The following is a 142,969-nucleotide window of genomic DNA, read 5'->3' on the forward strand; positions in this document are numbered from 1 at the left end:
GCTGGGAAAACGGTAAAAACAAGGTGGGAAATGGCACTGTTTGTGGAACTTTAATTATGCCTTATTTGTGGATTGGTTTATTTGCTGGCCCAGTGGGATATTAGTTGCCATTCTATAATCACGAATAAATGCGCTGTTATTTACAATGCTACATAATGCGTCAATTTTAAAACTGGAGCAGTTTTATCTGGGGTTTTCCACCATGTTTTTTTCTTTTTTAAACAATTAACGCATGAGTAATTTAAGAATTCTATCAGTATAGAAAATGTGGGTCTGTTTCAACGTGATCTTTTTGGAGGTATTTTCGGAAGCAGTTTTTATCAAACACCTTCTGCAGAATTCGGGAAAACTTCCAAATTCTTTGCGAAGTCTTTGCTGCTGAGAAGAGTAGAATTCTGAGTAAATCATTAAGCCAACTGATAACACCTCATCATAAGTTACTCGCTTCAGACAATCTCACCATGCGCAGTATATTTAATCGCCAATTCCTGCTTTAAAGTCGTTTGTTACCGAAGTTACCCCGTTCAGTCATTTATCGCCAAGGTTAGTTCGTTAAAGAGGATACTGATTTCTTTACACTTTTCCACTATATCATCGTAGAATATAATTTGATTACCTTGACTTAATTTTAAGTAATGTCCATGTACATGATTTAGTCTTTATTACTATGCATTAATTTTAAACATTCCTTCACCTTAATAGTGCATCACTTGTCAAATGAATATTTGAGCTTCTTTTGTACATTTACATTTCACAAGATAGCGGTGGATTCTGCACCCAATGTTTATAATTTTTAAATGTAAATGACATTGGACATCGACAGATCGATTAAATTAAGCAAATGGAGAACGACTTCATGCACAGCGTACCGAATCGCAACCGCAAACCCAGCTGAGAAGTGTTCACTAATTGATTTCGGTAGTAGTTGTTGATGTTGGTCGATATTGAGCTATTTGAACCTAAAAAGGCAGGGTTCCGTTGCACTCGGAGCCCATCATGTCGCTATCGATTAGCTGCAGGTTAGGTGACACCTTAATGTTGCACGACCAGTGCAACTAGTGTCCACCATCGACAGGCATCGGCAGCATGGCATCAATCTGACCCTCGCTTTTTGGGTTTTGGGTGGACTCGTACCCTCGACGCAAGGCTCATTTTTCGATTCCATTCCCCGAACCGGCGCGTGGTGGAATTAATTCACGATTTACATAATTCATTCCCAAGTTCCCCAAATCCGACCACTAGGTTCCGAAACGCGCCCAACTGACCCGTGCGTGGGGAACTGTGCTCGATGCGCCTCCGGTTCGATTTCCCCCCGCCATAAGCCACGCCAGAGCTCGTTGGCCAGAGGGAGGGCGAGTTCGTTTGAAAATCAAATCATAATTAGATGAACATGCCAGCGGCCCAGCGGGCCCGGACGACGACCAGGTCGTGCGGCCTGTTATTTTAGGCGTGCAAAAATTCATTCCACGCTCTGCCACGGGGAGGCCGGCCTCACCGGAATTCGAATGTCGGTCAGCGATTGGAAGGAAGTGCAACAAATGTCCGGAAGGCGGGGTGTTCCGGTGGCGTGCGGTACGAATTAACCCGAATGCACTCTGCTGAGGGGCGGACGCCATATTTCGACCACCGAGCCTCCGGATTGTTTGCAGGCCGTTGATTCTACCGATAATAATTATTTCACCCGACTTAGCTTCGTGGCGTGGCGGGTCGGAGCGTGGAAGGCGACGGGGGTTGCGACCGGGATGGTCAGATCACACACGGGATCGGACCGCGTGTTCGTCATTGTAGGAATCAATTGAAATCAATAATTTAAATAGATTTAACTATGCATGCATTGATATTTGCGTCGGTATTTCATCCGATTAAATGGCAAAACTTGCGGTTGGTTCGTGTAGCCGTAGCCGTTCCGGAAGCGCGCCGATGCTGAGGGCGGAATGTTGTTCGACTTTCGGACCACCCTGTTTTGCTAGCCACACTGTTAGTTTTCGGCGGATCGGAACAATAATGGGGCTGCGCTCTACGAAGCCTCTACTTTTCTTCTGCACCATATTTTGATTGCATGTACGACCTTGTAAAAGAAATGGGACAGCATATGCGGACCGGTCAGTGTAATGAAATGATGACCAAAAATTGAGTCATTTACGACCGAACAAAAGTCAAATTGGATGAACAAAATCGGGCAAAAGTAACAAAATGTGATCAATTTTTTAATGTTTTGAGAAAAAAAGGTAAAGAATAGGCAGAAAGCATAACATGTGGAATGTTGGGGATACAGTAGATATCGAAAAGAAGTTTAGCTATTAAACACTTGAATAGTTCTTCCTTTGTAATCAATTTTTTGACAAGTTGTACGTTAGTTTAAGATACTAAGGGTAAAATGATGAAGATCATGGGACATTTTGGCTTAAATTATTTGACTGTAGCGGTCATTTGTTGCCATAGGTGAATTTGAGCAGCAATCTTGAAAGCTTGAAGTTTTCAGTTTTTCTCACCAATTTTCTTCATTTTGCTCGGTAATAAAGCGACGAATAATCCAAACTACGGAAACATTGAGATCAATATTGAACCTGGAGTATGTGAAAAAGAAACCCCACTGAATTGAACAGAATTAGCTGAATTGATCAAAACAATCTAGACCAAAATAATACCTGAGGGCTGTAGAAAGGACTGCATGACAAAACGAAGATGTTTGGTAATATTGTCTGGGCGGAATCGTATCCATTGAGGGTAGTAAGCTTGTTTTCGCGTAGATGCAATTTCGTCTGTTCTAAATATGTATGTTAGTATGTTTTCTTTTGTATAAATGATCCCTTAGTACAGCAAAAGTATCATTTACACATCTTACAAAATGTTTTTAATTGATTTTTGATTGACAAAAGAAATTTTTTTATCTTCTCTTTTCGTAAAATCTTTTTTGTTCTTGAACTAAACTTCTTTTTGCTATCCACTCTGGTTACCTGTGCTTTAGTCGTAGTTGTGTAACTGTAACTGTGCTTTAATGTGGTAAAAATGTATGTTTAAATTTTTATTGTTGTTTTCACGATAGGATAGGCATCCTGAAACCAATTTCTGCCCCATCGCTAGCTGCCATTCAGAATGCAAAAACGAACCAATTAGCACAGCACAGTTAAAAAATACAAATTTCATGTTTTAAGTTTGTGTTAATTGAAAGAACAGCAACATGATTCATTAGTGAGCGAACAGAACTGCTGCCAGTTTTGTGTTCTTTAAACACCCGTGATATTAATCTCGTTGACACACCATTGTTTGCCCCTTTTTAGTATCGTTTGCCCGGCCATAACTGGGCGCGTGGGACAGGACAGGGCTTTCGGGCACTGGGGCTGACCCGGATTTAGGTAATTGGCACGGCCATATAATCTGCTATAATGCACCCAAATCCACTCCGTGGAAGCCGTGTTACCTATCGTGTACCGACCATCTGCAATCGATTATGAAAACGATTAACTTTACGCAGGTCAACCTCCAACCGGCCCACAAGTATGCACAATTGTTTCGGGCCGTCCTTCACACACGCACGCGCACAACGCCCCAATGCTGTTTGCTGGCAAATAATCGCATTACTGTTGTTACGCATTGTATGAAGGCATCGGCATCAAACCCAAATCTGCCATAATGGCCAGACCCCAAATGGTTTCACACCCGACCACCGATGAGCATGCGAAACGTGTGTATGTTGCATAAAATAGGTTTTTGTTCGATTGACGGTTTTTTCTTTGTTGTGCAGCCCACGGCCACCGGAAAAGGATTGGCCGCCAAACTGTTGTCAAGCGGATTATTACGGTGTACCCATGGCCCATGTAGCCAACATTAGTCAGCACTCCGGGGCCTGGGCCATCCTCGGGTGCGAAACGCAGTCCTCGAGCCTCCGGAACAATAGCGAGTGGCTTCCGCGGAAGGCGGAAAATTGTATAAAAAGTTAATTACTTTCCAACTCTACCGCCGGCAACTGGCGGAGACCGAAAAAGGAAAAACTCAATTCGGGCCACGAGGGCCCCCTGTAGAAGGGCAAGTCAAGGACGTGGGAAAATCGTGTCTTACACGTCTGGCAACTTGGTGCCCCGGACGCCCGGTCGGGCGTAGAAAATTTAGAACAACCCCTGGAACCCCCCTCCCCCCCCCCCCACCGCGCCTGCTGATGGTCTTTTTTGGGTCATAAGTGACATGGAATTTTCCGGGCCATTTTCACGCACGGTGTGAAAAGCTAGTTTCGGTTTCGATAGCAACCGAATGGTCCATCGCACCGGATCGAGCATTAGTGTTCGAGTCGAGTCGAGGCCTACCTGACGAACCGTGAGGATCTGGGACTCGGGGAGACGGAAACCTTCGAAGTGCGAGGGATAGACGGTGCGCGATGTTGGCGATTAGCCGTCGTTGAGTGACGTAGGATCAATATCCGGCCGGTGTCACTTCGGCAAACACACACGCGCTTCTCGGGCGCGAACCGGCGGATGCCTTCGTCAGTCAGGAACTAACGCTCCAGCACGTCGCTGTCAGTAACGAGCGGGGAACGAACGAACGTAACTAGCCACCATCGTCCGTCTGGCCGGTTTCGGAAAGAAAGTCGGATCGTCCGGGTGCGCCAGTTCGTTAATGTGTCCTCCGCCCACGTCACGGGGACATCTAATCCAGACCCTGGGCCGGGACGCCTGGCAATCGAATTGTCCCGTGATCTGAGCTCTCGCGGTTTCCGTCGCTAGTGCACGTCGCCCGGTGAAGTCAGTGAAGTTAACTTTAATGTAATAAAACACCCCGACAAACAGTTCAGCACTAATTAGTCGCAGGAGCAAGGAGCCGGCACGGTACACCATACGTGCCGCGGATACAGAGGGCGCCACAGAAGTCCCGGTCCTGGCGAGGTGATCTCTCTGGTGTTTCTACTACTCCCTCTCTCCCGGCCCAGTCCGATAATCTCCGGTCACGGACATCTGCTCGGAGCGCGCGAATATTAAAGCGGAAAACACTTCCGACAGGATCGGGCTTTTCTTTCCCGTGTGGGCGGAAGTGCCACAGCCGGGGCCACACCCGGGGTGGTGGCGGTTGGTCGACGGTCCCCGCTGTGACGTTATAATTTCCAGCTCCGCACGCCGTCGCCGTTCGATCGTAGGGCGCGTTAAGATAGTGTGTAATTACAACATCAACAACTGAACCAAACGACTTCCTGCTCGCTCTCTCTTTCTCTCTCTCACACACGCTAGCTCTAAACCGTCGTAACCGAAAAGGTGCCGACTACTCTCACCACATCCAGCCCCACCGCGCCCCCCCCCCTGCACCCGGGCGAGAGGTTATTTAAAATTCTGGCAATGATCTTTGGTGATTTAGTATGCTGCGTGCATTCGGTGGTACTGCTTCAATGCTGCATCGCTGCGGTGGTGGCCGGAGCGGGTGTTCCTGCAACCAGCGCCGAGCCGGTGGTGGCAGGTGGCGGACGGCAGATTGTCGCCGCCCCGCAGATACGGCGGCCGACACCGCCCACCGGCGGGTCGTTCAACCGAAGTGGCAAATACACCGACACGCTGCCAGGAGGTAAGTGAGTGTTCCGGGCGGGAAGTCCTGGACTCGCCGTGGAAACGCATCGCGCTGGAACGTGATTTTGGCGGTGGTTTGGCGGCCCACCGTCCCCCACCCGGGGTGGCCAGTTTGGGGTCTGCAAATGCACGTGCGCGGCTGCACCGGCGCTGGGTACGTGAGGAATGTGCATAATGCCCGGCTCCGGATCGCCCGATCCGCGAAACCGGGTAAGCCGTAGGCCAATCAACGATGTTCCGACTGTTCCTTGGGGAGAGCGGGCTCGGGAAAGAGAAACTTTCCCCCTCCCGAGACAGTGAAACTGTTTATAACCGTGGCGACAGTGGTTTTTGTTTGCGCTTTTCCTGCCTGCCTCGGGACTCGCACGACTCGCACGACACACATGTTGGCCGGATTTTCACGGAGTTCGAGGAGTTCGGAGGAGCTCGAAAAAAGCGTTTCATTTGCGAAACGTACGGTGTTACGGCTGTGGCAGAACTGGTTTCGAACACTCTGGCCACTCTGGCAAATGATTGCGACAGATTAAGACATTGAGGTTTCGGTGCAATCGGTGCGCGCTGTTTACAGCGAAAATTATCAACCATCTTTGGCCGTTTTTCAGTGTCTTGGCACACTTCTTGTGCCATTTCCGTGGTTAGTCTGATCTACTTTGACTTTTGCACAGTTTTTGTTGCCCGGCTTTGAATTTACGTCAGCAACGAAACGATTTTATGCATCACCGATCTAACTACATTATGACTATCAAACACAGTTTTAGACAGGGATATCCATTTCGTAGTTTGAAATCACAGGGAACTGTACAGTTTTCGAATATAGGTTTTCGAATACAGGTTTTAAAACTTTCAGAAATTGAATTGCTTAGCAACAGAATTACGTGTTAAACAGATTAAAACTTAGTACAAAACTGTGTATTCAATTTTATAGCGAAATTTGGGAAGCCGTTATACCCCGAAAAGGTGACTGTATGATACACATTGTGGGCTGGCCAATACCATGTTTTGTCGAAAACGACGAAAGAAGGACCACTACCGTCACTTCTGAGCGATACCACCAGATGAAGGAATATTTTTTGCCTGCGACTGAAGATATGTACTTAGAAGATATGTTTTTTCAGCAAGACAGGGCAACGAGCCCAACACAGGTGGTTTTCGATCTACTGCACGAGAACTTTGATGGGCGTATAATTTTGCGTTTTAATGATGTCAATTTGCCACCAAGATCTTGCGATTTATCACCGTTGGACGTTTTTTTGTGGGGCTACGCAACAGATCGTGTTGATGCTAACCAGCCTGCAACTTTGAAATATTTGAAAAATAACATTCGCCATGTTATGGCCGAGGTAATGCCCGAAAACAGTCATTGAACATCATCTTATCAAAATCAACTGTTGCTATAGCTCCCGAGGCGGCCATCTGAAGGATATTGGGTTTCACGCCTAAAATTTGCATTAAAAACTTAATTTTTCATGTAATTTTTTAAAGATCTTTTTCAAAACTAAAAAATAAATAATCCAGTACTATTCAAATAGCTAGGATTTCACAGCTTAAAGGTAGGAATCATTCGCAGATTGATAAAAGTATGACACGCTCGTGAAGTACTTTCCAACAACACAAACATTAAAAATGGATCGTGACGGTGTGCGGCAATTATAAAGCGAGTGCTTTAATTTGATTTCCATTATACAATGCTAGAAAAAAACCCATACCATGGTTTTGTATAATTACTGCTATGGCATAAAAGCATTAAGCCTGATTGACGGCACTTGTGCGACGTGCATTCAGCAACTTGCAGCCCTCGTTCGATAACACCGTAAAGGGTGATTGAGTAGTGCAATAAATAATGGCACTGTTACACCGTTTTCAATTGCGTATCCAATAGTGCCGTGTTTCATTCGCACAAAACCACAAAATTGTACCTTTCTGAACACTGTCTTGTCACAGAAATGTTCAACACTTGAGCTTGAATGAACGGAAGAATACGATTTGCTCAGCTTTGCCTCGAGATTGCTGTGCAAAACGCTTCTCTGCCGCAGTTCATTAATCACTCGCTCTCCGAAACCTCGGCAAGTTCCCATTGATTCGTTGTACCAATGGAAAACACTTGCAAAATGTTTTCCTTTTCCATTCGGACTGTTTAAATATGTATAGAGCGCACCACGGGCAGGTCGGTTCCATCGTGCTGCGGCGGCTCCTTGATAAATCCCCGAACAACGGGATTCAATCATCGGCGTCTACTTAGAATCTCTTGAAGATTAATCGAAATCGCCCAGCGCCGTATCTCCTGCCGCTCTCGGGGTATAATTAATTTATTCGCATAACACAGAATCGACAGTAATTGTCGTCCTACATTCGATCAACATCGCACAGTGTCGATCTTTGGTTGCGCTCAGCAACAACAAAAAAAAAAAACACTGGCAGAGATTTTATGCCGACTAACCGTTTGGTGGAAACCCAACCTCACGGGGCCTTGCGATGGCGATAAAAACTCCCAATCTCAGATCCTTACGTCCGTGTGCCTGTTTCGTTCCATGCGGTCAACCGGCTGTTGCTGCCGATCGGAATCGACATCGCAACGGCTCGGGCTGGTCTTCCGCAACACGCCAGAGCTGAACGAGGACTGCCGAGTGTCACAGGATTGCCGACAGCATGCGTACGCGTGTGATGCTCGGAAGCAGGTCTGCAGCTGTGCCGAAGGATACCGTGCCGACGATGCGGAGCGGATGTGCCTGGGAGGTGAGTGGCCCTCATGGGGAGGGGCGGTGGCCGGGTCCCGAAATAAGTGAATTTTCATTTTCGCACTTTACGCACCGATCCACGTCACTAGCAGCAGGGCGGCCTGGGTAAGCGCCCCGTTTTCCAGGATATTCGCCGGTGTTGGTGTCCAGGCCGGAGAAGGCACTACTTACGGTCGCCACCGCCTGAGTGACCGGTTTGACCTGATCGAAACGCTTTAGGTCTACATGATTGAGACCATTGTGTCGCACGGTGTGGAGCCTGGCCGAAGCAAGACACCGACTCGAGCGGCCGGGCGGATATGCTGCTAGCCGGAAGTGAGCATTTCTATCACCCTTCGAGTCGAAACCGGCATGTACCGATTTCCTCCCACCACACACACGGACTAATTCTCGATCCAGAGACAATCGAAAGGAGCGAAGCGAGTGAGGCGAGCCAAACGGGTTGCATACATTCGGGCGCAGAGCGATAAATTTTCTCGGCCGGGGCCGGTCGGGGCGCGCATTGGACAACATCGGAAAGTGTATTTAAATTGCGTTGTTTGTTTGTACGTTGGCAGAATAATATCGAAACCGGCTCCGGGAGTGCCTTCGGTCTCTGCCTTCGGTGCCGGCTTGTCAGTGGCTAAGTTGTGGGGCTGTGTCGGTGTGTTTGATTCATTTTTCACTTCTCCCCCCTCTCCAGGTTGCGAACGGTTGCCATTGTGCCGTGCGATCGTCTTCGTTGTGCCCGCGGGCCGAAAGGGATCCTTCGGACCCGGCTTAAGAACCCGGTTTTCCGTTTTTCGGTTTGCCGCTTTCGAACCGCTCCGGCACTCCGAGCGTCCGTGTCCCGTTTCGCATCATGTTCGCTGGGCCGCTTGCCAAAGCACATCGCCAATCGATGCAAAGTCGATGCATTTGGCCGCGTTTTGTTTGTGGAGCTTATCTTTCCGGGCGTGTGGAGTTCGGGAGATTGTCGCCATCCTTGGGCGCCACCGATCGTGCGGAAAATAATTCCGTGCAAATTCGCCTCCACACACACACACACTCTCGAGCGTTTGGCAGACGGCAAAAGTGAAAGAATCATGTCAACGAGAGGCCGAACATACTTCCTCTTCTGGAGGTGGTGGTGCCTATAGTCCTTTCTTAATGTGCCGCAGGAGCTGCGGAACACACAGTGGAATGTCTCAACTAACAAAGCACTTAATCGCGCTGCACTGCTGCAAACGAGGCGTTGTCGGTGTTTTTTTTTTGCAGCGACGGTGCATTCTTTCGTTTGTTGCACTTTGCTTTGGATGCAAGCTTCTGTGTGTGCAATAATCCTTCGCGCGGCGGAAGGACGGGCAGGTGGCAAACATGAGCAGGGTAATCGAATTTGCTGACTGCTCTGTGCAAGAATTGCTGAACACCGATCCGGATGATTGGCCGCCCGATCGGATGGCGACGGAGCTGCTGAGCAGCTTCCATTATAAAGTGCATTCCGTAAGAGCCGGTGTGCGCTTGCTTTATGCGACTGTTTGTGCTTTCAGTCAGCCGAACGACGGCGAACGCTTTGGAGAGCAATTCGTGCTGACGATGTTGTGGAAGGACGTATGCAAAAACTTCCCATCATTTGTTTGCCATCCTTCGACGGAGTTGTTTTTCTAATCGTTCCCCGTAGAGAGTATCGGCAAACAAGTTCATCGCCCGTCGCCACGATAAATGCTATCTGAAAATAGAAAAAAGGAAGCTGCTTTGCGGTTCAGTTGGAGTTGCCCAGCAGTTTAGTAATTTGATAGTGTATTACTGAAGAGTTCCACTCCAGTCCAGTTGATAATTTCAATGCAGTTGTAAGAGGAGCACATAAACTCATACATTTTATTACTTTTGAATTTAATGTACTGACAGCTTTTAATCGATGTTCACTTTTCGAAAACATATTTTCGCTGTGTGGAATCTGTTGTCCAAGCGTTGGCAATATTTCAAGCTGCCAAATGTTCCTTATCAGAGGAATATTTAACCACAATTCCTTATTCATCGAGTTTGGTACATGTCGATACAGCGCCTCGGTTGCAGAATGCAGAGGAACAATTCCCAATGCAACAGAGGCGTGCCCGTGCGTTTAATCTTGTTCTCGGACATAAATCATTGGTAGATTAGCTTCGTCCCTGCACACCGTTCGCTGGCTGGCTGGCTGGCTGTCACGGAAGCATTACTTTTTCTACGTACCTTAGATTTCGTGTTTGCTCTTCTTATCTTGCAGCCGTGGGACGCCGGTGCATGTACGACAGTCACTGCGTCACGAATGCTTATTGCAAGGGACAAATGATCTGTACGTGCAAACGTGAATACGGATTCCCGGCCGACGATAACTGGTCATGCCAAGGTAATTTGTCAAAATATTTTACGTGCATCGTCCAGGAACTGGTGGCCGGCTACGGCGACGGCAAGCGAGAAGGATAACAGTGTTCGGAAAGCGGAACTGCAAAAGGACCTGGGAAAAAAAAAACCTGAACGAACTTAAGCAAACATGGATAGTGCAAAGTGCACGGACGCGAATTCTTACGGCCATCTTTCGTTCTCTTGCTTTCTTCCGTCGCCCATCGGTCAGCAGCGTCGTCCGCGAGAGCATCCGCTCGGATCGGCACGGCACTACTCGGAGCCCAGCACACGCTTCTTTCGCTTCCGGTGGCCATCTTTTCGATCCTGGCGCTCCGGGGTACGGACGCGTTTCGCAGCACCGTCGGCGGCGCATTGCCGTAGCAAATAAACTCATTTATTGGTACGATTAAATTAAAAACAGACCCTTTGTGGACGTGGAGTGTTCGATGTTGTAAATTCTGATGCAGATGATGACGGCCGCGCTTTGCTGGCCGTTTGCCACCGTCACCGCGGGCAACCGTTCGCTGTACGAGGACGACCCAGGTCCACCCGTTAATAAAACCATCAGCACTGCCGACCTGGACGTGGTACCGTTCATTCATATTTCATGTTGCTGCTGCCGCAACTGCATGTTGTACACTGCCCGAGGAAAGGGATTGCGAAATCTGTTAAAATATGTTACCGTAGCAATCGAAGTCCTGGCTGATGGCTTCAGGCCGCCGACCATCCGACGCCAGACGGCGGCGGTGTGAGTTGAACGTTCCAGCGAAGAAGCGCGGGCAACCGAATCGAACGAAGCTCTAGAATAAAGGCATCAGCTGTCGGTGTAAAATCGAAATAAGATTAGTTTATTCGTGAAGTGCATTTTCATCCTTGTATCTCTCCATTCTGGCAGCGCCGGGCTGAGCTGAGGCCACACGGAGAACTGCCAATTTCAGAAGCAACTCCACGAAGTCCACGACGCTGGGAGCCACGGAGATGCCAAGCGGTGCCGGGTGAGCTACTCGAACATCCTGGCAAGCAGGAAACCCACAGTATACCGTAAGACAAAGAAATGGCCTCAACGGAGGAACCATGGCGAGTGAATAAATTTTCCTTGGCTTGCAAATAAATGTCGAAACGGGAGTGAATGTGTGTTTGTTTGTTCCTGGCTGAGCAAATGTTGGACTTACGTGCCTCGATGAAATCTGTCTTCGGCACTGCGCCGCCAAGGGATGCTGTGCGCGCGGAATAAACAGAGCACTTTTCGTGGCCGTGCTTTTGGTTGGTTTTTCCACCCGAAAACCCGGTCTTAATTTATTTGCAATTCCTTTATTTCACTGTATTTTGCCGTTGTTTACCAATAGCAGCCAACATAAATAGAGGCTACGAATTTTAAGCATAAGTTGCATTAATATTTCAATCACGTCAATGCTTCCCATTAGCAGCATATTTAGTTTCGCCACTCGGCACTCTAATTTCCAACCAACAGTACATAAACGCGTCGGGGGCATATTGACATAAATATCTTTTATTTGCACAAACATAATCTTTGCATCGCTAGAATGTAGAGCCGACGCTCGAAATAGCCTCGATTTATTTGCGGTCATTAATATTAGCACCAAATATTTCAACAGACCTGTTTGCGGACTGACGTTGATTGAAGAGTTGATTGAACAATCGAAACCATGGGTCGCTGGCACACCTGCAGGCTAACCCTTGGCCCACACACATAGATTAATCGTCAAAGTCGAACGATTTAAATTTTAAATTTTTGCTTCAAGCTCAGCATTACCGTTCGCATTGATTACTAATGTATGCATGGCTTTCGGAACTAATCGAAACTGGCACGGTGTACGGAACAAGGACATGCGCCGAAGTTTTGTACTCGTTGCACTTTTAATCATCGATGAAATCGTTCATGCGAAAAGGACTCTCTGGCGCGTTCAAGAGAAATGGTGCCAGAAACGAAGATAGCAAAACAAATTAGCACGCAATATTGAAATAATATGAAATTCTGTAATTAATTTATGAATTCGTTTAAAACCCGAAATCAATTATAGTCGCACATTCGCAGCACCGGACCACAGTTCGACCGTAGCGCGTTGGAAATGATCCAGTAATCGTTGGCGCTGTTAAATTGCCTGCCGTAATCTGCAGAGGGGTTTGCCTTGCGAAAGTCCGCGAGCAAATTATATTTCACACCCGGTAAATTGACCCCCGGTGTGACCCGGGCAGAATGTGCGACAAAAATAATGCTAGAACGGACATGGCGGCCACCTCCAAGGTGGCATCAATATTGCAACGTAATGCAAGAGATGGGTGCGGCTGCACAGTGGAAACATAATTATTCCAATAAATGCTAATTGATACAAAATTTTATTTACGACCGTGGTCCTGGCGAACCACAGCCGGGGCCGGTTGCAAGTAAACGTGCTACCGGCCAACCGATCCGAACCGATGCAGTTCCTTCATGCCAACGTCAGCCTCCGTTGGCGCCGTCAACATGAGGTGAATTCGATTTGTGTCATATCAATGGTACAAATCTGAAGGGGTAAGTATTGATGGTAAATTTAATTGATATGAACCTTTTTTTATTTTAATGCACAGCGGAAAAATAAAAATGCTGTTATCAAGCAGAACTTACAAAACTGTAATTTTTCTCAGATCAGTCTTTGCGGCGTTTTACATAAACATTGCGGACTTGGATTAGGTTTGTCTGAAACGTTGATAAAATGTTTTTAAATCGTATGTTTTCTGGTTAGTTTCATCTCAGGGCTGAGTCATGCCTCTTGGTAGCACAAGAACAAGCTATAAGAACGGGTGTGACATCGTGCCCGATGCTCCTTGTCCACTGATGAGAAAATTAAAAAACGAAATAAGAAAAACGATACAAAAGTTGGTCCTTAGGTTGATCGGAAATTTGGTTGTATTTTTCGTTGTTATATTAGGATGCAAGCAGTAATCAGTAGCCCTATCACACACCTGACCGCACCAGGCAGCTCCTTAGTAAAGGTGATCTCCTTCTGTGGTGACTGTATCCTGTTCGCCAAACCGATCTATGAGCAAGCGAGCGAGCGAGAGAGAGAAAAAAAGAAAGAGAAAGAGAGAGATATGATCACACTATTCTTAACAGTATCAAGCAACAACAAAAAACCTAGTTAAAGGTGCGAAAACCAAAACAAAACGGAAAATAAAATATTATTAGCGTGTCTCATGTTTCGAGTTGTTTTGGCATGATTTAACAATGGAAAAGATAAGATTTGTAGTTGAAAAATATTTCTTATTTAAACTTTTGGTTTAAAAAAACACGACCCTTAACGAGAGCTCTAAAACATTCGTTCGATCACAGTCAAGTTATATCAAGTGCAAGTCTAAAAGATTCGTACATTAGTCTTCCAGTCGCAGAAAAGTACTGAACACCCCAACAGTAGGCTTCAACCCAAAATTACTGTAGTTTGTCGGATTCGAGCAGTTTGGACTATGCTTTCCCGCTGCCGTTACTAAGCGTTGTCACGTCGCCAGGTTGCTAAGGGCAGCAGGCTTCGCGTGTATCACTTGTTTACCACCTTCATATTCGCACCAACCGGCGCAGGTTTCAGAAGTGCTGCCAAGTGGACGGTAATTAGTTCGTGCACAGGTTTTCGGACACCGCGTGCTGCGTGCATTTGGGAAAAATAGGACGAGAATAGGACGGCAAACGGTTCCACGGCTTTCCCCGGCGGTTGAGAATTAACGATCGGTTCCAGGATGGATTTCCGAGCCATTTGGATACGGGACAGATTGTGCAAGATACTGGGAGTGTTCGAGCCACGCTACATCGACACCGTCCTGAACGAGCTGTACGACGAGCTGGTCGCCTTCCTGGACGACACGGTCATTGATCAACGGGACGAACATAAACGCATCCTGTTCGCGTATCGGACGTTTTACGAGCGGCTTATCGAGGAAAAGGTGACCGCGTTCGAGCCAGGTACGGTTTGGTGGGGCACAAAAAAGACCCCCCCCCCCCTCCACATCCCTTCAAGACTGCGGCCCACTTCCGGGCTGCCTGGAAGCGAGTGTTACTTTACGATATTCCCTCTTCTCCTTGGCCTACACATCCACGGCTGCCGGCACCGTTGCCATGGAAACCCGCCGCGCCACGGACGGACGGACGGACGGCCAACAATCCTAACAAATATATATGCATGTTTAACATGGTAATCATGCCGCCATTCTCCTAACCGATGATTTCCGTGGAACTGCGGGCGCACCAACCAACCACGGGGCAGCCACGGGGGCAGCGTCCGGCGGATCGGACCAACCGGAGCAAACGCAACGGGAGAAAAAAGGCAAAAAGGTCAAAGGTGGGTAATTTTTCCTTTATGTTCCATGCTCGTATATTCACAAACCGGCCGGACGGGAAGTGGCAGGCCCTTCGTAACGATCCCTTATCATTTTTCGACTCTCAACACACACACACACACGCGCGCGCTCGCTAATACCTCCACGCGTTTGTGGCCGAGGAAACGAAATTTCATTACGATTGGCGTCGGAGCGAAGAGCTAGTGGAGTACCGGAGCAGGAACGTCTCGGGGTCGATTGAACGTGACGTGCATCGGGTGCATTGCCGAGACCTTCCCGCCCACTGTCTCGTTTATATTCTCGAAAGGATTTATAGTTTTCCGACCCTGCGCGTGAACGTACGTCCTTCGCCCGTACGGGGAAGCCGGGCCGGGAAACCGGTGAAATTATGACACTTTCATCTAGTCGGGCCGTAAATTATCGTTGTCACTAGATTTTACCCGCACACCGGACCGCCCGACCGCACGCCCGCCCGCCGCCCAGGATCAGCCTCCGCTGTGGACGAAGTTTGCTGAGCCGGCAAAGAAGCTTTTGGTATTCAATCCGTTTGCTTTCTGATGCAACATTAAGGAGGTGCGCGCGGTGCTGCACTTCTTGCTACGGCATAATCGGGCGTCTCTGAGGTCCTTCTCGGGGGCGCTATGCACCGGGCGTACCCTGACCCGTGCCTGTGAATCATAATCGATGGATGACTGGGTGGAGTTTCAAAGTTTTGGGATATTTCATCTCTACCTTTTCCCGGCTTCGGCGGTACCTTTCGGTCGCTCCGTCTCCTTCATCGGGTTTTGTTCTCCATTTTCCAACTCAGTTGATGTCTTTCTTTCGCCACCTCCGGCTAACTTTCTGCTATACTTTCCCCAGCCCGCCGTGCGACGACTTAAAGCTTCCCGGCCCGGGCCAGGAACGCCACTGAACGAAACCTTTCCATTTTTTTTTTCGTTTGTAAGTTTTTCTCTGCTTTGCCTGCTTCGGGAAAGCTCGTCACCAATGCCGCAAACCATGCCGTGTGACCCTTGGGCGCGGGCCAGTAGGCAGGCCAGTATACTGTCGACATTGTTTCACGACATAAATTTGCGGTGAATTCTTTCGGGCGAAAAATGGCTTTCGGTGTACGTTATGAATTCATGATTTCTTGCACCCTTTCATGCGGCCGTTTCAAATCCATTACGAGCAGCCCTACGGGAGGTCGGCACGGATTTTGGACTCTTATCTGTCGTTCCGCAGGACCTCAAACTAGGACACCGGACGTCTGCAAGTGACTGGCGCCAATGACAGCGCTAAACCCGCGATTGGTATTGCGCCTACTGTTAGAAAGCCGTCACATGACGTTGACGTGCAGGAACTTGTATTATCCGATCCGATTGTAAAAGAGTTTTCCAATTAATGTGCAATTAATGGATCATTGTAAGGGGAGCAAGTGAACCTTTCGTAAACATGATCGAATCGAATCAAATCAATTGTTCTATTGATTGTCCATTGTTTAACGTTTTATGCTGCCGGCTACCGAGGGGTCCAGTAGCGCCAATCAATCGGTTATATGATAATTGACACTTGTAATGTGCACATGAATTTAGAACCGCAACAGACAACAATTGTGCAAAATTAATGAAACCAATATTTTATTGCTAACCGCAACTCCTGGTGAATCATGGCCAACACCTGCGATATGTTGTAGATTTGCTTAGGTAGATTTGGTTTATGTATGTTCTTCTTTTGCACTCGAACTCGCGTTGCCTTAGCACGACGATCTATGGCTTGGCCCCTGTGATGAATTCAGTTGACAACAGGGCCAGTGATGGTGACGAGCGAGCCAGCTAGATGTATCGGCTCACTGGCCATAGAACGCGGCGTGTCCTTGTGGTACGCAAAATCAAGCCATGGAACCCCTTTTCTGGTGAACGGATGATGTGGAATCTGGAGTGCCTTGCCGTGTCGCTGCGAAGCGACAGCACGAGTGTCCAATATTAATGGCGACATTGTGTGGGGGCAAACTATGTTCCTGTAATTGCCGTTGGCGGGCCAGAACCTTATGTTCCGGTCGGTTCAAAGTGGCTATGCAAGTGCATCCCGGTTGTCACACAACACAATTTCTTAACTATATTATTGTGCATGTTTACTCAGTTATCATCTTCAGTGTAGAGGTTCACAATTCTATTCTTCCCTTTTCCAGGAACCGTTGATGAAGCTGACGACGGAAGTAAGTGCCAGCCGACGTGCTACATGCATATCTTATTACGTCGCGTCAATGTGTTGGGTAGTGTTCTGGGATGCGCTAGAAATCAAATGTATTTTCCGTTCCTCCGCTATTTTCAGATAAGAAAAGGGGCAAACCGAAGAAAGGCAAAAAAGGAGGTAAGCTCAAATTGTGTTACGCCCGATAGTTGCCCCGTTGCGAATTTTATAAGCAAATGAAGCAACCAACACCAAGCACCCAAGTGCAATTAGTGCTCTGTTTATTTGCTTCTCGCCATCGGACGGCGTTGTCAGCATCAATGTCAGGGTTCTAATTAAAAAACCATTTTGTTTTCCCACTGCTTACACCGTGCACCATTTTAACGCGCGCTCGCGCGGCCAAAATGCAAACTTTTCCAATTAGACGCTGACCATGACATCACCGGAGACGCTGGCTTCCTCGGGGCAAGCAACGATAATGAGCTGGTTGAAGTTACAGTAAGTGTCGCCCCGGTGGGACCCATATCCGCGACGTCGTTTACTAATGGAAGTGTAATGTCATTATTTTATGACCGCGCGTAGAAAATTGTCCCGACATCCATTAAAACACCAATAGTTCACATTTGTTTCGGCATCATTCCGGAGGAGAAAATCGATCCGTGCGTTCGCTACGTTTACATGGTCCGACGCCACTGCACGCCCATCGGTAACGTGATTTGAACGGAACAAGGGCGACAACAGGGCAGACGGTAAAGCAAACTTTCCTTGGTCCTTCTGCAGGATCGTTTCAAAATCTGGAGGATTGCGTCGCCGAAATGCCACGCAACGTTATCGTCGGGTGTATGCGAGGAAACTTGATCCACAACGCGAAAGTAATGCTCGAGCGGATCTACCGACCGGGCGTGGAGTTTCAGTTCCGCGAACCGGACACCCACCGTCCCAAGCCGGAGAAGAGCGCCAGTTTCGACGAGGACGACGTCGACGACGATGGGCAGCCAGCGCGGGCGTCCAGCAGAATAAGTGTCGGATTGATTGACTACTCGCGCCCGTCGGACTTTCGCATGAAGGCTATCCAGGTGAAGAAGCAAGCGGCGGCGGTTCCGATGCGCGAGGAGTCGGCCCTGGAGGACAGTAGCCGCCAGTCGCTGGCCGACACACCGAGCAGTGAGTCGAACTTGACGCAAACGAAGGCATCTGATTCCACGACCGGCGATAGTGACGGAAAGCCACCGCTCGAAAGCACGTCGGAGCGCTGGAACACGCTGCTGGTCGGATCGAAGCTCAAGGGCGAGCAGGAGCGGGACAAGCAGGGACAGCAGCAGCAGCAGCAGCCGAAGCCCGCGGAAGAGAGTGCGATGAAGCAGAATCTGGAGAGCAACCTGGAAAAGTTTATCGACACACTCCAGTGGACGATCGACCATGTCGAGTGCGCGTTCGGGCTGCCGACGCAGTACAATGCGCCTCATCAGGAGAACATCACCGTGGACGAGGACAAGTTTAAAATTAAGGTGGACATCGCGAAGACGACGATAGAGGAGCTGAGCTCCCTGCAGCTGGAGGAGATCGTCGAGGGTTGGTCGATCTACATTGGGAAAGTGTTACGCGAAGCGAACGAGAAGGTAAGCGAAACCGAACAGCTTGATTCGCTGAGTCCTATGATGATTCTTTTGGACTCCTCGAACCCTCTAGGAACCGCTGGACAACACACCGATGGCGGAGTACAATGTCTGGGTCGAACGGGAATTGCTGTTCAACTCCATCGTGGAGCAGCTAAAGGCACCGTTCGTGATACAAGTGTTTGGTGAGTTGACACACTGTTACATGCTATTTGACACCGTCGCACTGAATACCCGGTTCACAGATGCTCTGAAAGAAAACCAGGGTCCCATCATGAAAGCATGGCCGGACCGATTCCGCAAACTGAAGGAAGCTCTGGCTTTGGCGCGAGAAAACGTGGAGCACCTCGCAATGCTGCAAGGGTATCTGGAGGTAATTTGAAATTTAAATGATTTTATTAATTGATGAAGCGCATTGAATAACTTACACAATTAATTGAACACGGGTATTACCGTGAATATTATCATGACTTAGCTTGTCATTTTACAAAATATGCAAATACCGAATATCTAGCTACCAAAATGAAAAAGAGCCACATTACACAACAATATGAACCACTACAACGATCCATTACTTAACAAATCGAACTTTCATTAAAGCATCAAAACAATATTTTTCCCAAGTTGCTCGGCCCACAGTGCCCGGTTGGCAGACATTTTCATGAGTGAAATGAAAAAGTATTGTTTGAACAACTGTTAAGCAAACATCGCCAAAGGCGCCCGATGGCAGAAGGACCAGTGGTTTGGGCTAGCTTTCCATTTCAATGCTTTTCATCAAACAGCTCCGTCCGTGGGTAAAATTAAGTTAAAACCCGTGTCGTTCGGTGCAAAGCGGTCCGGTTGAATTATCCTTCCGGGACCGGAATATCGTTTTAGCGGGAATTACGAGACCAAACAGTACCCGTTTGGAAGCCAGTGCCTCGCACCCGGTCCTAATGCACGGCGATCCCTAATCTAATAATTATTCCTCATTTTCCTCTTTTTCCTCTCGTTTTTTCCTTTCATGGCGGCTCCCGGTCCGACTGACGGCTGACTGACGTGCGGCGGCGGCGAGTAGAAAATCAAAACGAGCGATGACTTCACCTTCATCCTATCCATTATTCCCAACATAACGATCATACTGAGACACATTTGGACAATGTCAAACTATTACAGCCTGGACGAGAACATGCTGAACCTGATTGGGAAAATATCCTTCGTGTTTGCCGAGAAGGTTAAAATATTAATTAATGTAGATATCATTTTCAAGTAAGTTGTCCGTCCCCAAATTATAATTAGCTGAGCGTGACCGTGGCGAGCTGCCGGCTGCCGGCCGCCGGCTGTTGTCGTCGTAGTCGGTTCGAAGTTTAATTAGAAAATTACAGCCCCAACATGTATCTTTATGCTAACCGTGAGCCTACACCGGCGAAAGGCTGAACCATCGGCTGTCCGTGGTCAATCGAGAGCGAGCGAGTGACTGGCGCCGGGCACGCTGCAGCTGTGCCCGGTGCCCGGTTCCGCCAACATCATGCTTTGCGCCCCCCCCGTTTATGCTCGGCCATTGGGCGGACAGATGGCAGCTTGTCGTGACATGGGTCAGATTTATACACAACTTCCCACACTACTCATGATTTATTCGCAGACACTCGGCCTCGCACATCGACCGGACCGCGACGAACTGTGCCACGCTGCTGCAAGCCTGGAAGCAGGCCTACATGGAAACGCGCTCGCAGATAGAGCAGTCTGGCATCGGATCCCGCTGGGAGTTTGACAAAAATGTGCTCTTCCGTGAGATCGATCACATGACGCGCATCAGCCGCGATATGGCGCAGATCGCACAGGTAACCACGAAGCGAATTCGATCGCCAGGACGCGGCGTCGGAGGACCGTGCTAAATGAGCTCCCCTTACTTGCAGGTCTTCCTGGCGTTCGAAAACATATTTGATGCTCATTTTAAAGCGATGATTACCGACCCCGAGGAGGTGGATAACACCTTAAGCAAGGTAAGTGAATTCCCGAGGCTTCGACCCGTGGGTTTGTGAGTTTCGAATCAATTTTCTAAGGACGTGCCACGCACGCTGAAGTATGTCGGAAGCCCTCTAAACACCGTAATTGAACCCGATGAAGCCTGTAGAGCGCCTCCAGAAGTTGGGGATTCACTGAAGTTTCAGCATAAGCAATTCAGAACATTAACTTTGCTTCGTCGTCGTCGTCGGCGGCGTCGTCGCCGTCGCCGATGAGCGAGCACGGAGAGACTTACCGAAAAGTAGAAATTCATCAGTGCTAATGATATCCATTCTTTTCTGTCACGGCCGGTTCGGGCCCCGGCAGGTTTATCGCCTCATCAATCACATCATTTCGGTCGACTACGACATTTTCGCCTCGAGCAATTTGGCCAACTGGGAAGCGACGCTGGATTACTTTCGCAAAGGCGTCGAGCAGGTGGAGCACGACGCGAAGGTGGCGCTCGATCGCTGCATACCGACGCTCCGGTAAGCCCCACCGGCCTATGCGGCCCTACAAATCCTTTTTCTACATGAAACATAAATCACCCGCAAATCCAGTGAAGTAGCAGTAGCCGTTTCGGAAGTTCCTACCGAATTTTCCCTTTTCTATTTTTCCTCATTTTTCTCTGCTCTTTCTCTCTCTCTCTTTCTCTCACTATGTCCGGTATGTACCTGTATTCGTGTGTGGCTGTGTGTGTGTGTGTGGGAGGGACATTTTTTCATCACAACCAACGCACGGTTAACCTGATTTTCGCCCATTGGACGATTCTCCTCGCCCCTCGATTTGATTTCGATTCGTGTCCGGATCCCGGCAACAGGTCCGCTGAGTTGGGGCTGGAGTTGTTGAAAAATTTAGACCGGATAGAAACAAGACCGGCGCTGGCCAAGCATTTATCATCCAAATATGAAAATATTATGAAACAATTCCTGGCGGAAGTTGGGATGGTTGAGCACGAGTTTCTGGTACATAAATAAATTTGTTGTCATCTTAGGCTCACGTTTGGCTCCCCCGGCGACGCAGGCGGCCACGATTGCGCAACGAAGCAGTGACGTGACCCCACTCTCCCCCCACAACAATTTCACGGCCAAAAGCACACCAACCGACACAATTTTCCTATTGTTTTTGTTTCGGAAAAGTACAAAAACAACGGAAAGCATTAGGAACGAAGATGCTCCTCGGTTCGCCTTCACGCACGCAGTTCCTGACAGCATTTTTGCTTTCCAGTGGCAAAAGTGGTTACACACCAAAACACCAACACACATGTAGAGATTTGCAAAAACAAGAGGCAATTTATTTCACTCTCCTCTAACTGATTCGGATGTGCGAGACGTTTTACCTGCTGTACGCAAAACTGTGCTCCGAACGACCGACCGACTTGGTTTCCGGTGAAAGTTTTTCGACAAAAGCACAACTTTTCGGCGACTTTGACGTTATTAATATCTTCCGGAATCAATTCAAAAGCACTTGACGGTTGCGGTTGCGCCAAGACTCGCTCGCTCGTAAATCGCTGGCCGCCCGTGGCGCCCACGAAGTCAAACGCAATTTGTGAACGAAATTTGTGCCCTCCCGGTGTACTCACCAACAACGACACCAACAGAAATAATGTTTCGCTTCCTAACTTTACGTAGAAAAACAAAAATAACCCTCCGCTGCAGCGGAATGAACCGTGTAATGTGGGAGCCATATTTTGGGTACGTTCGCTACTGGACTTTATACGCAAGTCTATGACGGCGTTCAGGGAGGTAAGTTTTGGGAGCTGGGAAAAAACGGAGTTTCCATTACTGTCAACGCGTTTCATAATCGGACACGGATTCATTTCACATTGGCCGGCGCGACGTGGACAGTATGAAACTAGCAGACAGCGCGGCGGAAGCTCGCTTCAGCGCACCGCGTTCGGGCAGTACATGCACCTGGTGAAGGATTTCAAGGAGTACGAGGAGGACAACTACCAAAAGTTCACCGCCCGTGGCACCAAAACCGTCAACAGTGTGCTGAAACGCAACATTTTGAAGCTGGAGTTTTGCGAGACAATGCTCGGTAGGTAAAAGGGCGTCCGTTTGAGCTTTGGCACGATGCCCGACGTCACTCGAGTGCTGGGTACTGGGTAATGGAAAATGCCGCTCGGTCCGTTGGTTGATATATCTCCTTCCAGAGCTCGAACGGGAGAAGAAGGTTCCGAAGACGAAGACGAACCAACAATCAGCTCGGCGGCCTTCTGCACTGATGGCTGGCAAGGATAGGGCACGTTACACGAACATCGCCACCGCAGTCCGTTGGCTTGTCAATCGTCCGGACGCCCCGGATCCGCAGCTGGCCCTCGCGCAAAAGCTGGTCCGCGCGGCTCGCCACACGCCTTCGCAGGGTTCGTCCAGCGGATCGCATACCCCGGCTGGCGAGTTCAAAATTAATCAAGCTCAATGTGAGGAATCGGTTCTTCCACAGTTCTACAATTCTGTCTATTGCTTCATTAACCACTCTCTCTCTCTGGCTCTGGCTTTCGTTTTGATCGACCACATCCACCAATCGACCGGCTCTATCGATACTAACGGCACCGGCACTCGCGCACATCCACAACTACGCTATGAAAACCTCCAGTAATGGTGTCAGCAGTTTCGCAGAAGAAAATTCCCACGTGGCGCGAAGTGATCGGGGATTCGGTGCTCATCGAGTTCAAGCTGAAGTTTGCCCTAAACTTTTCCTACGGTAAGCTATCGTTTCAGCATGGTCAGCAAACTGGCGAAATTTTGAACGCTCCGGCTTCCCATCAGGGTCGCCGTCGCCGGTTTATCTTGATTGTAGTGGTTTTATCTTTGCGCCATCCAACCAACAAAAAAAAGTTCGAGTCCTCTAACCTTAAGCGTGCCCAACCGCACTGTACACCCGTGCGGTGAAGTGGCCCGGCTATTCCCTTTCCCGGGTTATAAGAGGTTTTAAGGTAGCGCCCCACCGGAGCGCCGGCCATTTTGTCTGTCAGTACCTCGGCATGCAGCGCGCCAGGTTAGGAAAAGCCGGCCGGACAGCGCGCGGTGTGGTAGGCTGGCCGGTATCGCGGGCTGATTATCATTTTCGTTTCCAATAACCAACAGAAGTGGCTTTTGATTTATTCTTCCCCCCTGCGTTTTACTGCTTCACCCGCTGCGCCGTTCGCCTGCTGCCCGCCCGCTGCTTTTGATCCTTGGGCACAATTTATTCGAACAGCGATATCGTCGCAGAATTAGCAATTCTTGTGAGAGGCTTCAGATAAAATCCGTTATGCTACCCTTGCTCGACGGGTTACGCGCCCACTACGCCAGCTTTCGCTACATTTGTCCTTATTTTCCTTCTCTTTCTTGGTCCCCAATGGCACAGACATATTCGACGTCATCAACGAAGGTCAACAGTTCGAGTATTTGGGATTCACATTAAGTCCCACCATTAGGATGGCCATTATGAGAAAAGTAAGCAATATTTTCTGCCCACAGCATTGTCGTCCCCCAAGCCCACACCCACCCCCGCACGATTGATCCGTTCGCGATGTGACGGTCCATAGCCATATACGGTCCTAGCACCGTACACTTCTACTGCGGCACCGTAAAGTCACACTAGCCAAACCTATTACACACAGCGGAGTCCTCTAGGAGTGCGGGCCAAAGCGAGCAGCAACACTGATTCTAAGTTAGCCCCGCCGGAGTTGGAGATGGCTTTAGCCAGCTTTGGCTCTTGTTGAAAATTATGACTAGCCCTTGTCGCATGGCCCACTGACAGCGATATATTTCATAGTCGTGTGGAGAATACTAGTGCCCGGTAAAAGAAGGTCACCACGTGACCACCACACTGTAGGTGGCAGTGAAGGTGCGCCTCGATGTGTACGTGTGCAATGTGTGAAGAGCTCCAGATCCAGCAGGGATTCTATCTTCGGAAGAGTCAACTTTTGGTGTAATTTAGAACATCGGAAAAGGCTCTCCGTGCCAAAAAATGATATTTTTTAACTGCCGTGAAGCACTCATGAAAATCTTTAAAGAATCGTGACACTATTCTGATGCTACTGTTAGTTTAATTAGCATTTTGTAGTAGCTAATCGAGATTTCATTGAATATGTTCACCACACTGTAAATCAAGCCTTATTTGGATGCCTGCAAAACGCCAGTGTTCCCCCAAACCAATCTCAATGCTCCACTCCACCGTGTGTCGTTACTGTTGCCACAGTTAGCCGTTTGCCATTTTATGTAGTACCGGATATGGCATACGGGTTTTGAAGAAGACTGATATTTGTACAAAAGTTCTAACGTGCCAACATTTTCTTTCCAGGATCAGTTGTTCTTTGATGTTGAGTGTGTGCAAAAAATGGTCGACAAATACAATGAAATTGTCTTGAATCTCACAATGCCAGAGGTATGTATCTTTTATCCTTTAATTATCCGTTATAAAACGAAAATGTTTCACAAAAAGAGTCATGGGTTAATATAATTTCGGCTCATTTATTCAAATTTTTGTGAGTAACGATAGACTGGTACATTTTCCAAATCAGCGCGTTGTAGAGTTTCGAGTTCATCCTCATTCACTGAGACGAGAGAAAGGTTAATTAGATCAGATAGATGTTCGTTTTGTAGACCATTAGCTCTTACGGGCTAGACGTTAAAGCAATTCCATAATGTATTCCCTAAGGACGGTTTGCTCCGCATTCTCCAGTAAAAACTTTCTAATATTCACTGAATTTCGTAGCTTCAAGGAAAGTTAGTCGGCCCTAACCGACTATGGCGTTGGTCGTCACCATTCCCCAGCATTCAGATTGATTTTGGAAGCAGATTCCCACTACAAACGAGCCAGGATCATAAAATCTGAATTAAATATGAGAAGAAGCATAGTTCGTTTGACCATGCTTCAAACAGCCTGGACTGCGTCTTCAAAAAGTCTGGGAATGTCGTTAAAAGGAAGAAAAATAGCTGGCTCCAGTATTAATTTATCTTTGATCATAAATATTCATAGAAAATGATAACTAACGCTGGAAGATGTTAATTCAACGATGGTGCAATGGTCGGAATGCGTAGAGAGAGTCTCAAAGATTACGGAAGGGATAATACGTCGTCGTAAATGCTCATCGGTACCGTCCTTGATCAACTTTAACGGCATCGAGGCGTCGGATCCAACCGAGTCCTGCGAGATCTTTGCGGATCGATTCTCCAGTACGTTTGCCGAACGGATACTCGACTACTCGCTAATTGAACGTGCCTTGATCGACACCACCCCTGACACCATCGGGCACATTAACCTTGCCGTCGACACCACATCCGTGTTAGCTGCCATCCAACGGTTAAAATCAACACACCAGCCTGGCCCCGATGGGATTCCTGCATCCGTAGTAAAAAACTGTGGGACTGAGTTGGCTCCAATTTTGTCCAAGCTCTTCAACCGCTCGCTGTGTTCCGGTGTATTCCCTTCGAAGTGGAAGACGTCTTGGATGTTTCCTATCCATAAGAAAGGGGATAAGTCCAACGCCAGCAATTACAGAGGTGTCACATCGCTATGTATATTCGCTAAACTGTTGGAGTCTCTAATATACGACGCTCTCATAACGAGCTCCCTGAACATCATCACACCACTGCAGCACGGCTTCGTTCCGAAAAAATCTACAAATACGCTGCTAATGGAATTCACTAGCTTCTGTCTACGAAACATGGACTCCGGAACACAGGTGGACGCCATATACACGGACTTCCAAGCGGCCTTCGATTCGATCTCGCACGACATCCTCCTTGCCAAGCTAAACAGGATTGGCTGTCCGGATCAGCTGCTGGCCTGGTTCCGGTCTTATCTCATTGATCGAAAGTATTGCGTCAGAGTCGGACCTCATCTCTCCCGGGCCTTTACCAGCACATCTGGAGTCCCTCAGGGGAGCAACCTGGGTCCTTTGCTGTTCTTGATCTATATCAACGACGCCGCATCCGTCGTTTTAGACAGCCGTATCCTCTTGTATGCCGACGATGCCAGGCTCTTCCGCACAGTGCGCTCCGTCGATGACTGTCGATTGCTACAAGACGACTTATTACGCTTTTCCGCGTGGTGCAGCCGCAACGCCCTGACGCTCTGCATACCCAAGTGTCTCGTCGTTTCGTTCACTCGCGCCCGGAATCAGCTAAAACATTGTTACGCTGTGGACCAAGCGCCCCTAGCTAGAGCAGAACTGGTGCGCGATCTTGGGATTCTCCTCGATGGCCACTTGTCGTTCAGGGATCATATCGACCACGCCATAAAAAAGGCAAATCGCTCGCTAGGTGTCTTGATGCGGATGTCCAGCGACTTCGAGGACCCCATGTGCTTGAAGGCAGTATACTGCGCCATCGTTCGGCCCACACTTGAGTTTGGCAGCGTCGTGTGGTGCCCCGCGACGGCAGGCGCTTCGGACCGTATTGAGCGCATCCAACGGCGATTCACTCGCTTTGCCATACGGAGGTTACCGTGGACCGCCAACGACACGATGCCTGATTACAACGCGAGATGTCTTCTTCTGGGGATCGAGCCTCTGATGCACAGACGGCGTGTGGCCCAGAGCTGCTTCATTGCGGGACTGCTGCTGGGGAAAATCAACGCGCCGTGCCTACTCTCGCAACTGCAGCTCTACGTGCCCTCGAGGGTGCTTCGATCCTCGCAGTTCCTTGCAGTGCGTCGAAGTCGATCTGCGTACGGTGATAATGAACCCTTGTCTAGTGCCATCCGTCGCTTCAACGATGTGTTCGAGTGTTTCGACTTTAATATTACTGTAGCTACGTTTCGTGATCGTATTGGTTATGTTCGTCTTAGTTGAATGCCCTTGAGCGTTAAATTGTCGTCCTCCCTGGGCTCAGTTAGGCTTCATTGCCCGTTGAGCCTCAACTACCAAATAAATAAATAAATAAATAAATAAATACGTTAACGCGCTCTCGGCTTTTAAAATGGTAAAATATTTGAGCGCTTCATTTTGACACTAGTCGGCAAATAAACGTCGTTTTCAGTAGGTTTAAGAAAAGCAGATTGAGAAAGTTCAAATCTAGCTAAGTGTAAAAAAATTCAATTAAAGTGATTTCCATTTTTTTAACGTTACAGTTTCCACGTGCTTGCCTTTTTTCAAAAAACAGCATTATTTTCAGTTACATTTATTATTAATTTCGCATTTCAGGTTCACTTCTTGCGAAGTCACCTGTATGAGGTTGAAACCATCATCCAAGCGGGACTGGGCAGATTTACCTGGCAGTCTTTCAATATAAAAGCTTACGCCGAAAAATGTCAGACGGTAAGAGCATAACTTTACAAAATCCGATATGGCATGCAAAGCGTGCCGTGCCTTAGAGAAATGTCTTACTTAGAAAAGGGGCGCGATGGGTTAATTTACTATCGTTCTTTTTCTTTAAACCCCTCCGGCAACCGTTCCCTCCGTTAGCTCATGAAGAGCTTATCTTCGTTGGTGTCTCAAATTGGCTACATCAGCAAGGATATAAAGACGCGCATTGAGAGGCTGGAATCGTTCGCCATGTTCGAGCTGGAGGCCGATAAAACAAAGGAGCCCCGAGTGGCTGCAGCTGAAGTTGTTCTAAAGGTCCCAACCCAACAAAAGGAGCACCATCATCAGTCCCATCACCCTCATCACCATCCTTCGCACCGTCAGCATCATCAACAACAGCACCATCAGGATTCGCGCCACGACAGTGTGACTCCCACCGATACTCCCGCCCTCGGGTCTGCCACATCAAACAGGGCGGACGAAGGTGCTGACACGGAGAAGCGCCAAAAGCGGCCCAAGAAAGTCGCCATCAAGGAGGCGGACGATAACCTGAAACCGTGCCGCGATTATTTCGAGGCGCTGGTGAAAGATCGCAATGCGAAAACGATCAAGTTGCTGCAGCTTTACGATTCAATTGGGCCCATTTTGATTAAATTGGAAAGTCTAGTGCTGGGGTCGTTCACGGGCGACTGTCCGGAAATGAAGCACTACTACAATCACTGGGAAAAACAACTGTTCAGTTGCTTCACCAGGTACTTGTTGTGCAGCATTAGGACGTTCATGTACCCCGTAAATCAGTGTTGGACTCATTATCCACCTCTCGGTGTCTTTACAGGTTTGCGTCGAAAAACTTGGACAAGTTCATGAGCAATTTGATTCAAAACCATCCACTTTTCGAAGTGGATGCGATCCTCGCAGTACCGGAAATCGTAATGCGACCTACGTCGGCCGATGCCTACAGCACCATGATAAACTCCGTGAAAGACTTCCTTTTGAGGTGAGCTAGAAAGTACCAGGACATCATTATCTCAGCAAAATGAAAATTGTTCTTAGTGCGTTTTTACCAATCGCTTTGAAATTTGCTTTAATTTCAGGTTAAAGCAATTTAAACGTTGGACCGCGGAGACGTGTTTGCCCTGCCCGGCGTCCAAAGCTGAGGATGATGAGTTTTATTTCACCTTTTTCGAAGACGTAGTTCAGGTAATCTTTAAATTTTAGACATAAAAAAACTAGTGGTATGTTTTGTTATAACAAAATCGCTATTAAGTAACATTACTGCAAATTTCAACACATTGTGATTTTGTAAACTTCCAATTGAAAACAATTGAAACCATCTTTGGTCCTAGTGAACCATTTTACCATGGTCTATAAACACCATTTAGACGAGTAATCCTTTCCCTTCTATGTAATAACTACATTTGTACGATATTTTATCTTATTTCACTCGCAGATTCCACGCGTCTGTGAGCTGGTAATCAGTCTGCAGCAAACGGTACAGAACTTAGTAACCGAAGTGCTCGGTTATTTAAAATGGTAATATATCTTCAATCTTGGGGCATTATGCTTTCGGTCGGGGTCGGTTTTTGACTATAGCGATAAATACGCGAGCAGATAATTGCGCTTGCAGTTTACGGCTCACGAGCTCACGGGAAAAATGAGATTTACTGCGGGCCGTAAATCATTTTCCGACTCTCATCCAGCGGTGTTTGCGTTCGCTCGTTATAGCTGGCAGAAGTATCGGAACCTTTGGATGTACGAGAAGATGAGTGTTTGTGAAAAATTCCTCAATCAAAACGTTTCCCTAGCCCAGCTGGACGAAAAGTTTATTTACTACACGCAGATCGTGAACGAGCTCGAACGGCACAAGCCTTTTCACGACATCAAGAGCATACGGGTCAATCTGAGGCCACTGATTAAGGGCATTGTCGACCATGCCGTCGAATGGCGCAACACACTGGGCAACATTCTGGCCGAACGCACGCGCAAACGGATGATAGAGTTGAACGATCATGTGCAAGTAAGTAGCATAGTTCGGCGGCACCAACCTAGTTATTTACCCATGCTCAGTGTTTAATCCATTTCCCTGTTGTTTTTTTATGGCACATCCTAGAAGCTACGCGTGGATTTAGATAAGCATGTGAAGGAGTTGTCACACTTTAAAACCGTCATGCAAACCATACAAACCATTCAAACCACAACACTTTCCGTGGAGCTCAAAATACATGAAATGCAAGAAATTTACAGCATTCTAGAAGAACATCGCATAAAGGTAGGTGTGGAATGAAATGGCAATTATTGGTACCACCTTTTCGTAATGAATTTGACACATCCCAATTCCAGTTTCCGTTTGGTGACATGATTATGGCGTACCATTTGGAAAAACGATGGAAAAAGTTGTACCATTCTGCGTTACTGCGCTCGAACAAATTGCAGCCAACGAAGGTCAAGTTTGCCGAAATCACTCAGCACGAGATCTGCATATTCAATGCCGAGGTCCGTATCCTATGCAGGACGCAAAGATGGTTTCTGATGGTTTTAATTTTCGTTTGCCAATACGCATTGCAGCTTGCAAAATTCATTTCGAGATTTCGGTCCGAAGGCCCAGGCACGGTGGGATTGGATCTTGAGAGAGGCGTTGAACTGATGGAATCGTACGGCAAGGAGATCGATCAAATAGATCGCCAGCGCATCGAGCTAGGTAGGTGTTTTAGTTTTGTAAATTTTGGACTGTTGCCAAAACTTGAACTAGATGAGGCCCAAATATTGAGCGGCAGCGTTTTTACCATATAAAAAGAACCATTGGTATGTCTTTTCATACTTTCTTCACTTTTGTTTCACAGAAAATGCGGAAAAGCTTTTCGACATCCCATTAACGGATTACAATGAGTTTTTGAAAAGCAAACGAGAGTACGAGGAAATGCAAGTGGTAAGCAGAAAGCCCTTTTAATGGTAGCGAATTGTAGCGCGTCAAGGATACTCTTTCGCGAAGTGTCTTTCCGGGTTCAATTATCGCTAGGAAAAAATTCGTTTCGTTTTCCAAGACAAGAAAATAGCAGCTGTTTCTTCGTTTGAATATAGACTGCCAATCCTATCGTTAGTTTGCTCGCTCCGAGTCCTCGAATAATTTATGTCCATTCATTGGCAACTTTGACGTGTACAATTGTCACAATGCTTTCCAACCCTTGGCCAAGAACCGGCTCTATTTGTGGAACTAATTGAAAACTGTGTTTTGTGGCCCCTGTCCTAGGTGTACAAGCTATACGTGCAGCAAAAGGTCGCCCGAGAGAAATGGTCCCTGACGCTGTGGGCCAACCTCAACCCGCAGGCCCTGCTCGAGGGGATCGATAATTTTATGAAGGAATTCCGGCAACTTCCCAAGCCCGTAAGACACCCGGACGGCCTTTTTTGACAAACGAAGCACTCACACACCGCACTCCTTCAACTACTTTGCAGCTTCGCCAAGCACCGGTCGGTGAGGCGTTGAACACCAAGATGAAGCAATTCAAATCCTCCATCCCGCTGATGCTAAGCCTCAAGGACGAGGCGTTGCGCGATCGTCACTGGCAGAAGTTAATGGACAAAACAGGTCAACATTTCGACATGTCCCCGGATCGGTTCACGCTTGAGAACATGTTCGCGATGGAACTACACAAGTATCAAGTAAGTTCGGGTCTCGTAAATGGGCTTCTAGTGTGAGAAGAAGGCTGCGGTTCTTATGTCTTTCATCAACCCCTGATTGATGATGCCCAACACTCCGGGCAGTAAGAAGGATTCGAAGTAGTTCGAGTTTTCGTTTGGCCCTTCGCTAGGTTTTTAGCCATATTTACTCGCCTCATACGTGTGTACGCTAATTCCTTCAATCGCTGTCCGATGTGTTGTGTCTTTCTGTTAAACCATTGTGAAAAACCAGGAAATTGCGGAGGAAATTATCAATAATGCCATCAAAGAGCTTTCCATTGAGCGGAGTGTGCAGGAAATTGCGGATATCTGGAAGCGGATGTCTTTCAACATGGTTCGCTATGAAAAAGGCGGTCGAATGCGTGGGTAAGTGCGGTCGGCAGTCGGCGGAAACCCCCGAGCTCCGGTATAATTCTTTTATCTGTACCCTTCAATTGTGGTGTTTTTCATTTCACTTTCATACATTTACCAGATTTGTGTTGGGACCGACCGACGAAATAATGCAGGTGCTGGAAGAAAACTCGATGAATTTACAATCGATGGCCGCGTCACAGTAAGATCGCATTATTATTTAGCATGCAACATAAAACGCACTCCCGTTTGGGTGGGGGGGAAACACAAAATCGAGACCCCATTCAAATGGCCTCGGTGGTGCTACTGATCCGTATTTGCGGTTCCTGGTTCCATTTACACGTTTTCCACAATGCGCCATTCAGCGCGCGATCGGCTCGGGTCATGGCGGAATCAATATCGTTAATACCGGTATTATCCTTCAGATTCATTGGACCATTCCTGCCGACGGTGCAGCGATGGGAAAAACACTTAACGCTGATATCGGAAATCATCGACGAGTGGATCAGCGTGCAGCGGAAGTGGGTGTACCTCGAGGGAATATTTATCGGCAGTGATATAAGCAGCCAATTACCTGATGAGGCGAAAAATTTCGACACCATTGACGAGCAGTTCCGCGAGGTAAATAATAAGAATCCTTGAACGGCCGATAAGCTTCTCTCGCCGCGCTGGTCACCGAATGGCCGGCCGGCTTAACCAACCTCACGGCCAAGCTCCTCGCCGCCGGCTTCGCCCGGGCATTGATGATGGGCCATTGAGTTGGGCCAACCAAACCAACCGCTCGCATTCCGTCCGATTATGTCCGTTTTTCCTATTTGTGTCCTCATCGCGGCTTTTTGTCACCAGATTATGGCCACCAGCACCGCTAATCCGCTGGTCATCGATGTCTGTCTCGTGCCGGGCCGGTTTGACGAGTTTATTCGGCTGGGCGCTGCGCTCGATGGTTGCCAGAAGTCACTCAACGACTACTTGGAGCACAAACGGATGGCGTTTCCGAGGTAAGTAAAGCGCCCCCGCTTCCGGTGCGCGCTTCCGGCATAAAGTTTTCATCATTTCACGGCTCGTCTGGCCGAAATGTGTTTCCCACAGGTTCTACTTCATCTCGACCGATGAGCTGCTATCCATCCTGGGTGACAGTGAGCCGACGTGCGTCCAGGAGCACATCATAAAGGTTAGCCTTCTGTTCCGGCCCACTGAGCCGTGCCACGAAAAATGGCTCCCGTCCCGAAGGTTTACAGCTTTCCACGCAAGCTGTTACCACCAAACTTCCAATTACTCCGACATTCACGACATTCACGTTTTCACACTTGCAGATGTTTGATAACATAAAATCTTTACGATTCGCTAAAGATCGATTCGACACGCCGACTGTAACGGCCATGATTTCCGCCGAGGGCGAGGTGATGGAGTTCGAGCACCACGGTAAGTGCGGTGCCCGATCGGTCCGGTCAGCTGGCGCCGGAGCGAATCGAGCCCACCGGCCGGATGGGGTCGGACAATTTTCACAATTTTTCATTTTACTACCTCACGTTCTGTGTCACGCCGTGAAGTTTATTTTATGACACAAAATGTATCAATCGAGTCGCTGCCCGGCCGGGCCCAGATAATTCCGGCAAGCGGGCCCGCTACGGCAGGCGGTGGTCATCACGGGCCCGGGGAGGAGGAGTTACCGCACCGGGGTCGTTTCGTAAAGTTTTCCGGTTTTATTGATTTCCATTTGTTTCCGACGCTCGACAGTGCCGGTGAAGGATCGGGTGGAAAATTGGATGAGCGAAGTGTTGACGGAAATGCGTCGGACCAATCGATTCATTACGAAGAAAGCAATCTACCATTACGGCAAGGATCGCGAGTTGGCACGGTAGGTGAAACGGCGTAACGGTCTCTCTGTGTTGGGGACGACGCCACAAACACGACGCTGGCTGCCGCACATTCAACACACGTCCCATTTCACGTTTCGCTGTCTTTATGTCCTTCTCCATTAGGCCTGACTGGATTATGCTCTACCAAGGCATGGTGTGCCTGGCGGCGAATCAGGTGTGGTGGACGGCGGAAGTGGAAGAGGTGTTCTTCAAGGTACGCCGCGGCAACAAACGTGCCATGAAGGAGTATCTGCAGGAACAGAACCGCCAGCTGGACGCGCTTGTCCTAAAAGGTGTGAAATTTTCTCTTCTCACCAGTAGTTCGCTGCAATTTTTATCGGTTTCTGACGTCTTCTTTCGCTTTCTTTTAACAGTGCGTGCGAATCTGTCACCCAACGATCGGCTCAAGTTTAAGACGATTGCTACGATCGACGTCCATGCTCGGGACATTATCGAAGGGTTTGTCCGCGACAGTATCCTGGACGCAGCGGAGTTTGGGTGGGAAAGTCAACTCAGGTGAAACATCATTCGCTTCATGCATACTATTCTTCGTGTCTTATTTTTATTAACTAAGTTTGATAATCCTGTGAACGGCCACTGGCACATAGCTAGAATGTAATCTACAATCGTAACGTTTTCGAAATAATTTTTGTCAAAGTTAAATGTTTTCTTAATTGGTATATTACTTAAATATCTTCGGCACTATAGGTTCTACTGGATTCGGGAGATGGACAACTTGTGCGTCTTGCAATGTACAGGTTAGTAACACTTTCTTTCATCTTTTCTAGCCAAAAAGGGCGTTTCATTGCCAACATTATGTTGGTCGATAAAAGAAATCCTCGTTCGATTGCTGAATTCTTTCCATTTGTGTATTATTTACCACAACCAAGCCCGTTTAGGTAATTTTTCTTAGGCTATAAATGGTACACTGTAAAAATAAACTCAACAATTAGGGTCATTTAAGTTTGATCAGTTTACAAAATAAGTAATTTATTGCTTTTCTACATGTATCATTATTCGTACGCAAATTCAAGCCATCGTGACCAAATTAATCCAAAGCCTTTTCTCGACATCTTATAGTTAAGCTTATTTAATGATACAGAAACTCCGACAGTAATTTCAACATTAAACTTAATTTAAACCAATGAAAGCGACACAATGTATGCTGGAATAGTTTAAGTCCATCTATCAACAAAAAGTTCTGATCATTTTGCGTCCACTAATATTGTGGTTTTTGTCTGTCGTTTATTTAGTAACAACACTTTCACCTAACGTTTCATTATTACCAACTTCTTTCGTCGAAACTTCGTGCACAGTTTTACTACTTTCATCTGTTTACTAATTTTGCTTCATTCTTCAAAATGCTCTCCGTTGCTTGAACACCACGACCACGGCCCGGAACTGGGCGGACGGATGGATCGGTTTCGGCTTTATACGTGCGCTTCCGTGCTTTGCCACCGGATGCCAACGTCATCGATCCGTCTAACGGAACCAAACGAAACACATCCCTGGGCCTTCCTTCCGGACTGACGGTGCATCAAAAATCGAAAATCGACCACGGCCATCCGACGCTGCCGATAACGAACCCGGCTTTGACAACGACGACGGCGACCGACGACGGCCAACGGTGATGTGATAGGAAAATTCGATTACGGCTACGAGTATATGGGATTAAATGGGCGGCTCGTTATTACGCCATTGACTGATAGGATATATTTAACAATCACCCAGGCCCTGACGATGAATTTGGGCGGCGCACCAGCTGGTAAGTGATAACCTCGCGGAGCTCCCGCGCCGGCCCGCCCGGAGCTAAAGCGATAATGTCGTCGCCGCCCGAGAATGTCAGCGGAAGGATGTAGTCAACAGAGCCCGACAGGCAGACAGGGAGACCTTCCCGGAGCGCTTGGAAGCCAAAACAAAGGCTTCACTAATCTGTGCTGCAAAACATCCTCCGGGTCCTGGGGCCATTTTTGCCCCAAGATACCACTCGTATCATGCGCGTACCAGCACCCGGCTCTGTAATTGCTTGCCATTAGATCGCTGTTCTCTCGTATCGGACAGAGACGTTTCGTTAACATGTTTATCTCTCGCTGCTTCAGTACTAATATCACAACATACTTTTCGCCCCATCCCCACCTCGTCCGCACCTCGTCCGCAGGTCCTGCCGGTACGGGCAAAACCGAAACAACGAAGGATTTAGCGAAGGCCCTGGCCCTGCTGTGCGTGGTAACGAACTGTGGCGAGGGCATGGACTTCCGTGCCGTCGGAACCGTCCTATCAGGTAGGTGCGCGTTTGCGTGTGTGTGTGTGTGCCACTGTCCCACTACGTTTGAAACATTTATCTTGGCTGCTCCACCAAAGCAGCCGCCAGGGCCGCTGCCAGACACATTTGTGACACACATTGAATTATGATGTCATTTGTGTGGACGCTTTCTACCAAATGTCCACGGTTCGCGTTTATTAGGCCGCCGGGTCCTTCTGCAAACTGTGTTTTTGGAAGATATTAAGATTAACGCAAGTAATTAAAACTGTGGTCCAACCGCTCATTGAAAAAAACGCTACATTCCAACATCATTTAAAAAAAAACCTACACTACTAGCGTGTGAAGCATCAGCAGAGCTTTACAGTTTCGTAGAGTTGCGTCGAACACACGCAACAACTCCATCATTTCGACCCAGTTGGGGCGGAGAGGGCACGGGCTTACGGAAACTTTACAAAACCGGCGAACCAACATTACCTCATTAAAATAATCAAATTGAAAACGGAAAATTTATTTCTCAATTTTACGGTTTAACAGTAATCCGCAAACTAAGTACCTCGGCCGATCGGACGGTGCTGCTTCCGCTTGCCGGCACCACACGCGCGAACCCGATGACGACCGGTAATGTCGACCGGTGTCGTACTTCCGTTCCGGCTCGGGAACCCCTTTTTCCGCACGCACGGAACACTCCAGGCGCACGTGTGTGCTGATGGTTGCTGATTTCGCGAGCCCACACAACACAACGCAACGCAACAACTGTAAATCGGGATACCATTTCCCGAAAGCCTTTCACTCGGATGTGGTTGATTACGTATCCGCGCCCCCATAGGCGGTTCACCCAGCGCGGCGGAAGAATGTACCAAACACACGACGCACGGGGCAATCAGTAATCGGCTTTCGTTCTATAAAACGCAAATTGCGCTACAAATAAAGCGTGCCGGCATTCGAAGTGTTGATTCAATTTATTGCAAACCAGCCTGCGGCGGTCGGCCATCCTACCCCAGGGGTCGTTGGTTGTGCCGCGAAAGGGTTTGCGCCGCGCGATACTTGAACAAACGTGGCCCCGGCCGTGTGGTGTGATGTTTATTTAAATTAAGTTGAAAAGCTAAAACCTACATCCGGTGGACCAGGGCACATAGTTTACCGATCGGCCCCAATCTAATACCGACGACCCCACCTAGCTGTGTCTCAGATGCTGGTCGGCTGGCCGAATATAATGCCCAGACGTCCTTGTTCAAATCATTCCTCCATTTGGCGCTGGCACTAATATAATTTGAATTTAAACGATCATAAATTCTATGCCAAATCCTTTTCAAATTGTTGCCCTAGCCTAGGGCCCTAGGTGTGCGGTGTTCGGCCAACCGCTTAGTCATAGAAAAGATTTATTTTCGGTGCGACAGTTGGAGATATTTTTCGGAGAGCTACATCCACACGGAAGGGTCCTAATCCGGAACTCGCTTGTTTCTCTCCCCGACGCAGGTCTTGCTCAGTGTGGTGCCTGGGGCTGCTTCGACGAGTTCAATCGTATAGACATTTCGGTCCTGAGTGTTATCTCCACCCAGCTGCAGACCATTCGGACGGCACTGGTTTCACGTGTTGAAACATTCGCGGTGAGTTGATTGATCGATGGTTTCCGCCGTGTCCGTGGGCCGCTGGTACTGAGGGACCCCCACCCCCGGTTTGTGGTTTCAGTTTGAAGGAAATGAAATCCGGCTCGATGCGAAGGTCGGCGTGTTTATAACGATGAATCCGGGGTACGCCGGGCGCACGGAGCTCCCGGAATCGGTCAAGGCTCTGTTCCGGCCGGTCACCTGCATCATGCCGGATCTGGAGCTGATCTGTATGATATCGCTCTTCTCCGACGGGTTCATCACCGCGAAGGTGCTGGCCAAAAAGATGACCGTACTGTACCGGATGGCGCGCGAGCAGCTCTCCAAGCAGCACCACTACGACTGGGGATTGCGGTCCCTGAACGCGGTCCTTCGCATGGCGGGCGTGAACAAGCGCAAGGCTCCGGACGTGCCCGAGGCGGCCACCCTAATGCGCACGCTGTTCGATATGAATTTTCCCAAATTCGTGTTTGATGATGTGCCACTGTTTATGGGTCTCATCAAGGTAAGGCGGTGGCTTTCTTTGTTGGCTATAGTTTCCCGAAATTCCCGCTCGATTGATTTCGCTGGCAGGATCTGTTCCCGGGCGTCGACTATCCCCGGGTGGGTTACCCGGACTTCAACGAAGCAGTAAAGGAGGTGCTCTTGACGAACGGATACATCATACTTCAGAAACAGGTAAATGTTGTCGCACTAGTCGGTGGGGCTAACTTCAAGACATGAAACGGCTGACTGTTGAACCATTTTGCAGATGGACAAAGTTCAACAATTGTACGAAACGATGATGACCCGACACTCGACGATGGTGGTTGGGCCGACGGGCGGTGGAAAATCGGTCGTAATACGCACGCTCATCGAAGCCCAGACAAAGATGGGACTCCCGACGAAGTGTACCGTGCTGAACCCCAAAGTAGGTACAGTAGTCTGGGCTGTTTCATTCGCTATCATTTAGGTGATTGGAACTTTTCATCTGCGAAACAATCGAACCACATTCAATCTGGCCCCCATCGTGAAATATGTTTGTTTGAAGAAATATCTTCAAAGCGCGTAATGCAACCGTCGTTAGCCTGCCAGCCCGGTGGTCTACGAGGAAAACCGCCAGTTTTGACCACAGCGCGCATATTTCCTATTCTATAATATAATGTTTTTGAAATCTCGCTCGCTCTCTCGCTCCGCCAAAAAGATGGTGGTTTGCTTGTTTGGTTTTGCTCGCCTTGTTTTCGGCCATCGCTAGCAGCCATCGCCATCGACGGGGCGAATCCTTTGCTGAAAAAGTGCTATTTTCGGAATTGGATCTACTTGAATGGGTGCCATAGTTCAGCGCTTCCCGATGCGCGCCCGATCCAATTTTGCCATCACCAGTGCCAGGGGTATCTTCTTCAACCGCCCATCCGGGTGCGGGCGAGTGTTTGAAGGCTTCGGAAGGATAAATTAACGAATTGATCTCTGGGCGCGCGTGGCCAGCGGACTCTCGGAGAGCTTTACAAAGAGATACCGCAGCGCACGACGGCAAATGTTGCGCACCTAGTTCCGGCAGTGGGCACCGGCAAAAAACTAAATATGCTCCGGCATCCGGGATGGTGCTGCGGTCTGCATCGGACCGACTCCCGGAATCTGGGCGAAGAAAAATGTTTAACGGCTTTCGAAAAATGCTTCGTCGTTGGCGCTGCTGATTGCATATCAGAAGTGGAGTGGGCCGTAGATTGGCCGCCCGTTCCTGCTTCCGGTCTTCATTGCTGCATTGCTTCCTGATGCCGATGCCGAACCTGACGGTGTCTGACCGAAACACACATTACCGATGGATTTTTTCCATCCTTCCTTCCAATCGCGCAATGGTTTTCTGTTGTTTATTTCTGGACCCTCGGCCTTCGACATTTTTCATATCCTTTGCAGTACCATGTTCATGCGTTCCACATCCTTTCCCTTCGCAGGCCTGCTCGGTGGTGGAACTGTACGGGTGCCTCGACCCAAGCACCCGGGACTGGGTGGACGGGCTGTTTTCAAACATTTTTCGAGAGATGAATAAGCCCACCGAACGGGATGTAAGTATTGGCCTCCAGGAGCACACACAGCGCCATTTCCGGATGCAGCGAGGGCGCTTTATGAGCCGTTAAATCAAATCCATCTCATCGCCATCGACGATGCTAATGAAAGCAAGCGCCCCTTCTTCTACCCACCGGCGACAGGAACGGCGGTACGTTTGCTTCGACGGCGACGTGGACGCCCTGTGGATCGAAAACATGAACTCGGTTATGGACGACAATAAGCTGCTGACGCTGGCGAACGGCGAGCGCATCCGGCTGAACGGCTACTGTGCGCTGCTGTTTGAAGTCGGAGATTTGGCGTACGCTTCGCCGGCCACCGTCTCCCGGGCCGGCATGGTCTATCTGGATCCGAAAAACCTCGGCTACGCCTGCTACTGGGAGCGCTGGGTGCAGCGACGCCACCCGGCGGAGCAGGAAGTGCTGCGGCGGGTGTACGGGGCCACCGTGCCCGGCGCGATCGATTACATCTTGGAGGGCACCGACGGAAACAATCAGGAGCAGCCGCTCGGTTTGGTTATTGGGCAAACGAATCTCAATATGCTGGTGCAGCTGTGCCAGTTTTATGACTCGCTGTTCCCCGTGCACAACCAGGAGCAGGAGGGTGTGCTCGAGTGTGCGTTCGTCCAGTGTCTGTACCTTTCGCTCGGTGCGTCGCTGCTCGAGGACTCGCAGGCTCGCTTCGATGCATTCGTCAAGCGCAACCTGGACCTGGTGGCGTGCGAAGACACCCAGGACAGCCCGGCCACCGTCGGGCAGCTGCCAACGCAGAAACCGACGCTATTCGATTATTTCTTCGACCTCCACCGAAAGGTGTGGCTCGCCTGGGAGTGGGTCATACCGGGTTACGTCCACGATGCATCGCTCAACTTTAGCGACATTCTCGTCCCGACGGTGGACACACTGAAACTCCAACGGGTGCTCCACCTGATGAACCGAGTAAGTCCTGGTGTGTGTGTGTGTGTGTGTGTTGGGTGCCTACTAATGTCTCCTATCTGTATGTCCCACTAGGTACGCCGTCCTGTGGTGCTGGTGGGCGACCCCGGCACGTCCAAGACCGCAGTCATTTCCCACTTTCTCGCCGGCTTAAGCAGGGACGCTTTTGTGGTGCTAAAAATTAACTTCTCCTCGCGCACGTCCTCGATGGACGTGCAGAAGGCGGTCGAGGCGGCGGTCGAGAAACGCACCAAGGACATTTTCGGGCCACCGGTCGGCAAGAAGCTGGTGACGTTCATCGACGACATGAACCTGCCGCAGGTGGACACCTACGGTACGCAGCAACCAATCGCGCTGCTGAAGTTGCTGGTCGAACACGAGGGCATGTTTGACCGATCGAAGGACTTGGGATGGAAAAAGTTCAAAGACATGTGTAAGTTGGGCGCGCACCGGGTCGCTCGACCGATGTTCTGTTCTAGGGTGGTCCTTCTAGTGTTTTGATGTGGGTTTTCCGAGCCGCCCAATACGACAATTCTGCTCATTAACAAAGCTACCGAGTGGAGCTACCGAGTGCCGTAGCAACCAGTTTGAGTTGGAAACTCCCCATTTTGGAAATTAGTCTTAAATATTTCCCAATTTTCTGGAAACGTATAGCGTTCCATTTCGTAGATCGTAGAGTATCAAGGTGTTTACTAAATGTTGACAATTTCCAAAAGAAAGTTTACCTTATTAACGGCCAAGTAATCCGCACTTTAAAGTCCAAACACTAGATGCATCACCCCAAAAACCCACAAAAAAGAGCTACAAGTCCTCCGGTTTAATTTGCAGCCTTCATAGCCGCCATGGGACGCGCCGGGGGCGGCCGCAACGAGGTGGACCCCCGGTTCGTGTCGATGTTTTCGGTGCTGAACGTGACGTTCCCGAGCGATGCCACGCTGCACCAGGTCTACACGGCCATCCTCCAGGGGCACCTGGAAGCGTTCCCGGTTGAGCCGCGAAGCGTCGGCCCCAAGGTGATCGAGATGACGCTGGCGCTATTCAAGACGCTCGTCACCAAGATGCCACCGACACCGTCCAAGTTCCATTACATTTTCAACATGAAAGACCTGTCGCGAATCGTCGCCGGGATGCTGCAGATACACCCGAACTACTTCCGGGAGGCGCGACACCTGGTGCGCGTCTGGAGGAACGAGTTTTCGCGCGTCATCTGCGATCGGCTGATAAACGAGCACGACCAGCGCTGGCTGGAGCAGCAGCTGAGCGAACGCATCGTCGAGCAGTTCCCGGTGCCGAGGAGCTTCCGCCATACGGTGCAGCTCGAGCCACGCGCGAGCCGCGGAACGGCGGAAGCGCGCGGCAAGAGTGCCGCCCAGGAGCTGTCGGTCGCGCAGTACGCGCTCCGAAATCCGCTCCTGTTCGGGGACTACCGGAACGCGGTGAACCCGGCCGAGGAGCGCTACTACGAGGACCTGCTCGATTACGAGGCGATCTACTTCCTGTTCCAAGAAATCCTGATGGAGTACGGTGAGCAGAGGGCGAAAATGAATCTCGTCCTGTTCGAGGACTGTCTCGAGCATTTGACACGGGTGCACCGGACACTGCGAATGCATCGGTAAGGATGCTGCGCCAAACCGCAGCCAACTTCTAACGCGGGAACTGACGTGCGGTGGTATTCCTTAATCCCTCCCAGCGGTCACGTCATGCTGGTCGGAATCGGCGGGTCCGGCAAGCAGAGCATTACGCGGCTGGCGGCATTCGCGGCCGGGTGTGACATCTTCGAAATCGTCCTCAGCCGAGGCTACGGCGAGGCGTCGTTCCGCGAGGATCTGAAAACACTGTTCCTGCAAGTCGGTGCCAGAAACATCAGAACCTGTTTCATCTTTAAAGCGGCCCAAGTAAGCTCCGTTCTCCTTAAGGCAGGCCCCAGAACGGCTTCCAGCTGGGCGTTTCCACTGAGCGGTCCGCTTTTTTTTTTTTTGCTTCTCTTCCTGTGCGCGGCCACCCCAAAAATAGATTGCGGAAGAAGGATTTCTGGAGTTCATAAATAATATTTTAACCACTGGAATGGTGCCAGCACTGTTTACCGACGACGAAAAGGATCAGATAATTGGTCAGTGCCGGGCGGGCGCGGTGGAAGCGGGCTACGCGGCGGGCAAGTAGGTTGACGGTATTTATTACGCTATGCTGCGAACTTTTCACAGCTGGCACGTGGTTTATTGGCTTCGGGTGGTGCGCCAACGTTGGCGCGGCGCGGTGTTTACACTGATTTCCTGTCGCTCTTCCGGCACGCCATTTTAAATCCATTTATCCTCTATCCTCTGTGTGTGTGTGTTCCGTTTCTTTTTTCCCCGTTTGGCAGGGACGGCGTTTGGTCATTCTTTCTCGACCGTGCCACTCGCAACTTGCACGTGGTGCTCTGCATGTCGCCCGAGGGTGACGCACTACGCAACCGTTGCCGCAACTTCCCGGGGCTGGTCGGGAGCACCACCATCGACTGGGTATTCCCGTGGCCGGAACAAGCCCTGTTTGCCGTGGCGAAGGTCTTCCTGGCCGACCACCCAAAGGTAAGGCAAGCGTCACTCGCGGCTTCGCGTATCGATGACTAGGCGAATCTCTTTGCGTCCTCGGCCGTTGGCCATCCATTTGCCAGATTCCCGACACCTACCGTGAGCCCATCATCAACCACGTTGTCCACGTTCATCAGTCGCTGAAGGACTACACGCTGCAGTATCGATTGAAGTTACGCCGCAGGAACTTTGTCACGCCCAAACACTACCTGGACTACATCTCCACGTACTTGAAGCTAATAGGTACGGTAATTCTCAGGCACACTTCAGGCACCGACATGCCCGGGGCGTGGATTGACACATCGCATTTCGATCGATCAGGTAGACACTGTTGGCACCGCCTTAATGAGCTGCTGCCGGCCGGGATGAAATGCGCATATGATTTCGGGGGGTTCCATCTTCCCTCTGCCAGCTGGTAGATTTATTACTGGTGTCGAGTTTGATCACTAATCAAATTTTATATCGAAGCAAATGTAGCAAACGGAGATACGCCCGGCCTCTGGGTAAACACCCAGATCAATTTGTTCCGACGGCGCGGACTGCTGTCGGCAGCGAGAGTTCCGGGCGCCTCCACAGGGCGCTGTCTATCAAATGTCTCACGGCCCGGCCATGCCCTACGTCTTATTACTTCTCGGATCGGAGCGTAGGCCAACGGCAAAAAAATACGAACGATACATCCGCTGTGCCGGGGGCCAAACGCTGCTGTCAGGAAGGCCGGCTGGAGGCAGACTAGCGTTCCGGTCGGTCCATAATTAATTAGCACGGCATTACCCGGAATAATCGATCATTCCCCTTGTTTACGCTTTGAAGTGCCGGTCGGTGCCGGTGGTAGCCGGCTGCCTCTTGCGTCTGCTTCCGCAGGGACGGCAGGCGGCGGCCGAAGAGCTTAGCCACATCAGGCGGAAAGTCTAATATGTGCTATAATCTCACATCCAAATTTTCTCGCCCGCCGGATATATTGGCCCGACCGTAGCACACGGTTCATTGGTCCGGAGTTTCGTGCACCTTCCGCTCATTTTTATCCCCGCCCGGTGGGCCCGAGCTATCCGCTCCGGATGTCACTGGGGCGCTGGGGTGGAAAACAGCCCACTTCAACCGAGACCGTCCGGAGCTTCGGTGGGGTCGTCGCTGAAGTGACCGAGCGAGATAGCGTGCGGGCAATGCGCGCGAAGAGACAAGAGCAAAGGGAGGACAACATGGATAACAGATGGGTCGAAAAGTGTCGAGCCTGAGAAAGAAAATGCGTTTTCATGTGTTTAAAATTGGCTTTATTCAGCGACGTAATCTCCATCACGAGCCACATTATGCGTTTCAGTTCCGCTTTAACATTTCAATACCACTTTTATGAAATGATTTATCCTTTGGCTCTAAATAGGCCTCAGTTTCAGTAATAACCTCTTTATTAGAGCAAAATTTCTTATCGAAGAGCATGTTTTTGAGGTCTGCGAAGAGCCAAATTGGGAAGTTGGGCAAAGCAAGCAGATTGATTGGAAGCAATTCAAAGAATAAATTATGTAGGTTTGCCATTGGTTTGATTGACCTGTGATACGGCGCGTTGTTTTGATGAAACTACAAGTACATTTGCGGTCGTATTTTTGTAATTTCGACTTCGACAAACGATTTTTTGGAATTTTTTAATGTTTTCTGGTATTACTACCTCATTTGGGCGACCACTGCGTTCTGCATCATCGGTGTGTCTGCGTTTGAAGTCAGCAAACCAACATATTATTGTTGTTTCTGAGTTGGAGCAGAGTCCTTATAACACTTTTCACTTTTTCCCAACAAGAAGCAGTGTAAAATTTAAACACGAAATTGTTTTTGGACCACTGTTCTGAAAATAACCAAAGTAGCGTCACTATGAGCACAACATTTCGAACAATTTCTTCTGAAAGTTAGTACTAGCTGAAAAAGCGATGAATACAATAGAACTAGCACCATATTTCTGTGAGGCTCGGGAAGTTTCAGCCCATGTGTTACAACACACAGCTTGTTTGGAGCAACAACAACAACAACCAAGAATGGTGGAAAGGAATAGCCCGAAACAGTCGACCAAAATAAATGTTCATCTTTCATTTTCAATTTGTCACGCTTCGCCAGAGGAGAAAGATAATTTCATCATGCAACAGTGCGCTCGACTATCGGATGGAATCAAGAAAATTAATGAAGCCTCACATCAGATCGATGAATTGAGTATCATCGTCGAGGAGCAGCGAAAAAATGTCATCGAAGCGGGAGAGCGCTGCGAATCGATGCTGGTCGGAATTGAGACATGTGAGTGCGAGGCAGCGGCGCTTCCCGGGGGGCGGCCCGATCCTTCGCGTTGTGGACGATGTTTGATGAACCATTCTGCTTTCTTTGCTCTCTCGCTTGCGTGGGGCGTTTCGATTTTTTCGCGCAGCCACGGAGCGGGCCAACATCAAGAAGCTGGAAGCGTCGGAAAAGTCGGTCGAGGTGGAGCAGCAAAAGAAAATCATTACCGTGGAAAAGGCCGAGGCCGAGGAAGCGCTGGCCGCCGCCCTGCCGGCGCTGGAGGTGGCCCGGCTGGCGTTGTCCGATTTGGACAAATCGGACATCACCGAGATTCGCAGCTTCGCCACGCCCCCGGAGCCGGTGCAGGTCGTGTGCGAGTGTATTGCCATCATCAAAGGCTACAAGGACATCTCGTGGAAGACGGCGAAAGGGATGATGTCGGAGGGCAGCTTCCTGCGCAGCCTACAGGAGCTGGACTGTGATGCGATTTCGCAGAAACAGGTCGCTACGGTGCGGGCCAATATGAAGGTAGGTCGGACAGCGCCCCGCCAGCGGTCGGTCGGTCACGGTAATCTGTTTCGTCTCGCCTTTCGTGACAGCGATCACAAAAACTGGAAGAAATGCAAAGCATATCGAAGGCCGGCTACGGGTTGCTAAAGTTTGTCCGCGCCGTCCTCGGGTACTGCGATGTGTTCAAGGAGATCAAACCGAAGAAGGATCGAGTCGCCTTCCTCGAGTCGGAGCTCAACGGGCAGCTGCGGCTTCTGGTGAAGCTAACGAACGAGATCGGCCGGCTGGAGAACGAGTTGGGCGAACTGAACGGCAAGTACGCGAACGCGATCAAAGAGAAGCAGCTGCTGCAGGAAATGATGGAGCAGGCGGAACGGCGCCTACTGGCGGCGGACAAGCTGATTTCCGGGCTCAGTTCCGAGCGGGACCGCTGGGCGATCGAGCTGGAGGGTCTCCACATTGAACGGACGAAAGTCGTCGGAAACTGCCTACTGTCGGCCTCGTTCCTGGCGTACATGGGCCCGTTTTCCTGGGAGTTCCGGAGGGCAATTCTGCTCGACGACTGGCTGGCGGATGTGCTGGAACAACAGATACCGTTCACGGAGCCGTACAGCGTCCGAGGGAATCTTTCGAGCGACCTCGAGCTGAGCACCTGGGCCTCCGAAGGGCTACCGCCGGACGAGCTGTCGATACAGAACGGAATACTGACAACGAGAGCATCGCGCTTTCCACTCTGCATCGACCCGCAGCAGCAGGCACTGTCCTGGATCAAGAAGCGCGAGTCGCCCAACAACCTGAAATCGCTGTCGTTCAACGACAAAGACTTTCTTAAGCAGCTGGAGATAGCCATCAAGTACGGTACGCCTGTCCTGTTCCAAGACGTCGACGACTACATCGATCCCGTGATCGACAACGTGCTGGAGAAAAACGTCAAAGTCGTCGCCGGACGACAGGTCGTGCGCGTGGGTGACAAAGAACTCGACCTGGACCCTAGCTTCCGGTTGTATCTCACGACGAAACTGGCCAACCCAAACTTTGACCCCGCCGTCTACGCCAAAGCGCAGGTTATCAACTATACCGTGACGGAGAGCGGCCTAGAGGACCAGCTGCTGAGCGTGGTCGTCCGGTCGGAACGTCCAGATCTAGAGGAGCAACGCGAAACGCTGATAGCTGAGACGACTGCCAACAAGGCGTTGTTGCAAAATTTGGAGGATTCACTGCTCCGCGAGCTTGCCACTTCCACCGGCAACATGCTGGACAACGTCGAGCTGGTCACGACGCTCGAGAGCACGAAGGAGAAGGCCGCCGAGGTGGCGCAGAAAATTGCCCTCGCCGAGCAGACGTCGAAAGCGATCGACCTGCTCCGCAACGGGTACCGGCTGGCCGCCCAGCGAGGTGCCCTCCTGTACTTCGTGCTGTCTGACATGGCGACCGTGAACGCCATGTACCAGTATTCGTTGGCCGCCTACCTGGAGGTATTCGCGTACTCGCTGCGCAAAGCCGTCCCGGACAGTGTCCTGTCGAAGCGGCTGGACAACATCATCGGGACGCTCACGCGCAACGTGTACGAGTACGGGTGCATCGGCATCTTCGAGAGGCACAAGCTGCTGTACTCCTTCCAGATCACCATCAAGCTGGAACAGAACCGGGGCAACCTGTCGCAGGCGGAGATTGATTTCTTCATCAAGGGCAACGTGTCGCTGGCGAAAAGCGATCGCGGCTGCCCGGTGGGCTGGATCAGCGACAAAGGCTGGCAGGATGTGGTGATGCTGAGTGAACTGTTTCCGGAAAAGTTTGGCACCCTTCCGCGTCACATCGAGCAGAACATCTACGAGTGGAGCAGTGTACGTACGCACCCGAGGACCAATCGTTTTCATTTGATTTACCTCCTCTTTTTTACATCCCTCACAGTGGTACGACCTCGAGGACAGCGACGCCGGCGAGTATCCGGGAAACTTCGAGCAACGGATGTCACCGTACGATGTACGATTTGACCAAACGCCGGCGGAACCGGCGGAACTTTGTTCTGATAAAGTGTTTGATGATAATTGCATTCCCCAGCACCTGTTACTGATGCGCTGCCTGCGCGTGGACCGCGTCTACCGGATGTTAAACGGATACGTGGCCCAAACGATGGGCGAGGAATTCATCACCCCACCGATCCTGAGCTTCGACGCCATCTACGAGCAGTCGGCCCCGACCACGCCGGTCGTGTTCATTCTGAGCCCCGGTTCGGATCCCACCAGCGACCTGATGAAGCTGGCCGACCGGTGCGGTTTTGGGGCCGGCAAGTTCCGTCACATTTCGCTCGGCCAGGGCCAAGAACCGGCGGCACTCGCCCTTCTCCACGCCGCCCTCGAGCAGGGCCTGTGGTTGATGCTCCAGAACGGACACCTGCTGATCGGCTTCATCAAGACGCTGGAGAAGGCGATCGATTCCAGCGGAAAGCCGCATCCCGACTTTCGGCTCTGGATAACGACCGACGCTACGCCAACGTTCCCGATCGGGATTCTTCAGAAGTCGTTGAAAGTCGTTACCGAGCCGCCGAACGGGCTGAAACTGAACTTGCGGGGCACATTTTTCAAGCTTCGCCAGCAGACCCTGGATTCCTGCACGCACCCCGCATTCAAGCCATTAGCATACGTTCTGGCGTTCTTCCACGCCGTGCTACAGGTAAGACAGCCGTGGCATGTCTGGCGCGCCGGCCGCCGACTTTCATCCTGGTTTCATTTATCCGTTCACCTGCCGCTTAAAGTCATTCACAGTCAGTCCCATCCTGATTACAGACATCGGTACTCTCCGCCCGGCGAGTGTGTGGTGCACTCGCCGGTGCACCCACAAAGAAGGCGGCAGATGTAAATTCATATTCCTTGTGGCAATCCCTCATGAATAATAAGGATCGTGATTTTTCTCCGGTTCTTTTTTTTTTGACTTGACTTGGTCCTACTTCGCCCTACATCAACGCAAATTTCCTAAATCAGATAACGTGATGCGCCCAGGGTGTCTAGTGAATGCAGTCACCACACCCCACATCCCCAGGCCGGCCAGACCCCTGGCTGGGTGCTGGGTCTGGGCAGACGAAAGGATTTAGGCATCCATCACCTTTCTTTTCAGAATTCAGATTTCTTCAAGTAGGTGCTTCACCAACTTCGCCCACGGGGTGGTCTGTGTCTGTGTGTGAGCAAAACATCTTCTGTGCAAAATGATTGAAGTTATGATGTATACCCGGGGCCCGCTATCGTTCGTGTGATTTTATCTGCTCGCTCGCTCGTGGGGCTTCAAAAGTTCTGAAGCCACACCCTCAGGAGGTGCACGATGCATACTACTGGCGCATATCATACGTCGCTTCGCGACTTCGTTATCAATATTTGCTGGCAAAATATTTTCTTCCCCGCAGCCCGCACCCGCACTCACGCCGCGTTTCCACTTCGTCTACTCTATTTCTCGGGTCGCCTCGCTCGCCAGGAGCGGCGCAAGTACGGGAAGCTGGGCTGGAACATTTGCTACGACTTCAATGAGTCCGACTTCAGTGTTTGCATTCAGATTCTCGATACGTACCTCTCGAAGGCGGCCGGGGGCGGCGGCCCCCGGGAGACTCGAGTACCGTGGAATAGTTTAAAGTACCTAATTGGTGAGGTATGTGAAGGTGGTTCCCTGCGTTTAATTAGCGTTTCGGAACGCGAAACGCGAATTTTGACGGTTTTTGAGTTTTGAGTTTTTGCCTATCCGTGTGTTGCTTCAGGTCATGTATGGTGGCAGAGTCATCGACGACTTCGATCGGCGCGTGGTGAAGACGTACATGGACGAGTACATGGGCGACTTTCTGTTCGACACATTTCAACCGTTCAACTTTTACGCCGGTGACTCGTTCGTCTACAAACCGGTGCAAGCCACCGGCAGGGATGAGTTTATCGGTAAGGACACCCTAGCCACCGATTAACCGATTAGTGTACTAACAACGGGCTCTTGTTTCGCGTTTTTAGCCGCCATCGACAAGCTGCCGCTCAACAACACGCCGGAAGTGTTTGGTCTACATTCGAATGCCGAGATCGGTTACTACTCCGCCACGGTGCGTCAGACGTGGGCACACTTGATTGATTTACAGCCACAAACCGGTGAGTAGCATGGCGGATGTGTTGCCCTTCTATCGTTAATCAATCATTAGGAGAACAACATTGCGCGCGGTAACAGCTGTTCATGTTGCCACACGTAATGAGGTCGAAGAATGCCCATAGAGTTTTTATCTGGAACCACATTCAAACAATTATTGTTCACCTTCATTTCGATATTGTTGCTACCATTTGCGCCACTCGGATATAGTGAGCATAGGAGATAAACTCCAACAGGCACCTCAAACTGATGGTACGTATAACAAGATCCTGGTAGCGCTTCTCGATGTTTTCGCACTAGAAACTTTCGCACCAATCGTAACTTGCAATGCTGTGCCGAGCTCACCGCAACGGTTATCTCCGTTGCACCGCATGTTGATGCGTCCGAGCTGCGCATCAGGATAATTTACTCATCCTGGTTCAACATAATTGCCGTATCCTTGCTTTAGCAAACGCACACGCACACACCGTAGACGCTCGCACACCATTCGATGATTGCAGCAACGTACACGGGACTGTAGGCAAATGAGCATACTTTGTTGATTGATGAACACAGACATACACACACGCACGCACGCACGCACACGGGTACCTTTTGGGCAGGCAAATTCGCCGGGTTAGGTCCGTCACGCCATCACGTAACTTTTGCGGCCATCAATCACACCGGCGACCGACTACATTTCCGGCGAGTCACCACCACCGGTTGGCGGTTGGCACATGTTTGAAATTTTACGCCTCAGCAAGGCTAATATTAGCATAAAACTATAACCCTCTTCCTTGGGTGTGTGTGTGTGTGTGTTCCACTCTGGAACGAACCGCACCATCACATAATCGCTTCGTCATCAGGTGCGGACGTGGGTGGCACCGGCCGGGACGAGTTTATCGATAGAGCGGCCGTTGACATTCTGAAAAAGCTCCCGAAACCGTTCGACATCTGGCGGGTGAAGAAGGCGTACCAGGTCAACGTCACGCCGATCTGCGTGGTGCTGCTGCAGGAGCTGGACCGCTTCAACCGGCTGATACAGCGGATCGACCACACGCTCCACCAGCTGCGGAAGGCGCTGGCCGGCGAGATCGGCATGGACGCGGTGCTGGACGACGCGGCTCATGCATTATTTAACGGCCAGCTGCCCGACGACTGGCGAAAGCTGGCGCCCGCCACCTGCAAACAGCTCGGTGACTGGATCGAACACTTGCTGGTAAGTAGCACCGGTAATCCGGCCCGGCTCCGAGTCCCGCGGTCGCCACGTGGTTCGATGACGTCACAAAACTTGGCGTAAGATTGGCTTGGCCCAGTAATATCTGTTTTTCGATACGCACCCAACCATCACACGCCCTCGAGGAAGCATTAAAGCTTAACAGGCTGTTTGCTAATTGGCCCCCCAGTAGCCCCCTTCGTCACTTCACACTCACTCTTTAACCTATCTCTCCGTTTCCGGTTTCTCACGACTCCCGCACTGCCGTGGCCGATGCCGATGAACTCTCGAACCCTAATTACGAGCAGCGAAGATCGCAGCAGTATAAATATTGGTCTGTCTCCGGTGAACCGCTGGTGATGTGGCTGTCCGGGCTCCACGTTCCGGAAAGTTATTTAACCGCATTAGTTCAGGTAAATTAAACAAACACCAAATAAATAACACACCGTTAGGCCACAGCCCGCCCCTGGGCCTAGCTCCTCACACTGCACGGGCGCCCGGAGTGACGATGTACTACAACCGGGGCCGCTACTACCGAAGGTGCACTGGCAGCTCTCACTCTCTCTCCACCGCCGTACCGTGCAAGGATAACCAATAAACAAACCATTCGGTTCGGATAGCAGCGTGCGGTTCGATTCATGGGTGAGCGAGTTTCGGGGTGGGGCCGCGTTGAAAAACGCCTGAGCTTATCCTGCTGATTGGCGCAGGAGCTGGCTTACACACCCCTCCTGGCCTTACCGCAACCACGCACCGGTTTCTCGACCATCGAAACCGCACTCCGTCTTTGATCCGGACTCTTCTCCGATGCATCCAGGTTGGCTCCATGTTTACAGTAGCCAATTAATTTGTTTACTAGCGCCAACACTGGGGTTCGTGTTAATCGTCTTCAGCTTTGTGGAGGATAAGCTTCCTGGCCAGCGTATCTTATCAACCAAGTACTCCGTCAGGATCTCGCTTCCCGAGAAAGTACCGGTTTGGGGCGGGCTGTGCCCTGTTGAACCGAATGGATTTATAATGCCCCCAACTGCAGGTAAAACTGCGAAATGATAGAGATTGCTTCAGGAGACGCATTATACATTTGTAGTGTTTTTATTAATTCAAGTGACGTTTAAACTCTGCTTCGAGCGAGCGTGCTTTGCAATAGGTTCTTTCGCTCCAGGACATTACTTTCACTTTGTCAGCTCTGCACGATTTAATAGTCGTGTCTGCCTTATTTACATACCCCCCCCCCCGGGGCCGCGCCCCCCCAGGCATAGCGATAGCAAGCACTTAAAAACACTTCAACACCGTGGATTATCGAACCGTCTCCATCGTTTCCGTTTCCAGATCGCCTGCCGGAAGAACAACTGGCCACTGGACCGTTCGACGCTCTACACCTCCGTCACGAGATTCTTGCGCGAAGACGAAATCGAGGAGCGGCCAGAAGCGGTAAATCAATTTAGATTAATTTCTTTCCCAACGATTTCATTAGATTCGCCCGAAGCCCTGCCGGTCCTGCAATGCGCCCCACGACTGGCCCGGCGACTCACCGGGCCGGGGCCACATAAATCTAGGATGCAGGGCTGCCGTCTTTGACGCCATTGGATTGCAATTCGATTAGCAGCTAAGAAGCCGGCGTGGCTCTCGTGGCCAGCCTCGTGCCCGATGGCAATATATTACCACAGGCGCATCAGATCTCACGAGGCTGGTCGGGCTGGTTTCGATTCGAATTGAATCAAATCACTTCGCAGCCTGCGGTGTTGAGTACCGCTGAGCTGCTCGCCTCAGGCCCTCGAGCCGGATCGGCACCGACTTCTTAATCTTTTTATATTTCTTCACACCGTCGCGTGTTGCCGAGTAATCAGATCCTGTCCGATGATAACTGTTCGCCTTCTCTGGGACGACTCGCCAAAAGACACCAGGAAGGGCCGATGTGTGTCTGGAGGAATATGTATTCCGCAGTGAAATGAAGAATCCAATTTTGCTCGCTTGTGGGTCAATACTTACTTACTTAAAGCTTGAAACTGATACCTGGAGCGTGGCAGTCGCTTGCCACTAACAGGGCGACCGCTTTCGATTGATTGCCCGATGTGTACTATAATGCTGCAGGTCATCGGGATGCAATCGTTCCTCGCAACGCCGTTTACTCTCGTGTGCTTCAAAATTACCTTTGCCGGTACTGTAAACACTCTCCCGGGGCTTCGGGCTGTACAGCGGAACTAGCCACCGCTGTCCGACAGTCGTTCTCAGCACCCACTTCCGATGACGATCCTTTCGCCGCAGACACTGAACAATAGAAGATTTGCAGTTTGATTTCATTCTGTTCACCCCTCATTCAATTGCTTACCGTACAGCGTGACGTACGTAAGTCGGGAACAGTTTTCCGCCAACTTGCAGCAGCAGCAAACAGTATCGGTCCCGCTGCTACTGGTCGCAAGTTCTGCTACAGACACTAGGTGACCATCTAACTTACAGTGAAAAATGAAAAAATATGACCTTCTCGGAGCCGGGAGCCTCGTCGCGCGCACGTGGACGCGTTGGCCGCACTATCTCCGGGCTTCGTGCTGCGTGCAGCAAGAAGCATTCCCAGTCGTATGCAATTTGTCTTATTTGTGCGCTCATTCTTTTGTGTCTTCGTTCCGTATGTTTGCCCGTGCTGCTGTGCTCGACATCGTCCTGTGGGTCCTGTGGTTCGTTTGCTGGCCCCGGAACCCGGGTGCCCGGGATGCGGCCGGATGATGCTGATAAATGCAGGGCTGCTACGTGACCGGTTTGTACCTCCAGGGTGCAAGCTGGGATCCGGAAAACCGATGTCTGACACGTTCGACACCGAAAGTGTTGGTGGAACCGCTGCCCGTGCTCTCGATTGTCCCGATAGAAACACATCGGCTGAAATTACAAGTAAGTCAACGCGCTACACTTTTATTTGATTATGTTCCGGCTGTCACATGCACCGTTTGATAAACATCTCAATTTATTTGCCGCACCTCGGACCGCATGTGCACACACACAGCGGCATTTCTATTGCTCAATCAACCCGCTTTTTTTGTTCCGTTCCGTCGGACCGGTTACGTCCCATCGGAGTGGATTCCACCGCCAGTTCGATCGGACCATTAATTGGGTCTACCAAAGAAAAATTGCTGATTTTTATGATGGTTTTGCTTTGGTCAATCTGCTCATTTCAGAACACTTTCCGTGCACCGGTCTACACAACGTCGGAGCGGCGCAACGCGATGGGCGTGGGGCTGGTATTTGAGGCTGACCTACACACGGAGGAGCATTGCAGTTTGTGGGTCTTGCAAGGAGTATGTTTAACGATGAACCTGGACTAAATCGGGCGTCATTTCTTTCGAAGCAGGGTGAAAAACTGTTCATTCGTTTGCTTTCGAATTCTTTTTCTATACCATTACGCATTAACCATTAACACCCTGATTTGGGTAAAGGAAAACAAAATAAAATTATCCAATGGAGCTTTAAAATACTAATTAAAAAAGCACTTCTGTCAGTTGAACATCGCGTAACCATGTTGTAGTGATCACACCGTGAACGATCTTCAGGTTCCTCGTTGATGATTGCATGTAAATCTTTCGTTGAGGATCAACATTGCTTTCCATTTATTCTGATGTTATTCTGATCTTCTCTTTGCTGTTTTTTACACAATTCTTGTGTTTTCCAAACACACAACCAGCAGCTTAATGATGTATTATTAGAAACACGACTGAAGGTTTTCTACATTATTATCCCAGTGCTTTAGTTTAATTAAAACGGTGATCTCTAATAATTTTATGTATATGCAAATTGAAAAATTCTAATTTTGATCAATAGTGATATATTGTAAATGTACATTTTTGCAATTTACTGGTGTTTCTTATGTAACGAATGGAGCAGCCTTTGTTCTTATTCCTACCGTTTTCAGTCTCAATAGAAAGATAGTCCTTGTAGCTAAACTGTTCGTTCTACTTTTTGAACTGATCACAACACGTTACAAATAACGAATCTTTTTCGATTGTTGGGCACGCGGTTGCTCGTGTGGTGGTGCGCCTGCGCACCGGGTTGCGTTATGTCACCTGGCGAGCCCTTCTTGTTTATGGGAGCCATCCAGAAAATCGATACCAACGCCACAAGGAGCATCGGACATTTAGTGACAGGCTGGTGAGAGAGCATCGAAAACAGTGCGGAAAATGGCAGTAAGTTTCACCCATTAGTCGCGCCCATTAGCAGCACAACGGCACAATGTTTATGGACGACAGTGGCATCGAGAGTGGCGACAAGTTGGACTCCCTGTTCGTCGATGAACTGGGAAGCTTCGTGGACGACCAGCACGCGACGAACGCTGCGGTAAGCACCAAATAGCACGGTCGGTCACGTGAACGCGTCATTGCTGAAAGTGTGTGGGTGTCGCCTGGCGGGTTCTTTGCAGCCAACAGCTGTTATGGGTGGAATCGATTCCGATGCGGAAAGTGACATCTTCTCGAAGCTTAACGACTTCGATGTGGTGTTTGAAAACCCGAACGAACGGCAAACCTCCGCCACCCAGATCGCGGTGTCACCGAGTGCAGCTCCGGACTATGAAGGATTTGCCGCCGGGCGACAGACTTACAATGCTCCCGGGAGAAAGGTGCTGTCGAGCGACAACAGTACCGACTCGTATGCGTCCTCCACGGTAGCACCAGGCGGTGCAGTCACAGTGCCTTCGGGGTCGCTCACGGACGACAGCTCAGCCCAGCTCAGGGAGCATAACGCCACTGCACAACAGAGCACGTGTAAGATATTGCAGCGGAAGCTGGAACTGAAGGTTGAGCGCGCCAAACGCAACTACAAGCAAATGTACCACACCGAGCAGGTACGTTAAGAATGCCCGTGACGTGTTGCGCCCGATGCACCATCTCGTTCTGTGTCCTTTTTCCATACGCAGGAAGTCCACGAGAAGGAATCACAGATTAGCAGCCTAATACCGATATCGAGGCTCCCGATTCCGGGATGCCGCGACAGCCAGCAGCTGGTCGACGTCAATACGGGGTTCAACAGTGACGACGACCTAGAGAACGTGTCTTTCTTCCCGCGCCCCGCCCCAAAGGCGAGCGGCTCGCAAACGCGCCAGGAGCTGTCGGATACGTTCAGCATTCAGGAGATGACGATCGAGTCCGACAACGATGATCTGGACTTTGAGCAGTGCCGGAAGCTGTCGGACAGCAAAGGCTACCGGAAGATTCTGAACCGGGGGGCCGGATCGGCCGGCCAGGATGACTACCTCGACAACGATACGCTCGACGAGGACGATGATTCGCAGAACCTGGAGCTGCTGGCCCCGAAGAGGGGCTACGTGTTGCGGCAACAGCTGAGGCGAATGTTTTGCTGCTGCAAAACCAATGAATTCCTGTGACGGTACTGAGACGGTGGTTGGTTGTTTGTTTGTTTCGTTTTGGTGTATGTGGTGCGGATCGTGGGCTTCCCCTGTGCCGTGAAAGAATAGCAGATTGAGATCGGTCGGCTGGAAATACAGTTATTCTATTTGATCTATGACAGATAATATGATCTATTATGAGGTTCAACGGAAAGAAATAAATACCGGTTGTCCGACAGTCAAACATGACTAATTATGAACATGCCAATTGGTGTTTTATGATTTATTTCCCTTCCGTGTTACTTACCTTTTGGCAGCGAGCATTTACGTACTTTTCACAAACATAGACGCGTTTCTGTTCTCAAATTGGATCGCTTTAATTCTCTTATTATTTCATATTTCGTAGGTCGATGTGTTCCTTAACCATTTTTCTACGTTCACGACAAAGATTCAACTGCAGTATGGTTGTAGTAAGTTGAAAATAAATTATTTACAGTAAGCAGTAAACGACGAGCTCTAGACAAAAATGCTTGTATCGAGCGAGTACGCTCTACAGTGGAGAAGTGTTTGTTTGTGGTTCTTCTTTTCCCTACTTCTAAGCACTAAAAATCTTCGCTTATTAACACATTTCGTTGCTTTTTGTATTGTTGGGGCAATGTTCTTAGGCAAGGCGTTGAAAATGTCTCCGCCACCAGACACTCCGTTTCGCCGCCGGTACTACAAACCACGATTGATCTATAACCTATTACTAGAGCGATCATTGTTTGAATGATTGCGTTCCGAAGGTCTGCACTAGTGGTTCAGTTTCGGTTTTGGTATAAGTGCCAAACCAGCGACCGTCGATTGGTCAGGCCATCAGGTCAGGATGGCAGCCATCGTCATCGTGTTCCAGCCGTAGAAATAAAGAAAGGCTTGTGAAGGAGTTGTCGATCGGTTCACGGAAGTTTCACGGAGTTTGCTGAGTTTACACAGTGATCTGTTGTGCATTGTGCGCGCGGGAAGTAGAAGAAAATGGAAGGGTTCCGTTCGAGCAGCAGCTGGCTAGCAGGTTGTCGACAGGTTTCGGTCACCAGTCGATGGAGGTTTTTCACGAATTTCTCCTCGCTGTTTCTATATGGCACACTGTACTAATAATGGCGACTGCCAACATTAATCTGACCCGCCAGCGTACACGAGCGGCAACAGAATCGTGCGTAGTACTTGTGGTTGCAGTAATGCCCCGCGACGATCAGGTCACACTTGGCCAGCAGCTGATTATCGGTACATTCTGGCGGAACGTACACACCTGAATGAAGGAAAAGGATAAACATTTAATCGTCTCGCATCGCAGCTCGTTGTGCTCGTCCACCCAGGTTACCTTCTACGCGTACGCTGTGCTCTTGGAAGGCCTCTGACTGTTCGTTCCTCGCCAGGCACTTGTATCGCCCACTGTCCGACGGTATGGCCCCGGTAACAATCAGCAGGTTGTGGTCGGTGAAGTGGATACGGTCGGTCGGCACCATGATCTGGCCGTCCTTGAACCAGTTCACGGTCGGTTTCGGGTACCCATCGACCGTGCAGTTGATCGTGAAGTTGCTGTTCGGCATTAGATCGTGTCCTTGCGGGAAGTACATCGCCACCGTCGCCGGAACTGAAGGCCAAAAAAGGTACCAGTTAACTAAGACTCAGTCGTTACCGCGGAACTCTACATCTTGTTACTCATCGTTACAGGCCATCGAGAGGCGCCTAAAGTTAGACTATTTTCTTACAGCGGTTACTTACCCGGCTGACGGACCACAACCACAACCGGCGGTGGCCGTGGTCGTGGCGGATACGGATCGCCCGGTGCGGGTCGTACCACCACCGAAACCGAGACCGGCGGACGACCGCTGAGGACGTACTTAAGGTACTTCTCGTCCACCGGGCTGGTCGGCGTGACCGGCCCGTAGGCAAGCAGGGTTACCGTGCGCGAAATTCCCTTGCCGGCACCGGAGTAAGCTTGGCACACGTACGGACCCAGATCCTGCAGGCGGACGCGCTCGAAGTGCAGCGAGTAGTCGCGACTCACCATCTTCAGGGGCATCATGAACGTTTCGCGCCACCAGCTGACGACCGGCTTCGGGTAGCCGCCGGCCGGACACCGAAGTGTCGCCGGTTCCTCCAGCTGCGTCACTTGCGAATCGTTCAGAGTGCCCGCAATGTACGCGTCTCGCGGCACCGGATCTGGTTCGCCGTACAACAGCGCCCGTGCCATGTTAGTTGTCAGCCCATTATCGTGCCACCCGAAAGCATACGTGTGTGTGTAATTATTTTTGTAATTGTTAGTGAAGACAGAAGCCACCACCATAAGCCAATGCAGGGAGGGATCCGCGAGCATCATACAGGAACATAGAGAAATAGATCAGGGAAAGAGGGCGTTAGTGACAAGAAAACATATGACAACATGCCTCGGCAATTCAGGTCAACGATAACATTTAAGCGATTCAGTTAACCACCCCCAGGAGAACCTACTATCGGCGAACAACGCCGTGGCTTACCGTTCACCGTCAGCTGAACCTCCCGCAGGGCTGGCTCCCCGATGCCGTTGTCAGCAACGCACACGTACGTTCCACTGTCCGTACGGTGCAGCTGAACGATCTGCAGATCTCCCGTCGATGTCAGCACGTAGCGTCCTTGGTTGGTGTTCAACTGAAAGATTGGCAGCGGAATGAGTGATCTGATCTTCTGCGGATCGGTCAGCAGTTCGGCCTACCAGAATGGCTCCCTTTCGCCAACGGATCGACGGCGGTGGGAATCCGGTGGCAAAGCAGCGCAGCGTCGCTACACCTCCTTCCTCCGACTTGATGTCCAGCTCCTCCGCCGGCACTTCCTCCAGCACCGTGGGGCCCGGAACTCCCGGAACCACCGGGGCGACCCCTGTCGGTCGTTCCACGGGACTAATGCAGATCCGGGCGCATCCAGCATCGCAGCACTTGTTGTTACCGCGACAGTCCGCGTCCGAATAACAGTCGACGCCACAGTGGGTGGCATTGGCCAGCGCAGGACATTCGCCCGGTTTGTGCGAGGCACGACACACCCCGACAAACTCGGACCCACCGGCGTTGACCGTTCCGCCACTTTGCACGTCCACCACGCACTGCGTTCCGGGTGGACAGTACTGACCGGAGCACGGGTCATTGCACTGGCACCGATCGCACCCGTTGCTCGGATCGTACGATTTGGCTAGGCCGTACTGACACTGCAGCTGTTGGCACTCGTCCTCGTACCGCTCGCAAGGATTCACCGCGTTCGCTGTGGAGTTGGAAACGGGTTGCCCACAAAGGGGCGGGTTAGAAGCGTCGTCCGGCTCCACTCACTACTACGGCCAACCGCCAATTAGAATGATCATTAAGCCTTCCGGTTTAGTCACAGTGATCACGGTGGACCAAGCCTAAAGCGGCCGAGAATCGGTTTAGAGTGATTAAACACAGAAGAAAGGGTTTGGCCAGATGTCAAAGCCGAGCAGAAGAGAAGTATACCGTTCCCTGCGAAGAAGTTGCTGCGACGTGGACGATGAAGGATGGGCACATGAATGGATGAGAATGAAGTTTAGTTGTCCCCAGTGTCACCAGCAGATGAGCATAAGGAAATGGAGCGCCAGAGTTTACGGACATCAAGAAGGTATCAGCAGAAGGTTGACGATGATGGTGAAAAAAATAAACTTTGCTGCACAACGATAAGCTCTGCTCCCTTTTACCAGATACACGATCTAGGGTGATCCATCTAGTGTTTAGATTTTAAACTTCCAATTACTTGAACTTTAAAAGGTCTAACTTAGTCAGAGGAACAGGAAATATTGAAAACATATCTCCAAACTGGTGAGTCTTCAACTCAAACTGTACGAAATTTAAAATGCTCACTTCCACCTCGGTAGCTATGTTTATAAACAGAACTATCGTATTTGGGGCTCGTCGAGAAAACTCACACGTCGTGCAAGAGAAGCCAATTCTTAGATTCTTAGAGAGCGTTCTTAGACAAAATTAAAGCTGAAAACTTGGACGACATTTGGTTTCAACGGCGACGGAGCTACATGCCGCATCTGCGGAATCCAAATACTAGATGAACCACCCTGTATATGAGTGTTTACTATGCAGACTAAACGTCTCGACCTTAAAGGATACGGTGAATCCACTGCAAGTGTTAAAATATGATAACATGACTGATGTCTGATTGTGAGACGATGCGATGATTGGTTCGAGTTCGACTCCCGCCATGAATTATTAAAAAATGACTGAAAGAATGTACCACGACTGGACAGACAGACACTTGGAAAGAACCACAACCATCTGCGATGAAACACTCGGGCGAAGGAAGAAAGGGCACATCACAGAAACAGCGAGGTTATTGGTTGGCTTGAGCCCCGGCAGAGCAACCTTGCAGAGCAGTCCACGTGGTGGTAAAAGCAGCGCCAAGACCTTAGCTAGCCCACAATTCCACGCCAGAAATCGCGAGCGATGCTCACTTACACTCTATCGTACAGTACGTCCGGCAATGGTCGTACGAAGGGAAGTTGTTGCTATTGCCACCGCATCCACTGTAGCGAAACGCGAAGCAGGTTTCCCGCTCGACGTCATAGTACCACCGTTTGCGGAACTTCATGCGGGACCTGTCCTTGCACCGTCGGTTACCTCTCGCCACCTTCAGGCTACAGATATCCAGCGCATCTATATACATTGCTGTCACCGTCAGAAAGTTGAACGACGAATGGATGAAACAGTCCAGCGAGGGGGGCAATGGCAAGTCACGAAACGCCTGTATTCTCATCTCAACCATCCATCTCAACAGCCTTTCAGACCGACACTTACCAGACTGATCGACGTTTTCGGCCGGACGTCGGTGTACGCAGGTTCCTTCGCACTCCTCGGCCCCGGCAAACCGATTGCCGTTACCCTCGCAGCCACTGTAGTTGAACGCATAGCAGGCATGTGTCCGGGCATCGTAGTAGAACCTCGGAATCGCGTCGTTACATGGTCCAGGGTTCAGCTCTTCGCGACACACGTCTGGTGGAGAATAATGGAGACCCCGGCATGCTGGTCAGATATCCTTTCATCGCGCCGACTGACGACTCTTACCTACGCCCCGGTACACGCCACAGGTTCGCTCACACTCCTCCTCCGATGCGTACCGGTTTGCGTTTCCACCGGCCCCACTGTACCGGAACCGTTCGCACGATCGGCGCTCCGCGTTGTAGTAGAACAGGATCAGCTCACCGTCGCCCTCACCGTCACCAAACTCGGGGTGCAGTTCACAGCGGCTCCCGTTCTCCGCGCGCTCCGGATCGGTCGGACCGCGCAGATCGACCTCACCCGGTCGGGCGCACTGCCGTTCGCAGTCCTGCTGGCCGTGGAAGTTGTTTCCATTGCCTCCGCAGCCACTGTAGCTGAACGGTAGGCACCGCTGGTCCCGTCGATCGAAGTACCACCGTTCCTCGGAGTTCTCACAATCGCCCTGCTCCTGGGGCAGGTCGCACACGTTCTGCACACTGCCGCAAGCCTGCTCGCAGGCTTCTTCGGTCTGGAAGTTGTTCTGATTGCCGCCACAACCGGTGTACGTGAACAGTGTACAGACACCGGTCGCCGCGTCGAAGTAGAACCGTCCCTGGTACGGTTTGCACTCGCGGTCTCCGTTATCCATCGGCAACTGGCAGTACCGGCGGTCAAACTGGTCGGGCCGAGGGTCACCTGGCGGTTCTGGTCTCCTGGCCGGTTCCGGTTCAGGCTTCGCACCGCCATCGATGCACCGACTGGTGCAGGACTGTTCGTCCACAAAGTTGTTCCCATTGCCACCGCAGCCGCCGTAGTAGAACTGACGGCAGCGCTGCTCCTTCGTGTCGAAGTACCAGTGCGCGGTATAGTTTTGACACTCGCCAATCTCCGCCGGCAGGAAACAGGTATCTTTCTCTGCGAAGCGAAGGAGTACCGAAAGCGATGGCGATTAGAGAACGGAAGTTCCAGTCCGGGGATGTGCGCAGGCAAGTTAGTCGTTAGACAAGCGTGTTTGTGCTACAGAACAGAGAGGAAGTAATGTGATGTACATGTTTCCTTAAAACGCTAGAATGCAAGCGGCTAGTAGACGTAGACAGGAGCCCAAACTTCGTCGCGGAACCATTCGCCCCGGGCGTGTGCTGTGTGCCAAATGTGCGTTCTCCAAATGGGTGTTCGGCAAAATTTGGAATTTTTGGAACAATTTTGTTGCTGCTTCTTCCGAACATCGCTCGCATTCCGCATCGCTTCGGCGGTGGGTATTCGGAGAAGGATCGAGAGCGAGCGTGGGGTTTGTAGGAGTGATATGGGTTGGCCACACCGGGTAGGCCCCGTTACTTACCAACCTTCGGTGGACATTCCGCTTCGCACTGGTCGCGCGAGACGAAGTGGTTCTCATTCCCACCGCAACCGGTAAAGTAGAAGGGCATGCATTTGTTACCATCACCGGTGAAGTGCCAGCGGGCCTGCTGCGCCTCGCAGTTCCCGACGTCCAGTGGCTGCGTACAGCTCGCTGCAGAGAAGCGTTTGTGTTTGCGTGTGTCGCACAGGAAGCGGTTTCATAGGTTAACGCCGTGCAATAACCCACATTTCCCAAAACCCAATTGTTAATTGTTAATTGGTCGTTGTAGTTGAAACGATAGTTTTCATAAGAGCATGCGAAAAATCGAAGAGCGTTGAACAGAAGACCATACCCGCAGATAGAGAAAGAAAGATAGAGAGAAAGAAAGAAAGAAAGAGTTGTAGTCACGAGGTGTGTTCTAAAAGTATCACGAATTTTGAATTTCCGTAGGTTGCGTGTATTCGATTTTCGATTTTCTTATGGCGTTTTTTTTGCTATTCCTGTCACTCACTTATGATGACAAGTTCGGCCATTTTGAGTGATTAGTCAATTTTTGACAGTTGTTTTGCTTGTGCGTGTTTTGGTTCATCTGAAATTTTTGTTTATTTCAAAAGGATGGGCCAAAGAAACTGTATCAAGTTTTGTGTGAAAAGCCAAATTACGTTCGTGGATGCATTCCGAATGTTGACTGTGGCCTCTGGTGAAGCTATTATGACCCAAGGCATCGATTATCGGTTCAAAATGTTCTCAGAGGGTCGAGAAGATTTGAACGACGAAGAGCCAAGTTTGGTCGAAAGCGAACAGTTTGGCTTACAGTTTTCTTCGACTGCAAGGGCGTGGTGCATCATGAGTTGTTGCCAAAGGATAGAACGGTCTATAAGGAGTATTACCTGCAAGTTATGCACAATTTGGACGAAGCAATCCCCCACAAATGGCTGGATTTGTGGGAAAACAGAAATTGGCTTTCGAAATTGGCCAACATCGTTTTCTGTGCGCAAATTTTTGGTCAAATACAACACACTAATGATGCTACAGCCACTGTATTCCACAGATCTAGCACTCTACGACGTTTTCTTGTTCCCGAAACTGAAGAACCCTATGAAGCATCGAAGGAGGCTTCGAGGATTCGAGGAAAAAACGTTCCCATAAGTGTTTAATATCTGATGGGGATTGCTTTGAAGGGAACAAAATAGCTGTTCATGAATAAATAGTTTTTGGAAAAGACATAAAATTCGCGATACTTTTAGGACACACCTCGTACATAGATAAATATAAAAGTTAGACGATTAAAACATTGCACCACCCCATACACCAACAAGCACCAGTAGAAACACGTTAAGTCGTTAGTAAACCTGACAGAACCTGATCCACCAAATGTGTCCATGCTTAGAGGCAACCGTGAACGATCATCACAGGATCGCGATCCCACGGCGGCCGGCCCTATACTTACGCTTGTGTACGCCTGGCTTCTTGCAGTGATAGTCACAGGACGCTTCTGTGTGGTAGTTGTTTTTGTTGCCCTTACATCCCCCGAAGTAGAACGGTTGGCACGTATCGGCGTCCTTGTCGTAGTACCACCGTTCGAACGTGCCGTTACACGGTCCGGCTTCCATCGGTTGCTCGCACGGTGCTAGAAAAAGGGTCCACCAAGAGCAGGTTAAAAGGTGTAACTGGGCGTTTACGCCACACACAGGACCTGAAGCTTACTGCGCGATCGCGCACAGATCCCGAAGATCTGTCGCCACACCTAGATCTGGACGGAACTTCGAGGGACTTCTTCCCCGCGGGGCGACACTACTTACGTTTTGAGTCATCCACACTGCACATGGCCTTGCAGTCCTCGAGCTTCTCGAACCGATTGGCGTTACCGAGGCACCCACCGTACGTGAACTGGGAGCACAGGTTCCGCTCCGCGTCGTAGTACCACATGTTGTAGTGTCCGGTGCAGGGACCGCTGATTTTGGGCAGATGACACACGCCCTTCCCGGTGGGCGTTTCGCAGCTATCCCGGCACTCGTCGGCCGAATCGAACCGGTTGAGGTTGCCCTCACACCCTCCGTACCAGAACCGACCGCAGCCACCATACTCGACGTCGAAGAAGTGCTTGACGGTGTAGTTGTGACACGGACCCTTATCCTTCGGCAGTGCGCAAGCCTTCTGCGGTGACTCGGGCACCGCAGCGCAACCCTCAAACTTGGCACCCTGCGCCTCGGTTTCGCCGTCGTGACAGCAGCCATACTTGCTGTCCGCACAGGTGCACCCGGCTCCGTCCGGACCCTTGGCCGCCGTCTTGCCATCGGTGCAACACTTGAACTCGCTGTGCGAACAGTGACATCCGTGATTGTGCGGTCCCTTGGCCGGTGTAACCCCGTCGGGACAGCATCCGAACTGATACGCATGGCAAGGACACCCCTCGAAGGCCGGTCCCTGTGCTTCCGTTTGCATATCCGGACAACAGCCGTGCTCGACGTACTGACAACCGCAACCCGCGTTCCCGTGACCCCTGGCGGAAGTTTTTCCGTCCGGACAGCAACCATACGGAGCGTACTCACACTCGCAGCCCTCCAGATGTGGACCCTGAGCCGGAACGACGTTATCCGGGCAGCAACCGTACGGGGTCTGCAGACAGCAACCCTCACCGTTCGGTCCGTGGGCCGGTGTTTTGCCATCCGGACAGCAACCGTAAGGTTCCCGACCGCACGGCTCACAACCTGCCGCGTCCGGACCGGTGGCGGACGTCGTATTGTCCGGGCAGCAACCGTGTTCCGAGGTGGCGCAACTTTCGGCCACCATCGGTGTCTTGTCCGTGCCCGACGACGGTTCCGCTTCCTCGACATCGCTGGCTTCGGGACAACCCTTCGAGTTGGGACCCTTCGCTTCGCTGACGCCATCGGCGCAGCAACCGAACTTGCTGAGGACACACCCGGCCACAGTCGTCGTCTCGACCGGGCAACCTTCGTGATCGTTTCCGTCCGACGGTGTTACCTTATCCGGACAGCAACCGAACAGCGTATCGGCACAGTCCGCCTTCGGGCAGCCCCGGTCCGAAGGACCCTTGGCCGGGGACACTCCGTCCGAGCAGCAACCGTGTTTCGTTTCCTTGCACGTCTCGGACAGGGTGCATCCCTCGGAGAACGGACCGGTAGCTTTGGTCTTTCCGTTCGGACAACACCCGAACGCCGACGCGGCACATTCCGGAACCTTCGGTCTCGGTCGGCACTTCCGCGGTTTTTGCTCCTTGGCAATCACGGAGCTGAGCGAGTACGGGGTGCTAGTCTCCGGTTCATCCGTACCATCATCGGTGACGCTCGATGTCGACGAAGCCCAAATATCGAAGGTGGTCTCTTCCACAGCTTCCTCGGTGACGGTCGAGCCGGTCGAGTCGTCGGTCGTACCCGTTACGTCCGTTGACTCCGGAGACACCGCCGAAGTGGAGCTACCATCGGACGTGGGCTCAGTAACCGGGGACTCCGAGTCCGTAGAAGTCCCGGTCATTCCAGTAACCGATAGCTCACTGCCCGATGCAACTTCCGTAGCGCCGGATACGCCCTCCGTTGGTGTACTACCCGAGACACTATCCACGGTGCTGGATCCAGTCTCGGCGGTGGTTACGTCAGACTCACTAGAGGTGCTGCTGCTGTCTGCAACCGTTGTACTGCCCGACTCCTGCTCGGTTGTGCTGGCAGAGCCGTCCGTAGATGATCCATCCAAGGTAGTCGACAGCTCATCGCTAGTCGTTGAGCTGCCATCAGTTGTTGAGTCGAACTCGGTCGTACTGGTGTACGACTCGGTTGTATCCGTTGTGGGTTCGGAAGACTCACTCGTTGACGAGGGACCTTCGCTGGAGGATGAAACCGAGGCCTCGGATGTCGATTCGGCTGCTGCTGACGACGATTCGGTTGAGGTCTGCGATGCCACCTCGGTAGAAGCTGAGCTGGACTCGGACGAGCGCTCCGTAGAACCACTGGCAGATTCCGTGGAACTGGCCGTAAGGTCCTGCGACATATCGGACGCCCTCGAGGCGGCCACCATCGTCGTGAGCTCGGCGTCGTCTCCTGAACCGTCGTCCGAAACGTCCGCAACACTGCTACCATCGCCTGATCCTTCGACCGTACTGTCCGTAGTGGCTGCATCTGCATCCGTCGCTCCGGTTTCGAAGCCCGTTGCGTCACTCAGCATCACCTCGTCGGTCTCGAGTGAGGACTCCGTTGTGCCACCGCTGACACCAAGTTCTACGCCCTCTGCCAGCGACGTGTCATCCGTTACCATCATCACACCGTCCTGGCCCTCCGTGCTGCTGAGGCCTTCCCCGGACCCCTCAGGCTCCTCACCACTGGCGCTGCCCTCCGCGTCCTCGTCCTCCTCGTCACACAGTTCGTCCTCGTCGTAATCATCCTCCACACCCAGCGTGGTTCCCGCCTCGACCGGTATGATCTCGTCCTCGGTGCAATCGTGAGCATTGCAGGACTCCGTCGTCAGCTGAATGGTGTCCACGTTGCAGTTCGTTTCCGGCACCACGGTGGCGTTGGCGATGCAGAGCACCTTGCGCGACTTTACGCCACCGCCGCAATCCTTCGAGCAGTCAGTCCACGGCCCGGCAAACCACTGCCCCGGACACTCCGGCGGTCCTTCGCACTCACGCTCCTTCTCCGGCTTCAGCGTCGGGTCGCACTTGTAGTCGTCATCGGCTCGCTTCAACGATTGACCGTCGAACACGCCGCACACCACGGTGCGCGTCTGGACACCCGTGCCGCATACGGCCGAACACTTGCTCCACTGCGACGTGAACCACTGGTAGTCGCATGGGGTCAGCTCGCACACTCGGTGCAACACGGGCATCTCGCGCTCCTTGCAGAACTTCATGTCGTAGATGGTGCCCGCCTTCGAGGCGCAGTGCACCGTGCGGGTTTCGGCCGTCGCACCACACTCGTCACACTGTGGACGAAGTTAGAGGTCAATGGAAACTTTGCGCTCACAACAAGCCACTGAATGTATCAGGGGAACATGGTCGAGGAAGAAGTTAGCATTCTTTGGAATTTCATTGCATACTTTTAGGCGAAAAAGGGTTCGGAATTTGGAAAGGTGATACTGTGAATCGTCAATTTATGAGTGTAGAAAGTATTGGCTAAAGCCAATTGTGTTCTTCTCAATGTAGGCTACTTTCAAAACCAAGATTAGATGTTCCATTAGGACTTTGCATTAACTCATGCGGTTTTACAATAGATTACAATACTCACTAAATGCCACGATTTGTTTATGAAATATGTGTTTGAAGGCTAACGCATCTAACGCAGTATACTTCTTCATTCGAATGAATTCTTCTTCAATATGAAGCAAAGTGCTACCGAACCTCATCGAATTTTAATTGATTTTTATGGTGAACATGCTGTTGCTGAGAGAACGTGTTAGATGTGGTGCATGACCATGGAGAACAAGCAGCATTGCTTGATCAGCACGCATGTCAGACGCAAAAAAACTTGCAGAAATGTTAATTAGCTGACACGACAGTTTCCAAACAAGGTACATCGCAACCAAAAGCAATATATTCACCGTGGAATTTACGAAAAAAAAAGGCTTTGCTTTGAATATGGTGGGATATGAAAGGTGTGGTGTACTGTGAGTTCTTAAAACTTAATGAAACTATTGATGGACAACGTCATCGACTGCAATTAATTCGTTTGAAGCAAAGCTTTGGCCATAAAACTACCAGAATGTGATAAAAGACATGATAAACTGATTTTCAACATGACAACGCTCCGACAACATGACCATACACCGATAAAACCGGTCAAAACACATCTCGAAAATGTCGAATGGGAACTGTTGCAGCCGCCGTATTCACCAGATATTGGTCCTTCGGACTACTGCATATTCCATTGCGTGAGAAACGATTTGGCCGCCCACCGGTTCACTTCTTAGGAAAGTATTGAAAAATTGACTTCTGATTGGATCGCTGAGGAGTTCTATCCACAAGGAATGCGGGAATTACTTGAAAGATGGGAGAAAGTAGTACCTAACGATGGACATTACTTTCATTAAAGTAGTCAAATGTTTTGTTATTGTAGTTAAGCCAACCCCGCCAATTAATTCAAAGACCTAGTATTTGATTGGCAAAGTTCTAGTAACGAGAGGTAGTTTGGCCAGCGGGCTTGAGTAATGATAGTGTAACGATGTCTAAGAATCCAACATGTTTGTCGAAGAATGATTCAATCAATTTCCAAGCGATTATATAGCTTACCCCGCTCCAGGACGACGTTACGTAATCGACACCCTCACAGGGTCGTAGCGTGCATTTCTCGCTCGGGGCTGGCTTTTCCGTGATGCACTCTTCGTCTCCCAACACCGTGATGCGACCGTGTTCCTTCCGATAGCACGTAACCTTTCGCGTCCGTTCGCCTTCGCCGCACAGCTTGTTGCACTGTTTGGCGGAAAAAACAGAAGAAAAAGGTCCACCCCGTTAATCCATATCCTTCACACTCCGAAAGGTCCTTGCACCTACCGGGGACCACTTGCCAACGTGCCACTCGGGGCAGACGGTTCCCTGATTGCATTCCCGCTCCGTGGCTGGCTTGTTGCCGACACTCTCCAGACAGACGTCGTCGTCTAGCTTCTTCGTCTCGCTGTGAAATACAAGACAACCAAACCGAGTCCATTGTCCATTGAGTCACTCGGGCTATTGTCCGGCAAGTTGCGCCCCTTACCCATCGCCCGAAACACGCTCGCAGTACACGTCGCGCGTCTGTTTGCCTTCCGTGCCGCAAGGCATCGAACAGTTACTCCATGGTCCTTCGGACCACCGAGCGGGGCACGCCTGCTGACCGCACTTCTGGGTGCTCGGTGGCCGTTCGCCCGCATTGCACAGCCCTTCGTCCACCTCCCTCAGGGAGCTTTTGCTGTTGCAGGTGACGTTGCGGGACTGGACACCTCCACCGCAGCTGGCCGTGCACGGTTCGAACGCCGTATGCATCCAGGAGTAGCTATCCGGCTCGTCTACCGGGGCCGACTGGGCCGATACGCTGTACTCGTACTGGACGCCCACGTTACGATCCTGCGACAGCAGCACCAGGTACACGGACTCCGTCGTCGGCCCAAGGCACGTCAGCCGGTCGGGGGCTGCGAAACCCTGCGGACGCCGCTCGTAGTGCCAATCGCAGCCAGCGAACGGGATCGTCCGCGGGAAGTCGATCCGATAGTTGCCGTTCAGGTGGTAGAACCCGGTCAGGTTGCGGATCGCCAGATAGTTGTTCGAGGGTGCCCGTTCGTTGATCACCACGTTCGAGGCACCGTTCGGGATGAGTAGCAGATCGTTGTAGCCTACCTGTAGGTTCTGCGCATCCAGCACGCCGTCGACGGTCTTACAGCTGCTTCCGTCACCGCGGCACACGCGACACTTGTCTTCCTTGGCTTGTGATCCCAGCATCATATCGCACCCGACCGACTGACAGGTTCCGTCGACGCACACGTCGAACGACTCGTCATTGCAGCGCGTACCGTCCGTCACCTTGGCCCGGTGACGGTAGTAGAACCGCTCGCCGATCGGCATACAGTTCAGCTCGCAAGGATTCGGTGCCCGGGTGTACGGCACCCACTGGTACCGGTGGCCCTCGAACGGCACGTCGTTGAACTCCGAGCATTGCTGCTTGCGAAAGTCCTGTTCCCGCTCGGGACAGTCCTGTAACGGGGATGGGTAGCGTGGGTAAACATCCCCATGATCGACTTCAATATCTTTATCTCAGAACCATGCAAAAGGATAGAATGTAGGATGTCTTTTCATCAAATCCCGAAAACTATTTTATTACCTATTTTATTTTAATGTTTCTCAAATCGAACGAACGAAATTCACCCGATCGACTAGTTTTATATGTTTAAAAATGTTCAACATCGCCATTTGGCTGAAAGAAAACTACTGTTACTGTTTAACCTCTATCTATCGGAAATTCGAACCAACATGAAATAAAAAACGAACCATCAAAACAAACAGGATACATCGGTCAACGGGGAGGACTGCCACAGTCCTGCCATCGGATCCAGTTTGCGATTCGCAGGACTGTCTTCAACATTGTGTGAACCGAGCCAGTTGGCAAAAAGGATGACTGAACCACCGAACACGGAAACCATATTGTAATCGATTTGTCGGGATCAAGTCGTGCGCTTTTCCTTTGCTTTTGTTTCCCCTATCATATCCCTATCCGCCTGCCGTCGCTAGGTTCTATCGCCGTGCGCAGCGAACACGTGACGTATTTTTCACTGTGTCGTCCCGATAAGCGGAACGGAGCATCAAAACTGAGTCTGGTGCCGCCGGCAACAATGTTTCGTGCTTCGATTTCTTCCGTCCGCACCAGCGCTTGGAGTGCGAAAAAGGACAATTCCTTCCTTCAGCCAGAGCCAGAGTGCCAGGAGCGGCACTGGCAGAGGCCGCCAACGACAGCCTGTTTCCGAGACGGTAGCAAAATTTATCGACACAATAATTGTGAATCACTAGCGGTATGATGTGCAAGAAATAACAAGAGCAGAGCATGTGCTCAGCCGCTGGCGCCGCTGTTGTGTTCCAATTTTTATCGAGACAACTTGTTTATCAGTTTTAGAGTAAGTGTTGGTAGATTGTTTTGAAGCTGTTCTACACGAGACGGAGCGCTAGTGAAACAACAAATAAGTTTTAAAGTTTTCAGAGCCATGGTCTGGTTTGTTAAAAAGTCTTGTAAAAGAGAACTAGTCGTGGCACAGCTTTTCGCCAAGCTCACCGCCTTCATACTCTTTGTGAAGGAAGTCAAGTTAGTAGATAGCAATAGACTTGTTCGACTGATTTACTGTATATTTATCAATGATAACTTCAGCGTTGCTTCATCATATGACTAGTGCGATAGAGTTAAGTACGTACAGAAATATATTTGTGATAATCTCAGAATCTGATTGCAAACAACAGTTAGTACACTAAACTTTACCCTTGAAAATACTGTTTTAGTTGCACTAAACCCGCCATAAGCTTACCTGCGTGTTGCAGGAAAAGTATTTCTTTGTTCCCCCGGTGCAGGTTGGTGACCCATAAGGACTGTTGAAAAGGGCGAAAGTAAATTAAGTCGTTATAGCAGCTTTGGTACACTGACCACACCACCCATCGGCACCGATTAGCCTGGCGGCTGGCCGTACTTACTCAAAATCCAGACACTCCCGTTCCTGGTAGGCTACGCCGCCACCACACGTCCGCGAGCAGTTCGAAGGGCTGCCCCAGGCGCTCCACCGTTCACCCGGCGGTCCTTCGCCCCCCGGTACGATGTAGTTTTCCGGCTGGTACAGATTGCTGCTGTGCTGTCGTTTATGTCGAGCGCCAAACTGAATGGAAAAAAAACAAAAAACACGTCGCAAAAAACAACCAGAAACCCATTACCCGGTGCCGTTGGGCGCCATAGAGCGCATTCGCAGGATTACTAGCTCGAAAGGGAGAGTAGACGCGCACGATTGGAGCTAACCGGGTTCCGAGGTACGGACATGGCCACGCTCGTGTAAACAAGTTGTGAATTTAATTTTAAAATTGGAATTATTCAAAAACCGGCGGTTCCGACGATTAGTTTCTCCGGGGGATCGGCAACACACCACGCTAGCGCAAGACGGTTGCCACAAGAAACGTAACCGACAGTAAGCCATTAATGCGTGGCCTTACGACGTCGGGTTCATCCTTCCGGTTCCTGGCGTGCGCGCCTCGGTGTTTGTCAACCAAATCGGTGGTCTGCATTTTCTTAGCTGTTCAATGAACCGTCCGCCCGGGGGCTGGGTGCCAGTTCACGATCGTTAGGGTCAAGTGGGACAAGACCAAGCTGGAAGGACCACGCGGAAGTGCAAAACTAATTTTCCGACGACACCCCCCCGACACGGGTGTCTGCGAGCCAGACCTCGGACACACGGTGTGTCCCGTTTCATTAGCATCCGTGTGGCCTTTGTGTGGGTCAGCGAGGACCTTGGCTTTCTTTGATGCTACGGCACAAACACACAAGGCGAGCACGCCCACAGAACACTTACGACGATGAGCTCCCGCGTTTTCAAGAGTTTCAATTAGAAACAACGAAGCCAAACAACGAACCGCCATGTGGCAGCAAGTGTTGTGGAAATTGAATTTTTCAACCCCGCTCCAGGTTAGCGTGCGGTCTAGGAATCGGGACCTTCGGGGATAACCGGTGCCGGTGGCCTACTTACCCGTCTGGATTCCGTAAAGCTAAGCTGTAAGGTCACTAGTAGCACTAACAATTTTGTATATCTGCAAAAGGGAACGGAAAAAAGGCGGAAGCGGTTAGAGAAGCTAAACTTTGTGTTGGAATATTACATAATTACGGAGTACTACGTGTAGTGACAGAATTATTATCGATGCAACTTGTTGATTCACAGCCCCGTTAAAAGAACGCTCTCTGTACAACCGACTGACGGCACTTTAAATTACTTTAAAACGACCCTTGAGAGCAGTTTAATTACTTTTTGAGTTACCATTTGCCTTCAATTCTAGCGGCACGCTTTCGAGAATTGGGCCCACAAGGCCCACAAGGCCTACGCGAATGAATTATCCTCTCGACGGTTGAACGGAGCCTGCTTTACATTCCCCGGTGAGTCTTCCCGGCGTGCAGGAGGCGACCAGCCTCCGCGACCCAATATTGTACACTCGGCGAGATTCATCATTATCATTTCTCACCGCGGAGTCCTTGCCGGGTGGATCGCTCCGTGGATCGCTTACGAAAGTCAGCCCCCCTAGTGTGCGACCTGTTTTGTGCCATTCCACCACAATCCACACAATCTGGTGCCCCGCGAGGACACGTCGGCGGGCGCCTCCACCGCAAGCACTCGCCTGCCTAATGAAGATGATTTAAATAATGAGCAGCCAACAAGTCTGGCGCTGCTGCCATCGGTGATAGTCAGGCCACGGTGGTTGGCTCGCTGGCTTATTCGCGTATCGCGTATTGGCAGTGTTTGCCTTCGGTGCCGCCCGGTGCGTATTAAACTACGCCGAACGCCGCGCATCGCTTCCATTTATCAACGAAAATTATGAATATTAATTTAAATTTTAATTATCCTTTCGGTGCGACGCGTGCAGGAGCGAAGGGGGTTTCTCGCGGCGCGGCGGGCGGGGTTTCTTTTCGACTCGCCACAATTCACCCCATCTTGTGACCGGGGTTCGCTAAAGTCGCGGCGCGGCGTTTCGTAACGCAGCAGAGTGCTCCGTATATGCTGCAGTGTGTCGACGCAGCCGAATGCCGAGTGCTGTCCCCTTCCCGTGGTTGGGTCCCTGGGGTTGGCCGTCGGCCAAACGACGAGAACTTCCGGCGAGAAGGGGTTCATTATGTTCACGCACCCAGCCGGGAGCTGATAATGGTCTGAGTTGTTAATGTTTGCAAATATAATCTCACACTAACAGTGTCATCGCGCCGCGTCGTAATAGGTATCTGCAAATACATATATTCATAAAGCTCCGCCACACCACGAACTCCGTGCCGTGGCGACGAGCAGCCATCGGGCTGGTATGGTAAGAACACATTCGTACATTTGCTGCAATGCACCCTTACGAAGACGGGATCGTTGTCTGCGCTACCAGGACCTCCCGTACGGCTAAATTATGATACGACATTAATCGTTAGGCTTCGAGATTGGGTTCGAAGTAACTTGGCGAATTTGTAAGCAAACATTGTAGTTGTCCGCGGACGATAGCACCGGAAGTCATTGGCAGCCACACACCGGTGTTTGAAGTAGAAACATATGGAAGCTGAGTAAGTGAATTTAAAAGCCGCACGGCCATTGGCTAATCACCCACATTTCTCCGGAAACGCCTCAGGAACCGCGATGTGCAGGCGCGTAGAGTCGGCGACCTTTGCTTCGCGGTGGGAAACCTCAGCACCAATAATTTGCCCAACATAAACATTTACCACTGCGGCGAACGGTGGGTCCTGGTGCGTGCAACAAGTGTAGAGCGTGCTAAAATTACCACTCGCTGGCGTGCGCTGTCGAAGGGATTGTTCTCGACACCTAACCTCGAATCCGAATGTCTTGGCGCTAAAGTGAGAGTAATCCAAGCTGCTGGTCCAGCTGGTCAGACAGTGAAAGCAACACTAGACCCCGATTGGAACGTATTTCAAAGAATAGGTGCGTGTTGATTATTCCTTGTAAAATAAACAGGAAGGCTGCATTAGAGGAAGACGATAAAATTTTCATTTTCCACCATTTTCATCCCACGCTGCTAATGCGTCTCGGTGCGGTGCGGTGCGAGGCGGAGGCGTGATGACTTTTATCATTCCACGCATGTCGAACCCCGTCCTGCGTGGTGAAATAGATCTAGACACTGGAACGGCCGTCGGCAGTATTTAGTCTACGGGAACATTTGTGCGCCTGAGTCAAAACACCTTTGCTTGTGCTGAGGGTGGCTCAGGAAGAATGGGTTTCCTTGAAGAATTTCAAGGTTTTTCTACGAACACAACACAAGTCGGGAAAGGCGAGATCGGAAGCCGGTTCAGCATCACGTACGGTAAAGCCTCACAAACATAACATACGAGTATGCTGCCTTTCTTCTCTTTTCGAGTGAACTGTTTATTTTGCTTCTCCTTCGCCTTACAGGCATCTATTTTGGAAGTGTACAACAAACTCGTGAGTGGTGTAAAAACACGAAAATCCTCAGCACACTCAATAAACAGTACTTTATCTGAAGGTCAATTAAGTGATGCAATCGATTTATGTTGGGATTTGTTGTGGTTAGTTGCTCGCTCGGCCGTCGTGATTTGTGTTGTAATTTTAAGTAGAAACCATGTTTTCGTAACAATTCCCTGAAACGAAATCTCCATCCCGTTTGGCTTAACAAATTTCATACACATTCTTCAGACTTTCTAAGCACACGCTTCATTTTAATGATGTACTGCAACAAAATACGTAAATACCTGCAAAGATCGACTTATTTAAACCGAACATGTGTTCGAAAGTTAGAGACTTTCATATAGTAACCCTTATATCTATTTGTTGCCACAATTCACTCAAATTGTGCAAAAATCGGTGAGTTAATGAAAAATATGTCGTTATTAGGAAATTATTAGGTTGCGTTATCGGTATTTAACGCAACGTGGCTGAAGAGCAGAACCACAGATGCAAACGGAAAAAGTGAAAACATTAAAATTAAGTGTCCAGCAAAGGTGTGAAAAGCACCTTCATCAGTATTCGCTATCAGATACCGTCATCGGTATTCCGAAAAAGCTGTTGAAATGTGCAGCTTCAACGTTTCGATGGCACATGTATGATAAATTTTCCCGGTAGACAAAATTTTACAGCTCATTGAAGCTTAAAATAGTGTCTAAACAATCCTAAAAATCGTTAGCACCAAAAAAAAGCTGCGACATGGTTTCGCAAAATCAAACCTAGCGGCATGTAACATCCGATTCCCCTCCAACTCATGGTTCTAAATTTCAGAGAATGAAGTATGCAGCGCGTACAGGAGTGGCGGTGCAATATTTTTGATGAAAATGCATAACACAGGATGCACTGGAGAACGTGAGGGGTTGCAATATCCAAAAACCGTTGCTAAATGTTTCATTAATGATGTTTGCTGGGGCAAGGTACACACTCATTATGCAGCTACAGATGCTGCAGAATCGAAGCATCATTCGGATGGCATATTTTCAGGCGAAAGATAGACACGCGATATGCTCGTCATAAACAATTTGTAATTAATGGAGTTGTTTGGGTAATTTTACACCGTTGCAAATTTACTGCCAACCCTGCCACGTATCATTTCTCTCTTCTCATAATGTTAGCTTACCAGCATCCAATAAATTACTCGCCGATTTGGCCGACAGTCTGCTTTGAAGCGAATCCTCATTAAAGACGTGCCACATGTATGAAGTATATAATTTATCAGCCAAACATTAGGTCAAAGGTCTGCAGCAATACCGGAAGTGTTGGAAGCATCGCGTTTTTTTTTCTCACAAACACTTATCCGCAACAGAAGACAAATGACCGATCCTGTTATGTGTACTTGACCCACATAGTTTCCGATGAAGCAAAATTTAAAACAATATTAATTGACCCTTGCAACCGATGACGACGCCGATTCGCTCGATGAAATCTGAAACCAGGGCTTGAGCCGTGAAGCGCTTTGCGAAGTACGGAACATAAATAAAGCGATAACCAAATAAATATTGCGATAATAACATGCTTTCCGTGCTGCGCTCAAGTAGTCTTTAACTCGAAGCCAACGAAATACGTTTCATGCCAGTATTTGCTGTAGAACTTCGCATCGATATGAATGGGTTTCTGAGTAATCTTTTGATCTGGCACATCCTTTGCACTGCGGTTCACATCAACCGCACAACCTAATCCTGGACAACCACAACGCAAGACTTCAGCATCATAGGACTGAAGCTGTTGTTGATTGATTTCAGTATTGATCTGATTATCATCGAAGGTTTTTGTAATATGGTAATATGCCTTGGATGAGTACACATTCGAAATTCAAATTCAAGCCATCCAACCAGCTTGGGATATTTTATACATTAACTATAGACTTGACATATGAGCTAATAAATTGGGATGATTTTTAAACTTTAAAATAATATAATCCCACGGACTTTCAAGGTATCAGCCTAGAACAAGTAGATTTTTTACTAGCCTTAAGATAAATCAATCGGTTACCTCAACTTATCTTAAAACCCATTTTTACACTATATATCCGTTTCATATAAACCTTTTAAATAGATGAACATGATTTTCTTCCAAGACAAAACCGCACTTATCAAAAATCAAAACTAAAGGTCATCTATATTTAAGGATTTATGCTTTTTCTCATTTACCTTCTCTTTGTAGTTCTTTTGTTGGATTGGGGTTAGACACAATGGGCATTGTTTTATTGTTCTTAAATGTTATGGGACCGCACAGTACGAATTAGGCGAACTGACATCTCTCTCATGGAAATTGGACTTACCTCATTTTGCTCAAGTACTATCTGTTGTTGATTGATTCCATAAAAAGGTCGTTACGTAACGTTCCTGATGAAGGTGAATTTCTCTGCTGGTGATAACCGATCTTCAGGAGTAGAGTTGATCGTGAACTGCAAACATACGATAAACGAGAAATATCCTTTAAAAGACTTTACTTACTTCAATGAATGTACAACGTCAAACGTTCTGTGACACATATTTTAGTTTTAAATAGACTGGATTAAGAACCACTTTCTCTTGTTGCAGGCAGAGCATCTCTGCATGATATCGCTAGCAAAAGCAGAAGTGTAGTTTGTGCAGCCTTTTCCTAACAATACCAGAAACTAACCCTGCACATACCATCTTTATGTTCGCCGCTGCCTTTCCCACATTCTTATACCAAACTACCTTTGATGCGTTCATCAACAGCATTGACTCGTCTCATAAAATTCAATGGCTGTCGATTAGTTGAGTTGTTGTTTCTTACACTTTTTCGTAGACAATCTCTACAGGAAACGCTTTTCACAGCCACAATTCCCAGGATGGTTTGGTATAAGTAAACGGCACGGAGCCACCAAGTGCTAAACAACTTTCTTGTCTGAACCGCAAGGTATTTTACATCGATCGTGCCCACAACGGAAACTAAGTGACCAGAAATGTTGGGAAACCGTCTCTACGGGACGTCGGAAAACTTTATCTCAGCCCGTGCACTTTGGGTATTTGCCGCAAACACCTTTGCGATCTCATTTGATTAAGATAATTGAATCAGAGCTTGAGCTACGTCCTTCAGTTTGCGCCTGGAACGGAATGGACCACACAAGGACAATATCGATACGAAAACCGGATAGAAAAATTGAGAAAGAAGCTTCATCCCATTCGGATAACATGGCATCCTGTCGCCGGGAACGCTTTCGTTCAGATGCCACATTTCTTGCGGGTAGAACCTTGCTCCCAGCATACAGTATTGTGCGAGAAACTGAGCATGCTGGCGAGGACAAATTGCGGTATTAATAAAGCTATTTATAAAATACTCCTGGTGCGCTACATCACATTGGCACCCAATTGTTGAAACAAAGACCAGATCGAAGGGCTGAGCTCCATTAAAAATGCTGGGGTTTCAAGAGGAACGCGTGATGAAAAATCAATTTATAAAAAGACGAGAACTTATTGCAAACAATAATAAGGTTCAATATTGTAGAACCACATGACTTTCATCAGCATCACCAAAAATCTCACTCAAAATTCATAGTGCGCAACTGACTCATTAAAATTACGCGATTTTAATTACTTTTTATTATAAATACGCCCATAACCTGTTCTTCTAATAATGGGAATAAACAATAACTAATACTAATAATAACCCGATAAACTGACTTTAAATTCCAAAATACTACCCATCGACTTAATTTACAATTTTATATGAAAATTTCAGTTACAATAGGTAAAGTAATTGATTAGTGATTAGATTTCGAATTGCTTTGAAACTATCTTTTTCATTAAATTCTTTATTCTTTTACCATTAGCTACGCCCCTAGCTTGGCCAGTTGATTTCGGGTTAACGATTCTGCAACTCGACGAGAAGGACTAAAGGTCTTTCGCCTGCCATTCCTGTTGCTGGCCTTGGACCGGCGGCCGAACCCAAATGTGGAGCAGGCGGACAGCCGGCCGCACCTTTCACTTAAAACCACGCTTTCAAGGTGAGTTGTCGTAGGAACTCGTTTTTGGCAAATGTCATGATGCAATCCGTACCGCCAGTCACGTGCCGCCCCCTTATGGTTCCACGTGCTCACGTGCGTCCCGGCTTCCCTACAAGGAAATCGATTGTCTGCTGAAACTGGAGGCAACTAATTGGAGCAGCGCCCATTGCGCTCATCTTTCACCTTGCGATAAGCGTAACCTTTATGCTTCCGCTGAGCGCAGTTCCGTGTTGAAAACGACTGAAAAAAAAGCTGTAGGCATGCTGTCGTCTTTGCTCCATCGTACGAATGACAGCAGCTTTTGGACATTGCACAGTGGGACCCGATGACCTCCTTCCGATAGAACGAGGCCCAACGTATGCATGCTGAATACCCGGTAGTATATCGTCTCGCGAAAGGAAACATTTACGCTACGCTTGTAACGTTCACGCCGTGCAATGGGTGGCCACGACCGGTTGGGCAAATTATTTGTCAACATGTGTTCGTATAAAAAGCAAACGGCTGTGCGGCATGTTAACGATAAAGAGATTTTTATTTGATTTTATGCTTCGGCTCCTCTATGCTGCCGTATCGCGCAACGTGGACTGCCGCGGAATCGTTTGGGGACGCCGACAGGGGACAACAAATCTGTCTTCGATGCGATTCCAGCTGCTACCGCTAGCGGCGTGCCTTGCCCAGCAAACCAAAAGGATTCGATCCAACCGAATGTGGCGTCATGCATGTGGTACCACGGTGGGCGCAATTGCCGCCACATTGCCGTGACATGCCGTTAGACCCCACGGCATGGGATGCAAGCTGAGGCACGGTACTTAGCACGATGTTACACACCATGCTGCAGCAACGCTCGGGAGCGCACAAGGAATCCGCCGTTGACCGTCAACGTCGGCATGCTGTCGAGTGGTTTCGTGGTTGCCGTAGGTCAGTGTTGTCAGTCTTCTACGGAGTCATAAGCGAACGAGGAGACTGCAAACATGAAGCTCCTATCATTAATCAGACGGAAAGGCTGGTGAATTATCGTTAAACGTCCGACAAATTATGCGTAAAGTATGAGATGTATTGTGAAAGCTAGCAATTTGAACCCTTTTTATGATGGTTTTAACTTGGGAAGAAGAAAACGTTAATTCTATGTGCCTCTCTTCAATATGACATAGACAGGAATCAGCTACATTAGGTCTTCTTCAGTGTATCGAATAGTGATGTTACGAGTTTACCTTTTAGTTTTTGTTTCTGCATTTTCCTTTTCATATTTTTATTTATTTTAAATAATTGAAAATAATTTAATTTTATTTTTCTTTAGAAAAAATCAGTTGAACTTTTTCAATACTTAAATGTTGTATGCGAAAAACAATAGTAAGTAAGGGTTTTTTAAGCAGCGTACAAAGTAAAATTGAAAGCTTCGTTATGGATGTTTTTATTCTTATTTCTTATGCGCAGCAGTCATAAATCCCTTAAACGACTGTTATTGCGATCGATTGGCACACATGTCGGACGCACCTTGGGAAAATCAATAGGTTACATACCAAGAGAACGATAATATTTATTACTAAAAGTACCCCAGAAATCAACATCAGATGCTAATAAACAATCGAACGCGGGCGGGCAATTCAGATCAAAAGCAGTGGCGTTTATCGTCGATAATTATAGAATTTAACGTTCGTTTAATGGCCAGAAGCATGAAGTGCACCGAGTGCGACATGCCTGCGTACACGGATAACTACGCCATCATTCGCCGCTTTGGGCCAGAATAGACATCGTAACTGTCAGTGGGACCCATTTCGCTTTGCGTAATTGACATTTCCCGCGTTGATAAATCTATTCCCGAGGTAGCACAAGACAAGAGCACCGGACACCAGCGTACCGGGCAGGAGCGAAACGTGCTTATTTATTCAATTTGCAACCCCTTTCTACGGCGAATGTTGCCATCTTCATCATCATGGTCGCCGACCGGCGCAGTCGTCATCATTATCGTTGGCATCGCACGCGACGTCCGCGTTATTATCGGTTTGTCGGGACTTCAGCCTGTTCTGCCCTCTGCAAATCCCTCTCAAACAATTCCCGCTCGATTGCATCGACAGCTTAGCTCGATTTGAATTTTAAAGCAGTGCATGATCCTCCATCTCCTGCAATCAATCAACGAAACGGTTCCGGCGTTGCAGCATCCAGTGACGTCACCAGGTCCGACCTTTTATTACATCAGCCAATTCGAGCGGAGTATAAATTGGTTCACAATTTCCGATCACAGCACAGTTTGGCCGAGTTCCTTGCACCGCGCACAACTCCTTCCTGCAATTCTTCATCCACCATGGCATTCAAGGTAAGTCTTGGGTCTGCGGCAAGCAACCGGACCGGGCGTTCGCTAATATGTCGGTTGTTCAATCTTCGACCCAGTTCCTGACTTTCGCCGCTCTGGTCGCCGTTGCGCGCGCTGGACTCATTGCCTCGCCAGCTGTCAGCTACCATGCTGCCCCGGCTCTGGCCAAGGTTGCCTATGCTCCGGCGCCGCTGGTAGCCGCGGCCCCGATTGCCAAGGTTGCCTACGCTGCCCACCCGGAGGAGTACGACGCGAACCCGCACTATTCGTTCTCGTACGGAATCTCGGATGCTCTGACCGGAGACTCCAAGTCCCAGCAGGAGTCGCGCAGTGGAGATGTTGTCCAGGGATCGTACTCCCTTGTCGATCCTGATGGTTTCAAGCGCACCGTCGAGTACACCGCCGATCCGCACCACGGATTCAACGCTGTCGTCCACCGTGAGCCCTTGGCCGCCAAGGTCGCCACCAAGGTCATCGCTCAGCCAGCCCTCGCCTACGCCGCTCCGGTTGCCAAGACCATCTCGTACGCCGCTCCTTTGGCCACTAAGAGCTACGTCGCCAGCCCAGCCCTGTCCTATGCCGCCCCAGCTCATTACTCTTACTCCGCTCCTCTGGCCACCAAGAGCTACGTCGCCAGCCCGGCCCTCTCCTACGCCGCCCCAGCTTACGCGTCGTACCACTAAGCGCAGGAACGGTGTTGATGTTGGCTAATGTTTTGTTACACGCGAATAAGATGATATTTATTGTCCGGCAATAGACGACCTGTGGGTTTGCTACCCTCGCACACACACACACGTGTTCCGAAGTACTCGCTGTTTATCGTGGTGGCTACCGGCGCCATCTGTCGGATTATGCTCCGAACCATCGTCGGAATGGGAAAGAAAATTCGCAGTTATTCGCCCGCCGTTTCCGGTGCCCGAAGTGGGTGCTTTGATGTTGCGGAGCGATAGGTCGTCGATTGGAGCTTCTCCGCAACGCCACTTCACCCCTCCGCTCCACCGATCACCCCGGTAGATTAAGGCGACTGTCGATCAAAGTGGCGGCCTCGAACAGATGGTTACCACGTGAAGGACGTTTCCATTGTCGCCGTTGTCGTTGGCAAAACCCACCGAAAACATCAGGAACAGGAAATCGTTCAGCCCCGGCAGGCCCCCCTGCACGTCGCTCCTCTCGCCCGACACCCCGCGTTCGCCTTTATCAAAAGATTCGCCGGAAGACGGAGCGGTACCAAATTTTGGGCCGCCACCACACTCAGAAGTGGTTTGCGGCACCCCGTGCGACCGGGCTGTCGATATCAGTGATTTGTCGCTTTCGGGTCTCGCCTACACCACAGCCGCCCGACCCCTCTCGGCCGCCTCTCGGACCGATTCTGTCACTTCCGTTCGTCACATTTCCGGCAGTTGACGCAGGACGATGATGAGGCGCACCGCGTGTGGAAGCGAGCGCCTCACAAATCAGTGGCACCGTAAACGTCGGTCGCTGCCGTAAGACGTCACTGGCACGGGTTCGGGCAGCCAAACCGGAGAGAAGGCCAATTTGCGACACTTGATACACGATATGAATAAATTATTGGGCTTTTTTATCCCGTTTTGTGGCTGGCGCGGGCCAGAGCCCTGCCGTTCCGAAGGGACTCTCCGGGCCGCGTGAACGTGATAAATGCAGATTGAATTCTTCACGGTCCCCTCGACGGGGACTCCCGATTCCCGTCCGTCCGATCATTAGGAGTTTTTGCAGGGAAACGGATCGCGAGTGGCGTAGTAAATCCGACCGTTTGGTACACCTTGCCCAGGATGCTGCTGCTGGTCCTTGATCCCGGAGCCACCCAGTGAGTGAGCGGCCAGTGGCCCACCGACGACGCTAGGTCCCGATTGTTGGTCGATTGATAAAGATGTAAAGTCCTGGCCCTGGCGCGAAGGCATCAGAATTTCAATTACATTTGTTTATATCGAGGTGTGTCTCCCGGGCCATGGGCCAGACCGGGACGCTCCCGGGCCGTGCAAACAGTGCCGAACGCTTTTCGCCGTCACGCACACACACACACACACACAGCCTGCTGCGGAGCGATGTGGAAAATTTCAATCAGTGTAACGCTTTTTCAGGGGCCCCTCGGCGACACGGGGCTTGTGTCGGGGAAATCGGTTCGCGAGCAAAAAAAAAAGTATGAGAGAAAGCCATCCCGATGTCGCACCACCCACCACCGATCGGCTGATTGAAACCCCCGCGGGGCGGGGTCGGGTGCAGCTGCCCAGAATCAACAAATCGTGGTAAATCGCGAAAATTGAATTTGTGTTTGGATTACAAATCACATTCCTCTCCCGGTCTGGGTCTCTCTCTCTCTTTCCTTTTCCATTAGAAAATGCGTGCCATTTGGGGTGCGACGGCTCGGCACATCGGCCGGGTCGCCGGGACGCTTCCGTGGTCGCAGGATCGGCCGCGAAATTGCACTACACGCCGCCGGTCCGCCGGTGCTGATTGGTGCCGCGGATGGCAGGCGCTTTTGTGCCCCACGCGAATCATGCCATTCGCGCGTGTGTGTGTGTGCGCTTACCACCCACCCGCGTGAGGGCGAAAGTGTGATCACAACTATGTGAAAATCGTTTATTCGGTAAACGCAACACTCGATTATCGGTAAATCGCTGCCGCGGACACGGAACGGAGCAGCAGCCTGCCTGTTTGTTGTGGAGTTCCGATCCGTTCCGAAGTGGACGCAGATCTTCTTTTAGCATTTTTTTTGTCCTTTTTCAATGAAAATGTATTTAATTTTTTTATGGAATTAAAACATAAAATGTTGGCAAATTCAAAATAAGCTGTGCATTCCGTTCCGTTCGGCTATGCTGCCCGACGAGTCTGGCACGCCCTGTACCACGGTCGTCGTCCTGTGGTCCGGTGAAACAAATTAGCTGCCCGTAACAAATATCAATTACGACAACCGTCCTCCAGCCCGATGACATCTCGCTCTCTCTCTCTCTCTCTCGTTCTCTGTCGCTTGTGTGGCCAGTGGAAGATAGATGAACTGCCAGAAAGAGCAATGGGCCCAGTGTCACCTGTGGCGACCACAACCGACCGGCCCACCCGATCTGGCCTCGCTGTAGTGCCAAATTGATTGCAGATAATGGTTGACCGACGGATGCCGAATTACGAGCCCATTTCGCATCGGCCGGGCACACTTCAACATAAACGCACCGGAGTTGATACACAATTACCCACCGATGGTCATCATTTATCGGTGGCATGTTTGACAGGATCCGTTTGCTTGCAGCAGTTGGTGATTTGCAACATGTTGTGTAACGGAAAAACATATTGCAACACGTTGATTTTTCTGAGCAGCATTATTGGTTTGATGATATGCTATTATAAATAATTGTGTTGCACAATTAGACGAGCTAAGCGAACAATTTAATCTACTAGGTTGTTCATTATATTCGGAGCCTCGATAACAAGGAGCGCAGCTAGGAGTCTAATTTTGTTTTGTAGGATTGGTACACTCTTCAAATGAACGTATGTGAAGTTTCATTTCAATCGGCAGTTTACTTTTTTTTTACAAGCCATTTAGTATCGACATGTCACAGTAATTTTTTACAGCTGTTATGACGTCATCATTTGATGAAAAATCATCTTTTTAGTCAATGTGGACGAACTCGTTTCGGAACTGAAGAAAAAGGTTCATTTCACTCCTTAACTTCTAGTTTTTATTCAGGATCATGGTGATAGACCTAAGTCTCATTCCTAGTGATGATACAATGCACAAAATCCACTTTATCGTATCGAAAACACGCTAAATGTTGTCAAGAAAGATGCATTCGAATGCGTTTTTAGCGAAGGCGGCACCCATTTTGCAAACAGTTTTCAGGAACCCAAAACTCCAGTCAAAATATTGGTTATACTGCTCAATGAGTTGGTTAGGTCTTGTACTTAATTTCTATCAGTGATTGGACGATTTTCGAAAACGATATCCTGTATTGTTTTATGATTGCCGATGTTGTGCCTGTTTTTTTGACGTTTTTGACATGGATCGTCTTAAAGGCTACTACGACCATGTTTAAACTCAGAAAACCGCCCTTTAACCCCCTAATTAAAGGTGAAGAGTCCTTACACACTTTCAGTATTGGTTCATTATTTTCCTTTGCTTTTAAACCTTTTAAAAATAAAATTGAAATCACTGCACGATACTTGATTTTTTCCATTGAAAAAAATGCTGTGACATGTAGATACTAAATGGCTTGTAAAAAAAAAATTAAGTGACCGATTGAAATGAAACTTCACATGCGTTCATTTAAAGAGTGTACAAATATAACAAAAACAAAATTAGGCTCGTAGCAGCGCTTCTTGTTATCGAGGCTCCGAATATAATGAACAACCTAGTATTCCATTTGATTGATTCAATTCAAATTATTTAACCAAATTCAGCTGGTCCCCTTCAAAAGATGCCTCTTTTCAATAATTAACATTCATCGACGGATAATAAAATCATCCCAGAACAAGTTCGAAGTCGACTTTAGCTTCTCTTTTCATATTCGACATCGAAACTGCTCGAAACGAGTACCTCGAAGAAAAACGTTTATCTTGGGAAAGAGTTACAGAAGATCACATCCGATGAATACACTACTCATAGAGTTTTTGGAGCAAAACTTTTTTTTGAATGGAAGATTTTCGGGATGTTTTTTTCTGCATCCTTGTTTTTTAATGAAAAACTTGAAAATCAATGCAAACTCTTTGCATTAATACTTTGTGTATTTCATTAATTTTACCTTAACACTTGCCACGGCGTTGCCAATTGTTTACTACTTTGTTATGCCAACTTAGTAATAAAAACCATTTCACAGTTTGATTTACCCAACAATGCTTTAAAAGTATAACTTCCGATGGACCTGTGAACACAAAGTATGTGAATCCATTTTTAATGAACCATCAGATTGAAAGAAAATATTTGTAGTGCAACTTTATTGTTGTATTATTGCATCAAACAGCTTTCCATTAATCAATATAGCGATTAACGCTCGCACAACGCAACCAGCAACCGGGGCATCTGGTTGATTTGGTTCTTGCAACATCCAGTTCGCCCTGCAGCGCGTATCATTCGACTAATTTCTTGGCGAGATTTGCACATCATTTATCAAGGGATTCCGTGGCTCCGTCGTGTGCGTTGTGCGGTTTCCGATGCAGCTGGGGTTTTCAACCAAACGGGCCCGCATCCATCCGCTCCGAAGACCACCCAGCGAACGAACCGACCAGATTGATGCACTTGGCCCGTTCATCGTGGATTGGTGGCAGGCAGCATAAACCCGGCGATGGCAAGATCGCGGATGCACCGGCATGTTGATGTAACATCTGCTGCAGAACTCACGCGAACGGAGCCGTGACGCGGAAAAGATGGTTTGCTTCTTCTCAAGAACCATCGGACGTTTTGGGCGGTTTCGAAATGTGCTGGCTTCTGTTCGTTGGTGCTGATTGACAGGGGCAATGTTGTTTTAAATTTAAAAATGCCCAACAGACGTAGTTAGTAATTATTGTTACATAATTAAGACCCGTGTTAAACTGAGATGAGGGTTGCGAGCGAAAGCTTATGTTGTAGTTCTTGTAAAACCTATGCTAAAACCTTTCGCCACGGGAAAAGAATTCGCAATCGCATGGTGATGAGGCCACATTCGAAGGGTCAAAAACCCTCCCAAAATGCACACAAAACATGTCACTTTGATTGACTGATAAAAGATAAGGTGCAGCAGCGTGATGACGCTGAGAGACGCCGAGAGTCGCTGTTCGTGATTTCAATAAAAGCACGCCACTTGCAGAAAATATCCCTGTTCCTGTCCCAAATGTACATCGCCTGAGTGATGCGAGATGATGATGATGGAGATCCTGTCGTGAGTGCAATAAAACACGCCAAAACTCGCGTCATGCACTCACACAACATGCGGACCACATAAAAGGTGGACAAGAAAAAGAGGATCAAATTCCAATTTTTTTAAGCAAAACAAACAAAGTAAATGAAAGTTTCTTTCTTTTCTGGCTTGTTGGGCTCGTTCTGTTTTCTTTGCCCGCTGCACGCGCGCCGGTGTGTGATGGTTTCCGATTGAAGTCACTGCCTGGTGGTGGTGGCGTCCGTTCGATGCAGCATCAGAGGGCTGCGCTTTTATGAGTTTGCAGCACTCGTCGAACGAGTCCTTCGGAGGCGCACGCCGCGCACCGCACCGCGCGCGCGCAGACAGACAAACGGACACGGACACGGACACGAAGTTCCTCGTTCGCCAGCTAATGACTTTATTTTATTATGCAACAGCGACAGCGACAACGGTGTCGAGTGATAGCCCAGCCCATCCCGAGCCCAGCCCAGCTAGTTAGACACCAGACCTCCACCAGCCCAGCACACACGTGCATCGTTTGCCTCCGCTGATGATGGTGATGGGCCCACGCGGAGTCGGGAATCCGTCAGACATTCTGTGCCCGCGGCCCTACACCACCCCGGAGACCATGCTTGGCGCAGCAGCAGGTCCGAGCACACACACGCTGACCCGTGGTCCGTGTGAACGGACCCATAAAAAAGCCACAGGCCCAGCGAGCCCCGTGCGTACCATGGGCCGCTTGGTTATTCCGTTTGTAGCGCCCGGTGCCCGGGACAAGATGATTGTACCGGGTCCGCGTGTTTATGCATTTCTATGATTAACTCTGTAAGCCCACCAACAACGCGCCCCGCCCCGGAGTGACGCGCCCGATGTGCCCATCATCCAAAATGTAGCACGAACACCGAACGCTTCCGAACCGCGATCCCGATTCGCGATTTTTCAATCACTTTTTGGGGGGGTTTTGTTAAAATACCTTATCATTTATGGAGCCCCGTGTTTGTAATAAAATATCTCCCTTATTACAAAATTGAATTAAACGTTCACCTGCACCGATCCGCGAGGTCCTCGATGGAATTATACGATGGCGATGTACGACGTATGGCCCCACGGTCGTGGCCAAACAGTGCACAGTGAAGTGCAAAAGCCGCGGCACTGGCCGAAAGGTTGACGGAGGGCCAGCGAAAAGGTCGTGCAGCGTGCTCCAGAATGTTGGCACGTTATGCAAATAATAATCAGCGGCCCCGGCGAGTGCGCCGGCGAGAGTTCGTGCAATAAAATCAAACGATCAACAATGAAACAATACGCCATAATCAAAACAAAACTCTTCCGAAAAGCGGCACCACACATCCGCTTCCTGCTCCGTGTGTGCGGCCAGAGCCTGGAATAGGGCCAGCCAGGACTTCGGCTCAGTCGCACTGAGCCGATGTTGTGCAATCACTTTACGGGCTCCCAACTCCAGGACCTCCTCCGTCGCAGGCTTTCGCGGCGCAAAATGGGGAATGGGGAAGATGGCCGGTGTTGGCACCGGCACGACACGGATACACACTGGCGGCCGGGGCAAGAAAATATTGGAAAGCAATCAAAACAATCAAAGTGTTTGAATGGCAGAATGGCTGGCTGGCGGGGAGCGAAAGAACAACTTCAACATAACAACAACAGAAAGGCACCATCCGGAGGCCGGACCGAAGCGGACCGAAGAGCATAAGCAGACAGCCCAGCTCCAGAAGAAAACATATCCGAGAAAAACCGGGCAGGAAAACCGCAACCCAGGACCAGGTTCTGGGCGGTCCACCCCAACCAGCAGCAGAGAAACATGAAACGGGCCAAAGGGGCGACAAGGAGACGAAGAAGCAGAAGAAGAGCTCCACGGAATGGGTAAGCCCGGCCTCGCGAAAGCACGTGCATCTTAAGTGCGGTATGACGGTTTCATTGAAAAATTCAAATTGAAAAACAGAAAAGTCAAATAAAACATGATTTATGAACATGGACGTTACATTTTTTCCTTATTCTCGATCTCGCCTGCATTGCCGGAGCTCCTGGTTGCGGTCGGCCCCCGAACAGGTTTCTCTTTTCGGTTTCGGCGAAACAGCTCATTTCTGTCCACTTTCTTATGCTTTTGTTTTAGGCGTATTTAAAATCGTCACTCTTGTCCACGGCCGTCGATTCTCGATAAAACTAAACAATCAACAAACGCAAATAAGATTAACGAGATAGATGGAAGATCTACCAACAACCAAAGCAGAGGCGGCTGAAGCGTGGGACGAGATCTACGACGATAGTCTATCTTAATCCGACCGTCCTCCGAGGTTCTCCGTTATCTATGACCCCGGAGCGGCGTGTCTCGAAAATAAAGACCCCAAATCGAACGGAAAACGAGGGGTCCCCGTAATGATGCACCGGTTCCGGCCGCTGTGCACCCCGACTAGAGGCCACTTTCTTGCCCATTTTTGGACGAAACAAATCACTGCATCAACCACACACGGGCGCCCATAGCGGTAATCCTCCGGGATGGTCCCTGCTCTCGAAGACGGTTCTCAAAGACTCGACGATCGCAGATTTGGTGCCCAACACGCCCGGGCAGGAAACGGGTTTTCGAAGGGCTAGAACACACGGTGCAAGGTTATCGCTTTCGCGTAGCGCATCGCAAGACGGAAGGAACGTCCCAAATTAATGGGTTTAGATAATGGGCCTTGGGATAATTTATCTTAAGCCGTTTGCCGGTTTTCGTTTTCTTCCGTTTCGTTTATCATCCTGCCGGCCAGCTGCTGCTGCTGCTGCGGTCGGCGTCGATTCGCTTGTCCACCGATTTCCATATCAGTGTCCATGGCCTTGTTGCTCCATGTTGTTCCACGTTGTTCTAGCATGATTCATCGCACGATCACATAATTGTTCCGATTACCTGCTGGCCTCTGGGCCGCGAAAGGCGCTGCTGTCAGATAACACTCTCCTGGGACGAAAAGGAGTCGAAAGTCGAAGAGCTATCACTGACACCGGAAAGCTAGCTACTTGGAAAGCCTTTTACACGTAAAACAACAATCAAAACGAACCCGACCATCAACGTTCTTTCGTCCACTGGCGACCGGCCAACCGCAACTCCCACGGCAGGATTTACCTCGGTGGCTCGGACAGCAAAGAAGGATGTGGTGAGCCGTGTGAAAATGGTTTCGTTTTCAGGAGCGCCTTCTAAAGCATGGCAATATGTTTTCGGATCGTGCATGTGTGTGTGTGCGGTTCGGCCACCGATCCCGCACATCCCCCCCGGGTCCACCGGGTTTTTTTTTCAACCCAAAACGCCACCGCCCAAGGATGGGTGTAACATCGGGGCACAAAAAATTATGTTGAATTTCCGTTTCGTTTCGGGCGCAGAAGGCCACCAATGTTGACTGGGACAACACACTTGCTTAGCCGCTTAGCCGTAGTGTGTGGCCGCCCGCCTGGACCTGGCCTGGACACGCGATTTGGATTTGCCTCGGGACGGGACAAATATGACACAATCCGCGCGGCGCGTACTTGTGCGGACGGTGACAATATTGACACGGCGACGATGGCTCACGGCTCACCGTGCTGTAGCCGATTTTGGTGATCGCCGATGCTTAATGGTAATTTGTCGTCAGCCTGCTGTCCGCTCAGGCGGCCGTGACGTCACGCTTGCGTTATTTACCGTAATGCTGTGTAAATTGATGCTCACTCGCGCCCGCAGCATGGCATTTCGGACGCCGTGTTTTCGACATACTGGAGAGCAAACAAACGGTTTTCGGTTTTCTTTTCATTACCGCCCGAGCTTAAACGGCAATCGGGCCCGTTCCGTGCCCATCGGATTCGTGTTTAAAGTGCATCCCGCCGTACTATGGCCCCTTCCGAACTACGGACGGACGGATCACTGTTTGATTTTACAGTTCACAATACTCCGGGACAGTGCCGGTAACACTCACTCAGCACGGCGGACCTTGCATAACATAAGCCCGACACTTTCTTTTCTGTCCCGCGTGGTGCATGTGTCTTCAAATTTGGCTGGCCGGATCGATCAAATGGTAATCCGTAGGATAAACAATCTCCGGACTCCGGCGGCTAGACGATCCACATTAGATGCGTGCGTATGTGGTATGTCAATACAGCTACAGCCAAATTTCATCGACACTTTGTAAGAAGCGATCGACCGGAATTAACACAAATCGATTTAAGGGAGGGGGACACACCCACATTTTCATGATGGTTCATATTATGTCTCTGACGCTGGGTTTGTATTCAACAAAACATTAACAAATAATACGAGATGTGTTCAAAAAGTTCTGATCATTTTGTATTTCCGCGGGCTACGTATATCCGATTTTCGATTTTTGTGGCGTTAGGTTGCTACACATGTCAGTGGCTTATGGTGAAAAATTCGGCCATTTTAAGTAATCGGTCAATTTTTGACAACTGTTTTGCTTGGACAAGATTTGGCTCATCGGTGACGCCGTCATTATCTTCTAAATCGTATCGTAGCGTCATCCTTTCATGGCCTCCTTCAGTCTCCGGAATGAGAAAAAGTCACAGGGGTCCAGATCTAGAGAATACGGTAGTTTTGACATCATTAGAGTATTATTTTGGTCAAATCCGGGTGTTTGTGACGGATTGCTTCGCGCAAATTGCGCATAACTTGAAGGTAACATTCCTTATTGATCGTTCTATCATTTGACAATAACTGAAGATGCACCACGACCCTGCAATCGAAGAAAACTGTAAGCAAAACAGTTCACATTAGACCAAACTTGGCTTTTCGACGTTCACATCTTCTCGACCCTCTGAAAATTTTTGAACCTCCGATAAGTGCTGCTTTTGGTCTTAATAGCTTCACTATAAGCCACAGTCAACAATTCGATTGCGTCCTCGCACTTAATTTACTTTTTCACACAAAATTTCATGCAAACTCTTTGCCAAGACACGCGCACAGTAAAACAACTGTCCAAAATTGACTAATTACTAAAAATGGCCGAAATTGTCACCATAAGTGAGTAGCAACATAACCTTACAAAAAAATCGAAAATCGGATATACGTAGCCCGCTTAAATACTAAATTGTCAGATTTTCTTGAACACACCTCGTAAATGTGGATTCTGTTGCATTCGAGAATTTAACGTCTCGAGGCTCGAAATTGCGGACCTTATTGGGCAGACCGGACGATCTCGTCTGGTTGCAAAAGCCCCTCTTGATTTCTTGAGCTATGATTTTTTGGCCACCGTAGCGTGTCGTCGGCAGGATCCCTGAGTTATGATTGAAAGATACGCTTCTCCACGGGAAGTTGACGAGCGAAGTGCGCAAAGTACGTCGCTGTCGGCGCTCAAAAAGGAGTGGATTTTATTGTCGTGGCCGACTGTGCCGAACAGGAAGTGCATTCTAGAGCGTGATAAATGGCGTGCTATGTTGTGCCGTTCCCGCACACACACGGGATCCATCTCGCCACAGCCGTCGAACACATGTTGTTAATTAAGAGTTCCCAGTGGCGGTGCGGTGGCCACACCATCCCACTGCGACACCACTGGCGAATGGACCTAAGAAGTCTAAAATGGACCTTTTTACTGTTTTACAAGTGGACCTAAAACTCCCAGCGCCAGCCGCACCCTGAAGTCCTGAAGCAACCTTGTGGCCGCCAGCAACCAGCAACACAGAACGAGGAAAAAACACAGAAAAATGAAACCACTTTTCGGCTCATAATCGGCCCCGGGACCCTTGGATATCCATATCACGGCCGCGCTGTCAACGCGCACACACACACACACGACTGGCGGCCATTCTCTCCCTCAGGACTCAGGAGCCCTCTCGAGTGTCCTCCGGTTATTTGAGCTTTTCTTTTCTTGCGCCGCTTTGCGGCATCGACCCCCGACTTCTGGTGGCTTCTCCAGATCCTTTTCCGTTCGCAGCATGCAGCATGCGCGCAGCGCAAACGCAGACACTCTGTCACTTGACACGGAGCTGGTTTGCCGTTAGCATTAGCATAGTGGCAACCACTGCTACCGCCGTCGCCATCGTCGTCGTCGTCCAGGGCATCGTCAAAACAATGCCACTTTACAAGTGCACCAACGCACGGTTACAGATCCACACACCGTGGTTGAAGTAGCTTCCTCCCGGGAGCAGGCGGCGGTCGTTCCGTGCCTGCAACGTCGCCTTGTCCTTTTCGCAACATGCCACCGGGCCCGGCCCGACCCGGGGGGAATGTTTGGATAAAATATGCATAAAATGTTGCCAGCCAGAATGTGACCGTAAACGCGCGTCTAACGCCGAACGGACCCAAGCAGGGTCCGCTTGAAGGGAGGTAGGACCGCTTTGAATGAAGTTTAGTGGCCGTCGGCCGGTCGGCCGTCCTTACCGGGTACCATCGATGGGAAGCCGTTTTGGGTTTGCGGTTTTGCGGCGCGCTTGGAGCACAGCAAACGGAAGCATGAAAAAGCGATGCCGGCTCAAAATAGTCAGGCCGTCGGGCCGAAAACCCGTCACTGATTCATGTATCAATTTTGTGTTTGGTCGCACACACTTCCCGGAACGCCCGTCCGGGAAGACGGGGCCCTGTAATGGCACATTTCTTATTTCTCACCTCACAACTCGGCTCGACTCGATTTGCATTGGTTTCCTTCATTCATCGGCTCGGCAAGGGCCCCGCGTATTAATGCGCACGGTAAACATTGGTTTGGGGGTAGAAAGTTCTCCGCGCCCTCGGCCTCGGCACTCCAAGAGGACTTCGCGCCCAAGGTGTCGACACACACGGGAAAGCCACGTGGACGGTGGCGGTGGCGGCGACTCCGGCAAAAGAACCGCACGATTGCCGGCGAAAGCGAAAAATCAAACTAACCCATTCGTCGGAGGCTACCGAGAGCCGAGGTGAAGTACAGATCAATTAACACTCTCGGACGCAGTGCGCAGCTAATTGGATTCCTCAAAGTTGTGTAACTCCCAACTAGATTCCGCCGTTCCGATCCGTGCGTGCCAGTAGAAACACATTCCCTTCATTTGGACAAACAAACACAACTTTCCACATTGGCACCACGGGTGCGCAAAACTATGCTCCGAAGAGTTTGAGTTCTTCCTAACCAGAAGTATTGGGTTGTTCAATAAGTTTTTTGCCTCGATACCAGAGGGCGCTGCTACGAGCCTAATTTTTGTTATACTGGTACACTCTGCCTATGAACGTATGTGAAGTTTCATTTCAATCGATCGCTTAATTTTGTTTTACAAGCCATTTAGTATCGACGTGTAACAGTATTTTTTACAATGGAAAAAATCAAGTATAGTGCAGCGATTTAATTTTTATTTTTGAAAGGTTTAAAAGCAAAGGAAAATTGTGAACGAATGTTGAAAGGGTATAAGTACTCTTCGCCTTCAATTAAGTTGATGAAAGGGGGGTTTCTGAGTTTAAACGTGGTCATAGTAACCTTCAAGACGGTCCATGTCAAAAACATAAAAAACAGACACACAGAACAGAAACTGTAGAAAAAATACAGGATATCGTATTGCAAAATCGACGAATCACTAAAAGAGATTTAGTATAAGGCCTAGCCCTCTCATTGAGCAGTATAACCAATATTTTGACTGAAGTTTTGGGTTCCAGAATGCTCTTAGCAAAATGAGTGCCGCATTCGCTAAAAATGGAACAATGCACCCAATGCAACATATGGCAAAAATCCATGAATTTAAGTTGGAATTGTTAGATTATCCACCGTTTTTACTAGATTTGGCCCCTGGCGACTTCCATCTGTTTTCAACCCTAACAGAATCGGGCGTGGAAAGCGTTTTTGATCAAATGACTTCATAGGAGCTGTGGAAGCGTTTCTTGAAGGCCTTCCAGAATCGCACTTCAGGGACGGAATTCTTAAATTGGAGCCTCGTTGGATTAAGTGCATTGATGTTCAGGGAGGCTATACTGAATAATAAAGTGAATTTCAAACCATAAAAATGTGTCCTTCTTATCGAGGCAAAAAAAACTTATTGAACAACCTAGTACTTAGACGTACGTAATGGACTCTTCCGTTTGGTAAAAGAAAAAGCGCCGCAACAGCGGCGGTATGTTGCGCGATAGAACCTACCGCATTCGGACCGATCGTTATGTTTGAAACATGAGTTTGAACATTACGCGCGAAACAGCATAAAATATGGCACGGTAAAGCTCGCCTGGAAGCTGGACTCGGCTCGATCGGCTTAATCCTCCCGCTGCACGCCACATGCACCGAAATCTGGTCAAAAGAATGGCCGAAAAAGTCATTACAACGGAGCGCAAGAGCGAACACCGTTTCCATCTTGAGACTTCCAGGCCGTCCACTCGTCCCAAGACGCTCCCAAGAGTGGCACCTCGCAAAACTTCTTCAATTTAAAATTTCCGAAATCCAAATTGCAAATTGATCTCTCTCTCGCTCGCTGGGTGTGTCCGTGTGCGGCGCAGATGCGCTCCATCCGCAGCCACAGCAACAACAACAGCAGTATTTTGGCGGACATTATGCTGACGTACGCCATTCGCCAGGGAAAGCATTACTCGCTGGCCTGGCGGTCATCCGTGCACACACACAGGGTCGGTGCTGGCCATTGTCGAATTTAAAGTAAGCTTAACGATTCCCTACGCGGAACGGCGGCGAGGCTAACGTTTAGAACGTCTTTGCTCCGCGCAGTTTTTCGGTTTCGGGTGTACCGTGAAGTACCGCGAGGGCCGTCCAGCGAAGTATTGGAAGCTGATTCCAAAACAATTACCAAAGGCAATCCCAACAAATTGCGACGCTCGAAGCCAGTAAATCTTTGCCAAATCCCTCTCGGTACTCGCGGCGGCGGCTGCTGCAATACGGAAACGATTGTTTACGATGGTTTTGGAAACAAAGGACAAAAAATCCTGGCCAAGAAAGATGTTTGTTTTCGACATCCGAGAGGGCTCCGAAACACTGCGATTATGTGCTGCCGGGGGCAAAAAGTCGTAACATATTTGGAGCGGGTTTTTGGGCGCCGTCAGCCGTCAGCGGCGGCACTAAACTGTGCAACGAATGTAGGCCGGCCAGCCAGCCAGTCAGCCGGGAGGTTTGAAGCACCCAAGCACGAATGCATTATGTGAATGCGTGGGCGTGGGCGGCAAGTGACACACTGAGAACGCGCACTTTATGATCTTTTTATGCAAAGTTCGTTTGCCACAGGAAGCTTGGGCGTAATGCAATAAATGTTTACAAGTGATTAACATAAATCATTCGCAAAGCTTCGCCGTTTCCGAGATGCGAGATATGCGAGCCAACTGTTTGGTGAGAGCCATCCATTCAAACAGTAATTCGTAGAGCATTCTCCGGAGAGCGGAGATCAATTTTAAATTTGCTGCCGCAAAATGTTTCTTTTTTTGTTATGCTCCCCGTGCTCCGTGGCGCATAAAACGACAGCGTGAGAAGGCAAAACAGCAGAAAGTCATTAAAAGTCGGCTGACGGGTGCGAGACGCGGTGGTGGACCTCGTGGCACGTTGGCCGTGATTAGTTAAACTGGCCCTGCCGAGAGGCCTGTCCGCGATCCGACACAAACACACAGGCGCATCAGGTGGGCCGCCCGGGGTCCCGGAGGATGCGAGGATGTGTAAAGGAGAGCGTCTTCGACGACGACGCCCAAAACGCAAGGCATGCGCCAGAGCGGTTCTTGAGGAATCTTAAGAACATCAACCGATCAACCGCCCGGGTTCCCGTTCCGCCGGGTTGAAGATGCGCCCGGAATGGAATGGAAGGACGAAGTCGACGAATCCAGGCGATTAATCGCACGGACCGCAGTTAACATTCTCCACACTTTTACTGTCTCGACCGGCCGCAGACCGGCCGGCCGGGGTAATTGTCCGCGAAACGAAGAACGAAAGGGGGGCTTAGAACACTTACCTTTGGAGCCACGGGCTCGGGCGAACCCTACTCACTGGCCACCGAATGGCCTGAACGCCGCTCCAGGCAGGAACGCCGCTTTCACACACACACTTTTTGCAGTAGAAAAATGATCCCTTTGGAAAAGGACACTCGCTCGATAACTTGCTAGCCTGCTGACCAGCCGCCGGGCAAGCTTTTCATTCAATTGCACACCACTTAAGAGCTTAAAGCGAAAGTACACTGCGCGCCGAACGGGAAGGAAATAAAGACAAAAATATCAAAACACTCACTCAACCAAGCGGCGGGCACCTTCGAGGCCCCTTCTCGGCACCAAAAACGCGACTCTACACCTGAACCGCGACCGACTGTTTGCTGCACCGTTTCCACTGCACTGGCTGAAGATCTGGCTGAAGGCACTGCGGCGCGGACACCACCAAGCGTTGCGTTCTGAGCGCGCTACGGGCGCTTTTTATGTTTTATGTTCCCACCTTCCCAAGACGCAAGAGTCACAGGGCCATCCAAATCCAAACGGACCGGTACGTGCGAGAACGAGACATTTAACAACATTAAGGTTCTGGAGCAAATGTTCCACCGGGAGGGAGACCCACGGCACTGACAGTGGACCAGATAAAACACCAAACGCGAATTATCCCAAACGGACCACCAAATGATAGTAATTTTCCATTCGGACCAAAGCCCCGCGAACTATCGCCCAATGCCTAACACCCACCAAAAAAACCCCCTTCCGGGCACACCAGGATCACAGTGAATTAAAGACGGCATCCAGTGGGGAAAAAGAAAGAATTGAGGGAAATAAAATCGGGTCCCGGAACGGAATTCTAAGCTCGCTCCCCGGCGAGGGGATTATCGTACGTTTCGCGGTCGTTTGAAGTCGGTCGACGGCTCAACGGGATCACGTCCGAACGGAACTCCGACAACACACACCCGAATAGAGGCGCGATCGATCGACGGCGACGACTTGCAAGTAGCTTTCAAACACGGTCCACCTTCCGGGTGGAGCCTTTCCGGGACGGCTTAGGATGCTCCTGAACTCTCCACTGCGCACCGTACTACTTGAGCGCAACGCTCAGACTGGCCGCGGCTGTCGAGCTCGGAGGAGGAAAAACCGTTTCCAGCCCGAACGAACGAATCCGAACCGTCTGCTGCTGCTGCTGCGTCGACCGCAGGACCGGGACCGAACCGGGACTGGCCTGCGCTTATCGGCCGCACACTCTGCCCGTGTGTGTGTGTGTGCGGGTTTGCGTGTGCTATCCTGGCTTGACCATTAGCTAAACAGTGTGGACTAAACAATACGCGTGTGTGTGTATTAATATATGTATTATGTTATTAATAATGTTTCCAAGCAGACTCGAGCAAGACTCGCTCGGTCCAACGAAGCCCCGAAAGAGACGGGCGATCTGAGAGACGATCGAGACGGCGGCAAGCATGCTGATCGCCGGCGAGAGAGAGAGGGAGAGAGCAAAACGGGGAGAGAGCGAGAGAGAAAGTCGAGAAGAGAAACATCCCGCGACCGGCGACCGTAACGCGTGAGATACGCACCCGGAGAAGCCGGCTCTGGTGGGCTTGCCGCTTGGCCGGAGAGAATCTAACGGCCGATAGGAGGCGACCCCCCCCCCCCCACTCCGTGCCTTCCAAGCGACCCGGCCTCAGAGCATACGGGAGGACCCACGAACCAGCGATGCGCAGGCTGCGCGGGCTGCGTCCACAAGTATTTGGCCACCGGGAGCTCTCGCGGAGGGAACGCAGCGGTCGCAGTTCGAAGAAAAAGGGCCCACGAAAAGCCGAGACGCGGTCGCGATGGACGACGATCGCGTTGGCACGGCATGGAACGGGGCCATGTGTTTCGCGCGCCGGATCCCTCGCCCGATCCTAAATCTGTAACCAGCGTGCTCTCCCATGGCTCTATTTCTATCGGCGTTTTCTGTGAACTTTCTCCCTTTCATGAACTTGCTCCCTTTCCTTCCATTGCTTCTCTCGCTCGCTCGCTAGGTTCGCATCTTTCAATGATCGTCATCGGCGACGATCATGCGTCTCGTCGATTTTTCCTGGAGTCGTTTTTCGTTTTTCTTCTCCGGGGAAAATATCACACGCGGTCAATGTGGTGTCGATTTACACTCCCGACACAGCCGGGAGGCGTTCGAATCCGACAGTCCGTCGGTACTCCGTGGGTTGTGGGCCATCTCTCTAATGATCTGTCACTTGACAGAGATTCGTGGTACTGGAGTTTCCAACTTTATCTAGCACCAAATGATACGTCTTTTTTAGGACTGCTTGTATATCATCATACAGATAAGAGTTATTGAGAGAAGGTCCCTGTGGACTCTGGAACTCTTGAAACTGACGTCGTCACGATAGATTGACCACCACCGTCAGTAGATTTTGGAAGAACGCAGAACATTTGATGTTGCTCCACGTGACTATCCGCCTAGAAACTCCAGCGCTGGAGGCTTCATACTCACGTCCGAGCCAGTCACTTCCATCACACCAGACATGACAGTCCCCTGCGGATCATGTCGTTAAAGTAGCGTAGGAAGATATTACGAGTACTCGTCAAATTTGCCAAATGCTTCAATCTACATTCTGGGGCCTTAAATACGTCACATCATAAACATCAGCACCCCGAGTCTAGTTTCAGCGGTCTAGACTCTGCAACCCGAGAGTGCGGGAAAAAAACTATGAAGTTAGTTTTGCAACCTGTTTCGCCAACGACTGCTTGATGCAAAAAACCGGTCCCCAGCGCACAGGGGTCAACCTGATGGTTTTCACGGACAAAAACTCGAGCCGCGGAAGATCTTCTATTCCACGGCACTCGGAAGATCGCCGGCGGTTGTCGGCTTAGAACAAAAAACGCCTATCCACAGTTACAGTTCGAACCAGTTCCGTTCCGGCGGCCAGATTCTGTGGCTTTCTCCACCACATGATGATCCAACACTCCGCTAATGGCCGCTGCGGTCTGCAGTTGTTGTTGGACAAACCATCAAAATTCTAAATGCAAACGAACTCGTCCGCAGCACACTTTTTGTTGCTCTCTGTTTGCATAGTATGATGAATTTCCATCGGAAACGCCAGACAGATTTTATGACCCCGGGCTCTTCCGTGGCGTCAGCGAAGCGCCTCGCTCGTCCTGCAATGAAGCATAAAACTGCACCGCGCGGCCTCCTCGGCGGCCAGAGCAAACAAAACACGGCCAACACACGGCGTTTGGTGCCGCCGTCGCCATCGCCGTTATTAAATTCGAGACGCCCCAAATCACGAAGAGAACCCAAAGAAGAAAAACACCACGCACACACGCACCCTCACGACGCACACATTCGGTCACGGGAAGCTGCGAAACTCGGCGGGAAAATTAATTTCGCCGGAAAAGTCTTCGGTTTTCGGTGTTTTGTTTGGTTTGGTAGTCACACTAGTCACACGTGGAGTCAATCAACGGACCGGAGCGGCGGAGAACCACAATTCGGGGCCAGGCAATCTGAGCCACCAGGCAATCAGTACACGAACGTCCTGGCGGCGGCTCGGGAAGACCGAGTTGGTTCCTCCTTATCGTAGAACCCTCACCGATCGACTGTCATGGTCACGCGAGCGAGCCGAATCCGAAAAGGGCACCAACGTTGGCCAGACGGCTGGTGGCTGACGCAACGCTCAAATGTCAACTCCCCGTAGCCGGCGGCCGTTCCGACGGAATGAAGTCATCCGATGAGCCGCGATCCGCAGGGCACACGGTCCCGGGGAAATCACATTTTATGATTCCGTTCCGTTCCACGACCGTGCGCGCCATTTTGCACCCCGAAAATGTCGGCCACACGGTGCGGGCGGGTTACTTCCGGCCAGTGAAACACGGCACGCGGGTACGGCCCCGGTGGTCATAGGATAGGTCCGCGCGGTCCGCGCCGAGTGTAATGCTCACCCGACCAAATTGTTCCGTACCCCGGTGGCCAACACGCCCCGTGGTGGTGAAAATTAAATCTTTCCTCCCGCGATGCGCCCGACGGAGCTGCAGAGAGCGCGCGCGCGGTATCAATTACATCCTTTTATTACCCTCGAAGCGGGAAATCACCAGAAGTGGTGTGGGTCCGTCGCGGGTCCGTCTGTCGAGGCCGGAACCGCAGCCAGCCAGCAAGGGCGCCACTGCGCCGCGATAACAAACACTCCGGACGGGTTACGGGCAAAGAGAGATTTATGACTGTCGATCAGTTTACGGTCAATTAAGCTAACGGCTGGCCAACAATCAACAGGTTAGCGCGTAGCGTAGCGCTGACGGTGTCTTTAGCAGGATGCATGATGGATGGCTTACAATTACGGGCGAGATGAGTTTTTCGCCTCGGCCAAGTTTGCCGTAAGGCGTTTGATTTTTCAACCTGCCCGATCGTTTCATGCTGTGCCGTGTGTGTGCGAAGGTTAATCAATAACGCACGCCATTGATACGTTGGCCGGGCACCGGTGTAATAGGGTCCGTCACGCATCGCCAGGATATTTATGGGCGTGCTAGAACTTTGCATAAAAATTCTTCTTTGATATGTTGCGCGACCAGAGTAGGACCCTATTGTACCTGTAAGGCGTTCGTCTGGTCTATGCAGAAGCTTCAATATTGGTGCCATATAAGGTTGATGAAAAAGAAATCCATTATTTTCTCGGTAGATGGCTGTAGTGATCGATCGACAATTAGGAAATTTACGCTCGTTCTAAAGATAACATTTCACATTAAATAATTCCATTTTTCTGTTTATTGTGCACTCCATTCGATCGTGAGTTACAAGGTGTTAACAATGGAAGTCAACAAAGAAAACATTTTACAAGTAACCGCTAATTACATGTAATTTCGATTCCCTTCTAGCATTTTTGATGGTAGAGATGCAACCTCCCACTGGTTGGCCCGTCGTCAAACATGTCACGAAAATCAAAGGAATGATTGATGTTGATCGGCATGTTAGTAATCGTAGCATCGCCCAGGAGTTAAAGATCGGACAAAAACTGTTTTATACCTTTTGCGCAAAGGTGGATTAAAAATCATGTTCGATGTTATCAATTAACACAAAAACGTGAAAGATCGAATTTCCATCCGCAAAGTTTTGGTCAACTGGAATGAAATTGACTGATTTCTTAAAAGGATGCTGACTGCGTGTAATCAAAGCGTAGTGAAGCAGCTGAACCAGAGGCAAAACCAGAACTAACGGCCAGGAAGGTTCTACTGGGTGTATGGTGGAACTTGAAAGGAATCATTTATTTTGAGTTGCTTCTGGAAGGGAAGTTTTAATGCATCCGGACCATGTATAGTCCGTCCGGATTTAGCACCAAGTGATTAGCACCTTTTTTACGCATTGAAAAACTTCCTGAATGATAAGAAATAAGAATAAACAGAATACTGTGAAAATAGATTGCTAGAGTTTTTCGCCAATAACGACCAAGACTTTTATAAGAGAAGAATTATCAAGCAACCTTTAAAATGGCAACAAATTTTCCAAAAAACTGTGCACATTTGACGCAAACCGATTCTTCGGAAACAACTTAAATAATATTTTGAAAATTACGCAAAATTAATAGATTTCTTTTCTGCCAAACTTATATTTGGTTAGTTAATTTCACAGTCCTTGAACAGAATTGAATCCCTAAAATGAGAATGCGGAACCCATATGAATTAAACGGTCATTTGCCAAGCATCATGCTTCCTATTTTTGGTATCAGCTACGCCACCTACTTGAAGATAAGACACCCGAAATGGTTCCAATCCGGACTCGGGCTGTGCTAGACACGCCGACTCTGGAGGGAAAGTCAGTAACTCTTTTGCGTTACTTCCGCGCCCGATCTACGCGGGAGCGAGTGAGTCGAGAATCCTACGCTCCACACACCCGGATCGTTCGGTGGCCCAGTTCCCCTTGGGGCAGGGGCCTCTGACATAATTCCATGAAATCCCACTCGCTCACTTTCTCCCGATCGCCAGCTAGCCAGCTAGCCAGCGTTGGTCCCGGACGGCCGCGAATTTGTCGGGTGCGTCCGGTCCAGAGTCGATAGCCCGGACCCGGCGAGGCCCCCAGACAGGCGTTACGTGGTCGTGGGCGAGCACTCTCCGGCGAGTGTGTGGACCTGCCGGAACCATCGGACCCGTTGCCCTGGTTGCCCAGCAGGCGCATGTTGATGTTCGGGCGTGTACGTGACCCAAGTATTCGTCGTCCGGCACCGGCTGTGTATGTGAGCACAATTTTTCTAAACTGATCCATTTCAGACATGTGTACGGCTCGCAGCCAGCACTCGCCTTGTGCCCATTTCGGTCCAGGAGGCGAGCACCGATCGCTTCATTCTAGCTGGACGAGGAGCATATCTATTCTCCCTCCGCCCTTATCAAGGCTGTGCGCCCATTCATCACCCCCCTGGGGTCTCTGGTCTTGGTGCAGCTCCCGCGCTTCGCTTATCACCAGTTCCTGTCCGGAGAGCCCTGGCCAGCCCGGTTGCAGATGTGTGGCCCCGGGTTGATAAACCGGGGATGTGGCATTCACGCGAGGATTGGTTTCATTCATCACTTGCCGAGAACCGCGTGGGGATGACCGTGATTGTTGGCCTGTGCTGCTCCGAACAATGTATCCATTGGCGAGTTTGTAACACGAAGCTCAAAACCAAGCGTTTCCAACATTCGTTTCGTGGGGATTTTTCATTTCACTTCTCGTTCGTGGTTTCCGCTGTCCTCTATTGCAAGGTCCTAAAATGGAGTTTTAACATTTTGTGAAATAAAGCCAAACGTCATACTCGGCTCGGGGTGCGCGTACCTTGAAACCCCGCACACCAACGGGAGCCAAAGTTTTTCGGCCCATCATTTGTTCATGTTTCGGGGGCTACTTTGATAAACCTTCCCTTTTCCGGTTCTGGCTTCCGAGGGCGAACTTTATTTTTAGGTCAAATCAGCAACGGACCGGCGGACACAATCAGCGGACGGGTTCATATGCGTACCACGCGCAGGCCGCCTCCGTCCGTTCCGACCGGAAGTGGATGCTGATAAACCGCACCGAACGCCACCCGTCCACGGCCAGGGGACGGCCAACTTTCAGATGGTGCGGCTGATCGGCGGCCTTCGCTGTACGCAGGCGGTATCGACTTGAAACGTCGCTGGTGGATCCGTTTGTTTAAAGTTGGGCGAATAAGAAAAAACACACAGTTACCCGCTGGATTGCAGAATAGATTTCAAATTTTCAACCGAATCTGTATATTTGTGTTGCTCCGGTACAGTAAAAGGGCTTCCGCACCCAGTGTATCAACGTTTCGCGGACGATCTCGAACCAACGCATTGGATGCACCCGAGAACGTTTTACGAAAACCAGAATCCACCGTTCCACTGTTGGCGTCTCCCTTTCATTAGCTCAGTTTTATAGCACTCCATTACCAGAGCAAACTACCAGAGCGCCGATGAGCGTCCAGCATCAATCCAGGATGCAGCATCCAGCATCGAACGATTACGGTTCTGCTTTGCTTCGCTCTAATGTAGGTTCTTCACGGCACGGCCCGGTAGACAGACTTCGAGAAGCCGTTCCGTTCTTCTGCCGATGAAGACCGAACCGACGGAGGATTGCAACAGCGGCAGACACAACGCAAGCGCACGGCCCGGAAAGGGTTGGGCGATGTCCATGGGCGATTAGGTCGAGTGGTGGCTGCGTTTGTATTTTGCGAACTGCCGCCCTAAACAAGGGCCACCACGCACACGGTGTAATTATCGTTATCAAATTAATCTACGGCCACATTCAATCATCGTTCCTTCTTCGCTGTAGACCTGCCCGATGCATTTCTGCTGAGCATTTGATCGGAACTTTCGTAACATCCTCCATTCGGCAGACCGAAGGCAGACGAAGATCCGCTCCGCTCCGTTGCGTGTATTGATTTATGGACCGCTGCGCGTCTGACGCATTAGTCGAAGCGAATTCGAACGCCGCCACAAGTGCTATTGGGCCCGTATTCGGCCCTCAATGAATGAGTATCCTCATGGGCGTTGCAACGCTCCTGGTTCTCTTGTTAACGTTTAGAATCCAACAATTATTGTAAGTCGTTCGAAAATGCAGCCAATAGTCGTTCGATAAAGTAATAGGAGAACATATGCTTCAAACGACTTAAAGTTTATTAACGATAATGGAAATACAAATTTGGAGATTTCATGAGTGACGCTCTGTGATTTTGCAAAAGCAATTTATTATGGATACCTAACCAAAACATCACCTTCATTGCCTTATTAACCCATCTCACGAATGGTTGTAACATACTTTAGTTGTCTTTGCTCTTTGAACAATTTTTGTAAAAGCCGAGAATGGTTTAATTTTGAAATCGGCAAGTCCTATTGAGGCTATTCTATTTGCTCGCTGAAAGAAATGACAAAAGAAGAAAGAATTATCTATGAGCATAACTTAGGAACTTATTTTACAAACCTTCGTGTGAATATTTCCCCCGAGTCTTCGTTGTTGTTCCGGATATTTTTTCGTATCCGAGCGTCTCTCAGCTATGTTGAGCCGAGCAGACCAACTCACGAACCAGCCGCGGCTCTTGTTTAATTTATTGAAACGGAGATCATAAGCGTTGCTCAAACATTGTTGTTGGTGCAGCAAATGCATTGGTTACATCAATTTCTCTCGCACACCGACCGAGCACCGACCGTACAATGTTTCGGCGCGGCGCAGACAAGAAAACAGAGACGATGGGCTTGCCGTTCGACCGTTCTCGTTCTCGTTCATCGATTTTGCGTTATCGGGTCCGCGTACTTCATCGGCCGTGCCGGCCGGAGTCTTATGCTGACAACGCGGAGCATCGCGCGCGCCTTGTGAAGTCCCTTTAGTAGCTATTTGTTTATCGAAGGGAAAAACTCCCAATTCGAACAAACAAACCGACCGCACCGCACCGCATCGCATCGTCCATCGTCCGGATTCTCTCCCCGGTTCACAATGAAACACTTCTCGCCTTGCATCACGCCATCCTTCCGGGCGAAGGTGCATACTCGGCGGACGTGCGTTCCCGCCAACCGCCAACTCGACCGTCTTCACCTTCCGGAACATTCCGAACGAATCAATCGATCTTCCGCCGATCAGAGGCGACCCGGCCCACACTCCCGGTGGACGACAAAAAAATCCGCCTCTCTTTCTATCTCTGTGTCTTTCGCTTTGGCGGCCTCGGCATTCACCGGTTCGACCGTCATCGTCATCTGCAGCGTCAGCGGAATCGAAAATGATTGATCTCGAACCGCGCATTGCGGTCTCGGAGGCGATCAGTCTCACGGGAGTCTCGGTCCACGCTCAACCAACTGCAACTGGCTGGGCCCAGCTCTCAGCACTTCAGCTGCACCGGCAAATTTGTCTCCGGGTGCATTCCTATCATCGTGCGTTGCATGAAGCGCATACCCGGGTGGGATTCCCGCTCCAGTGGCGGTACTCCCGAAACATGCGTCGAAGCCACTGCCAACCGACGACTCTGATGTCTCACTCGGGCGGCCGCGTTCTGTCGTCGGCTCTCTCCAGCTGCTACTACTGCGCCGGGAGCCATCTGACTGGAAAATTACATATCTGCCAACATCCATCTTCGGGCGATGTGGTTCAAGGTAAGCTTCGGATGACGAAATCTCGGGGAATCCTCCGCGTGATTCCAGGCGTGTGGGGTCCCACGGTAAACAGAGCGTACCGTCTGACACGCGGAGAAAGGCCCGGGCCGGGTTGCACTGGTCTGGCCTCTCGCTATCTCGCTTTCGCTGCCTCCAACGAGGTGAGTGTTGTTGTACGCTGTGGCTAGGAAAACAGGCGGAAAACCAAAGCATTCCCAACAGCGACCCGCGCTTCCGCGGCTGTTTGTTTTCCTTTCGACGGAAGATATTCTCCCGCACGGCCAAGAATCGACCGCGACGATCACTTGTCCTCCGAGCGTACCGGAGCCCTGGGGGCCGCAACCGTTTTTAAAACGCACGAAACTATTTACGGCCCCGCTCCGTTACTTAACATTCCAGCACTTCGTGTAAATGATGACGGCTCCTCTCACTATCGATGCTCGGGCCGATTTTCTAAGATTGGAACTGTGCGCGCGCGCGCTCGCGCCAGGGGACCTCCTCCTGGAGCGGTATGGACGGTATGGCCTAGGGCACGGTGCGCTCGCCTAGTGTTCATTTTTAACGCCCAAGCTGATAGAGCAGCTCGTTACAAACATATCATTGGTGTGACAGAACCGATTCGTGTTTCGTTTATCCCCCGGGGCCCGACGAAGGGCGATAGTACGACTGCTTTTTAATTAACGAATACGCTTCTCTCCTTTGATTGGCCCTTAAGGTACCCATTACGCAGCTAATTATGCTCTCCGAGCATTTCATTTGATGTGCTGTGTCGAGAGAAAGCATTTAAAACTACTGCCAGAAAGCAGAGTGGGCTTAGAGCAGCGTTCAGTAAGGACTTATTGTTTTCTAATTGTTTAACCGCACTGCACGGCAGCTTGTGCCGTCCTTAGAATTTGAGACATCTGTGACACCTCGCGCAGCCGCACAGTTAGAGAAGCTGGAAACATATTAGACGACTGTATATTGATCGTCAACACTGGGAACACCGTTTGATTCTTTTTACCGATTTTGAAATTAAGAACCGTTAGTTTTGTCATTATTATTAGAACATTGTGCACAGCCGTAGTAGCATCCTTATTTAGATTTACCTTAAAGTTTTCCACTCAAGTTGATTACCACTGTCAGGATTCGAACTGACGTCTTTCGCTTAGAAATCGATTAAACGATGCACCGAGACGGATGATCTTAGAACGAGCCTTAGAAAACATAAATACCAAAGTGAACAATGTTAAACAAAAAGTGTTCATGGCTAAGGTTGTTTATTCAAAAAGAAACACAACGGGGCGACAGACACCGTTTAAAAGATGCTGTCTTTCAAAAGTGCTGTGAGTCATGTGTATTGGCTAACGAAGTTTCCGTTTCTATCCCATAGAGGACGCTTTAAAAAAATATCGCACGCAATTTTCGAAGATTCAATTTCCCAACCGACATTTCCCACCAAACATTCAATTTTCCTCGCCTTTCGATTGAAAGTGCGGGAAAATGCCCACTGGAAAAACGAATCGAAGGAATCCGATGTGACCTTAACCGCTGCCCCACCGAGGAAGCCCATTCTTCGTGCAGGAAGTATCCAAGATTCCTTTCATAAGGATTGGAAAGTTCCAAACAAGGACGAAAATAACAGAGTCCTTTGCTAGACCGCTAACCGCTTCATGATCATAGAATCAGTCAATCAATTGCGGGCAATAAACCAATAAGGTTGATATCAATCTCCAACGCGAACTGATAAGGACCCTCTGGTGTTACAACCACTTTCTTTTTTTACGATTCTTTCAATAATATTAAAAGAGATGCATCGTACTACAAAAATTGTGTCTTCATCATTTAATCACCAGTGTCGAGCAAATTATTAAATTAATGCTAGCCTCTGTTATAACTAATCGTTTTAGGTCCGCCTTTCAGCACATCAATTCAAAAACCTGGATCCCATTCAGTCTCCTGCGGTACCTTGTTCATCTGATAACAGACGATCGTGTCGCCCGCCTTCATCTCGAGCAACTGATCGTTTAGTCGCAGACCACACTCAACGTCCTTCTTGACGCTGTCCACCTCATTTTTCAGATGCCGCATCGATTCCAGGCGCAGCCCTTGAGCGATAACTTCCCCGTTTCGCTTCACTTTATACATGTGCGATTTTTTCAGCAGTCCTGCCGTACAGCGACACCCCAAAACCGTTACTTTACGCCGTCCTTCGTTGATATCGAACAGTTGCATCACGTTCGCTTCGCCGACCTCCTCCTCTACATCGACCAGCGGCAGTTTGGTGTTGATTTCTTTCTTCAAGTCATCCACCAACCGGTAGATGATGTTGACGGGTCGCATCGATACGCCCTTGACCGGTTTCTTTGGAACATTTACCGAAAATGCGTAGATGAGCGCATCGAAGAGCTGCGCCAGCTCGAGGTCGCTTTCGTTGACGTCGCCCACTGCGTAATGGATCACATCCAGGCGACACCGGTCGTTGTCGTCGTATGTATCCAAAACGTCCAGAATGGCTTCCACGGAACCGTGCACATCTCCCTTGACTATCACATTGACCCGAGGCACCCCGGTGTCCTGAGCCGACTCCTTTTGTCGCGGTCCTTGCGGTTTACGACGATAAAACCCGGCCAAGCGAGCCTTCTCCCGTTCCGCTTTGTACTGTTCGTCGTGTTCCATTCGCTTGAGACTGATCATTTCCGCATCGCTTAGCGCTTTCTCCTTCATCGCCTGATTGGTACGCCAGCGCAGCACCGAGTGTGCAATCTTTTCCGAGTCCACCTCTAGTATCTGCTCTCCGGCCAGCGGCAGTTCTCGCCAGCCCAAAACCTCCACCGGCATTCCGGGAGTGACGGCCGAGATCGGATGTCCCGCGTGATCGAACAACCCACGAACTTTAGCCCACGCCTGTCCACTCACTAGTACCGCGCCCTTTCGCAGCGTTCCGCGGGAAACGATGGCCGTCGACAGTTTTCCTCGATGGGAATCCACCTTCGATTCCACCACAACGCCTTCGACGGGTCCTGTATATTCACCTTTAAGTCCCATCAGCGTGGCTTGGGTGCTGACCGCCTCCGTCAGTTCGCCCAGATTGGTACCGTGAAGGGCCGACACACCGACGGCAATCGTATCGCCCCCGTAACCCTCCAGCGCGAGGCCGTGTTGTGAAAGGTCTCTCTTAACCCTGTCGATGTCCGTGCCCGGTTTATCGATCTTGTTGATGGCCACTATAATCGGGACGGCTTGCTCCTTGGCTAACCGGAGAACTTCCTTCGTCTGTTCCATAACACCGTCCTCGGCGGCCACGACCAGCACAATGATGTCCGTAAGGTTGGCACCTCGTGCACGCATCGCACTGAACGCTGCGTGTCCCGGCGTATCGAGGAAAGTAACCTTCTCGCCATTGTCCAGCTCGACGGTAAACGCACCGATGTGCTGTGTTATTCCTCCGGCCTCACTGGCTGCCACGGAAGCCCCACGCAACGAATCCAGGAGTGTTGTTTTGCCGTGATCCACGTGACCCATCACCGTTACGACGGGAGGACGATCACTGAGATTTTCTGGTGCTGGCGGAGGCCGTGGTAAGACGTCGCGATCCTTCTGTGACTCGTCCTCATCAACCGACGCAGCAACGATCTTTGTCCTAAAGCCGCACTTGCTAGCAATGTCCTTTATCACACGAGGATCTTCGAGCCGGGCCTGACGTTCGATGCTTCCGACTCCCTTCACGTACAGCATCGCCTCCTGGATGTGTTCGACCTCCAGCTGGCAAGAGCGCGCGAGATCCTCGACCGTCATGTTTCTCCAGATGTCCACCACTCCGGCCGTCTGTGGTTTGTTCTTCTTCTTCGGTGCAAACTCTATCGCGTGCTTCTCTTCGTCAGTCTTCCGGCGTTTGCACATTACCGCACCAAAATGTAGCGGCCGCAGCCGTACACTTCTGGTGCTGCTGTCGGTGCGAATCCTCGAGTGGAACAGCTCATTTCCTAAGACTCTGAAATCATAAACAATACGTTTAGTTACTGTTTTCTCCGGTCGGCCGGGCAAATGTAATCACCTTCTTGCGAGAAACCTTAGATTTATCATTGAAAACTAATTGCGAAATAGTAACGTAATGTAATTTATACTCTTGCTTCTATCATGAGAGTTCAATGCGTAAAGTTTTATGGTATTTTAATACGGAAAATCCGCATCGGCAAATCCGGGTTATGAAATGTTTGTTGTGAAACAGACGGAACTGTCAGTTTCAGCTGTAGCCGGCATTTTTTGTACCAAACATTGTGACATCTGGAAATATTTCATATCATTGCATCAAATGGTGTGAAACATTTCAGTTATGAAATCATTCGTTTTAAAGTTTCAAATATTTTTGTACGCAGCCAGAAGTTCGTTTGAAATTCTTCTTATTCCTTCTCGACGCGATTGGCGATCTTGTTTTAATAGCTTTTCCAATACCTTATTTGAATTAAATACTAGTACGCGCTGTTCTTGAGGACAGAGAAAGGGGTGAGGAATTAAATATAAGGACGCTGGCAGCCGACAATCAGTCCAAGCAAGGCTGGATTTAGGTGAAAAGTTTTTTAACTAATACCACACATATTAAAGACTTCGGCGCTTTGCAGCGAATACCGGTGAAGCACCAAGCCGATGGTACCGCAATTGCGAAATTAAGTCATCATCATGACACACTGGCGGGGATGCGCCATTATCTGTCATGCTCACACCTTCTTCAGATACCTGTCTGAGGCCTTTCGGATCGTTCAAAGCGTCCGGCACTCCTCCGAGCATACCATTCGCTCGCTGTCCCGGTCCAGGATGAGATATTTGGTTGGCCGGCGGTGGAGGAAGTCGGGCCAGGAAATGGGGAAAGGTGGCCCTGAGAAGGACCACCCATCCTCGGGCAAATATTGACACAGTCGAAAATTGAATTACTGCGTGATTATGACAAAAGGAAGATCCATTTTGTAAAAGGGTATTCCTTCGGCGCAGGTGAGACGAAACAGACCGAGTAAGAGAGCGAGAGAGAGGCAGAGAGTGAGACAGACCGGGGGGCAAGGAAACCAGAGTGTCAAGATGAAAGAGACGCGCATACGCCGAGATGTCAAAACACACCTAAGGATAAGGAGATGGAAAAAAAAAACTGTTCATACGAAGACGAAAACGCATATTTACCTCCAAAACGAAACCGAAATGTGCCCCAGAGTCGAGTGGCTAAACGGTCAAAACAGGCCGCGCGTCTCTACAAAAAATCCCCCGAAAAACTGAAACCAAACAAAGACTAAAAGAAAACACCACCACCGCCGAGTTCCGCAGTGCGGCTGGTCGAGAGCGTGCTGGCGGAATAGTTCCTTTCAAGTTCGGCATGTTTCCACCCAAAAGTGATAGCCGGTTTTCATTGGCTTTACTTTTTCGAAACAGTTTTGTTGATGTTTTCCTTTTTCCATCGGGACCTAGCGGGACCAACAGGACGATTGGCAACCGAATTCAGGAAACGGTGCGTTGCGGTCGGTGTACAATAAAATTACTTAACCGTTCGCTGTGTCGCACACATCACGCTATGATGGTCCGTCCGGGCGTCCCGGTGCGGTCCAAGAAAATGCGGAAGAAGAAAATAAAACTTGTTGCTAAAAATAACACGGACCACTCATCAACTAAAACCAATCCTTGGCCTTACTCTCGAAGCTGGGCCAGGGACAGCCAAGGAAGCATAACAAAGCGTGGCCAAAGATGGCCGTGCCGTGTGGCTTGGCGACCGAACGGAGGAAAATAAATCATAAAAATGTGCAACGTACTAACAGAACGCAAGATGTAGCGGTTTTATTATTCTCATTTCCAGTTCTGTTTCCCGTTGGCCCTGTTGTCGATTTGTGTTTTGCACGTCTACTTCTACTTTCTTGTTGCTGTTCCGCCATCGCCGAACGACAACCGTTCATTTGTGTATTTTATTGATTTGCCAACTTATTTGAAAGCAAATATTTGTCACCACAACTTTGAGTGATGCTATTTTTTAGACCAAGCACAAGATGAACGAAGCAATAGGAAAATGGCGAGAAAAGTTATCCTTCGTGGAATGTGCGACTCCATCGAATGCAATAATGCAAATGAAGAATCCGCGGTTTGTGCTGTTAAACATGAATCTAAGATTTCTTGCTGTTTGTGCCAAAAGCATTGTGAAAGTGTCAACAAAAAGGAAAAGCAATGTTTGGTAGCGCATTTGTTTGTTTGTTACGAACATTTATGATCATCGCTTGAGAGTTGTTTATTTATATATTTTATTGTCTCATAAGAATCAGGATGAACAGTCAGGGCACATTATAAAAGTATTAATACAAAAAACAAATTAATAAAGTGATTAAAATACACTTTGACTTTTATGTTCAAGAGTGAAACTATTGTGCCAAGACGCGAAATATTTTTTACATTAGTTTTATGCAATTTGTGAACCGTTTCTTAGTTGTTGTGAATTCATTTTTATATATTAATTCTGACACTTTAGTTTTGCTTTTGGGATTGAGTTTCAAATTCTCACATTTGAAAACATGTTCTTTTGTTGCCTTCCAACTAAGCTCCTTCTGAGGTAATAGACATGTGTTAACGATTTTCTCAAACATACATACATTAAGCTAAATGCTGTTTTGGTAAAAAAAATCGACCAAAACGTTTAGAACTTTGGGCTCTCTTTGTGCATTTTGAGGCACAAGAATCGAACACGAATTGCTTCAGGTGACCCGACTAAATGAGCTATAAGTGAATAGTTAGAAATAAACTAACTCATTTCGTTTAACATTGCTACCAAAACAACTGGAGAAGCGAAGGATTTATTCACAACGTTATTTATTTAATTATTACTTATCTTATTTATTGTTGGATTCAAATCGCGAAGAGTCCACGTACTTTCGGCTCAACCCATCGTGATAAAAAAGTGGTGCATGACAACGATGTTTTATTTAAATTCCGTCCCAGTAAAAACCTTCTATACCTTACTTCCATTTGAATCTCTTCACCCTTATTGATCTTTTCGTTTGTTCAAGGCACCAATGTGCAGCAAATTTTATGAATCAATACAGTAACTGCAGTTTAGGTAGTGATTGGCGGCACCTCATTGAGGTACGATTGGTGCCGGGTCCCGCCACCAAAGAGGGTGCTAGAGTAGTCGATAAAACCTCACGGCACGGCATTAGTGTAAGTAAAACGCAGCAAAACGCAATTCGCAGCCCTTCCCGAGAGACAAAAGCAAAACACGGCGAAGATCGTACGCGGTGACGCTAATGTTACCGGCAACAAACGCAGATGCCGCCAAGGCTTTCGAAAATGCTAGTCAAACTGCACCCCAAGAGGGCTCGGGGACAAAGACGGAGCCATCAGAGTGAGTGGCTGACGGTTTGCGGAGGCCACCCGCAGCCCCGACGAACACGACGACACCGGCGATGTGGCGAAAGTGTGTCAACAACGGCGCAAAATGCATTTCGCAAATATTTCGTAATCGCATCAATACCTCATCGTGCCATTCCGTCGAGTTATTTGCTTATCGATCGTGAAGTGCATTTGGGCTGCACACGAGAGCCGGCCGCCTGGCGTCACTTCCGTGCTGCTCGACTCAGAAGAACAATTAGTGTGTCCTATTAATGAAAAAAAAACAGCCCCAACACAGCAAAACCCGGTAAAGTATGTGCTAGTATCATAATAATTATGGCTTTAAGTCCGGTGTGGTGCGAAACGTCACCTAATGCGTTGTATCTTATTCCTATTGTTTGTTTGGTAAGGCAATAAAATTTTAGTTACTTACGGTTCAGTAAACTGCAAATACATGGTTCGAGAACCATTAAATCTTCGGACATTTATTGCAGCAAGATTAATCAATAGGTTAGGAGCCATTACCGAGAACGCGAAAAAGCGCCAAAAGTTATGCAATATGAATTGCACCCTTTTACGTCGTTTTGAATATGTTCCCCTGTTATATTTGGCACCGATTGCATTTCTAAAGTCTTTATAGCTGTCAGTGGAGGACATACGTGCGCTCCATTGATGCATAGTTGATTGATTTTTTATTAATTTTAATTCACAACCAGAGGCGACGTTGTGCCTCCGACAAAGACGGGCACGACGGTCAGGCCTGGGGCCGCTTATTTGTGCAACCATGCATAGCCAACGCATCCCAGGGGAACTTTTCCACTCTTTCGCTCTCCTCGCCCGTCTTCACTGCTGTCGGTTCCGTCACCGTCTTGGTGGCCAACGTGCATCGCCGGTATCGTTCTCGTTTATCTTCAATTTCACCTCCGACGTGCAAGGAGAGGCCTCACTCGCCGATGGTGGTTTATGTGCCTTCGTGCATGTATCAGGGTGCGTGTGTGTGTATGTGTGGGGGCTTCGGTTCGCTCTTTATGGGCATGTATCTTGTTACGAAAGGGGATGAAAGTTGCGCCCTCTCTCCCGGAAAGGGATGCCGCACTTACGTTCCTCCGGTGGCCGTGAAGCATCGCAAATGGTCGGTAATGTTTACCAGCGGGGTGGATGGGTAGTCTGGCCAGGAGGTGTAAGCATCCGAAAACACACGCAAACACACGCAAGAAATCGGCGAACGTCTCACGAAGTCGGAGAGGCATCACTGCAAACACCACCCGTGCATGTTCGTCGGACGGAGAAAGAAGATTTCTGGCCGTTCGAAAGTATGTCTCGAAGCCACGGTGAGGCGGAAAATGCCACCTTCCCCCACCGGGGGCTGAGGTAGAGACAAAGTCACCCACCATCCACAGCATCAGCAGCAGCAGCCGAGGCTGCCGAGGAGCTGAGAGCAAGACAACGACCAAATCCAAAAACAAAAAAAAAAACAACAAGACATAATAAAGCACCAGCAACACACACGCCACGACAACCGCACGCTCGGAGCAGAGCTTTCGCAGGAGCAAAGAATAAGGCGGAGCTAAACAAACAAATATGGCCGTTTTTATTTCTCCTCCTCGCGCACGAAACGCACGAACCCGGGCGCACGAAACGTGACCGGGCCACGGCACGGGCGCCCTGAGGCCGAGGAGATGTTTTATTTTAATATCTCGGAGAAAACGTCGGCCTAGGAAAGCCGGCAGAAAGCCCACCGAGCGCGACCGAGTTGATGGCTGGAAATTAAAGGCGGCAAAGCGCGACCCGCCAAGATTGAGCAGCGTGTTTTCATTATCGTGACGAGACGACGGCTTCGGTGTGGGGTCCTTTAAGTTGTACCCAGGGCGAGGAAACACACCACCGAGGGCCACCGGAGAGTGATGTCGTTAATGGAGACTTTTATCATTATTACGATGTGAGCCGTCGATCGGTGAGAAGCGGGGAGCGGAAGCGCCGTCCAAGGCACGGGAACGTTCCTTGAAGGTGCTGCGTGTGTGTGGGAAATGTTATATATTTACTTCTTGCTAAAAAAAGGTCGTATGCAAGGAGCCAAAGGGAAAGAGATTACATATTAATTTGCTTTGACGATAATTTGTTCCCTTACGATGGAGTAAGCTGTCTTGGTGGGTCTGAGGATAGCAACAAATGTTTGTAAAATGGATGGATACATGCCAAACTTTCCTTTCTAATTCACGAATTGTTTCACGCATTCTTTTTGTACTGTGTGATTGACGGATTAAGTCGCATAGAATGCGCGTAACCCATTCTTTTATCGCATCAATTTGCCAAGCTATCGCCCGAAGTGGTAAACGAAGGATACACATAAACATTGAGCCTCCAAACAAACATGAACCTGTGCGGCCAAACAGCGCACTTCGGTCCTTGTCTTGCCGGCACAACAGCTTCCGCTGAAAAAGGATAATGGCAACAGAGCGAAATGAAGTGTGTAGCTGCTTCTTAGTGTGGGAGAAAAATGAAAACATACACGAGGAACGGCGTACCGCGGGGGCCTACAATCAGCAATCGAAAAAGGAAACACAAAAACACGAGAGCCGGAGAAGTGTAACAATCGGTTTGTTGCAGTTTGCCAGCCCCCGTGCCCGTGCCCCGGTCACGACGGTGTGCACATCATCTTGCACCCTTCCATTCAACCCGCGCAAAAGGATTTACCGGCGATATAAAAGGTCAATGAAAAAATCGCACTTGGAACATTATTTATAAGCACACGCTCCGACCGGGAAGGAAGAGCGTACGAACGAACGCAAAGCCCACCACATGACGGGACGCGCCGACATGAACGCGGCAGCGAAATCGGAAAACGCATAAGTGCTCCTTCACGCTACTATTGGCTACACTTCAGCGGCGAGCCTTCTCGTGGGCAATTGAAACTAATCGTTACAATAATGTTCGGCCCCGGTTCGGTCGGTGCTCCTATTACTCCCTCACACCGCACGGCTCGTTTCAGTTGCGTCCTTGTTGGGTGTGAGTTTTTTTCTTTTTGGTGGGCCGTTTGTCGCCTGCAGCATCCGGTGCAGATCGGCCCGGCTCGGGTCTGCTGCTGAAATGGTAATAATGGCGGTTAATGTTTTTGGGCTATTTGTGAAAATTGAGTAATTCTCGGGGAGGACTTTCGGTGGGAGATTGTACACATTTTAACTATCAATGAAGAACTGTGTGTGGAACTGGTGCAGTGCTGGTTGCGGGGCTGGACCGTTCATAAAAATGAAAAGGGGTAGGCCGCTCGAGAGCATAAGAGACTTCACGCCGAAGAGAGAAAAGAGTGGAAAACGTACTTCAGGCGGGTCAAACGGTACCCCGGTCCTGTCGGGGCACACCCAGGGTTTGGTGGTTCCGGCTCGGCCGACGAGAACTGTAAAAAATATGTTTACCAATTAAGATTCAAGTGCTTGTGGTAACAGTGTGGCAACACACAAGGGCAACCCCTTCGATGGCCATCGTTACAAAGAAACCGAAGCAGGTCGCCAGATCGGCGCGAGGCCGAACGACATTTAATTTCCAACCGGTGTCGGTGATAAACTAGGTTGATTCGGGAAAGTAATGAAAACAGTTGCAAATCCGGGCCACCGAAGTCGGCAAAAGCTGCCTGCCAATGGACGTCACTAAAGCGCTGACAAACGTTAAAAAATGGGCAGTGATTAAGAGCTGTGTTTTAGGACCCTGACGTGGCACCTCCAGCACCAAATAGTTATCTGCAGTGTGTGAGGAGCCTCGACAGCGTAGTGCTTCTAATTGAAGGCCCACCTAAGCAAATAGTCTTTCGAGTACGACTCCGCAGCCGGGGCAGCAACCGAAAACGGCAGCAGCATCTTTGTTATCGTCTTTCGGACCGTGACCAGGCGTCTTGGCAGCGGCCGTTTTGGAGTGCGGCACACAGTTAACACCCGGGGACCCGGTGAGACACAAGCCTATACACGTGGTAGCTCCGTACCAGGGTCCCCGTGTATGATCTCGTGTGCTCCGTCCGGCCTAATGATGTTTGCTCAGCTTGATAATCGTTTCAGGCTTCGCCACGGTACTCGTATGTGTCGTACCTTTTTACCCGTTGCTCCTTGCTGCTGCCATGGGCCACCGGGCCCGGTTATGCACAGTACACCGGACATCCCAGGGTCCCGGGCTGCTTGCTTTCTTACGCCGGCGGACACGACGGAGGAAAAGCTCATCTTGGAGAAGCGACCCGTTCGTACGGGCTTTCGATTGAAGCCATCCATCTTGAAGGTGTTGGCCGCCGTTACAATGGCAGCCAAAGGCCTTTGGATCGGGCCGGCGTAGGACTGGTTGTAAACTGTTGTGCCTTTATGCCACAATTAAATGTAAAAGAATCGACCAGCGCCGTTCTGTTTGCTCAGATGCACGGCCACCGGTGCAGTGCCTTTTCCATACACCCTGACAGCAGAACATAATGATTATCACTTTCACGCATCATTCATGGCTACCGATGCCCATGCTGCTACCTAATCTAGATCCTATTCCTTATTGCTATGAAGCAATGACACCTTTTTCCCTGTCGAAGCCAAACGTCATGCAAACGGTGACAGGAAGTTGCGTTTGGCAGTAAGAAAAAGGTCATTCTCCGGGAAAGGCGTTTTCGGACACTGGACTCAAGGGATCAGGGGATCTACATCCGGTTCCTGGTGGGATGTGAGCAAAACATCTTTTATTTGGCAGACAAAACATGTCGTTCGCTCCGAAAACGAAGAAGAATAGCTGGCAGGCAATATAATAAAAGTGTCATCTTGCTTTGGGCCTACGATGTTTGTTTTGATGCCCGACTGTGTTTTGGCACGTTCGGCCAGCAAGTAACACGCCCGTCAATAATACAATAATACATGTACATTGTAAATGCTATATTACGCAACGCTGCACGTGTGCAATTTAACATATTGAAACTGGATATACGTAAAAGAGGATGCGATTAATCAGAAATCGAATCAGTTAGTAAAGAGTGCGAGCGTGCTTCGTGTTTGTTTTAATAAAGAATCCTGCGCCAATATGCGCTGCACTGCACCCATGTTTTGATCCGAAAGGACTTCAAAATCCGTAGAACGACAGCATGGTTCCGGGGGCAAATTTCGCGTCTTCCTTCATTTCCGTCCGGAAGATGTCCTGAAAAAGATCGTTACCCATTGTTCCCGCCCGGGCACCCGTGCTGCCCATGTTGCACTGTTTGTTGCCGGTGCTTGCCGGTTAGCGAGTGAAGCTTATTCTTTCTCCCGGGGCAAAGGAAACAGACCGCACCGTAAAGATTAACTCGAGTTTAAATTACTGAGGGTACGGAACGAATTGAAAAGGTACACACGGACAGCGATTGTTGCAGCGCTTGAACGATTAGAAATGGGCTCTAACATGGAAAGCATTGGGCCAAAGTAATTTCTTTTATTTTACAGCTAGACACTGAACTTCCATCCTATGCTGGCCGTTTCGTGCAGAACCTCGGGCAACGGAAGGAAACGGAACTGCCCCGAGGCACAGCCGATCAATCCTTTACAATAATCGGAGAGTATTACATGGATATTGTGTTTACATTCCATAACAGTATTGCAGAAACTGTTATAAAGTTATGAACATAAATTGGTATAGAAAAACAGTAAAGTAGCATTAATAGCCATTGCTCGAACCATTTGGGGTAAAGGTGTGGTTTGTTGAGATATTTCGACCTTGAAATGTGCGCCTCGAACGCCGAACGCTCATCGCGATTCAAATCGCACCACATTTGCACCTATCCTAATCCTCGGTCCCGTTCACTCTCGTCGTACGGTGCTGAGGTTTTCCCATTCTCACAAAACCGTGCGTCAAGTTCTGGCCGATATAGACATTATCTGTAGCCAAAAAAGGTGTCTACCATTGAAGATAAACATGCTCCACGTCTTGGCAGCGCCGCCCGGCAGCAACCGGCACCCACCCAGCGCCAGTATCAACAGGTTCTACATTACTGGCTGTTTGATGTACTAATATTTAAACTTACACGTACGCCAGCCACACACACGCCGTATACACGCTACATTCGATCAGAATGTCATTTAGAGGGTTGTCAGCTATTGAGAAGGCCCGCCGGGTGAGACCGGTATAATGCGCTCTATTGTGATCAAACACTTGATACTATCTCCTGCAGCTTACCACGGGTTTGTTTGCATTTTTCTATCGAATTGACTTTTCACTAACCTACATTAATAGTATCAAATAGTACTGGTGCTTGGTGGGGCGCTTGTTTGGCGCTCTCTATATCTATATGCTTTCGGGTGTGTGTACTTTCCATGTACCTTAAACAAATCGTCAAATAATTTGCATGCTCGTGAGGCAAATACTAACCGCGCCAACGGGTGTTCCGGGGTTTGTGTTTGGGCCGGTCGGCCGGTAGTCTGTTTCTAAATATTTACCACCACCACCGCCGCCGTCTTCATCGACGAGACTTTATTTTGGACCAAAGCGCCAAAGTGGTGCTTCTTAAAAAAAGGCCAAACTCTTTGCCGAACAAATTTATTATTTTGATGAAAACTGATTCAATCACGCCACTGTTCGCGCCCCGAGAAGCGAGTTCAACTCGCTAATAATGTTGCACACGAACGTGTCCGTGTCCTTTAATCACCGGCGCCAGTGAAATTGAATTGTAATTGCGAAACTGAATAATGCGCGCAGAGGCAGAGGATACAGTTTTTGTACCGACCGGCTGTAATGCGATAATAAATTGCGCCGCTTTCGTCCGGAGTGTGAATGAATTGTAATGCGATTTTCGCTGCAATACCGCGAACGTTCGGCAAGTCGGAAGTCGTTGGGTGACTTCACGCTTCAGCCCGGACAGACGCTTGCCAGTAAATTATATTAAATCAATTTCGCCCGGACAATGACGATCCGGCGTTGGAAGGTCCTTTGTCGCAGGTAACTGCGACGGAAGCGTAGAATTAATACCATTAGTACAATGTAACAACTTCATAGCGCTTCCGCTGCGGGCTCGATGTCTGGTCTAGTGGTTTCTCCTCGTTTTTTGTTCGCTCTTTTAGCCAGAAGGCTTAAATCCTTAATATCTGTAAGTTGCGTGGCCGGCCAGCGTGCGGTATCGGGGCCCTTCGGCGGGGTTGACGCATTGCGCGATGCTCGACGATAGCGCCAGGGGACACATGGGCGAACAAAAAAAAAAACGAAACCGAAGGTCCTGGCTGCGAGCCGGCACTGAGTGCGCCCGGCGATGAATTCATCCCTTTGGCCAAAAACCGAGCCTTCCCGCCCGGTGTGGGCACGCAGACTGTTTGTGTGCATAGGATGGATGAATGAATGGATGGATGTGTGGTACGATGGCAGATGTTTGATCATTAATGTTTGTTTGCTCTTCCCGACAACGCGTAAAGGTAAAAATGTGCTTTCGCCCTCCGCCCAGCCAGGGGACCAGCACTGCTGGTAGTAGTGCTGGTGACGATGGTGCTGCTGCTGGTGGTGGTGGTGGTAATTGGTCCGTTCGGCATGCGTCCGGGCCGGAGCGAAACTGTTTGCATGTTGGACTCCGCCGGTAGTGGGACTTCATAAAAATGGGCTTTTGAAAATGCAGGCCCGCTCCCGGTCCCGGGGGCCGTGGCCGAGGATTTAAATCAAAAGAAAATTAATTTTCCTACGCCGGCCGCGTGGCCCGCCCGAAAGAAGTAAAGTTGTTAGGCCGAAAACTGTATTACCGTCCGAACGGTGGAGCGATATTAAATCGTTGCTCGATTTTCTACGCACAAAAAAGGACCTCGCGCTGTGACTGTGACCTGTAAAGTGTCCTTTTCTTTGCTGGAAATTATTTGACACTCTTACAATAGACAATGTCATTCGAAATTAATTGACAAAATTTATTTCCACAATATCTACATTAAATTTCCACCTTTCTGCATGGAGCGCCCCGATGGGTTCGTGACGAGTTCCATCACTTTCCATCTGCAACAATAATCAGCTGGGCGCGGAGTCGACCCGCGGCTCATATGCTGCTGTTTACCCAACGGTAATGTATTAGATTATCTCTGCACGAAGCGACACGATATTATAATAAAAATTTTAATGCCTGCGGCTGTTCCGGGTTGTCCTGAATTTCTCACCGATCGGGCGAAAGCCGCCGCCCCATATGGACGTCGCGCGAGCAACAAACCGTGCGCCCGGTTCCATCTCATAAATAGAAATGGCCACTTGAGTTGCGCGTGCTTCGGGGCTTCATTACATTGAACTTTATTATCGGCGGCAACGGCCACAACCACGACGACGACGTTGACCAACAACGGCGTACGGTGCGCCACGTGCCGTCAGTTTTAATTTAAAACTCAACCCCACCGTTTGCGGGCACGGCGAGGCACTGCGAGGTGGGGTGCTGGTGCTCAGGTTTCGATCGTTTATTGTTTTATTTTATGCAGCAACACATGTCCCACCGCCGGAAGGGGTGAGGCACGGCGGACCGTTATCAGCACTGCGCCATACGATCGACGACGCCGACGCGAAGGATGTGTGAGGATGTGATTTGTCACCCGGCATTAGACGCTAATGATTGATCATTACATGCGCATTTGGAGTCACAGAGGGACAGAGAGAGAGAGAGTGGTGCGGTCAAGAGCGAAGTAACACCACCCTGGACCCTGGACGTCCTGTTTTGTTCTCGTCCGAGCCATTGCTCGGACCTCCGGATCGGTAGGCGAGATATTTCTCAGACCCCTGTGGTGCTCAAACACCCAAAAGGGTCCTGTAATGCTATGATGTAAGGCCTGTTGTCTGCGCCGCGGGATGCCTTGCTGCTCCGATCGGTTGCTCGTTTGTGTTACAGAATTGACCATGAAGAATTGATTTACAGCACAGCAGGAGCAGAAGCTAGAGATCGCGTGGGGATACCGATGTGGCCATCGATGAAACCGATAGTGTCAACGAGGGTTGGCCGTAGCTGGTGAAGGTTAATTGAATTTACTCTCTACTCTATGCCTCTGTCTCTCCCTGTCGTAGGGTGAAGATATAGAAGTGAAGGAAAACGGAACGATTTAATGTTGCGCATTGAGCTGTGGCTAACAATGCTCACACCTATTTATGGGCGCTCTGGATTACACCCAAATGGCCAGCTATTGGGACTTTTCTAAAGTGCATTGTGAATTTGTTCACTGTTGCAGGCAGGAGGCGGCTAGTCAATGTGTCCGGTTCGTGGACCGCAGCAGTTGGGTGAGGTATCCTTGTTTTCACCAGACCAATCACATTTCACATTTCCATCATTTCGTGATTTTTAGTTTTGAATAATATTCAGTTTCGTTTCATTCTTACATATTGTCGTACGGTAGGTCTTGTTTTAAAATACAGGGTGGTCAAAACAACGTTCTCTTTTTGATTCGGTTATTAAAACTCACGGTTTGATACTTTTCGATGCTTGAACTTTTATTTGATAGGTTAATTCACTACATTTTCTTATGGAAAACAATGTTGGTCAAATGTTCATCACGATTGGCTTGACAGTATCTCATTCGGTCGACCTATTTTTGAGTACATTTTCAATTGTATCTGGTCTTATTTAGGTAATAGCAAGTTGACTTTGGGTCTTGAGGTCGTCAATAGTTGCTTGTTTGTTCGCATAACATAAATATCGATTGTGGCTGTCGCTGTATGGCACTTGTTCTCAGCTTCAATTTCACCGTGGAACCAATCAGCCAAAATTCACACCAAACAGTCACTTGTTGTGGGTGCATTGGTTTCTCTTGCACGATATGTGGGTTTTCCGAACCATAATACTGCTTATTAACATAGCCACTGAGGTGGAAATTAACTTCAATGAAATGTGCTTTTGACGAATGATTTGACAACCTACCACTTTAGTAATATATTTTTCATATTTACCAATTTTCCGCAACCAAAATTGTATTTTATACATAAATTTGGTGAATCAACCTTTCAAATAAAAGTTCAGGCATCTAAAAATATTCAGCCGGTTTTTTATTACCAAATCAAAAAGTGCACGTTTTTTTGACCACCCTGTAGATACAAATAGTTTGAGTCCATAGAATGTATCAACTCGGTGACGAATAAATGTTTTTTTGTAAGGACGATCAATGTTATTTTTGTTTGCATTAATAGGTGCAATGTTTAACTAATTAGTTTTATGAAATTCACAGCACCTTCGTTATTATGTCCTTTGTCCTTTTGTTTTAATGAGCATGAAAATGTAGAATGAGTTGCAGAATAATTCTTTTGATCGACCTTCCTTAGTGCTTCAAATAACAGGTTAGCACAAGTTACATTAGTGACTGCCGGCCAGCCTTCGATGGTCATCCACATGTTTGATGCCAAACACTTTGAAGACGGCGCGTAGCCTGCAGCATTGGTATCGAACGAATTTCACTCCAGTGCGAGCGTATCGAGGCCCTAACTCGTCAACTGGCAGGCCTAGCAAATTCATCGAGCAAACGCAAACAACGTTTTGCAATTTTCCATTTATGCATGTTTTGTTTAAACGGAACTAATATATGGAACACAGCGGGTCGACCGTCGGGTCGGGTGGAATGGAACGTGTAGCTCTCCGCACTCAATTTCACAGTGCCGAGACATTGCATGTTGATGAATCCCGGCCCGTCGGAGCCGGTCGCCGGGAGCCTGTCGTACTTGCCTGGACTTACGAAGGATGGGCTGCTACCTCCGTTTGACAGGATCCAACACCGATCCGACCGAGACTGCATGATTGAGGCGAGTCCCGCAGTGCACGCATCGTCCACGGTAGAGTTTGTTTTCGATATAAAATCATTTTGTTTTATATTGTTTGTGCTGTACCGGGCGAACCAGGCTCAAACTAAGGCTCAAGACACATCCTGTTTGTACAACTGCGCAGCGCAGCGCAGCGGTCCGGATGTTCCGATGCGCCCAGGCGTCCTCAAGTGAGGGCCGACAGCCGTGCGATGACGAATGTCCTGTCGGCTGCCGAGAGATACATTGTCGGGTTTCAGAGTGACGAAAAAAAGCGACCATCCGGAGGTAAAGCTGCGCAAGTGGTCAATACATACGGTTCGATGTCGATGCCAGCCGATTGGGACCACTTCACTGTCACTAACTGACGGTGTTGGCAAGTAGTTTGCTGGAGCGCTTCAAAGTAGAGGCGAACGGTTGCAACCGAGTCCTGTACGTGCCTGGTATTGTAGAAAATGGAATAAAATAATACATCACTTCACCGCGTGCGCCGTGCCGGTGCGGCCACTGCTTCAAGTGCCATTCACGTCAGGCTCAGGAGCCCATGGGGCGAAAAGGTTGGCAACAATATTTTCACCTTTTTCCGGTGCCACGGCACGAACACTCCAGAAGATTCTCGAGGGACACGTCCGGAGGGCTCTGACATTGGCGTGGCGATCCTTTTGCGTTCCGAATCGGTAGAATTGCACACATTTTTGATGACACGACCACTGATGGTTGTAGTAGCCCAACATAATCAGTCATTAAATATCTGCGGTGGAAATGCCTTTCCAAATTCAGTCGGTTGGAGTGTTGCAAGATAATCAACTAATTTCGAACTAATTCTGTGTCTATTGTGTCAACACAACGCCTGTCACCACACGACGGTGGCCAACAAACATGCAGCGGCACTTTCACTTGCCCGATTCGATTTGCATCCGGACCGGCCGACCGAGACGCCGTTCGAAGGACGTCAAACAGATTGTGGGACAAATTTTTCCCCATCACTAACGGGGTCGAGGTCAGTCACGGGAACATCACTTCGCCGTCACCGTCATGATCATCATCATCGTCATCAGCACCACCATCATCGCCGCCATCATCATCATCGGGCTGATCGACGAGACGCGTCCGCAGATAAGATGGTTTATGGACATTTTTCATTCAAGCACTCTAAAGATGAGCAAATATTGATGTTTGGCAAAGAACCACTGCACGCAGCCACTCGCGAACTATGTTTATGTGCGCCCTGTGTATGGGAGAGCATCTGTCGGTGTGCAGTGAAATGGAGCACTGTCCTTGCTGGCTGGCTGGCGGGCCGGCTGCCCGGCTGGCTGCGTCAGTCAGCTCGAATCGGACTTATTCCTAGAAGGACCTGTTGTTTGTCAAGTCTTGCCGGTGTGTGTGTGAGTTTTATTTTTTCTTGCGCTATCGCCAGTGATTTTTCGAAGGTTGGCGAAAACACTGCCCCCCCAATATTGGCCGGCATCCGCAAAAGGACCCCAGCGGTTCTGGCAGAATGCGTTGTTTGCGAGTCGTTAAAAAAATCTCATTTCAATTTGGCACGCCAAGCCATCATTCCTCGCCGAGAACCGAAGCTTCTATCCGCGTTAATGTCGGCTTGGTATGTAACAGCATAAACAGTAATTTATTAAGTTTCAGCCGGACGGATAGGAGCGAGAAAGAAGCACCTAATAAGCAGTTCTCGTTAAGTTGCGTGATGAAGCGATTTTCCACTATCTAATGCCGGCCAAGATGCCGCTCGAGTGAGGCCGATGAGATTCGCCAAGTGTCGAGTGCGATACGTGGGGGTTTTCCCTGCCAAAAATTCCAGCTTATAAAAAGAGTGTACCAGATGTTGGAGTACCGATGGAAACACATAGCACAACTCGGCACGACCGTGCAGTGGTCCTGTGGCGCAAATGGGAATTGTTGTTCCTGCTAAATGCACAAACAACAATAATACACCCGTGGTGGTGGTTGTGGTCGTAGGGACTTTCCGTAATTCTTCGGGGTTGAACTAAGGAAAACCACAATGGCTGCACAGCATCATGTCACCATGTGGTTTTGCACTTGACTAAAACAATAATCTCTTCTCGTGTTTTCGGGGTGTTCCGGGGAAGCAGACTGTCTAGCGTCTGCAAGGTGCTTGTCGATCTGCATCTCGCACCGAGGGTTAGTCAGGTGGCCCTGCTGTGACCGGGCTCCTATATGGGCTGGAAGGCACTTTTCCTCTCTTTCCATTTTCTAATAAAACATTTCCCCTCTGGGCTGACGCAACGTGATACTTTTATTTAGTCGATAAATATGTTTTTCATCGAGTCTGCGAAAGCCACAGCTAAACTACCGCATGGTACATAATGAAACTGGTGGTAGGAGCTACTAGGCAGCCCGACAATTCCCAAGGCGTTCTGGTTTGGGCCGGTCTGCTCGCTATAATCTGCGGTAATGATGGTTTGGTCCTTTTGGACCCTCTGACATTAATTCTTAGACCTAACAATGCCTCCGTTAAGAAACGAGTTTACTCGTTTGGAACTGCAGCCAAACAAAAAAATAAAACGTTTTGTTTTCAGTGGATACATATAGAACAATAAATAACAGAATAAGGTTATGCTATGTTATCGCTGCACTTATGTAACTTAGAAATTAACAATTAGCGAACAAACCAAAACATAACAAGTAGAGTGTTTGACCTTCAAGCTATTTTCTTCAATTTTCGTTTTCGTTTTAGAAAGATCATTGGTTCGTGTTAAAGTTAGCCTTAATATATGTTTTTAAATAATAATTTCGTTTTATTGTCAATCTTTCAGTAACATTGCAAATAAAAAGGTCTGTTAAATGTAGAATAACAATCAACAACACATTTTAAAAGAATTAGAAAAGATTTAAGAGAAAGAAAGTTCACGCTCTTACTGAAGCATTTAACCAAACTTGGGCAGGATTCGCCAGCAGAAAGTTTGGCCAATGTGCTCCAGTGCGCGGTTTCCAGTGTTTTCCTACACTGCGCGTCTCCGGACGCACAGGAGCCGTGCGGACCGGCCGACTGTGTGGTCGTGGTTGGTTGGCAAAAGTAGTAGCATTATAATTTTAATTAACAAAGTTTTTCGGTACGTACGCTGTGTAAACGGCCAGAGTATTTTAATAGAAAATATTTTAGAAAGCTTACCTCGGGCGACGAAGGAGCATTAAGTCCGGCACGGCGAACGAACGAAAAGAAGCCGATCGGTCGGCGACGCCGACGGCAGCGTTGGCAGGGTACGACGCGTCAGGACACGGCTCCGTAACTCCCCGGCACAGCGAAAATTGGGCGAATTTTGCATCCTTTTCCCGTAGGCCCTCCCAGAAGCGCCTGGCCTCCGGCTCGGGGGTGGCTCGGAATTATTCTATTACATTAGAAACGGAACCAAGCACCGGAAGGGTGGGTAGCTGGGCGGGGGTAGAACCGTGTACCAAGACGGAAGTACAAAGTTTCTTAGCGGACCGTACACGATGGGGCGCTCGCTGGCCATCCGGAACAGAATGGGAAGGATGATGCTGGTGATATGATGATGATGATGATGATGATGATGAAAATTGTTAATTAAGATTATGGCGGCCGTTGCAGGCTGAAAAGTTTGACGTCAAGGAGCTTTGTCAAGAAGATTCATCAAAACCGACGCCATGTCGGACGATTTCGCATTTTCCTGTTTGACGTGAATGAAAAATGTAGCGTGCTCCATAATTCATAAAGCTTCGGGTTAAATCCTTAAAATTGAATTTTATTTCTGTACATCTTACAATTTAGTTAATTAAAAAGGCACTGCGTCGATCAATAAGTAGCTAATGTATCCTGTAATCTGTTTCAGTATGAGTTCTTTTCGCTCTTATTCCTTGAATCTATCTATCTGCAAACAAAATATGTAAATATCTGTACTAATGATATAAGGTGTGGTTTTGTTAGTGATCTCAATCTATTTTCCCACTAATCAACCTTAAGTGCTTTCGATAGGCATTGGAAAATGAAAAACACAACAAAAAACTATTATCGAATGATTATTTAAAGATCATGACCTTTTCGGCTCTTGTTGGTAAGGTAGAGCTATAAAGATTAGATAGTTAAGACTTAACCATGTTTTAACATGTTATGATAAACTTGTTGACCAATCAAAGGACGTTTGTGTTGAGTTGTCTTCCAAGATTTGATATATTTTGCCCCTCTTTTCTCGTGGTCAAAAAACGGAAATATTCTGAAATCAACGGGTAAATTAGATAACGCATCCAAAACGGCCAAAGGCTCTAATTTTCTTTATTGAGTTCTCCTTCTTGACGCTCACGAGGCGTAATCATTATTGAATAATTTACATTATCATAATCTTTTATAAACTATACCATACTTACCCGAAATACGAAGAAGAACACGTCCACTTTCATGCTATCATTAGGGTAGAAGCTCCGCGAACGATAATGAAGGCTTTTTTCAACAAGGTTGAATGGATGGTTATGTTAATTTCTTACCGATTGGTTATGTTATGAAAATAAAAATAGATTCTTAGATCAAGTCAAAATTGGGACCTGAATTACTCTCTCACGAAGGGCTGTCGTCGTTATTATTCGAACCAGAATGTGCTGGCTCATTTGCTTTAAGATCTACGATGGAAATGCACTCCTCGCTATGCAATTTGCACCGTTCGGAGGTGGAAAAGTCGCAATGCTCCCGCCTCATCGGATGGCTTCTCTGGTGTGGGTGTTTCTTTCTGCGGTCGCGTTCACCTAAACGACGGCCGCTGCTCCGTGCCGTCGGTCGCAGGCTTTTTCCGGGAGAGGTCCTGTACACCCGGAGCCGAACCCGGACGCAGAAAGTGTAAGCAAAGAAAGAGCAAGAGGAAACTTTACAAGTGCAAACAGTCGGTGACTCCTCGGTCCGCGGTGCACCAGGCACCGAACGTGACAAGGATGCGGCTGTGACTGAGCGAGCGTCGGTAAATATCTGACCACTCCGTGTGGCCGCATCCAACGCAGCACCGGCCGGCCAAACGACAATTGCCGCAGTTTTTGGGGCGATGCGTCTCACGAGACTTGCCCTCCGGGCCTGGCTGCTCCCGCCGTCTTCCGAGCATAGTTCTTCGCTGCGGAGGATGTGAGCCACTGGATGATAAAGTAGGACCCGCCGGGGGCGATCCATGCAGGCCGACTGCAGCGTCACCGTGAATGTAATCACTGAAATGACTTTTTTCGTAACTTACGTGTTTAGGCGACGGTGCCTGTCCGCCTGCCTGCCTGCCTGCCTGCCACCCACCGGGCTGTCCATTAAACAATTCGAAACGCCATCTGTGGGCACGCGGAAAATTCTTCTTGGAATGGCCTCCGCGAAATGGCCGTGACACGCCGTTGGTTGGTCGGGTTTTAATGCGGATGTGTACCGTGGGCAAACCGAGCACGTTTTCTCGCCTGCAGAAAGCCGCTTTCGGAGGGCGCGATGTGGATGCGTCGGCGGCCGCTGACGGCCGCATCGTGCACATGCACCACTTAGTCGCGGGTGCAGTTTCACTTTTTGACTTCTCCTCGGAGGCCAGCCTTCCGAACGACTTGTCTCTGCTCTGGCCATCGCCGACAAAGACAGCGTGCCAAGGAGTGGGTGACAAAAAGCGAACAGGACCATCGCGCCGTTTGGTGTAATTTAAGTGAGCACACGGGCGACCGGCGAATCCTGCGCCGTACTCCAGTGTGTTGCTAATTGTTTAATGTATTTTTTTTTGCCAAAGTAGTTCTGCTGCAACCGAGAGGCTGGTTGTGCGATCGTTTGCATTTCTTACGTCCCGTCCTTGAGGGAGCCGAGGTTCGGAAAAACTGTTGCACCAATTTATCGGCGCATTTTGTTTGGCCGACGTTCCGTGGGATACCGAGTATTTCGCCGCCCGAGAAGTGCGTGCTGCTGTGTGGAAAATACGGTCGCAAACGGTACGCAAACAGTGGAACGGGTCAGCGCAATGCAGTCATGGTTATGCTAACCTATCGACATAACCAACATAATTAACGGTGTTTGGAAGGTGCTTAAATGCAGACCGTTTGCATACCATAGCACGTACAGTAGATAGCGAAAAGAAGTTTCGTTCAGGAACATGAAAGAAACGGAATGCGAGGAAGAAAAATCTACCTTAGACTATCAAAAATCAATAAAAAGCATTAAAAGAGATTTGTAATTGATAGTTTTGCTGTATTTCGGGATTATTCATACCGTTGAAAAATGTTAACCACACCTATTTAGAGCAACCTAAATTACATTTACGCGAAAATAAGTTTAGTATACGCCAAATATTGCCAAACGGTATGTTGTTGTCATGGAGAATTTCCTACATTCCTACATTCCTACTTCTTGAAAGGACAAGTGTGGGCTTGAAAGGACAAGTGTGGGAATCATCAATCTATTGACTTTCAGGGTACTGCATTGCTATCTTAGCCTTGTGGATTGGAGTTTTCCTTCGGCTACCATGACTTGTTTTATGAGGTTCAATTACATTTTCGAGTCCAAACGACCTTGCAGGATCAATAACTTACCAGTTCCATGTGCAGAAATGTATCTTCCGGCCATGATGCCTTGGTCATTTTCTTTCAATGTGGTTTTGGCACACGAGGGTGGAGGTCTTACTTACGTCTTACCAACGACTAATCAGTCCAGAGCACTTTGTCCCAGAATGAAAGAAGGTTTCAAAGCATTCTGATAGTAAAATGTCTTTGCCTTTTTCAAAATGGATTTGTTCACATGTGCCAATTTTTTGGCCAGATTTGCCTGCGTGTTTTAGCCTACGTCGAATGACATGTACAGAAAGTGCTTCTTTATCTTCTGATTGAAGCTTTCGTTGCATATTTTTTACGGATATACGAGGGTTTGTAGTTGAGATGTTCACAATATCCATCAATTTGTTGGAACGCTTGCATTTGTCGAAAGATTTTGCCATATCCCCTTTTTCTATCATTTACTACTCATATTAGGTTGGGGAAAAAGAAATCGACGTTTTTTGCGCGAACTTCAAAACATTATTTAAGATACTTTTAATTGTCCGATTTGCGTCAAATATGCACCATTTTGTTGGAAAATTTGTTGCCTTTTAAAAACTACCTTCATAATACCTTTCTTTCAAAAGGCTTAGTCGTTATTGGCAAAAAACTCGAGCAATTCATTTTCACAATCCTTTTTTGAGCTCAGTTTTTCATCACTCAGGAAATTTTGTAATGCGTAAAAAAGGTGTCAATCGTTTAGTGCAAGGTCCGCACTATACGGTGAATGCATTAAAACTTCCCAATCAAGCTCCTGGACTTTCTGGCGAGTCACTAAAGACGACCGTAACATTTCGTTGTCCTGGTGGAACACAAAACCTCTTCCGATGACCGATTCTGGTCGTTTCTGGTCAATTGCTAGCTTCGAACGGTACAGTAATGGACAATAGAGATCTGAATTTTATGTTTGACCACACTAAAGCAACTCCCAATAAACGGTTCCTCTCAAGTCCCACCATAAACCCAGTAGAACCTTACTGGCCGTAAGTTCTAGTTTGACCACCCTGTAAGCTGCTTCACCACGCTTAGACCACGATCATTTTCACACAGTATTGTCGTATGTATCCCATTTAACATCCCCAGTACCCATCCGTTTACGAAATGTGTCAATTTCATTCCGTTTGGCCAAAATTGCGCAAATGGAAATTCGCGCCATCTTGTTTTTAGGTGTAAATATGGTGGCGCCCAAACATTGAGCTTCTTTGTGGATCCAGCTTTGCGCAAATGGCTTAAAACTGTCTGATTGTTAATTTTTAGCTCCTGGCCGATGCTCTGACTACTAACATGCCGATCAACTTTGATTATTTCTGTGATTTTATCGACATTTTCGATGACGTGTCTGCCTGTGCGAAGTGCATCTTTAACATAAAAAATAACCGACCGGGTCAACGAACCCAAAATTAAACGTTACTAGCTTTTAAAGTATCGAGACCATAAACACCATGCACAATTTCAGCGGCCTAGCATGAATTTTCGCCTTTATCGGACAAAAACTTTAAAATATACCGAATTTTCTCTTCGTTGACCTCCATTGTTAACACCCTGTAACTCACAAACGAATGGAACAAACAAAAAACAATGAAAGCATTTTTTTAAGTGTAAAGTATCAGCTTTAAAACGAGCCTAAACTTGAAACTGTACGATCGATACTTCACGAGATATCGATCACAAAAGGCATCTGTCGTGAAAAACGTCGATTACTTTTTCCCCAACCTGATATTAATAACCAATTTACGTTCTTCATCGGTTATTTTTTCGAGGGTTCTGCCATCTAATAAGCTAAGAAACAGTATAATGTCTTGCGAATTCTTCACCATGCATTTTCACTTAGCCTTTATTTTGCATTTTAAATATGAAATTATGGAAAACAATCAAGTTATTATTACTCATAACTAACTAAATCTACTTTAGTTGCTTTATTACCGTATTAAACGAACGAAATTTGTATGAAAAAACTGGAAGATTTAAGCTTCCATCATCAACCTAACTGTACTTTGAGTTCCTGAAGAAATTAATTTAATTTAATGTGCTTTTTTTCTACTGGGACTAGGTTCTCTGTTAGTTTCGCAGAAAGCATGGTACAAAGTGTCACAGAATTTACGTGAAACAAGTTTCGATCATTGGCCAATGGTTACATAACCTAACAAAGTTTCCACCGCTATAGAGCCATCCTCCACAGCCAACCGTGCGTGTCATAGGATGATTCCGAAAATGGATTAAAAAGGATAGTGCACCCCGAACCAGCGAAAGTGAATCGATCAAAGGCCGTAAAATGGTTTCGCCGAACTGCCAGCAAGAGGATGCGGTCGTCGACAACGCATCGTAATATTATAAAACAAACATTTCCCAAATCCACTCTGTGGCCCAGCGAACGTCCCAGCCACCATCCATCCTACGGCGTCCCGAACGAAACATCCGGGGCCACGGGCCACTACAGTGTGCGGCGCATCATCATTTTACCATCTTGTCAACGCGCCACTGGCCTCCGGTTAGTTTTTGAGTGGCGTTTCGTTGCTGCGGAATATTCGCTCGGTCACTATTTTCTCCTGGTACCGACGCCATTTGCCTTGACTTCCAAGTCTGCATGACTCAATCCGGAGCTCGATCGTTTCATCTGCCTCACCATCTCTGCTTCACGCGCACCCTGTACGATAGATAAGCGGGCGAATCCCTAGTTGGTACTTTTTTTCCTAGCCAACCCCGTCATATCAGCCCCTGGGCTGGGACGGCCGGTGGTGTGCATGCCACCCCGCTGTATGGCGGGACAGTCTGTAAACATTTTCCATAAATTATAATCCCAGCTAGTTCCGTGTGGAGAGACCCGCAACGTGCGATGATCGAAGGTATGCATATGGTGAGCATGAGCAGCAGTAGAGCCGGTTGGTTATAAGCCGTGGTTTTACTTTAGATGCAAAATAGGATGTATAGTTTTAGTCAACTTTATTCGGTTTAGTTCAAAAGACAAAACAGTTATTCTATTCTAGGAAAGCATAGGAAACGAACATTTGGCTACTACTATATTAATTATAGATTAATTTTGCTAATTCTGTTAAATTGAGTGGGATCTCTAAGTACACTCCAAAGTTCATGAATAACTACATGTTTTCAGTGGTTGACTGGTCTGGACAAAAATGTTAATACCTTAAAACTTTGATATTATCATCCACGAGATACTGCATGACCACTTCTGGCTTGTGGATTGCCGCACTATCCTGTGGTGCGGGGAAATCTTCACCTATAAGACTTGTTTCTTCTTGAATGATTTTTCTTTAGTCGATTTTTGACCAGCTCTCGAGTCACAAAGGAAGGAGTCGAGTCAGGAAAGGTCACAAACTTGAATTTTTCATGTAAATAATGCATCCCTGGAACATAATGCTGTTGTAATTTGTTTCCTAATAATGATTCAAGTCCCTTATAGCAGAAAATTTTAATTGCCTTATAATGAGAAGTTAATCATACCAAAGATTCATCACTCCGAAACAGCTTTTCTCACAATAAGCGAGGTTTCAAAGTTTCAATATTTTACTGTATTATCTTTAAGAATAATCGACAAAGGCCGTAGTTGGGACCTAAAATTCAGGGGCACGCTTTTTTATTAGTTCTTACTTTTTTTTATCTTGAACTTTGGTTGTTCTAATCCGTTTTATATCCGTACAAACCGTAGAGAAAGGCAAAAATATCTGGCACTCATCTGATTGCACCGCTTCGGTTTACCATGCCCAATCTCCCTAATAAACAAACCATTGAAAGTTAATTTGTTTAAATTTTCGTCATGCTTTTTTGCGTGCGTACGCCGGCGCATAAAAGAGACACGCGTGTGCTGATGCCGAAAGTAAATATGAAGTTCCGCGAAGTTCGCCCGCGTGGCGCGAATCGCGGCCATCCGGAGTTTCGCCATATTGTGCGAAACTGTTGAAAACCGACTACAAAGAGTAATTTCCGCCGTGGCACGATCGAAGTTGAGCTCTCTCATTAAAAACTGCTCCCCGTGACGTGTCGGCCTCATCCGTGGCCGCCTAATGGCCAGGGCGAGGCCAGGAGATACGTTTATAAATTGCGTCTCCATTACACGTCGGACGCTGAGGCTCGAATCGAACAAGACGGCACGCCGGTACGCTGGGGCCGATGGGCCGATGGAGTGCCATCATACTCGAAACTTATTAAAATTACTGCCATCCATCGCCCCTGATGCATGGTGGTTTTTAAGTGAACCGAGAAACGCACGATAAATGTGCGCCACAACAAAGGCTCTCGATCCGGCTGGCCAGGTGAAAAGCTGCCGATGATGGCACTGATGACAACGCTGATGCATAAGTTAGCATCGGGGTGGTTGTATATTTTCACTGAAGGACCCACTGAGGTACATCGATGCTTTGATCTTTACCGTCGTCGCCGTCGTCGTCGTCGTCGTCGTCGTCGTCGTCAATTGACCGGCAGACTTTGGTGACTTCGTTTCGCGGAACCGGTTTCGTGTTTGCCAAAGGTGAAGTGGACTTAAGTGAAAATGCATTTTTCTTTACTTTGGAGCCCCGTCGGAGGCCTCGCCTCTAAGTACCGGTAATGATAAACTGCAGTCGTGAGATGAGTACTACGACGATGGCAGTGACGTTCAATGGTTCGGATTTATGGTAAGATTTTTTGTAGAAACTTTTCTTCTGTGCTGTTTTAATGTGACAAGTCTTGGGGTATGAAAAAGTTATTAGGATATCACATACATCAGCGCTGAACATATTGGGCCAATGGCAAAATATATTATCAGGTGTACAAATAGAAAACCGCCGTTTTCCCATAGGCGGTGCTAGCAGCTGCAAATTAAACGATAAAAATATGCAAAACCCTGGCAATGACAGTTGAGGCATCTGTCAACAACTCCACAAAATCTCGATTGTTTATTTTCACTCTGCTTTGTGCTATTCATGTGCGAACATGGCGCAATTTGAGCCGAAAAAGAGCCATTTGCGGGAAGTGTTGCTTTTTGCGTTTCATACTAAAAAAAATGCATCAAATGATAATAGAAGTTTATGGTGAAGCCTGCATTAGTGAAAGAACGTGTCGGGAGTGGTTTTGCAAGTTCAAAAACGGCGATTATGACGTGCAAGACAAGGAGCGTCCCGGACCGGTGAAAAAGTTCGAACATGCCGAATTGAAAACTTTGCTGGAAGAAGATGCTTGTCGAACGCAACAGGAACTTGCATACTTATTGGGGGTGACGCAACAAGCAATATCGCATCGGCTAAAAGCCCTAGGAATGATCCAGAAACTAGGATACTGGGTGCCGCACGAGTTGAAGCTGAGGGACATCGAACGGCGCCTTTGCAATTACGAGCAACTCCTTGAACGGGAAAAAAGAAAAGGTTTTTTACATCGCATCGTGACCGGGGATGAAAAGTGCATACACTATGATAACCCAAAGCGTAAAAAATCGTGGGACCTTCCCCGCCATGCATCAACATCTACAGCTAAACCGAACATTCATGGCTCGAAGCAGATGCTCTGTATTTGGTGGGACCAGCTCGGCGTTGTCTATTGCAACCAGGCGAAACCATTACAGGAACCCTGTATCGGACACAACTAATGCGGCTAAGTCGAGCGTTGAAGGAAAAACGGCGTCAATATTCAGAAAGACACGACAAAGTTATCCTTCTTCACGACAACGCTCGACCACATGTTTCCAAAGTCGTGAAAACATACCTGGAAACATTATAATGGCACATACTACCCCCCCGCCCTACTCTCCAGACATCGCCCCGTCAGACTACTATTTATTCCGATTGATGACGCATGACCTGGCCGAGCAGCGCTTCCGTTCTTTCGAGGACATCAAAAATCGGATCGATGAATGGATCACGTCGAAAGATGAAAAATTTTTCCGACGAGGAATTAAAAAGCTGCCCAAAATGTGGGAAAAAGTTGTGGGTAACAATGGCAATTACTTTGAAGAATGAGTTTGTAAGGAGTTTTTTGCAATAAAGCCCCAAATCATGAGAAAAAACGGCGGTTTTCTATTTGTACACCTGATATTATTTTTGAATCTAATACTGATTGCTAAGCTTAATCTGAAAATAGTATAAAAATTTAAATTAGACAACACTGATTTCATTTTGGTCAACATCTAATGACAATGCTCACGCTAAGCGAATGCAAACAATATTTCGTCCAGATCGCACTTCTAAGAAACAAACTATCTTACAAACTTCAAACAGTCCGACAATTTAAATGCGAGTTGCGAGAGATTAAATTAGAATCCACTGCTGGTGAACGACAAACATGCACCCTAAAACAGCAGAAAAAAAAGTTCACCATCACCATCGTCGGCGTCCGGGAAAATGGCGAGAGATTTCATTTTAAAAATCGCGCATTTGGCTCTCCCATTCGCAACCGCCCATCGCGCATCACTCGCCGAGCGGTTCCTCCCGGAGACGGGAACGGTATTTTGCGTTTGCGAGACTAACCACTTTTCCCGTACCTTTCCCTGCATAGCAAATGAGCCGCGTTGGGAGCCGAGTTGAAACGAGTGGCTTAAAAAACGGGTTGAAGAAAGGATACATTTTTAATTGAATTCGTGACTTGGTACTAGAAATACGGAATGGTTCGCTTCGGAGCATAAAACTTAATTACTTCCAATGCCGTTGTTTTTATTTCATTAAAACAAGATTTTGAACGATAGATTTGTGGAACAATTTTTAAGACGGGCGTGGTCCGGAACCGGAAAGGTACGAAAGACTCACTGAAGCTCTTACAAGACTTGATCGAAATTTAATTACAAGAGCTCCCACGCCAGGCCGCCATTATGGCGCCCGGCCCGGAGATGGGCGTTTGTTTAACGAGTGTTTGAAGCTATTTTGTGCGTAGATCCACTTGAAAAGCGTTCTGCTTTGAGAACATCTTTCTCAGGCAGAATTTCGAATAAAACTTTGGCAAATAATTCTACTACTACTAATCACATTTACATTATACAAAAATTTCATGAAATAGTTCAACCAATTCAACCAAATTTATGGTAACTAATTGATCGGTACAAACTCCGAAACCCCGGTTTTGGAAAAAGTGGAAAATATGTCTAATAAAATAAATGGACAAACGGGCGCCACAGAAAACGGGTGCGACTATTTGTACTACTCCCGAAAAGAGTGTACTAAAATCCACTGCAATTATGTTAACAGGGTAATCATTAACAATATGCGTGCGGTGCGTGCGAGAGTGCTTCGAGGACAATCGACACACGACGGCGCGCATGGCGCTGGTGGTGATTATAAAAAAAATGAAAGTGAAGCATAAAAATCATATCTGTGGCACCCCACGGCCGTGGTGAGCGCGTATTGCGCGATCGCTCTCTCGGAAACTTATTTGCCGAAAGATAATAATGTTGAGTATTTGGGAAAATATTGATTTAGATTTTCGGGATTTGCAAACCAATTAGGTAATTCAAGCGCGAGAGCAGCGCAGCGCGATGCAGCGGTGGGCAGACGGATAAGGCTTACGCTGTGCGGTGTAGGCGGAGCGGGTGCTATGAAGGAACTGTGGTAGGCGTGCATAAAATGCGCACGGACCGCGAACCGTCCGCGTACCGTCCGCGAAGCCGCCACCGTCGGTTCGGAGGTGGTGGAAAATTGCTAATAAAGAAGCCGAATTTCACTGTTTATCGTAGGCTTTGGTCATCAAATAAACGATGTTTGCGTTCCGCTGCGATGGTGCTCGGTAAAATTCGGAAAAGTGAGGCTTCCACTGGGTCGGTTCATGCTGGCGAGGCAAGCGTTTGTGGTGTAGAACAAAACCATGCCAAAAACACGGAACTGATGAACACTGACTTTATGGTTGTTATCATCGTTCTGATATTCTGGAACTGACCGACGCTTCGTTAAAGTAATGTTTATAAGAAAATTGAATCTTCATCATATGAATAGAAAAACGCGTGTCGTAGTAAAGTTATACATTTTCTGTCAGTATAACGAGCTGCACAATAACAAAGCACCGGACAAGGTTCCAAACATAAGCACCCCCAGCATCGTGAATGTTTCACAAAGCACTTATTTTTTCGATGTTTCTGCAACATAACCGAGCACAGGGGCTCAGCAACGATGGAACAGATTTTTGCTTGAGGCACTTCGGAATTCCCGACATCAGGTATCCTCGCCCGGTTTGAAAAGATTAAGGCTACACCCGACCTGGTCGATCCCGATGCTGAAACAGAAGTTATTTGCACTTATTCTTTGATTGAAAAGTTCAACGCATCACTGCACTATCCATCGTGCACGACCATCGTTTGGGTGAATGGGCGACGAACTTGGGAGCCTAATCCATTCACGTGATTTGTAGCGCCCCGAAGGCGAACCGTAGAGTGATGGACAGGATGGACAGATGAACGAGGTGGCCGAGCAGCGTCTCTTGATAGAGCAATGAATATTATATCGCATATGGTACTGAAGAGCGGCACGGGGAAGATAGCAGTCGGTAGAGTAACTGCTCCTAGTTAAAACATATAACCTTTGTACCTTCGCAACGAACATATGGCATGGTTCTTGCATGCCTAAAGGATATCCAACCATATATGAGTGAAGCATAAGACAACTAGGTTACTGTGAATTGTATCAATTTCTATTGCATTCTGCTTGACTTGACTGATCGAACAGTTTTGTACTGTAATATTTTAGATCCCTAATCATTTAAATTTTCTGAATGATAACTAAAAATTAAATTTAAAATCATTCAGAAGTGAAGATACTAGGTCTATACGTTGAGAAGTGAACTGTTTTTAACGCACAAACAATGTTTATAAAATTTTTATGCGATTTTATATTTTATTCAAAGTATGTGCCATCGCTAGCTATACATTTCTCCTATCTCTCTGCTAAATCATGTATTTCCAGAGGAAAGAATTGTTCGACTTTTTAAGTAAACTAATTAGTCATCCCATTTCGACTTCCTCGTAGAAAAACGAAGGGCTGCTCAGCCAATACGTGTTCCATCGATGAAAATGAATGATATTCGGAAAGAGCCAAGTCTGGTGAATTACGCGGGGAGGGATAGCAACTCCCATCCAAGTGATTTGATAGTATCCTGAAACAGTTTTGTTTTTTGGGGCACCTGGTGCTTGTTTCCACGGCCTACTAGGCGCCTCCATTGTGGATAACAAATTGGCTTTTTTGTCGTTTTTCGATCAATGCATGGTTCAAATAGGGCATTTGTTATCAGTAGCGATCGGAATTAACGTTTTCATGAGGTTTTGGGAGCTTGTGAAACACCACACCTTTCTGTCCCATCAGAAAGTCCGTTTTTTGAAGTCCTTGGACGCTTCTTTTTTGTAAAGTCAAAATTGCCATTTTGGAATTTTTAAAACCACTTGAAGCACTGCGATCTTCCAAACACAAGTCCCGACAAGCATTTGGTGCGATTCCGAAGCAGCTTTCTTCAACAGGGGCAGAAAAATTATAATCCCCGCAAAACGTCATTTTCAGGCACAAAAGTGGACATAGTTTAACCCTTTTATTGATGGGTTGCACACCGAAATAATTTTTGTTTCGACCTGAAATCATTTACCTGATGTCAAAACAAGGTAATGATGAATCAACAGCAAAACTGGGAAGTCTCAATCGGCAGGTACAGCCATCTTTTGAACAGTTCACATCTCAACGTATAGACCTAGTATTCATATTTTATATCTTTCGTGGAACGAATTCTGGCGCTTGACACAATCAAAAGATTTGAAACGTGAAAACGTAACCAAATACGCCCTAAGCTTTATTCACAATTTGTTAAAAAGAATGGTAATAAATTTTTCTGATTTCAAATGATGATCAGAATGAATACTCATTCGTAATCCTGGGAGCTGTGCATTACACAATAATAATTTAAAATCACCTCACCTGGATCGATGCCCAAAAACTCTAGAGACACAGTTGATAGAAAAACTCATAAACCGTATTGACATCTGATGACGGTGGTGAAAAGTTAGTTATTAACGACAACATTAAGTGAAATTTATAATGAGTGAATCATAATGGCCGACAAAAACAGTGAACCAAGTAGACCTCATAGTTCAGACTAACCCCAAACACAATGAAACTATTTTGAATAAATAATATCTAGATAACGAACAAATGTTGAACAAAAACATCAATCGAATTCAACATTGTGCCCACGGCCATTTTGAATTTAAATTTGGTATGCTTCTATATAAGACAAACGGTTCGTAGATTTCTGTTTAGTTTGTTTAATGGGTTTGCTGTCTTCATTGAGTTGTTCGCTTACCTTTTCCGTCAAAACCCCATTCGCTGCACGTGCCTCACCTATCGTAGGAAAATGTGCCGTACCATTGGTGTTGCCACGCCGAATGGCCATGTTGTGCTAAGGCAGAGAAAATTGTTAAGATAAAGAGTCGTAAACTACAAGACAAGCTGTAACACTTCCTTTAACAAGACACTGACGGCCCATCCTCTACGGTCGAGGTCTTGTTACAAAGTGATCAACCCATCATCTGTGTTCCGTTCATAATCGTTTCTCATCGACAATGCGAAGCCTTCGCTAAGGAGGACACAGTGACGGCAAAGGTTGTATAATTTGTTTGTGCAATCGGTTTGCATCCAGATGCTAGATTTAGCCCCAGGTTGCTGATGGACGCCCGGACGACACTCCCGGATCAACGTTTCGATGTTGGTTGCTCGTCGTTGCTTTGTCGCCGTTGACTACGGTACGATGATGGAAGCGTCCCTTTGATTGACCAACGTTGCCTGATGTATCTGAAAAATAGTCAAACGAATGCGAGAATGACGCGAAACGAATTAAAGACTGCCATTCAGTGTAGCGACATTGGAAGTATCATCAGATCATCATTATCATCTGGTATTATCGAGAAGAAATATGCTTCCCAAACTATTGCGCACTTAGCATGTTCCAATAGTCTTGAAAATATTGGAATCTGTCGGCTCCATTGTTAACGCATCACCAGCAACCTGAACGCTGGATATCCTGTCGCAAAGTGCATAAGCAAATACTCATCTCAATCGACCACAAAAAAGACAGCCAGGCCACGCCCGAGCCCAAGCGGTGCTCTTTTCCCAAAATTACCGATGGCTGAGAAATGGGACACTCAATTGTAGCCGCCACAAACCGCCGGGCGCACCAATTTTCGGTTGACAGATGCGGTTCTACTGCTCCGTGGAGCGTGGAGACAGCAGAATCTTAAAACAAAATTTTTGTTCACAAATATTTGACGGGAACAAATGAAATAAAATATTGAA

General features: G+C 48.9%; 6 protein-coding genes across 8 annotated transcripts; 4 read left to right on the top strand and 2 right to left on the bottom strand.

The window, feature by feature from the left end:
- The first annotated feature begins 4,528 nt into the window (after positions 1-4,528).
- On the top strand, positions 4,529-11,417 carry LOC128273436 (uncharacterized). Of its 3 annotated transcripts, XM_053011401.1 has the most exons (6): positions 5,008-5,121; positions 5,217-5,544; positions 8,151-8,279; positions 10,503-10,625; positions 10,854-11,021; positions 11,089-11,417. In XM_053011401.1, the coding sequence occupies exons 2-5, from the start codon at positions 5,322-5,324 to the stop codon at positions 11,000-11,002; spliced, it is 624 nt and encodes a 207-aa protein (XP_052867361.1). In that variant the 5' UTR covers positions 5,008-5,121; positions 5,217-5,321; the 3' UTR covers positions 11,003-11,021; positions 11,089-11,417. The 3 variants fall into 3 exon arrangements, with proteins under 3 accessions (XP_052867359.1, XP_052867361.1, XP_052867358.1); XM_053011399.1 differs by lacking the exon at positions 5,008-5,121 and adding an exon at positions 4,529-4,877 and having other exon boundaries at positions 10,854-11,417; XM_053011398.1 differs by having other exon boundaries at positions 10,854-11,417.
- Positions 11,418-14,350: 2,933 nt separating this feature from the next.
- Positions 14,351-54,634, top strand: LOC128273800 (dynein axonemal heavy chain 10). Its single transcript, XM_053011841.1, has 69 exons — positions 14,351-14,573; positions 14,875-14,949; positions 17,118-17,144; positions 17,261-17,299; positions 17,544-17,617; positions 17,702-17,825; positions 17,900-18,738; positions 18,809-18,920; positions 18,981-19,108; positions 19,793-19,983; positions 20,357-20,555; positions 20,631-20,717; positions 21,046-21,206; positions 21,539-21,683; positions 22,350-22,463; positions 22,566-22,758; positions 22,874-23,140; positions 23,317-23,424; positions 24,070-24,158; positions 25,009-25,092; positions 27,854-27,967; positions 28,115-28,707; positions 28,791-28,952; positions 29,050-29,155; positions 29,406-29,488; positions 29,681-29,972; positions 30,066-30,224; positions 30,296-30,448; positions 30,521-30,653; positions 30,796-30,881; positions 31,203-31,337; positions 31,409-31,615; positions 31,866-31,999; positions 32,106-32,186; positions 32,410-32,605; positions 32,831-32,982; positions 33,074-33,155; positions 33,298-33,406; positions 33,722-33,842; positions 33,967-34,136; positions 34,218-34,359; positions 34,552-34,601; positions 35,483-35,608; positions 36,002-36,124; positions 37,583-37,713; positions 37,796-38,218; positions 38,287-38,391; positions 38,465-38,623; positions 39,645-39,755; positions 39,900-40,694; positions 40,767-41,124; positions 41,520-42,303; positions 42,382-42,586; positions 42,705-42,847; positions 43,051-43,255; positions 43,342-43,501; positions 45,356-45,529; positions 45,657-46,036; positions 46,108-47,862; positions 47,930-48,001; positions 48,080-48,691; positions 49,484-49,654; positions 49,761-49,932; positions 50,002-50,133; positions 50,974-51,326; positions 51,632-51,736; positions 52,650-52,751; positions 54,057-54,203; positions 54,488-54,634. Exons 1-69 carry the CDS (start codon positions 14,351-14,353, stop codon positions 54,632-54,634), a joined length of 14,889 nt encoding a protein of 4,962 aa, XP_052867801.1.
- Positions 54,635-55,495: 861 nt separating this feature from the next.
- On the top strand, positions 55,496-56,783 carry LOC128273631 (uncharacterized). The gene is made up of 3 exons (XM_053011646.1): positions 55,496-55,640; positions 55,723-56,145; positions 56,218-56,783. Exons 1-3 carry the CDS (start codon positions 55,536-55,538, stop codon positions 56,683-56,685), a joined length of 996 nt encoding a protein of 331 aa, XP_052867606.1. The 5' UTR covers positions 55,496-55,535; the 3' UTR covers positions 56,686-56,783.
- Positions 56,784-57,023: 240 nt separating this feature from the next.
- LOC128273645 (papilin) lies at positions 57,024-70,546 on the bottom strand. The gene is made up of 14 exons (XM_053011660.1): positions 69,690-70,546; positions 69,488-69,608; positions 69,227-69,406; positions 64,791-67,923; positions 64,439-64,618; positions 62,989-63,159; positions 61,737-62,564; positions 61,470-61,664; positions 61,131-61,328; positions 59,378-59,916; positions 59,163-59,313; positions 58,408-58,848; positions 58,004-58,276; positions 57,024-57,931 (listed from the first exon to the last, which is right to left on the bottom strand). The coding sequence occupies exons 1-14, from the start codon at positions 70,529-70,531 to the stop codon at positions 57,774-57,776; spliced, it is 7,410 nt and encodes a 2,469-aa protein (XP_052867620.1). The 5' UTR covers positions 70,532-70,546; the 3' UTR covers positions 57,024-57,773.
- Positions 70,547-81,917: 11,371 nt separating this feature from the next.
- On the top strand, positions 81,918-82,609 carry LOC128272807 (cuticle protein-like). Its single transcript, XM_053010689.1, has 2 exons — positions 81,918-81,929; positions 82,004-82,609. The coding sequence occupies exons 1-2, from the start codon at positions 81,918-81,920 to the stop codon at positions 82,607-82,609; spliced, it is 618 nt and encodes a 205-aa protein (XP_052866649.1).
- Positions 82,610-109,091: 26,482 nt separating this feature from the next.
- LOC128270476 (translation initiation factor IF-2, mitochondrial) lies at positions 109,092-114,968 on the bottom strand. Its single transcript, XM_053007879.1, has 2 exons — positions 114,946-114,968; positions 109,092-111,153 (listed from the first exon to the last, which is right to left on the bottom strand). The coding sequence occupies exons 1-2, from the start codon at positions 114,966-114,968 to the stop codon at positions 109,092-109,094; spliced, it is 2,085 nt and encodes a 694-aa protein (XP_052863839.1).
- Between the last annotated feature and the right edge of the window lie 28,001 nt (positions 114,969-142,969).

Source organism: Anopheles cruzii, chromosome 3 (assembly GCF_943734635.1).
Source record: "Anopheles cruzii chromosome 3, idAnoCruzAS_RS32_06, whole genome shotgun sequence".
Lineage (NCBI taxonomy): Eukaryota > Metazoa > Arthropoda > Insecta > Diptera > Culicidae > Anopheles > Anopheles cruzii.

Excerpts from the sequence above, each read along its gene's own strand:
- LOC128270476 (XM_053007879.1), bottom strand. The coding sequence starts at position 114,968 with ATGTATTTGCAGTTTACTGAACC. Across the intron at positions 111,154-114,945 it reads TATTTGCAGTTTACTGAACC|AGTCTTAGGAAATGAGCTGT; the intron begins GTAAGTAACTAA and ends TTATGATTTCAG.
- LOC128273631 (XM_053011646.1), top strand. The coding sequence starts at position 55,536 with ATGTTTATGGACGACAGTGGCATCGAGAGTGGCGACAAGTTGGACTCC. Across the intron at positions 55,641-55,722 it reads AGCACGCGACGAACGCTGCG|CCAACAGCTGTTATGGGTGG; the intron begins GTAAGCACCAAA and ends GGTTCTTTGCAG. Across the intron at positions 56,146-56,217 it reads AAATGTACCACACCGAGCAG|GAAGTCCACGAGAAGGAATC; the intron begins GTACGTTAAGAA and ends TTCCATACGCAG.
- LOC128273436 (XM_053011399.1), top strand. The coding sequence starts at position 5,322 with ATGATCTTTGGTGATTTAGTATGCTGCGTGCATTCGGTGGTACTGCTT. Across the intron at positions 8,280-10,502 it reads GGAGCGGATGTGCCTGGGAG|CCGTGGGACGCCGGTGCATG; the intron begins GTGAGTGGCCCT and ends CTTATCTTGCAG. Across the intron at positions 10,626-10,853 it reads CGATAACTGGTCATGCCAAG|CGTCGTCCGCGAGAGCATCC; the intron begins GTAATTTGTCAA and ends ATCGGTCAGCAG.
- LOC128273645 (XM_053011660.1), bottom strand. The coding sequence starts at position 70,531 with ATGCCGATCGGCGAGCGGTTCTACTACCGTCACCGGGCCAAGGTGACG. Across the intron at positions 61,329-61,469 it reads CGAAAACGTCGATCAGTCTG|ATGCGCTGGATATCTGTAGC; the intron begins GTAAGTGTCGGT and ends CAATGTATATAG. Across the intron at positions 58,849-59,162 it reads GGTTCAGCTGACGGTGAACG|ATCCGGTGCCGCGAGACGCG; the intron begins GTAAGCCACGGC and ends ACGGCGAACCAG.
- LOC128273800 (XM_053011841.1), top strand. The coding sequence starts at position 14,351 with ATGGATTTCCGAGCCATTTGGATACGGGACAGATTGTGCAAGATACTG. Across the intron at positions 17,826-17,899 it reads ACGCCACTGCACGCCCATCG|GATCGTTTCAAAATCTGGAG; the intron begins GTAACGTGATTT and ends GTCCTTCTGCAG. Across the intron at positions 51,737-52,649 it reads ATTTAACCGCATTAGTTCAG|ATCGCCTGCCGGAAGAACAA; the intron begins GTAAATTAAACA and ends TTCCGTTTCCAG.